The 144179-nt window shown below is 42.9% G+C and overlaps 6 protein-coding genes, 1 long non-coding RNA gene and 2 pseudogenes across 16 annotated transcripts in view; 4 read left to right on the forward strand and 5 right to left on the reverse strand.

Annotated features, from left to right (window-relative positions):
• Positions 1-8474: 8474 nt before the first annotated feature.
• On the reverse strand, positions 8475-13319 carry LOC142788283 (uncharacterized; annotated as a pseudogene).
• Positions 13320-19616: 6297 nt separating this feature from the next.
• Positions 19617-23508, forward strand: LOC142788290 (cytochrome b-c1 complex subunit 10-like). Its single transcript, XM_075884891.1, has 3 exons — positions 19617-19775; positions 19936-20064; positions 23424-23508. The coding sequence occupies exons 1-2, from the start codon at positions 19717-19719 to the stop codon at positions 20051-20053; spliced, it is 177 nt and encodes a 58-aa protein (XP_075741006.1). The 5' UTR covers positions 19617-19716; the 3' UTR covers positions 20054-20064; positions 23424-23508.
• Positions 23509-24164: 656 nt separating this feature from the next.
• On the reverse strand, positions 24165-24636 carry LOC119187213 (uncharacterized). Its single transcript, XR_005111809.2, has 2 exons — positions 24367-24636; positions 24165-24272 (listed from the first exon to the last, which is right to left on the reverse strand). It is a non-coding gene; the product is annotated as an uncharacterized LOC119187213 (long non-coding RNA).
• A 280-nt stretch (positions 24637-24916) lies between these two features.
• LOC119187202 (UPF0235 protein C15orf40 homolog) lies at positions 24917-25677 on the forward strand. Its single transcript, XM_037435409.2, has 4 exons — positions 24917-25034; positions 25095-25203; positions 25261-25388; positions 25466-25677. The coding sequence occupies exons 1-4, from the start codon at positions 24924-24926 to the stop codon at positions 25556-25558; spliced, it is 441 nt and encodes a 146-aa protein (XP_037291306.2). The 5' UTR covers positions 24917-24923; the 3' UTR covers positions 25559-25677.
• A 1284-nt stretch (positions 25678-26961) lies between these two features.
• LOC142788286 (uncharacterized) lies at positions 26962-32270 on the forward strand. The gene is made up of 2 exons (XM_075884885.1): positions 26962-28584; positions 30729-32270. The coding sequence occupies exons 1-2, from the start codon at positions 27336-27338 to the stop codon at positions 32036-32038; spliced, it is 2559 nt and encodes an 852-aa protein (XP_075741000.1). The 5' UTR covers positions 26962-27335; the 3' UTR covers positions 32039-32270.
• Positions 32271-36691: 4421 nt separating this feature from the next.
• Positions 36692-40513, reverse strand: LOC142788287 (NADH dehydrogenase [ubiquinone] iron-sulfur protein 4, mitochondrial-like). Its single transcript, XM_075884888.1, has 5 exons — positions 40399-40513; positions 39993-40143; positions 37614-37789; positions 36969-37042; positions 36692-36874 (listed from the first exon to the last, which is right to left on the reverse strand). Exons 1-5 carry the CDS (start codon positions 40461-40463, stop codon positions 36771-36773), a joined length of 570 nt encoding a protein of 189 aa, XP_075741003.1. The 5' UTR covers positions 40464-40513; the 3' UTR covers positions 36692-36770.
• Positions 40514-40682: 169 nt separating this feature from the next.
• On the forward strand, positions 40683-79824 carry LOC119187154 (uncharacterized). Of its 3 annotated transcripts, XR_012889324.1 has the most exons (13): positions 40683-40825; positions 42800-42986; positions 43058-43243; positions 43334-43399; positions 43686-43751; positions 45091-45207; positions 50728-50796; positions 58891-58956; positions 62045-62244; positions 66284-66443; positions 76752-76853; positions 78511-78617; positions 79658-79824. XR_012889324.1 is itself a non-coding variant. In XM_075884887.1 (12 exons), exons 2-12 carry the CDS (start codon positions 42800-42802, stop codon positions 79684-79686), a joined length of 1248 nt encoding a protein of 415 aa, XP_075741002.1. In that variant the 5' UTR covers positions 40683-40825; the 3' UTR covers positions 79687-79824. The 3 variants fall into 3 exon arrangements, 2 of the variants coding, with proteins under 2 accessions (XP_075741002.1, XP_037291284.2); XM_075884887.1 differs by lacking the exon at positions 78511-78617; XM_037435387.2 differs by lacking the exons at positions 45091-45207; positions 78511-78617.
• Positions 66474-69559, reverse strand: LOC142788295 (uncharacterized; annotated as a pseudogene).
• A 21954-nt stretch (positions 79825-101778) lies between the features above and the next one.
• The window catches only part of LOC142788297 (sodium-driven chloride bicarbonate exchanger-like), a 244867-nt gene continuing 202466 nt past the window's right edge, over positions 101779-144179 (reverse strand). For 6 of the 8 annotated variants that reach the window (XM_075884900.1, XM_075884899.1, XM_075884901.1 and 3 more), the window contains exons 5-25: positions 143756-143916; positions 141853-142050; positions 139321-139464; positions 136306-136454; positions 134516-134761; positions 133256-133402; positions 132143-132243; positions 130507-130681; positions 129329-129462; positions 127510-127687; positions 124907-125185; positions 123811-123924; positions 119526-119687; positions 117031-117209; positions 116505-116577; positions 115280-115348; positions 114367-114543; positions 112573-112725; positions 110584-110625; positions 107767-108002; positions 101779-102372 (exon numbers count right to left, since the gene is read on the reverse strand). In XM_075884900.1, the coding sequence (XP_075741015.1) occupies positions 102174-102372; positions 107767-108002; positions 110584-110625; positions 112573-112725; positions 114367-114543; positions 115280-115348; positions 116505-116577; positions 117031-117209; positions 119526-119687; positions 123811-123924; positions 124907-125185; positions 127510-127687; positions 129329-129462; positions 130507-130681; positions 132143-132243; positions 133256-133402; positions 134516-134761; positions 136306-136454; positions 139321-139464; positions 141853-142050; positions 143756-143916 (3316 nt within the window). In that variant the 3' untranslated portion in view covers positions 101779-102173. The remainder of the gene's footprint in view (positions 102373-107766; positions 108003-110583; positions 110626-112572; positions 112726-114366; positions 114544-115279; positions 115349-116504; positions 116578-117030; positions 117210-119525; positions 119688-123810; positions 123925-124906; positions 125186-127509; positions 127688-129328; positions 129463-130506; positions 130682-132142; positions 132244-133255; positions 133403-134515; positions 134762-136305; positions 136455-139320; positions 139465-141852; positions 142051-143755; positions 143917-144179) is intronic. The other 2 variants (XM_075884902.1, XM_075884896.1) reach the window with 2 other exon arrangements.

Here is a 144179-nt window from a genome sequence, read left to right on the forward strand (position 1 = left end):
TTATTAGTTGACTATAGGTTTCTCTTCCAATGCCCTAGAGTGGGTGTGAGCTGCAGATTTAAGCCATAGTCATCATCGTCGTCTCGCTTTAACAGTGAAGCGGTTCTTGATCGAGGCTTTCATGTCTGAGGACCCTCGCATATCGTCAAATCTGATGGGATTTACCCTGAGAAAGTGAGCAAATTCCGCTGCAGATATGTGCCACTTCTCCCCCCCCCCCCCCCCCCCCCCCGACTTACCACTACGCTCACTACCACTCCTGCCACTTAAGTCGCACACTTTATGCCCCGTCATTTCCACCTCATTCCGAATTCATCCCAATTCATCCAATCATCTTCATTCAACCACACTGTACGCCAATAGCTTCGCAGTGCCTGACAAGCGGAGCAGGCATAGTTTTTCTTTGTTCTAAGTAGATTGTGCTACCCCCCCCCAACCCCTCCTTATCTATTTGCACCCAACGTAAGCCTGTGCTGCCTTTCAATCCGGACATACCGTTGCGTCGCAATGTATTCTCAGTCACTGCAGCATAGCTGGAAATGAACAAGCTGACGCAGAAGGGAAAATGGCGCGCACTAGCGGCGAAGTGACATCGATTTACTTTTGCCGATATGACACCAACGCCTTGCTGTCTAAAGGAATGAGGACATCTATGCAACGACCGTGGAATGATCCGAATTATCGCCACGAGCGCATATACTTGACTCTTGTCGTGCTTTTCGTCTTGCGTTCCGACTAAAGAGAGACCAGGAAACGTTACTACATAGACTGTGGCTGGGTGTTGCATATGCGTGACAATACATATGCAAGATTGGACAAGAGCAAAATCTTGGCTGCAATTTGTGTCACACGCCGGAGACTATTAATCGCATTATGTGCGTGCTTCCTCAATACGTGGTTTAAAAACAATCTCTTAAGCGCCTCATAGATCACTTACACTGCCAGACCTTTTCGGAAGAGAAGCTTTTGGTGCTTGGGAACACGTGAATTACGCCCAACGCAGCTTAAAGGGCCTCTTTGCATCACTAAGCAAGACATGTTTAGATTCCTGTGTTTAGAGGATCTGCTAATGTAGCTAATGTGGATACTTTTGTGCGTGTCCTACACCGTTACGAGAGTGTTTGTGCAGTGACTCATTGTGTTATATCACGATCCCTCCTCATCATGCCCTCTTTTTTTCTCTTTTTTTCCATTTTCTTTTACCCCATGAGGAGTAGCAGGCTAGAAACCCGCTTTCCAGGCCCAGCTCTCCTCCTTATTCTCATTAAACGCATTTTTATTCTCTTCTTCTCCGGGACCGGCAGCATTGGGACCTTTGTGCATCTCATGTTTTTTTTCAGTGCTTTTGGGATCGGCCCACTCATAGCCAAGCGATGATGTCAGCTGATGACGTCATCGAGTGGTGTGTCGTTGCTACGTCATCGGGACGTCACAAATGTTGGCTATGTGTGATTTCATGGCGTGATAATTTTTTGCATATTTGGTTGATTGATTGATATGTAGGGTTTAACGTCCCCAAAACAAGCATATGATTACAAGAGACGCCGTAGTGGAGGGCTCCGAAAATGTCGACCACCTGGGGTTCTTTGACGTGCACCCAAATCTGCATTTCCGCCTCCATCGGAAATGCAGCCACCGCATACATCATTCGTATTGACGCCGACTGCCGCTTTCCGCGTTCGGCGAGGCATCCAAGACATTTGCCTTATTAATATTGAGGTCCTACAAAAGAGTCGTTGACCGTTATAACTGCGATGACAAAAGCACGCAGGATGCATGCAGCTCCCGCCCTCATTCTTGATTCAAGTACGCATAGGATAGCAGTGTCCGACCCTTCAATCGATCAGAAAGGACGCAGCAAACATTTGCATGGCTTTTTTTTTTCATTTCTCTCTTTGGCAAAACAGTACTGAAATAACAACTGTAAAACCTTTGAAAGCGACGTATCGCGTGATCTCAGCATGAGACGCGGGCATGGACTTCGTAATACGCACGTGGTGGTCGCGTGACTAAACCTGCTCTCAGTCTCACCGTCGTACCTTCCATTCGTGTTACGCTATTCTGCTCTCGGTGCTTTGAAGTTCAACAAGTTTTTGACAACGACGACGACGAGGACGACGACGACGACGACGACGACGACAACAACAACAACAACAACAACAACAGTGATGAGTGAGATGATGATAAGAAGAAGAAGAATATTAATATGAAATACTGCGTTGTTCACATCCATATGAAGTTCAAAGAAACGGGCCTGTATAAGTCTCCGAACAATTGTGCTGCATCATGGTAACCGACTGAGCCGGTTTCAGTGATATGTGGGTATGAAGTCACAAAATAAACTTTTCTTTTTCTTTTCTTTTTTGCCAAGGAACAGACGAATAATTGACAACAATGCGTGTTTTGCAGGCAGTAAATAAAGAAGCAGCGCGGGGGTGCACACTTGCGCTGGTTGTGTAAAGGGCTTCCCTTCTCTTTTCCACTATTGTTGCGTATTTACCGTTATCGTTTGTGTTGTTTTTATGTTCTTATGTTTTTATTAACGTAGACGCCTAGTCAAACCGGTGCAAACGCTGTGTGCAGCACCCTTGCTGCTTCGCGTCGTCTCATGGTCCCCTTTGGCGGGAGATAGTGCAATTTGCCGTCGAAGACCGGGCGTTGAAGCTGTCCAGCGAGGCATTCTGCACGGGCATCGGAATCACGTCGTCTGACCGCATCCGGCACGTTGACTCGACGCTGACGCTTGGCTTCGACGCTGGTTTTGCGTACGGTGTGGTTTGGGGGGGGGGGGGGGGGGAAGAGTGGTTATGTTGTAAGAAGGAAAATAAAAGAAAAGTGAGCCCCGTATAACTGTCTGCTTCAGGGAGCGACACCTCAACAGTAGCTCACAAGGAAGGGGGGTGAGGAGGGATTAAAAGGATAGGAATAAAGGTGTAGAGAGAGAGAAAGAGAGATGAGGGAAGCGTGAAAGCGTGAGAGCGACGACATATCGAGGGGATAGGAGAGATAGGAAAGATGGAAACACGGTCACAGGAGTCCGAGCACGGGGCACCACATGCGAGAGCTCTTGCCGGCGACAGGAGATGGCGTAGAGCAAGTACAGTCGGTCAGAGCTACACTGTCGTCGGAGGTCGGCGTCAGGAGATGACGTAGGGCGAGCCCAGTCGGCCAGAGCTACGCTGACGTCGCAGATCGCGAGGGCACAACCGGTCGGCACGGAATCCAGTGAGCGAGTCGGCGGGATTTGCTTGTCGGCACTGCCTTTACGTTTGGGCATGTCGAGGCCGCGTTTCATTCGTTTCGCGCCGACGCTGCCGCGTGGTTTGTGGAGCGGAGACAGCGCTCACGCCACCCCCTCCACCTCACCTCCTCGCGCCGCTCAGGAAAAGAGAGGGTCCTCCCGCCTCCTCGCAGTCACGCAAGAGGAGGGAGAGCTGGCGCACGCGCAGTAAGGGTGGTCACGCCGCACGCACATCGGATTGAACCCCGCCATGAGCTGCTCCGCATCTAAAAATGAACGAAGAAGGGAACAAGAGCATATATCTTATAGAAGTATACCATACCCTCTGTAATCTCGCAACTCAGAATAATTTCTTCAACTGATTTTTAAATATCAGAAAAAATTTCTTGAGGTAGGTAATTGCGAATTTTAGGATTATACAGACTGATATCCTGGGTTTAACTGAAATAATATTGAAAAACGAGCTAGTTGGTATGAGTGCATCGTGACTTATTTTTAGCGCACACTGACACAAATAATAAATTATTATTATTATATTATTATTATTATTATTATTATTATTATATTTATTATTATTATTATTATTATTATTATTATTATTATTATTATTATTATATTTATTATTATTATTATTATTATTATTATTATTATTATTATTATTATTATTATTATTATTATTATTATTATTATTATTATTATTATTATTATTATTATTATTATTATTATTATTATTATTATTATTATTATTATTATTATTATTATTATTATTATTATTATTATTATTATTATTATTATTTGACGTTTTGCGTTGCGAAACCACGATATAATTATGAAAGAAGCCGTAGTGGAGGGCTTCAAATAGTTTGACCTCCTGGGGTTCTTTAACATGCAGCTAAATGCAGCTAGCAGTGTTATAACAATAGACCGTCATGGCAGCGGCTAAAATGACAGGACGCAAAGTTTTCTCGTGACACCGGTCGTTTTTTAACGCCGCCTATTGTTCCACCTGTGCATGCCGCCATTTTTTATGCATCCCCACGTCGGCTGAAATGCGCCATAGCTTTGTTAAAATGGTGATACGGTTCATTGGCACGTTTATCTGCCCGCGATACCATAATGGTCTTCAAAAGGCTTGCCGACTGGACGTGTAGGCCCGTGTTATCTCGAGTATACGTCACAATGTTCTAAAACTCCTATGAGTGGCAGCGGATGCCACAGAAGAACACAGCGTGGTGTAGATAGCGCAGTCAGTCAGTCAGTCAACCAACTTTATTCTACATAGCGCGCACACGAAAGCTCGTTTTGTCTGCCCCTGTCACGTGATAACGAAGTATATAGTTCAAAGCTCCCCTACGGACACAATGACGTGGTAGACAATATACCACGTCACGCGGGTGCCTTGAGTGACATCCCTCTGAATCTCGACTGATGTTGCGAAACGATGTGCGCACGCTGCGGACAATCACATTATTTACGCAACTGTAAATCCAGGCACAGTCACGGTAACTGACAGAGCTAAAGCGCACGTAACTCGGTCATATATATATATATATATATATATATATATATATATATATATATATATATATATATATATATATATATATATATATATATATATATATATATATGACTTGTTGCTTTGTCAGGTAACAGGGGATTCGCGCAATGAGATTTGTGAATGCGTGACGACTGGTCACAGTCGACGTGGACAAGCTGTGTGGGTGGTGAAGTGTTTTACGAAGTCCAGGTTTGGAAAGCCAACGTATAAGCGCTGCTTATCTGCAACTTTCAAAAGTACAGCGGCCATGCAAATCTGCGTTATAAATAGGCGCGTAGTTCTTTGTTTGTTTGTTTGTTTTGTATGTTTGTTTGTTTGTTTGTTTGTTTGTTTGTTTGTTTGTTTGTTTGTTTGTTTGTTTGTTTCGTTATTACTGTTGTTGTTGCGGTTCGCAAAAGTTCGCAAATCACCTGCCTGACTTCACTCACTTATTTTTTGTTAACCTGAAGTTTGGTTCACGTCATCTCCTAGCCTACTTCATCTACTTTGAGCTATTCAGAGAGGTTTTTTTTTTTCTGAAATCTTCTATTCGTGTAAATATACTGCTCGCACACCTCCTACTGAGCACCAGCGTAATTGAGTCAATCACTATTCGTTTTCTTTTTTTTTTTTAAGAGCAATACATAGCTATCGCGAAAACTAGCCACATATTATATGTACTAGAAGATATAACACAACAAAAGCGGCAAAAAGGAATGTGCAAAATTTTTAAAGAAAAATTATCGAACTCATTTGACAATGGCGTCTGAAGTGACATTCCTATCGCCATCACCGATAACCTCATTCCATACAGACGGTTCGGAGCGTTGATTTCGCACACAAATTGTCGCGTTTGAATTTGCATAAATAAATGTCTGCACGTCATCCGATTCGTTAAATTTGGCAACGCGATTTCCTTTATTGTGCGTGCGTGCGTGCGTGCATGTGTGTGTGTGTGTGTGTGTGTGTGTGTGTGTGTGTGTGTGTGTGTGTGTGTGTGTGTGTGTGTGTGTGTGTGTGTGTGTGTGTGTGTGTGTGTGTGTGTGTGTGTGTGTGTGTGTCCGCGCGTGCGTTGCCCTTTATATACACATATAGGCACACTATGGCAGGATAAAATAGGGGTTCAGGAAAAAAGTATTTTTTTATGCTGAACATAAGTCTCGTGTTTAAAGTTTTGGGAGGGCAGTGTTCACACTATGCAAATTTTTAGCCCTGCTTCCGTTATATTTTCATGGTAAAATAGAAGTTCTTTTTTTATGCTTCAAGTCATTAATCTCAATGTAATTCACCTAACATTGTCATTGCAGGCTTTTACCTTCGGAAGACTAGATTATTAAGTATACGGCACGCATGCTGCGTAAAGACTGCTACTTCAGCTAAAATTTGAGGTAAGCGCACTGTTCTAACACCTCAGAAATAATAAACGCCTTGGGCTTTTTGAGTTCAGAATAGGAGTTTCAAAAAGGCAAACCCACTCGTGTATGTTTAACCTTCAGTTAAGTCAAGCGTTGTGAGGACAACTTTCAGGACTCTAAATCATTTTATATACGCCAGAATTTGAGTTTCTATTATATTTTTCTTCTGCTTACCTAACTAGCGCTAACCAATTCCAAAACTAGGCGCCGTCTGTATCCGCTGTCCTTCTCGACTTCACCTGCTTTCATTCGGATGTACCTCCTAAATTTTCTGCGGGGCGAGAAAGCACGACGGGGCAGTGTCTCTATAGAAATATGCAAAACATCGTCTTCCTTCGCCAGTCGATTCAGTTCTGAGTAATCGAAGATGGGTTAAGGTAATGCATTAAGAAACATATGTATTTCTGAAAAAAAGAAGGATAACCTCAACAGATCGTTTTTTTTTTCTAAGCTAGACATAAGAATAATTACAACAGACAAGAAAACTAACAAAAGTTTAAGGGATGTTAGTTGTAGTAGTTATGATTTAAATCTGAAGAAACTAAAGCAGGCGAAAAGATAACTTGCCGCCGGGAGGAACCGGACCTTAATCTTTCGGGTTAAGCACCCGATGCTCTTATCATGCATGTGAGCTATGGCTACTGCAATGCTCCCGTCCACTTTATGAGGCATATAAGAGTGTAATCCGAAGGTTGCAGGTTCGGTTCCTGCTTGTTCGGTCACTGCGGTTATCTTTTCATCATCTTTATTTTCTTCACATTTGCATCACAATGTCTGCAAAGGACATCCACTACACTTTCCTTGACTCTTGTTTGTTGTTTGTAATCAATGTAGTGCCTTTGCTTTTTTGTGAACGCTGACGATGGTTTGATTGATATGTGGGGTTCGACGTCCCGAAACCACCATATGATTATGAGAAAGGCCCGGCCGTGGAGGGCTCTGGAAATTTCGACCACCTGGGGTTCTTTAACGTGCACCCAAATCTGAGCACATGGGCCTACAGCCTTTTCTCTTCCATCGAAAATGCAGTTGCCGCAGCCGGGATTCGATCCCGCGACCTGTGAGTCAGCAGCCGAGTACTTTAGCCACTAGACCATAGCGGCGGGGCTGCTGACAATGGATCATGTAAATTCGAGTTGCGAACTTACAATATTTTTATTCTTAACTTGCATATGGTATTTTGTATGTAATTTCTTGTTCGTTTTCGTTCGTATGGTTTGTGTAAAAAAACTAGCAGTGGCTTAGCTAGGCTATGCCAAGATATACGTGGCTTGAGCGACAGACAGACAGACAGACAGACAGACAGACAGACAGACAGACAGACAGACAGACAGACAGGCAGACAGACAGACAGACAGACAGACAGACAGACAGACAGACAGACAGACAGACAGACAGACAGACAGACAGGCAGGCAGGCAGGCAGGCAGGCAGGCAGGCAGGCAGGCAGGCAGGCAGGCAGACACCAGCCTACTCGTGACACGTCATTCCAGGAGCTTCCAGACGTTCTCCGGCGCCCCAGCTGTGCATCGTGTGACGTCACGGCTCCTCGCTCTCGCGCAGCACGGCTTTTGTACGTGGGAAGTAAAAACAGCGCAAAAAATATAGATGGGGACAGGGGAAGAGACGGCACAGCACGGTGTCGTTTCTTCCTCTGTCCTTGTCTATATTTTTGTGCTGTTTCTACTTCCCAAGTATGAACCACCAACTAGCCCAACTCTCGCTATTATTGATTTTGTACGTGCACGCAAAACCGCTTTGGCTCGGCCTGTGTAGCCAACATGCAGCTAATACTACAATAAAATTACCTTCCAGTGTTGTATGTAACTATTTGACAACTTCTATATTGAGGCTATTTGGTTATTTATTCTTCGTAGGTGTTAACTGGAGATTTCGCCGATACAGCGTTTGACGCCTCCATCTGAATGAAATTCAGAAGAATGTCTAAGTACACTGCATTCAATAAGTAAATTGAAACGGAACCTCAAAACTAGTGCCACCAAATCTATGTTACTTTATCAATGCTATAGGTATAAAGGGTCTCTTCAACACATCTTGCGTCATTGTCCTAGCTATAATATATGCAGGCGATAGCTTGCAACAACACTAGCTGGCCTTGATCAAAAACATTCTTCACAGAAAACTATTTTGAAGTGTCGTAAGCCATCGCGTATGAGGACGACAAAGGTGGTATTGCCGTTCCACGCTTTATTTTTTTGTTTGATGACAGGCTTGCACAAGTCTCTGCATTGGCATTGTTTGTTGCAGCAGACAGTTTTTACTGCACAGTGACATTCGCTCGTGTCTGATTGCACGTCTCTTTTTCTCTTTCTTTTTTCTCTTTTCGTTTTTTATCTTCTATTTCGTTTCTCTTCTTCTGTTCTTTTCCAATCTCGCCTCCCTCTCTCACATTGCTTTGCTACCTCTCTTTTATCCTTCTCTCTTAGGTTTCTCTCTTTATTTTTATTCTCCTCTCTCTCCTCTACATCTTCTGTTCCTGTCCTTTCTTCTCTTTCTATCTCTCCTCTTTGTCTTTTATTTTCTCTTCTGTCTCTGTGTCTCTTCTGTTTTTTTCTGTCTCCTCTTTATCTTTATATTCTCTCTCCTCCCACTCTTTCATCTTTCTCTTCAATTTCTTTCTCTCTCTACTTCCTTTCTCTTTCTTTCTCTTCTTTTTCTTTCTCTATTCTATTTCTCTCCTGTCTCCGTTTTCTCCTTTCCTCTTTATTTCCTTTCTTTCTCTCTCTCTTCTTTCTCTATTCTATTTATCGCCAATATTTCACTTCTGTCCTCTTTTCTCATTCTCTCTCCTCTCTCTCTCTCTTGCTTATCTCCTTCTTTTCTTTCTCTCGTCTTTATTTACCTTCTCTTTCCTACCCTCTCTTTTATCTTTCTCTTGGATTTCTTTCTCTTTCATCTTTTTTTTCTCTATCTACTTTTTTCTCTCTCTCTTCTCTTTTCCCTCTGTTCTGTTTTTTTTTTCCTCTTTATCTTATGATTCTGTCCTCTCTTCTTTTTCTCCCTCTATCTCTACTTTTCCTCTCCTTACCTTCTTTTTTTTGTCATCTCCCTCTTCCAGTTCCCTCTCTTTTATTTTTCTCTCTCTTCGCTTTTCTGCCTTGTCTCTTATCTTTCTCTTCCATTCCTCTATTTTTTTCTCTCTTCGTTCTCTCTCCATCTCCTTTCTCTTTTTCTCTTTGCTATATCTCTTTCTGCCAAGCAGCACAACTGGTCATGGATATTGAAAGGAGGAAGATTAAATTTTTAATTTAATCTTCCTCCTTTCCATATCCGACCACCGATTTTTTCGTGCGAACTAATCTCTCAATCTGAACGACACTGACTGTTTATTCACGATTCGTATTTCGTCAAGATCACAATCGTGCTAGGAAAAGCTGATCACGACGCGATAAATTGAAACTTTGCCCGTCATAGTGATGTTGCTCGAAACAGTACTTATAAAAAAAAACCCTAAAATATGGGTTTCCATGACGGACGTGAGTTTCAGCGCATTCGTGTAATTAAGGGTTCCGAGAAAAACGGCCACGGATATGTATTTGAGTGCCTCTTTGCTAAAGCTTCACACCGTCTAACTCTCTTCCTCACGCATGCACGTGCACACATTTACACACGGGCATACACATGCATTCTACACATATGTAGAGACAAACACTCAGCAGCACAGTACCTTCGGAAAATCTGTGCGAGATCCTTCCTCCTTCCAGCATGTGTTAGCCATTAATGCTTTCACAAGCCCCAGGAGCACTGAGCTCCAATCGGAAGGCATTCAGCATCGCTGGGCTACTTGCTCTGAAAAAAAAAGGGGATTCGCTGGGAAAAGGCACAGCTGTTCATCGGTATTGTTTTCTGCGAGTGGATTTCTTTTCAGTTGTTTTAGCAAAAAAAACAAAATCAAATGCGAACTACAGGTGAGAAAGTGCCACAGGTTGAAACCCAATTTCTCTGGGGGGTTTTACTTTTTCAACTTGGGCAGGAGTCTTTGTGCGTGCGCTGTCGGAAGAAATAAGTGCAGCGACAAATTATACCACGCTTTGTATTGAGCTTAATTGTAAATTATTTAATTTTATCCGCTGTTGACACATGAAATACGTTACGGAAGAACGTTGTACTGTGTAACGATCCTAAAAATTTTGAAAGTGCATTGTTGAATTGACTGTACTGGTGAAAATGTACTCACTTGTTAACCTATGTTCTGCTGAGTTTGCTGCAATGTGCCCATTGATTGTTGCATTTCTTTTTCTTTCTCTCTCGTTCTTTTTTCTTCGCATTGTGTCAAGTTGCAGGATTTTTCTCCCCTCTTGAATTGATGTTTTGAAATTGCTGTAATTGTGCCCAGTTGAGGAACTCTTGTTTTGGTATGTATGCTAACAGTATGTATAAATAAATAAATAACTATTCCACCTGGAAGATTCGAAGAAATGTACGATACTTTGGTGATTGATATTTTGAATAGTGTGGCAATTACTGTGTGCATAACTGGAAGCTATTTTGTTGTTACTGAGATAGAGATAATACTTTTTAATGAAATTCCCGAAGATGTTAGCCTGGCTTGCTACTTCGGGTGTCGGGGGATGACTGATATACACATTTATCGCATATACACACAAATTAGAGAGGGTACTGTTTTCGTCGAACATTCGCCTTCACCGACTTCTGCCATCGCCTTGAGAGGTACCCAGCCAGTGAACCATCGAGAATGGGGAGCGAGCGGACGGGAAAGTGGGGCGCCATCGTTCTCAGCTCAGCGTTAGCGTTTCACAGCGGCGTCTCGAGCACACATTTCCGGATGCTCTTGAGAGGCGCCCAGCCAGCGAATGGTCAAGAGTGAGGCGCGGGCGGACGGCAGAGTGGAGCAAGGGAGGAGAGAAAGCGAACAGCGGGAAATGGAGTGGCGAAGCAATGCGCCTACCCTCTCCTACACTTTTGCACCACATGCTCCGGTTGATAGGGGCGAGGATAAGCGCGCGTGCCCGCAGCTGTTGCTATGGAAGAGGGGGTGAGAGAGAAGAGATAACACCTGCTGGTGCGCGGTCACCGCAGACAACGCCGGATGCCTGACATAGCCCGACTAAGAAATCCATTCGCATTTGAAATATTTTCGGCGAGGGGTGGGGTGTATGGGCCACGTGTGCCACCACCTGGCTACCCCACTGCTGCGCATGTAGACCAATTGATAATATGGGCTACTAGCGACACTGATAATGTTATAAGAAATTAACATGCGGCCAGTATTGAAATTCATTCACGTGTTGTTCGCAAGTGCTCCCAAATGACCCTGCTTATAAACACAAGCCTCCGGTTCTGCTGGAGTGTGAAGCTCTGCGTCTGGGACTTTGTAGGTTCGTAGCAAATCATGTTATCCGAGAGGAAGCTTGCTTACCAACATTCCTTTAGAAATTCCCCATCATAAAGGTGAAGACATTCCTAAACCTTGTAGCTTTCAGCGAAGGCGATTCGAATGCGTCTTCATGCTAATTTTATACTATTCAAAAAAATAAGTTATGCCATTGTCGGGCCAAAACACGTAATACAGTTATCACGGATTCATGGGACTACAAGTTGTACTAGCCCTGATCTCTTGTTACAATTTCTGAGTCATTGAGCCAACATGTGTTCTCTGTTTAGTGTCTTGAATTCTGGAAACTTGAAACTGTCGTGAGTAAATCACTGGTAACGCTATCCACTTTGAGGCGGTAGCTCTGATTTTCGTTCTAGTCGGGTCAGACTGACTTTCAAACATATCATTTTCCTGTGCTTACTCTTTTTTTTTTCGAAATTGCCATTCGAGCCTCTGGTTTTTCAGATCGTTTATCACCCATAAACATTTGAGGCATTATTCAAAGAATAGCTCGTGGTTTTCCTAAGCGCTGCCACTTGAAAGCAGTTTGAGAGAATAAAAGAACCAAAACACAACGGCAATCCACGTAGTTTCTCAGGCTGCCTAGAAAGAAAGAGATAAATTAGGGACAGTGAATCTAAAATTGCCAAGCTTGTGAGCGTCTGCCTTGCCGCCAATGGAATGCCTGGTAATCTATAACTGCTTATTGAGAGAAGGTCTAACCAACCTGTACGGCGCAAGCAAGAGGCACGTTTAGCCATTCCAGTGGATGAACTTCGCGAGGTGCATCGAGTAGTCTCACCTAAGGTGCTACATCGGCAGTCTCCACTAACGCGTTGGCTGCGAAGTCTTGCCACATGGGCAAGAGTATTTCCCCGGCTATGCGTAGTTCGGAAGCGAGATTACCAGCCGCTCTGACACTGTAAAGAGTGCACCACTGCATGTATTGCGTATATGCAGTGAAGCCATACACATGAATCTTCGGTTGGTTCATGTCACAGTAAGATCAAGTGCGCTTTATTTGAGTGTTTTAAGAAAACGTCCCGATAGCTTTCTTTACCTCAACATCAAATGCAGTCGCAAAGCATCTATAGTATTTCCTTCTTTGTACATCGTGTGTATTGGTAGTTGGCTACTCAGTTACAACTTGCACATTTATCATCACGAATAGACTGTCAGGACACTGAGTGTAGAAAAACGTGAACTCATTGTGTAAGTGTTGTGCAATGTACATATGTATAGCCTTGTGTTAGCCACTGTATGTGCGATGTTGACTTTTGTGCAAGAGAAGAGGAGTAGCCGGCGCAACGCCTTGGTACCAACCTCTCCTCACATACATTTAATAAAAAATGGACTGTCTTTCAGCTATTTTTACGCGTTACTAGCGCAGTACACTGCTAATGTCTCAGTAAAACTACTAAAGCTGCAATGAAATGAAAATATTCATAGGTGAATATGTAGATTGCAAGTGTGGTCACACCTAACGTTAGCTGCGTTTTCCCACCGCACCATATCGGCACTTGTGGCTATACATCAAAACTTCCGCACACTTTTTTCGCGGGATTTGGGCAACGGGCTGCCCTAGCCTTTTTTGGAGTCTTTGACAGTGCATCGCCATCTGGTGACAGACCTTTAAAACGTGCCGCCTCGCATTTTACCGCTCATCTGAGTTGATGCGTTTTTATCGTCATTCAAGAAATGTGGAGAAGACAATATATGGGTGGGCCAGCACGTCGATACATCTTTACCTGCGCAGCCAACCATTTACGCCTCACAATATTTCAAACAACGTCAAATGTTAATGAGGGCTACTGGTTTGCTACCTGTTGTTGGATATTTTGAGCATTTTCTGTATGTCCTTCTAGAAAAGTTGCTTTTGATGGGTGTGAAACGTTCCTGGTTTCACACTGACCACACACATAAAAGTACATTTATTATAATTTTTTTTCGATTCACCCCGTGCGCTCTTCACGAAGCTGACACATCGGTCGATGACCAAATTCTTTGATTATAAATCGGGACCGTGCTTACCATTGGTGCAAATCTTGGGAAGGAGGGGGGGGGGGGTCAGGGGGTCCGACTTTTCTTGTTTTCAGGCAAGGTGTGGACACCCCTTGCAAGTGTCTTCCCTTGAGATTTAACTTTGTAACATAATATATTTGATTTATTCACCAGTTAAGTATAGGACATTTAACTTTTTTAAGGCTGATTATTTTTTTACCGTGTTCAATACCACGCAGCTGTATGACACCACGAAATCAGCAAAAGCCGCTTGATTGATTCATAGAAGACTGAATATAACAATACAGTTACTCGATTTCGGTTCTCATGCTCATTTTTTTTATTTTAGCTTAATCGATTTTGCAGGCATATTTAATATTTTTTTCTCTCTCTCAACTTAAAGCATGATTTAATTCTCATGTGGATAAGACTACAAGCCATCTTGAAAAAACAAAACGACCGACATGGTCTGATTTTTGTCCTCCTTAGGATCTTTCTGTATTTACGCCGCTGGTGTTTGCTTGTTTTCTTTTTTTTCTGTACTCGAGCTTTGTATCGACATAGTTACAAATAAAATTACATTCTGATTAGGTTATAATATTATATATTCACACTCTAAGTTTCGTATACACCGTCACATTATAGCAACGCATAGATTCGTCGCAAGATTGTTTCTGAAAAACTTTGTTTTTGCATCGAATACTGTGGTATGAAATGACGCATTCAGCTGCGATATAGTACGTTACGGTGTCTACGACATTATGATGGCAATTATTCGTCAAAATAATAATGGGAAGCTAAACGCAAAAAGTATTTTAAAAAAGAACGTCTATTATTGAGTGTACATAAAAACCGAAAAAAAAAGATGCACCTACTTCTGGAAAATTGAATGCCTATAACGCAGAATTTCGTATGTTTACTTCTCGTAATTACTATGGCTAGATCTTGATTTTCGTAAGGCTTCTGGCATACTCACACTGGTTCAAGATGCTGACAAAATCACTTGCTTACCGGTCGGACATTGTTGCCACTTATCGTAATATCGACGCTCTTTCATAATTAGCGTACAAGAATCAATACGCATTACTCTATACTGCATCATGCAGCATATTTAACAATCTTGGGTACTAGTCTGATTCGTAAGCACTGTTAATTATCACTTACTTACTTGCTTCTATTTTCTTTCTGCGTGCGGTGACGTCGCAACTGTCTCGTCAAGAGTGTTATCGTGCTGATCGTATACCAGGAGCAAAACACCGGAAAAATTAGATTCGCACGAGATACGGCACTTATAAATGTTTAGTGTCGCATAAAGCACCCCCAAAAAAGGTCGCTACTTCTGCAGGGTTAACTCAGCCTATCTTCACTTTCCATCAACTCCTCTACATAGTTCTAGGTATCATTCGTCCGAGATTTCACTTGACTCTTCAGTATGAACTAATCCCTCCCGTCTTGCACGTGCGTAAAAAAAGCGTAGAGCGGTGAAGCAAGAACTTGAACGCAGTGGCCCGATTCGCGCAATGATTAAAAATGTTCTCTGTCGACTGTCGTTCCATCGCTCGTTGTAGGATCTTTCCTTTGGCCGCGCTGTATGTAATAAGAGATAAGAGACGAAGAAATGGCCCCTGTATGTCTCACACAGCAATAATTTCATCAGAGCGAGCCGTACGAGTGACTTATTTATGAGCACATATCGGACACGGCCAGAGACGGCCGTGCCGATCTACCTTTCGTCGACGCTCGGTTCTCCACTGTTGCCGGGGCTCCAATCCGAGTGAGAGCTTACCTTTCCTTACCTGTCGGCGCAGTGTTGAGTTACCGTCTCGTCAGCGTCTTGAGCAAAGAGTGCGGAGATGAGTCGTTCGTGTGCTTATTTGCGCGTTGCAGCGGAGTAATGATGTCCAAGGAACATCGATCCCTACGTTATCCTGTTCGTGTTTCACGGTGGCTCGCTATAGAGCAACAGACAGGCTTGTCAACACATTTGCTGAGTAAAGAGTGCGTTCTCGGCAGAAGGAGCGCTGACTCTCAGTTCTGCCCTAAAACTGTATAGCGCGAGCTCTTAATCCTGTTAAGATGGGTTTGAAACTGTATTTATGCTCCCTCTTTTTTTTTTTTTAGATCTCCCAATATTACAGATTAACCACGTTCTTGATGCATTATGATGCCGTCGCCGAACATTGCTCTAATTGTACGGGTTCGTATAATTGGCGTTAGTCGCCAACTGCAAGACGGGACGTGAAATGGAGCACGTTTCGAGTGGTTGTCATCCGTCACTGTAGGTTTCCTGTCATGAGGGGAAAATTGCTCAAAACAGCGATGAGTTGGTCCAGTTGGTGATCTGTTCATGGTTCCTTTTCGCGCTGTGCATACTAACAAACGAGAATAGGACAGAGGCGCGATGACAACCGATGGATCCAATTGCTTTGTCCACGTACATGCATGCAATCTACATCTAGTGGATTTCCATCAATAAGCGACAGCCGATTCCCGTGTGGAATATATATACGCGTTAGGAGTACGGACCAACCTAAGAATTGATTACGCGTACCTGATTAATGAGAATTAAAAGACAATAATGTCAGTGAAAGTATAAGGGATTTTAATAGAAGTAAGTGTAATGTAAGTTTGAAGAAAGAAAAGTGGACGGAAAGATAACTTGCCTTGGGCAGGAACCGAACCTGCGACCTTCGAATAACGCGTTCGATGTTCTACCAATTGAACTGCCACGGCGGCTATCCCTCCGTTCTCTGAAGCCTCAGTCAGCACCCACGTACCTGAGGCATCTTCTAGTTTTAAAAAAATCGGCTCCGTATCTGCATGTTTCACTGCAAATGTCGAAAGACTATATATACTCTTGCGTGTGGAGAGAGTGAACAAAACGTTTATTTCATGTTGTGCGTGAGAAAAATGGTGAATTGTATTCTGCAGTGAAAGTGCTGCGTTAGGGCGCCTAGATCCTTGCAGCGGAGACGAACGAGCCAATCGAGGCACGTGAAACACGAGCGCTACCCGGCAGTTATCTTCGAAAACGGAGAATGGCGTGCGAGCCAGTCTCGGAGGCGATAAGGTGTAGTCCGCGAAGCGATGGGTAGGTGCCACAAACGTGCCGTCTTAGCAAAGCGTTGGAGGCACTTGCCTTCTTGTGCATAGCGTTACATTGTCAGCGCAGCGTGATAGATGCTACGGTCATTAGAATTACTAATGCTTTCTCTAGTGTAAAAAGACACACCACAAAATATTTACGTGTTGTTCTTGTGCATCACATACGCGCAATAATTGCTTTTTAATTGACGATCGCGCAAGTAAGGACGGTGAAACTTGAGGTATTAGAGGGTGCTGCGGATCGGGTTGGATTTTGGCTATTTTGGGTATCGTTTCGGCGGACAGACACTCGGACAGACGGATGGACTGACAGACAGACAGACAGACAGACAGAGACGTTCTTGCTTTGAAGTACACCAAGAAAGACTATCGTCTGTAGAAGAACACAAAAAACCGCTGAGACGGAGGTCGTGTTACAGACAGACAGACAGACAGACAGACAGACAGACAGACAGACAGACAGACAGACAGACAGACAGACAGACAGACAGACAGACAGACAGACAGACAGACAGGCAGGCAGGCAGGCAGGCAGGCAGACAGACAGACAGACAGACAGACAGACAGACAGACAGACGTTCTTGCTTTGAAGTACACCAAGAAAGACTATCGTCTGTAGAAGAACACAGAAAACCGCTGAGACGGAGGTCGTGTTACCCGTCGGCGACGGGGGAGCAGCACATGGAACAAACTTGCGAGGCGGCCTGCATCTCGCAAACAAGATGAGGCTACACATCGGGTCCCGTTACCTTTCACCATTTCTTGCCCTTTGGAGGCAGCGATAAGACGTGCACACCTGCTCACCCCCACGTGGTCAGTTAACATCCCCGCACGCCGAGCCTCTTAGTTCTCTTTAATTTAAAGCCAGTTCACTCAAAACATGCTTCGGCGGCGCACGCGCGTCCATCCTTGCGCAAGGAGCGGCATACGCAGCCGACAGCGGTTTCGTCATGCTGCTGCTCTCGCCTATACGCTGAAAAGTCGTCGGCGCTGAACCGTTCATCCATCCTCATTTCAGAGCGCCGTTTCATCCTCTACTGAGTTCGATATCCTACTTTTCTTTCTGATCTTCTCCTCGGTCTTTGTCTGTCACATTTTTCTTCGTCCTTTTTTTTTCTTTTCATTTCTTTAATAAGCTATATGTCTTTCGACCTCACAGGCGAGTGCTCTTTTTATTTGGAGTATGTACCATACCTCGTACGAATAATTTTCTTCAAGCATAGGACTGAAGTGTTAATCGATGGGTCTTCGTACAACAGCCCCAAAAGCAGCAGCCCCTTCCCCCTCCCTGGAAGGAACTCGCTAGTCCACACTTCTCCCGATGGGATTTCACCCGCCTACCACTCCTCCACCGGCGCGGAGTCGAATACCATCTGCGGCAGCCGCAAAGGACATCAGATGGTCGAAATTTCCGGACGTAAAACATCTCAGTTTAACATTGTCATTATTTCAGCGTATTATTATTATTATTATTATTATTATTATTATTTTAGTAAAAGATTTCTCGCTTGCGCCTGAACGGCCTGGCCCGGCACGCAAATCTCCTCTAACATACATAGGGCGAGTTATAGCAGCTTGATGTGGAATGGATGACCCACGTGATTAACCCTGTTTCGCTTTGTTTTTATTATTTTTTTCGTAAAAGATATATGTTATCATAAATACATACAAAACGAAATATCCGAGAAGTAAGTCCTTCGTTGTTAACCGTCTCTTATAGGCAGCATTTGCAAGCAGGTGTCGTTCTGGCTGTAGCTAAAAATTTTCAATTTCGCTTGCGTATGTATACGCGCACACATACAAAGGCGCGCACGAACACACACAAGGTTTGACCCCCCCCCCCCCCCTTAAAAAACATTTCCGGCTACGCTGCTTCATAACAGCTAAAGTGATCAGACAGTACGTAAATGGTGATTCTTTTCATGAAGATTTTGTGGACAATTTGGTTCGTTGTACAGAGAAAGAGCAACAGCGTAAACACGCCGCCACAAGTGTATGCGGGTCGTCTTTCTTATGGGTGTGCGTTCGCACTGGTACTCTCGTTCGCTGATTCTTTTAGAACTGACCTATCTCACTGGGTTGCAGTTTTGCTCCAAAAGTAACCGATTTGAATGCAGTTTTCGGCAAAACATCCAGGAAGGATAAAAATCGTATGGCCTCTTCCCTTTTTATTTAGAATTGTTTAATGTTCAATGCCTGAAAAAAATAATAAACAGCTGTTCTAATTTTTTCCCGCAAACCGAAATAAAATAGCACCATTTGAAGAAAACTACAGCCCAATAAAATGGGTCAGCACCACAACTTTTGCGTACCTACGCTCGCAACAGCGCTAATGCAGGCTGCTGCGTGCGACGTGGATAGTTCACACTCAAGCGTAGAGTAAGTGGTTCTTCAGGAAAATAAAAAAAAATGCACCTAATTTCTGCCTGCCGAATTGCAGATTGCGAGGAGCGCATATTGCCCATGGAACGCACGCTTTATGCGCACGCAGGGGCGGCGTTAATAGTGGCGTCACTATGTTATGCCATCTTGAACTCTAGAGCGCCATAGAGAAATATCTTCTTCTTTCTCTATGAGAGCGCTGCAAAACGACCCAGCGGCGGTAATGCTATAGAGAGAAGTATAGATAGCATAAAGACATGGCAATGCCATGCGGCAACACGGCCTCCTGGATCCGGGCAGCCGTGGCGGCAGTGTGGCGTTTTGTGTTAGTGCCCCCAGATGGCGCGGCATTTTGCAAAACCTTGCGAATTCGGTCAAGGAATAAGGTTTCAGCCCAGGGTTTCGCAGGCAATGTGCGATAACTCTGCCTTGATATTACAAAACTTCAAAATGTTTTATAATTGTTAAGTTTGTATACTCTAGGTTTAAATTATTGTTTTAGTGTATTTATGGTATCTGTTTTTTATTTCATGTTGTGTCTTCTAAGCACGATTTCGGCCTAGCCAATCCGATATTTTAGCTGTCCTGTGGAGGTGGTGAAGGTGAAAAGAGAGACGTTGGACGTTGGTTCGCAAGAGGGTTGGTTAGTCTGCGTGCTTTGGGAAAGCAAAATATGGTACATCCTCCTCTTTACCCAATCGGCCCCAGGCTGATCCAGCTCTGCAAAATCTGGTATGTTGGTTCGCCATTATTTTTTTTTTATATGGAGTCATGCTCCGAGCTAGTCATTGAGAGTACCCGGTATGCCCGGTTGGCTGTCTGCCATTCTTCATTACAAACCTGAAATGCTGCAGCCCCCGTAATTTTGCTGAGACTTACCTCGCCTGTGCAGGGCTCGGCCGGTGGCCTTGTATGGAGCAACCGGTGCCATTGGGGTTGCGTACTTCACCGATTGGAAAGCAGTACTCCAGTATGTTCCATTTTATAATGGAAAATACAAGGAAGAGTAACGGACTCATTGGTACGTATAATAAGTGATTCATTGTCCTTGGCAGATTATTACCATGCTTGCTGCTCACTTCTGTCAGTAAACAGCTGGCTCCTTCAGCCTTAGGTCGAACAATATTGAGCACGAAAATTTTCATTTATTCTTGAACCCTTAACCCACGCTTAAACCATTCGTCTTTGGTCGGCTAAAACTGAGCAAAAAAAAAAAAAAACGAACTTGCACCCCTGAGCTAGCCCCGCCGCGGCGGTCTAGTGGCCAAGGTACTCGGCTGCTGACCCGCAGGTCGCGGGATCGAATCCCGGCTGCGGCGGCTGCATTTTCGGTTGTAGGCCCGTGTGCTCCGACTTGGGCGCACGTTAAAGAACCCCAGGTGGTCAAAATTTCTGGAGTTCTCCTATAAGGCGTCTCTCGTAATCATATGGTGTTTTTGGGACGTTAAACCCCACATATCAATCACCCCCGAGCTACAACATCGCTCCCCTGGACGCGACGCAACGCTACTTTGCAACCTCCAAGAATGCAAGACAGACTCCTGCCGGCAACCATGCCTCAAGTACGAAGCTGATTGTCCTGGCGCTGCTCTCGATTTACCGCACTTCTATGGCGGCACATATATATTTTTTTTCCTTTAAAGATTGAGTGTTCCTCCTTTGCTGTACAACTAGTATCAAACTACATTACAAACGCAAAATCTCGCATTTCTTGACATTTCTTGTTATTCAGTGCTGCATCCCTTATGACGCGCATGTTGGCGACTGTTTTTATAATGGCTCATGTTCTGCACTATTGTCAAGCTACCTTTGAATCTGTTCACCTCATGCGTAGTATATTTGATATACTTTACAGTTTTCCCATTACAAGGAAGTTGATTTGTCGCCGTGAAGCTTACATTTTACGTGTCACAGTATAACCATATATATGTATAACTCTTTCAGTTCATGTTGCTTGCTGCAGAGTTTTCTTTAGGTACTGCGGCTTGTTTTTCTGCACAGACGGTCGTAGCCTGCCCCTAACAGGCAGAAAGTGACATAAAGCCATCAGTGAGGGAGTTTTTCTTTGATTGCACTTGACCAAGATGTCTTGCGTTTCATGCAACTAGCAAATCTGTTGTTGCAGAAGCTGTCCTCTTTTCGCAAGCGTTGCCGACATGGGAGCCATCATTTACTGCATACAATTAAAGAATGGGCATCATTTAACATTGCAAAGACTGTATCTTGTACATGTGTTTTTATCGTCGGTGTTTAAGACAAAACGGTGTAACCTTATAGATCAATACATTGCCTTATATAATTTTTGCTCCCTACAACTCGCCAGAATGCCCTTGAATTACACAAGGTGCCTAATATGTGCTGCTATTAAGCATTTATTGACGGTTCAAAAGACAGTAAAGTGAAAGAATGAATTGGTTTAGCTTGATAAAGTGTTCTCAGAGCTCTCTAATGTAATTAATCTTACCCTCATTATTTTATTATTAGAAAAGAAAATCAAGGTCTAAGTACTCTTTTTAAATTTTGTGCTGCAACTTTTGTACGTGACATCACAAATTTCAAAGTGTATTCGTTGTATTTTGCCGACACTAGAGCAACGAAATTTCTGGAAACTTGGGATGTTAAATCTCTGACACCATCAGCAGATATTGTGCTTCATTTTTGCCTATTCTGAGCTATGTAGTAAACAGTCATAACTTATGATGTCACTGCATCTGGTGCAGGCATTTTGAGGTGGCGTCGCCACCCGCATTTTCTCACTTTCCAAGCTTCTTTTTGTGGTGAGCATGGTGATTTCGAAATTGTGAAAGGATAATTTACCAATAAAAGAAAAATCGTTTTCCTCTTAAGTGTCTCTTTAACGTGGAAAGGCACTCACAGATGAGAGATCAAGTGCACGAAATTACTTGGTAATTCAGCTTACTAGACATGTCCAGCTGCATGCTGCAATGAAAAATGAGGGCACAAACTTTCAATAAAAAGTTGTATATTTTTATGCATTGCTTATACATGTTGTGGACAGGCACCTGATCACAGCCGCAGACATTTGTTTGCAAGTTTGTTTGTTTTTTTTTTTTCTACGAATAGTGTATTTTGTGAGTACATACCTATCTCCTTTTTTCTGCTGCAAAAGGCATTGTGGATCTCTGTACAAGTCTGTTTATAAATGTCCTTACTATACTGACCTCGTAAAATATACTTTGGCTAGCCTTTCTGTTCATTTACATTTATCATTCTCTTTTGTGTGGTCAAACTTAAGCACATTTTAACAATAGCCGCGTGCTGGAAGCACAGGATGTTTGCCAGAAGACAATGTCTGGCAACTGCCTGTGCCACTGCCTATGCGATAGCGCACTTGCAAATTCAAATATGATACAGCACGAACAAAACACGCACAGGCATTCATTCGCACACCTTGGTCACACCTCTGGACATGTAGAAAAAACAGCACTGTTCAATTTCAGTGATGAGGCCTTCATTAAAATTCACTTTGCTCATTATAAATGCTGGATGATTATAATGTGAAACCATTGAAATGCAGGACTTGAACAAACATCTTGATAAGACAGCAGGACCGTGATTTCTTTAAAACCCACTCACTTTATCTACTAATTGCCAAGATGTATAGAGGATAGCACGGTTTGGTTGCATTGAATAAACTTCGAGCTACCTGACCAACAGTGAACTCCAAGTTGTACCAGGTTTAATGTTGGCTGTGACTACTGATGACATGCACATAAAGCATCACAGGTGCAAAATCATCCAAGCAGCAATGAATTTGTGTTTTGCTTTTTGTCTTGAGCCAGGACCATAAAGTGCACTTCTCTAATTTTTGAAGGACTTTTTAACCTCTGTTTGAGCAATCTAGTTACATAATTGCTCATATTTGAGGCAACTGCCACCAGTATTACAAGTGGAGCTTCACGTTATTTTTATAGTTTGATATGGTGTAGAGTAAATGCTCTAAAGAGAAAGCTTTGCCATGTTACATAGTTTGTTTGCAGCATTTCTTTTTAAGTCTCTTCTCTTTTTATCAATAACCTGCTTTGGTGCGTCACGAAGATTGGTACTGCTTGCTTTCTGAACACTTAGTAAGAAATAACACATATTCTCTGGTAAAATGAGAGCTTATGCCCTTCAATTTCTACCAGTTAAAAAAAAATATTAACTCAAAAATTGTTTAGCATGGTAATCAATGAGTCACTTGTCTCCCAAAGCTGAAGTATCGCTGCAGTAGGTGAAAGACACTTCAATTTGGCATTTGGCTCTATACTCAACAATTGCCATTCTGAGGTATTTTTTATATTAAACATGAATTCATGACTGCATATTGTTGGAAGTGCATTTTGATTGTAAAATTTTGCAATATTCTCTTTTTTGCAGGTTGAAGAGAAGCCATAAAGATATAATTCATTTCCAAAGCATAGGAGCAACTTAATAAAATTGACAAAATACAAACGAACTAAAAGTTTATTGTGTGCTTTTTTTATGACAAAGTGAGAATTATTTGGTGTCAGTTGTTGCAGCCACATACTTTACTGAAGACACCTTTACCGACTAAGCCAAAGATGCTGTGCACCACTGAAAAACACGAAAATGTTCAGTTTGTAACATCCATGTTCACTATAACTTATAAAGGGACTAACTGTTCATTGGCCTAATATTGTGTATATAGATTCAATGTTCTTCGGCAAATTTCGTATCAGTTGAGCGGTAGATATATGCATACCGGCTGCTGTAAACCGTTATGTCTGCAAGGGTGCTGTAGGTACGGGATGAATGGACCAAGGGAAGTTGCTAGTAGTTTGCGGAAACTGCGTTGTGGCCTGGCTGATGTCTGCGGAAACGCACCGCAGTTGGACGTAGCATGTCGTTTGGCTAAACTCTTGGACGCATATATGCAAATAGCACCCATATGAAAATATTCACGCGCGGTAATGAGCTCCAGAAGGTTCAAATCAATTTGAAGTACCGCATCACTACTGCGTGCCTCTCAATATCTCGGTTTAAGCAACTAAAACCACCGGAATTTCCCCACAGAGAAGGCACATAGCTATACGCGCAGATCCATGTCGTCATCCGTTTCTTTCTGATTGCGTAAAGCGTGAATAAAAGATACGGGAGTGAACAGAAGTTGCCTGCCAGGCCTGTTTTATTGGGCTTCAGGCACTCGACGTCTACGAAAAAGAAATGACGGTCCGGTCGGGCAGCTTTTCGTCCTGGCGAAGTCACCTGCAATTTTAAAATATATATGTATACCTATTTTTATCCGAGACACCAAAGGTTGGTGTGCCTCTTCTGCACTCGTACACTGCGCATGACTTACGTGCTGCCAAGCGGCGATTCATGCTGTGATGAAGCATCCTGCTTTTCGGCGATCGCCTTTGCGCGCTGGTGCCGAACCATTGGATACCAGGTGTACACAGTGCAGCCCACGCCGAGAATGATCGCGACTGCAACTTGGAATTTAGATATTCCACGGGGTAACCTTATCTTAATCATTTTGCGTCTGGCTTCTGTCTAGTTTAATCATAAAACTTTTGAGCCACCTAAGGACGCGTGCCTCGACAACATGATCTCGTCGTCTGCAGCTCGCTTTACAGAAGCAGCTGTGGATTGGATTGACTGAAAAAAGTTACATTTTTTTTTTTTTAAGGAAAGGAGTTATGACGTTTGCGTCTGTGTACAAAACAATAAAAATGTCTCTTTGTAAAACATTCTGTATTTAATGTATTAAATATTTTGTATTTAATTATTAAATGTAAATTTAATTATTTTTACGTAAACGACGTCAAAATTAGTCATCAAACTTTAGTGTGTTTTTTATCATTCATTGTAACGACATTTTTTCGCGAAAGACAAGCCAAGCACACAGCAAGAGCCATGCAGGGAAGAGCACTTGTCGCAATTATTCGGCGTTTAGGCACTTCCCAAGCTATGCCGAAAAATAAAAGCAGCGCGAAACCAGCAAGTAAACACGGCAAATCCGCTGAGGTGACTTGCATACTTCGCAAAATTCTCTGCGCTCAACTAGTTTATTGCCGTTTATTTTAGGATACCAAAGGAGCCGAGCAGACAACCGGCGCTGTTTACAGTACGAACACTGGAACAGTTGCAATTCGAGTACGCGCAAAGCCGGGAGCTAGTGAAAGTAGAATCACTGGTGAGTCCTCAACACTGTCTCTGTGTTTTGCCAAATTCAGCGCTGACATTGTCGCAGATGTCAGCGACGACTCTGTGGGCGTCCAGATTGCTGCACCGCCCGTTGATGGAGAAGCAAACACGGAACTAATCCGCTTTCTCTCGAAACTCCTGAATCTTCGTAAAAGTGACTTGTCGCTTGAAAAGGTTAGTCTCTTTATTGGAGGTGTGTCAGCTGTCGCTTATGCTGCTTTTTTTTTCCTTTTTTTCTTTTCTCTGCACAGGGCTCCCGTTCCAAAGACAAAGTTGTCTTGATCACAGCACAAGTAAACGTATCTGACGTACTTAGTTCGCTCAAAAAACAAATAGGTATCTGATATTAAACACAAATTTTCGCCGTAGTGCTGCCTTTCGTGTTGTCACTTAAGGCTACATATCCCGGTTGTGGCATTGTCAGTGTACATAAACAAATAAACATCGTAATGTATGTTGTTCAGAGGCGACGCCGTGATTTTCGACTTCCCTGGAAGTGCAAAAGGGCACTCTGTCGCTTGGAATTCCGTGCGGGTTATTATGCTTATATGGTAGGACAGGAGGGCTTTTATAAAAGTCTTCCCGTTAAGAGTGCCTCCATGACATGCACGTAGTAGGTTCCAAGTGCCAACACAAGTTTTCACCAGCAGCTTAAAAAAAAAACGCACACTTGCAGATGTCATGTGTATCATCACTTTGCTCGTGCAAAAGCACATGCATTTAGTATGCTTGGGTTCTTTTTTTTTTTAGCTACAATAAAATCTACTCCACATATTGCCTCACATACTTTGTGTGGGTTCCCCAGTATATTTAAATGTTTCAGTACAAACTTAAAGGGAGACCAAAAATTTTGGCCCGAAGTTTTCAGATTGTTATTTTTCAGATTACATTTTTCATGAAGCCCTGTAATTTGTTGTCAACGTTCCTGCCTTGACCAGCTTGTGGTCAGTACATTTTCTGTATAGATTGTTAAAACACAAAAAGTGCTGCGTTTATAGCTCCACTCTATAACTGGAAAAACTTGAGTGCCTCACTTTTGCAACATTGCATAAGATCTCACTAGCTGCACTTGCAGAACCATTTGTTACCCACTTTTTCTGGAGAGCTGTGACGGACAATCCAACACATCCCACAAACGTACATACAAGGAATAGGTGTGTTCATTGACTGCTGCAACACGAAATCTATAGTAAAAAGAGTGCATATGTGCAGTAAGTCTGCATGCATTGGCACACCTCTGATAACACATTTGTTAATAAGCTGTCAGTATATAGATTTACTAATAATAGTATCTGATATTGTATACTTCTGTAAAACACTTCTTGAAAGGTTGGCCCTACACATAAACGGCCTGTAATGTAGTGTCGCCTGCTCAAATGTTATAGCAGAGATCCTTCATTTTGCTAGTATTATCTTTTGATTTTTGTAATGAATTTGTGCTGGAATGAAATACAAATAATTAGACATTAGTTAAAAAAAGTGCCTAGCATACCAACATGCTCATTAGTTTTGGTAATGGCAGTGTTTTGCTGACACAATGAGCTAGAATATTGGTCTTTTAATCCACGGAACATAGCTTGTAAAACAATGCTGCATCAGAATAGAAACACCCAGAAATTTGATTTATTTGTCTGTTGATGCAAAGAGCACTTGTATTTCCGAACTTGTACCTAGTGTGCAGTATCACTAGGCTATGGTTAGGCACTGATCAAACCATGTACCTATGTGGTCATTTATAGTTGATGCCAAAAGCCATCACTCTAGTTGGAAAAATGGGTCATTAGAATGCTAGATCCAATTAAAGGAGCGGACATGGCAGTACGCTGCTGCATCCTGCTGTAGCTGTAACACAAAACAAAAAGAGAAGAGAAAGTCAATAAAAAGTATAACAAGGTTACACAAGTGATATGGAAATCCTCAGGAAAAGACTCATCCGGAGCGTCCCGACGTGTATTGATAAAAAGCGGCACAGTGTTCAAAAGGTCGACATCTGAGGAGGAGAGGCAGGAAGTCACATCCTGCGAAGGGGCCTGGCGGGCCATTCCTTTTTCCTGTTCTATGACTGGGTCTTGCTGTTAAAGCCGTCAGCCTCCAAGAAAACCCCATCTTTTCAAATTCACTATGGCAAGTAGCGCTGCATGGTTCGTAATCCTCCTGTTGAATCTTGCAGATGCACAAACTACTTCAACTTTGTCTGCTACAGACCCTACAGATGGACCAGCATCTACTCCTGTATCCCACAAGGAAGTCAATCTCAACTGTACTTTCGTCTCTCCTCTGCTGGACTGCCGTGGTGAGCAGGCGCACGTCCCATTGTTACCACCTGTGTCCGAGAAGCTTTTGAAGGTAGCCCAAAGTGGCAGCCCCGTTACAGTACTTTTCTTGGCTATCAAGTCACTTGGCTCCCTTGAAAATGGCTCTATGCTTTTGGAAAATATAGAGAAACTGCAAGTTGTCAGAAGTGACATTTCTACTGTGCTGCCAGGAGCATTCGTGAAAGCAAAAGGTCTTCATGCTCTTGACCTGTCTGAGAACAAGCTGGCATCAGTTCCTAGCAGTGCTTTGCAAGACCTCTCCAGTCTGACATCACTAAATCTGTCAAACAACCTTATCACGGAGCTCAGCACAGACGCTTTTGTGAACCTTGACAGTCTCAGGATCTTATCCCTTGAGAAAAACCGAGTGTCTTCGATCGCTGTTGGCACTTTCTACCACATGGAACATTTGGAAGACCTCAACTTGTCGCATAACAAGCTGTCGGCAATCGATTCAAAAGCATTTGGCAAAACAACACTGGAAACCTTAAGACTGAGCTCAAACCATCTCGTATCAGTTTCATTAGAAAATTCTCTCGCATCCCTCAAGCATCTTGACCTCACCCACAACAGTCTCACGAGTGCAACAACGAAACTTGATCTACCAAGCCTTATCACACTGAATGTAAGCTACAATGCCTTGGACCAGCCAAAATTTTTTTCGCTGGCTTCGTTGGAAATCTTATCAATATCTCACAACCCAATGACAATGATCTCAAAAACTTGGCTGGAGCCTCTACTGAAGCTTGAAACTCTGGACGCAAGTTGGTGCAAGCTCAAAAGAATTAACAGCCAATCTCTGTCAGGGATCGGAAGCCTAAAGCTGCTTAACCTTAGCAACAATGAAATTTCTACTGTCGACTCTACAGCATTTTTGGGACTGCACTCGCTTGCCACCCTCGACTTGTCAAACAATAATCTGACTTATATCAATCAGAACCACACTGCAGACCTGAACGAGCTGGAGTACATTGACCTGTCACAAAACAGCATAGAATACATTTTTGCCGGAGCCTTCACCCGTAGTCCCCATCTAAGAATCATTAAGCTGAATGGTAAGCCAGTTTTTATATTTCCTTCTTATTTGGATTACATTGTTTTAAAAGGTCTATTCAAGAGAGCTTAAGAGAGAAAAAGGTAATGCCTTGTAACCTGTAGCATTTCCAACTATCTGGCAGAATTATTACTGCCAAGCTACTGTCATAGGTATCAGAGCTACAAAGATAAAGTTAACATTTCTTAATAGGCTGCTAATAGCAACCACTTGAGATTGTGTGTGGACTGGTTGTTTTCAACTAGATAATTTTAGATTGACTTACAAGTATTAAGTTTACTACATACAACACCAACTGTGTTGTTCTGCTCATTGCCCTTGTTGATTAAGTAGGTGTTGACAGCAGTTGTTGTAGATTAAACCACGAGTTCAATTCTTGCCACAAATGGGTCACTTTTCTCATTTTATTGAGTTATATTGTCAGTTTGGTGTGCCATAATATAAGTTTTTGTCTTGGGTACTACCTATAAGAACTCTATCTGCTATGCTAAATCAGTTCTGCAGATTTCGTGCAAAGTGGGAGAACGGTTATGAAAGTGATAATCGGCATCTGTCCATTTGTAGCACAAGGCTGCAAGGAAATCTTTGGAGCATTGTGCTGCTAACGGGCAGATGTCACTCTTTTCTTTTAAAACTGTACCCTCTTGTTTATTATTTTTTCATACATTACAGCATTCGCTTGTTCTATGCATCATTTTCAGCATGGGGGAAAATTAAACTTGTCACCCAATATGAGGCATCTCTAAACATCATCATGCTAGCCACTGGCTAAAAGCTCACTCGCATTTGCTTGTTTTATAATTTTTTTATCATAAACTGATAGTTTGCGTCGATTAATCCAACTTACACCCTTTATTTCTCTCTGCCGTAAAGACCAAAAAAAAGTTAGTTCCCCATTGCAATACAGTAACATATGCCCAGTCATCTCCCAAGATTTTGCGGTAAATGAAACTACCTGCTAGCATCGTTAACATGTATCACTGGCACAATTCAGTTTGAGAATATTCTTAAAACAGTGATTACATAATTACTTCTTTATGTTTTGTTCAATAATTACTTTATTTAGCATATTGCCTTTACGATCTAATAAAAATAAGATTATTGCTCATTTACATTTTTTTATGAATTTGTTAGCAGTATTTATATTTTTGCACCAATCAGTTGCTATATTTGTATGACATGTGCTTTGTGTTCCTTGTTTTTTATTGTTGTGCATTGCCCTTCCCCTTCTGAAATATGCAGTGTAGCCCAAGGGTAAAAGAAATAACCTGAGGGTAAAATAAATGTATCAACATGTGTTACCCACTTTTACGGTAATAAATAAAACTGGCTCTCTATATGCAGTACAAATTTTAGTGCAAGAAAAATTCTACTAGCAAAAAGAAGGCAGTTAGGGCTCTCTATGTCTAATCTTTTGTGCCACTAACATTGGCAGCTGCATGCCAGTTTGCTTAGTATCATATGTACTTTGTTCAATCTAAATTACAGTGACAGGCCATCCAGTGTAACTATAAGGTCACAGTAAACAATATTTCACATCGCAGTGCCTTAGGCGTTTTGCACACTATAAAGCATAGCCCGAGAGCAACATCACACCTTGTATATTCGTAAAACAACAAAGTATATAACAACACTAAGAAGGTCGACTGCAGAGAGTGTAGATCACAAACTTATGCTCAGACAATGCAATATTCCTTTGCCTGTTTTTGTGTTAATTGTGATTTGAACCATGTGTGGGTCCTGGCAGTTTTTCCTTCCCCACTGCTATATGCAGTTGTGTTGCAGCTTGCAAGAGACGTGCATTTGCTGGGTATCAAGTGCACAGAGTGCTTGCGTGTGTGTGCATGTGTTTATATGTGTGTTTTATTACTGCCCAGCCTTGTATGGATGGATACTGGATATTGTAGAGCACAGGCCTTAGCCTTTCTGTTTATCTTTGTCAGCAATCTAGTGTACCATATTTCTAAAGAAGATTAATACAATTATTAATACTAATGCATATAAGTAAACTTGTTTATCGGCGAATGACCTGTTGCCATAATGCTTATTTACTTCTTACACATGGCGGATTTGTGGTTCCATTCAATACTTAGCAATCAGTGGTACAAGTGGACATGTCACTTATTTGGTTTTCAACTCTTGCAGGAAATTTTCTTGACTGTGTCTGTCAAGTCCAAGGCTTTGGCATGCTCCTGAAATACAGAAACTTTTCAGAAGAAACTCTGTCTTCGGCCGTATGCGACGATAGCACACGCATTATAGACTTTGATTTTGATTCACTTCAGTGCTCTACAGAGACCGTGCCAATAACTGAAACCTTGTTTTCAACAACTAACGTACCCAAAGTCACATCACCAACAACCTCGGAGCCAAACGTCACACAACCTACGACAATGGTGCCATTTAATGGGCATCTCACGCTAGTAAACGTAGAACAATATGACGACAAACTCTCGGTCACATGGAATGCACATAGCGTTAGCGATCGTCTTGATAAACTGAGATGCCTACTGACTGTCGTCATTATTGGGGCAAAGGTGCGCACCGACTTGCCTGGTTCTTGTCCTCCGAGTTCACAAAACAGAACGTTCCACATCTTTAAGACAAAGCCGGGAGTTAAGTATGAGGTATGCTTAGTAGCATTCAGAAATGAAACAGAAGTGGCTCGTAGTTGCAGCATTGTTAACACAACTGATATCAAGTCAACACCACCAGTGACAGTACCTACAACGGTTCGAGTGAATACAACAGGGCCTGATGACAGCACTGTGGCTGTCACTCATATTGACACATCAGCGGTTACAACAGAGAAGGAAATTCAGATGCCAGTGCTGAAGACAGAAGAGGGCGAGTTCCTGCATCATCTAAGGTTTCACAGTGGCCTTTTGGCTGGACATCGGCTCATTCTTCGATGGCATTTTGTACCTCCTTTTCCAAACCAGTCAGATTGTCGTTTTAATGTGACGGTGCTCAGTAACAAGGATCTACTGACACAGACAGAGGCACCTTGTTACACTTCCGGTCAAGTCCTGGTGGCTCACATCAGTGAAGACAGTGATTATGATGTGTGCTTCAGCCAGACGGTTCTGCACATTCCTGGAGACTGTCATGATATCGTGCCGGCAAAGCTTGCCTACAACAGCGATGTTGCAGTTGGGGTCGCTGCTACTGGGCGCCAAAGACTGACTCGTGTACCTGTGGCTCTGCTTGTCATGGTTGCTGCTTTGGCTGTAATAGCTATCCTTGCCATCGCTTTGTTTGTCCGCAGAAGACTCAGAAAGCGAGCTATAGCTCGTAGGAAGGTGGGAGAAAGTGTGTTTCATTTGCAGATGAATCGTCGCTCGGGAACCTACATGGTCCAAGACGCTGCTGAGGCACGTACCACACTCACTTCGTCAGTGTCCCATGATGGGACGAAAATGTCACAAAGAGCGTCATCTATAGATGAACTGTGACAAACCTTGTGCCGGGAACTCATTGTGCACATTTGGTATCTATACATGGATCAAAAATATGTACATAAGTCAGCTTTGTTCATACCACAATCATATAATTATGTCATATTGAAGACTAGCATTGTAGACATTGCTAATTACCTTTTTTTTTGTGATTTCATCGCATCTATTTTATATTATAGCATGTCAAAGCTGCAGTGAAAATAAATTGCTTGTCTTAAAACCATAAAAATCAAGTGAAGATTCACAAAAGCGTTGTGTACAGAGGTGCCATTTACTCTAACTTTTTCTTCACCCTCATTTCCTTGACAACAACGCTTAGGCAGTCTTAATATCTGCCTGCATTGTGTTCTAGACATGCACGCCGCTGAAATTTACCATGTGTAAATAATGAACATGTAGAAGTAGTGTGAAATTTAATTTCAATTTCACTTCCACTCGAGTTGTGGGTGTACCCACATCTCAAATGGTGCTAACCCCCTTCTTATTTTGTGTTGCATGAACAAATTTCAGCAGGGAAGTCTCTAATGCACTACATTACTAGGTAAAGCTTGCGGGCTTTCTAAGCACATTGTTTCTTCAACATGATTTGTGAAAGCTAGCAACCAAAACTGGTACTGTGCTTCATACATAACATCTGATTCACTGCATACACAACATTTTATTCCAGCAGGTTCATTAGGATATGCAATGCAGAAGAAGGTAAGGAGCTTTTAATCACCACTCAGCTTTCAAGAGAGCAGTGCCAAATGCATTATGCTAGCAGGTAATCTTAGGTTCTTAAATGTGTTGTCTTCTTGTGATCTTTAAAGGCTGATCTTTTAACTATGATTACAAATACAGTTGAAATTCAATTTCATGAAACACGATTTTACAAATGTCCTGATATGATGAACAAATTCGGATTCCCCCTCAGTTTCCTATAGGCTTACTGCTTTTAAAAACTTGAAATAGCCAAACAAACTGCTCCGCTAAAACCGATTTAATGAAGCATTCCAGAAAAAAAGGTGCATATAAAATGACGTTTTTCAAACTTGTGCCATCTCGAAAGCCTAGCAATGCGCTGCCAGCATAGGAGTGGTACAATCGACGTAGTAGAGGCATTCTTGTTTTAGTTCTTACAAAACTGTAGCTGAAACTGCACTGAGTAGTATCTGTATATCTCTGTTCAAGGAATTGGGTCAGTTCCACCATATGGTGAAGGTGTGCTACTGAGGTGCAGATGGTGAGAGCTCGCATTAACTCACCTATGCACTTTCTAAGCGCGCAGGTGAGAGGTAATAACAATACACCGACCAGGTAACCATTGCGGGTCTCTGCGATACAACTTCAAGTATGAAAGGACTGAATAACCCCATTTTCGATTTTGCACGATAATTCGGGGCCTCAATGGCTTTTTTGACATTAAACTGATTCACTTCAGGGCTAACACACATTTTTTGAGATTCCGTGATAGTTTTATATGTTCAAAGAAAGAAATGTTACTGTCATAGGACGAAATGTGGCTATGTTAGATGCTGCCACAGTGGTCTAGTAGTTATGACGCTTGACTGCTGACCCAAAGGTCACAGGTGCAAATCCTGGCTGTCACTATCATATTTCGAGAGTGGTAAAATGCTGGAGCTCGTGTGCATAGCTATACATTAAAGAACCCACATACATGCGTATTAAAAAACCTAACTTGGCCAAAATTTTTGGAGTCCTCTACTAAAGCGTCCCTCATAGGCATATCATGCATTTTGTACATTGAACTCCCAACAATTATAAAGCACGAGTTGGAAATGGTGAGCGTTTTAGTATTTTATTCATTCACACAGCTAGTGACCCTCCTATTAAAGTAAAGCAAAGCTACACTTTAAAAATCCAGGAAAGCAAAGTTTATCTACTATTCTAACCACACACGTGCACAAATTCTTGTTTTGAACTCTAAAAAATTAAGTGTAGATAGCCTGAATGATTACTTTATCTTGCTCTTCTTAACCTTTTCCCAAGTGTGGAGCTTCACTCCATTCTTATCTTCTGAGTACTGTACATTGCTCACAGGTCGAAATGCGGCAATTTAGGACCATTTAATGCACATGCTTTGTCTCTACTTATTTCAGTTCATGTTTTATCAACATAATTTCAACTCAAACACTTGCATCACAGGCTTTCCCTTTTGTGGCCAGATTTGCAAAGATACGACTGCTTTAATTCCCCAAGCAAGCTTCCTCCTACACTGAAAAATAATCGGACAAGATTTGGAGGGTTGGCCTTTGCTCAGTCGCAGATCAAAGTTCAGTACAGTGGTGGAATAGCCTCTAAGAAGAATGCACACCTGTGCTTTTGAAAAAATGCTTTGAATATAGTGCATTTCTTGTTTTTACTGAAGTGGATGGAATCCTTGCTTGAAATATTGTGTGTTATGAATTGGGAAGGAACATGTTTTTCATATGTTTCAACAATTTTTGACAACTCCAAATGCGACCATGAGGCACCGCACTGTAATAGTTCTCAGAAATTGTATATCTACAGACTCGGAACATTGGTTCCAAAAAACCACTGCTGCAGGACTCTGGAGTGGAAAACAGGTTCAAAAAATGGCACAACAGGACCAGTGCAAGCGGTACCAACAGCTGGACTGAAAAAAAATCTAACTAGAAATGTTTGTAAGAAGATGACGAAAAGGATGAAAAAATTGCAGCCCGGGATAAGAAAAAAATTGAGCTCACGACAGCAAGATTGGTGATTGAAAGCTGTGGAGGGGTGAGGCTTCTAGAGAAAGGCTTTCTAGCTCCACTAACGTGAAACCATAGAAGCATACAGTATGTGCCAATGTTCTCCACAACGAAATTACTGATAATGAGCAATGTGAGACAGAAGGATGGCCTGACTGAGGAAATAAACCACATTGCTTTAAGAGAGACTTTCTTGATGAGGCACTAGCGGTTGCTCGATTTTGAACACATGCTCTGGCACTGCTCAGAATTGGCCGGTGCGGCTTTTCACGGTGAACAGTGGTGGCAGCGAATGCTGCACAGTGACGCGTTGGCGGACCAACTCAGGGCTCTCCAGAGGGCCCGTGCGGCGGCAGAGGGGCCTGGACTCTCGGTCCCGACGTGAGAGCAGCCAGCATCAGTCCTGGACCGATCCTCAGGACCTTAATAAAGTTCTTCGTACCATAGCATACTAGCGGGGCCAAGGCCAAAACTGAGCATGTCGGGAAGGGTGTTTCAGCCTCACCAGCATCATCGATTATTTTGTTGGGCAAACTGTTGCTTTCATTTTTATTGGAATGGAGGCGAGTATAGCACCATCACATTTCAGATGTGTTTCAAAAAGTGGCGTTTCAAACAGATAACTTTACCGTAGAAATCTGTGTTTGCCTCTCTGGTTTTAGGTAAGAAACTTGAGCGCCTTGGTGAATTTCGTTGGCGATTTTTACACTGCTCCTAAAGCAAACATGGATGTTTTAGGCAGTGACGACGAACCTTTCACTCATAATATACAATGTACAAGCCAGTGGCGGGTACTGGAATTTACCCAATTTTTGTGGCGCATACCCGTCTATGATGGACCATGACGACGACATGATGCACTACGAAGCCGGGACCATAAGGTGGTTCACCCCTAAAAAAAAAAACATGGCAGTGGGAGAGGGCTTGCTCGGCCATTGGCGCATGTTCTAAATTCTCCCTAAAAGGGGAAGGGTGTGCTTGCTCAGTAGGTTACGATAGGTTATTACAAGCACTTGTGCATGGTAGTTAAAAAGCTCTGCTGCAGTGTTTCAATCTGTGAGCACTGTTATTGCATCCTTGGCAACTCCACATCTCCACTGCTGCTGATTGTTAGGCTACACCATAGTTTTAGTGTCATCTTGAAATCGAGAACAGAATGTACTGCAACGAAACTAAACATGTCATACCACCTCTTTTCAGTACTCACTCCCTTCTCTCTGATTTGAGTAATGGGTTAGGGGACCTTAGCAGACAGTTGCTTTTCATATGGCAAGGGATAAATAGTTGCCAAGTGGCAAAATGGAAAAAGTGAACCATGTTAACATTTGTAGTCCAAACAAATATCAATATAGCCCACGTGAAAATTTATATTCACCTACAAGTTGTGAGACTGCAGCTGTGAGATGCATGTTTTTGAAGCCTGTGACATTGACGGTTATGTTTACATAGTTTAGCAACTCAAAGAGACTCAGACTACGACATTCACCGTAGTGGAGGCCTCCGAATAGTTTCGACCACCTGGAGTTCTTTAACGTGCACTGAAACTGCACAGTACACAGGCTTCTAACAGTTTGCCTCCACTGAAATGTGATTGCAGAGGCTGGGAGCACACTCGCATCATTTAGTCGGCTGCCAAGCACTGTAACCACTAGGCCGCCATGGGCAGTTTGCAACACTGAGTCTCTGGATTTTCTAAGATGCAACTCTACTCTTTTCATGTTACAAAAAATAATCAAGACAAAAACAGGCACTGTAATGTGCATTCAGCAATGGAGAGCTAGTAAAGAAACTACACAGTGGCATTGCTGCACACAAAACGGCATCTCATGACAGCCTTTTGAAGCATCCCTTTGCATTACGAATAATGTTGCTATTGCATAAGCGTGACTTATTATTGCAGTTCAGAATTCCCCACTAATGTGACAAAATGAACGTGTTGAAAGTTGACGAATGGAGTTGGGGCAGTTTATTCGTCTATCTGGCTAATCACATTTTCCGAAACAAGCTACATCGCATTATTTTGTGGACACCCTTGTTCTCTTGTTCCAGGAGAAGTTATCACCGTAGTTCTTTCGAGGCGGTCTCTTTGGTGCGGGTTCATCGATGTAGTAGTCCCATCCTAGGGGTGAAGAAAAGCTCGATTAATTGTAGTCAGTGTTTTTAAATTAATACGACAGTACACTGCAACACTGAAAACAATAAAAGGGAGTTACCATTTTTCTCACAGAATGCCATAGCAGCTTCCTTGTTTGCAAAATCAAGGTTCATGTTGGACAAAGGATCACCTCTGCAGTGAAAGATTTCCAAAATAATGATAATAATCAGCACGCTAAAACTTCAGATGAAAAATGGTACAGCCAAGGAACATGCCCTTTCGATAAGCTGTTCTGACCTGTTTGAAAAGTGTTGAACACCACTAAGAACTACTATATTAGCAGCTTATTTAGATCCTTGACTCAAAACATGTAGTCAAACCCTTTATAGAGGACAGTGATGTAAGAGACAAATGGGTGTACAAGACACCAATGTGCCTGCATAACAAGTGTTGAAAAGAAGACATACGTGGTTTGCTGTTTACAAGAAGCACCTCATATAAGGGACTATTGCTCCCCAGGGCATGTCTGTTATAAAGAGGTTCACCTGTAGTAGTACACAAAATACACACAATATATATCCGTCTTTTTTTTTTGTTATGCGACATCGATTTGCATGTTTAAAACATCTAAGAACAGTAGAGTATTTCTACAAAGCTCTAAATAAAGTTGTCTGAATATCAAAAAACACGAGAGAGCACTGATGAGCATTCAGTCAAGGAAGATACAGTAGCTAAGCAAGAGAACACTGGAACCGTGACTCACGTAGAGCACCAGCCCATGAGCGGATTCTCCCAGCGTTCCCGGTTGTCAAATTCCATTTTCCATTTATGAGTGTTGTGGGTTCCAGACTGCATGGCGTTACGGGCAGGGATGAAGATGCGCACACGTCGTGTCTTTATGTGCTCCTCGGGTACACCACTGAGGCACGAGATGTCCATCTACAAACACAAGGGACGAATCTTTTTTTGCACAACCACACCAAGTTCCTTTTAATATGGAACACAATGAAATAAACCTGTGCTTAAAGTTTGAGTTACAATGTAAAAAGAAAAAGAGCAGCTGCAGTGACAGTGCACTGAAAGCACCATGTAAGTCATTACGCCAAACAAACAGAAATTGAAGAGACACTAAACTGAAAGACAAAATTGGCTTGTGCTGATAAACTGCTCTTTGAATTGCCATAGTGCTATTCAAGCGTTCATTGTAAAAGAAAACTAGGGTCGGGATTAGTTCGAACTTCATGTCGAAATCTTGACACTTGAATGTTGATGAGGCATCAGAAATTCCAATATTTTTTTTATATACGCTGACCACATTTGCTCGATAAGACTTTAAAAAACTATTAAAGTGTCTGTTTCCTGTCAAATGCAATGCAATCATCTTTAATATTAAGGAATTACATAATCCCTGACAGCGCGTTTAAAATTATGGCACCACAATGGGCTCGTCAGGGAAACTGAAGCTTGCAGCACCACCTGTCATTTCCTGTGCATTTTCTCGCTTACCAAGCATCCTCTCACACACAAACAAAAATACTATAGGTAATACGCAAGAGTAATTAAGTGATACAAGAGAAAGTTCTTTTTTCTTTGGTGTCCCTCTAAAGCTTTCACAAATGTGTGCCTGCAGTGTTGGCTCGAACCAGAGTCGCATGTCTCAGATTAGACCATTTTAAGTGATACATACAGCTTTATACACACTGTATTCTGTATTTTTTTGGTGAACTTATCTGCTCATGATGCTACAACTAGCATGAAGACAGATGTATATATATATACATGGGACCGTAACTGCATGGTGGTATGCCCTTCTAGAATGTGTGATGGACAGAAAATGTCCTTTTAGGAATACATACTCATCAATATCATACTAGTCGCTGAAATCAATCATTACCAGCTGAACTGTTAACATTTGTGAAACTGCGGTGTTATCAGAGTTCGCAAAGTCCATCCACTAAGATTTTCCTTTATCATGAACCCATCCACTCACTTTTTTTTTCTGACTTTCTTTTGATGAACCCACAGGTTACCTTTGCTTTTACTGCACATATATTATCTACATCAACCCACCGATGAAAGTTTTGACATTACCCAGCAGGCCAGTTCAGCAAATAGACTTGCACTGTTCGTCCCACATATATCTGGCCTGCAAGGTCAACATTGCTGGGATATGAATTTATTTATGGGTCTTCCTAAAAATGTTGAAGTGCATGCCTAATGTTGCACCTTTTATGTACTTCAGTGGTGCATGATTTGACTCTATGTACCACCACTTTATCTTGTCCTAGTTTGTATTTTTGCATGCGGCACTAAACGCGAAAAGTGCATTTCTCCTCTTTCTTAAGTCAAATGTATTGTTGCTAATGGTGAGAATTTTGGTATGCAGCTCAATCTTACTGAAACCAAATTAACTGAAAAAAACTTACAACTGCTCCAACATAGATGTGAATTGGCAGAAATATGCACAGTACTGCACCTATTCATAACTAAACCTAAATAAGATTTACAATGGTGCTGGCACTCAAAATTTTGGATGTGTCAAGCAGCTAGTTGAGTCTTATTGATGATCAGTCAAAAACTGTTCAAATAAGGCACCCAAGCTAAACAATTTTACTAAATAAGAAGTGGCTGCAGATACTGTTCCTCAATGGTCACTTCGACGAAATGAGCAAATTGATCTGGCAGTGCTCGATAAACACGGCAGAGCGAACTCCAGTTGACGCTCAAGTAGTGCAAGATGCAGCACATAACGAAAATAACGGACCACATATTTACGCCGCACTATCGACCGTACCGTCCCTTAAAAACCTCTATGTACAGCTACCCATTTGTTTTTGTTTTTTTGTTGCTTTTTTTTTACCTGAACGTGCGAGCGTCGACCATTCTGTCGATCACAGCGGCGAAATCAAGGAGCATGTTTGCGATGAACATTCCTGTGCAGCTGTCTCCTGCTAGGCTGTTCCGGGAACCGGGCACCCGGAACGGGCATTTAGACTCGGCGGTTGATGCTCGCGCGTTCAGGTTCAAAGAAAAAAAAACATGGGCAGCTGTACGTGTTCCAGAAAATTCGGTTGAACTTGACAGCCCAGTAAGTCAACCGGGCGCCCTTATCTTGAAACGACGTTTGTTAAGCGCAGCTTACTGGCGTGTCAATAGTGATGGTTTCAGCAAGCTGTTTCTTTTTTTCAATTTCAGCAGGATCCTTCAGAACAACGTCAGCATCCTCTGGTACGTAGTCCGTGACATGGGTTGAATCGGACGACGCCAGCCGGGAACCAAGAGACCGGGGCAAGCTATTCAGGGCCAAGAAAAAAGGGACAGCTTCTTAAAACTGAAGCGCCTCTGATAGTCAATAAATCGACAGATCTTTTTTTTTTTTTTTTTTTTTTGCTCTCTACAACGAGAACTTGGTTATAAAACGACAACGTGATCACGGAAAACTGAATAACCTTCAGAAACTGCAACCACAACATTGGTCATTTTTGGAGCGTGAGCAAACTTCATATATTCATTGATACATCGAGGAACACCAATGTGCGCGTTCCTACCTTTTCACACAGTTGCTCAGCCATAAATGAGAGAACCTAGTGAGAAAGAACCGAGCAGAAAGCATACTGATCCCCCGAACGGTTGTTTAGAAACCAAAATTTACAGAAGTGTCTGGATATGGATCGGATTGGCTCAATTAAAACCATTTTATAGTTTTTTCTTGCACAACTAATATACAGAAACCAAGAAATTGTAAATAAATAACTTAAGATAGTTGTTTTCAAAATATATTAGTCGCGTAACACTCTTATTGTTTTGATAAAGTACATTGTTGCGAATTTTTGCACATCATCATCACAGTGATTTGCTAAGTTTTCGCGGGATTTTTCGGGCCCTGTAAGTTGGTAGGCGTCGGTCTGGTTTGCATGTTGTGTGGGTTCTTTCGGCAGCGCATCGCAGGATTTTGTTGTCAACGCTAATGAAAAGGTAACTATGCCTATCTTGAATGTTTGAGCGTGACTGACAGTGCAGACTCGAGTTTCGACAATGCTCTCCACACGGTAGAAACATTTCATTGCATACGCAAGTTGGTACGCTTTGTCATTCCTTTTTCTCATTGTATGCTGAGCACTTAACGTCGAGTGGACATGATGCGCTCGCAGCAATCGGAAGGTCCGTTGACTTTTGTTTGGGCCGGGGTAAGCTATTCCAGATGAAGTTGTAAAAGACTATGTCTACTTAGGGCAGGTAATAACCGCAGAGCCTAACCACGAGATTGAAGTAACTAGAAGAATAAGAATGGGGTGAAGCACATTCGACAAGCACTCTCAAATTATGACAGGTAGATTGCCACTATCCCTCAAGAGGAAGGTATATAACAGCTGTATCTTGCCGGTACTTAGCTACGGTGCAGAAACCTGGAGACTTACAAAGAGGGTTCAGCTTAAATTGAGGACGACGCAGCGAACAATGGAAAGAAAAATGGTAGGTGTAACCTTAAGAGACAAGAAGAGAGCAGAGTGGATTAGGGGACAAACGGGGGTTAAGGATATCATAATTGAAATAAAGAAGAGGAAATGGACATGGGCCGGGCATGTAGCGCGTAGACAGGATAACCGCTGGTCATTAAGGGTAACTAACTGGATTCCCAGAGAAGGGAAGCGGGTTAGGGGAAGACAGAAGGTTAGGTGGGCAGATGAGATTAAGAAGTTTGCGGGTATAAATTGGCAGCAGCAAGCACAGGACCGGGTTAACTGGCGGAACATGGGAAAGGCCTTTGTCCTGCAGTGGACGTAGTCAGGCCTTCTTCTTTCTCTATGGTCAGGCTGATGATGATGACGATGATGAAGTTATTCCAGTACCAAGGCTTTAGACCGCGTGCTCTGCCATGCGGTGCAGCGTTTGAACGATTGTGCGCGTACAACTGCTACATTTTGACTCAATGTTGGTTACCATGTGCGTTCTTTCTCGGCATAGCCGCCGTCGCCGATCGCTTGGGTTTTGTAAATGGTAAATTCTAGTATTTAAGCGCGAACAAGCGAGCGACAAACAATGCCTGGTGCTCGTTTTTACGGTTATTCTTCTTATAGAATGTGCGTGATTGCTCATGACGTACTTAAGCTTGAAAAAAAAACGCGTCCCAGAAAAAAATTGCTTTGTGGATTTATATTGTGCTCGCGCAAATATAGGGTTTGCCTTGTATTTATGAGGATTAGTGGACGTGCTGTACAGAAAGACCCCCGTTGTAGGGAGAATTTGGATCAACAATATGGTCTAATTGATTGATTTGTGGGGTTTAACGTCCCAAAACAACAATATTGTCTAGCGAGCAAACAGTACCTGTATTTAATCTTATTGCATAATTGCCGGGTTTCTGGCTCATTAAAGCACAAAAAAAATGTATGGGAGGCACACAAATGACAACGAATGCTTGTTTTTGTGTCGTTTGTATTCCTTCATTCCGTTGTGTGCTTTTTATGCCGTAGTGTGCCAGAATTATGTGCCACTAGCCCGATTCACCGCTTTGATCATGCTGTATTTTCTATACGCACATGAGTTTGCTTTAATAAAATTACATTACTTAATGCAGCCATTGTCACTTTTTTGCGTGTGTGGGATGTTCATGTGTACTGTACTAATCAATTTAATGCTTTATTGTTCTTTAAATATCAAACTTCAGTGCTTGTTACCTGTCCATGTTTTTGTTTGATTCAATTCAGTGTAATAAGTAGTTATGCGGTTCCTTCAGGGCTCGTTATAGTATTCATAAAATTACAAGTGCACCTGTAGCGGACACTTTCAAAATCGCACTTTATGCTGTGTTAGGTCTTAGCACAATGGACGGAAAGTATTGTACAAATCGGAAAAACTGTGAAGAAGTCGAAGCATAAGGACTAATAGCGCTTTAGCTGTGGTAATGCACATGCTACAGCTGTATTGAGAGGTATTTATCTTTTCCAGATGTCGTTTGCAGTAGTTCATATTCAAGAATTTAACACGGTCACCGTGGTACCATGCAAATGGATCAGAGGACAAGCATGTGCATGGCCTCCAACGAATGCTGACGTCGCTGCTCGACTGGCCAGGAAGAGTGTTGATCTGGAACCACACTGGAAGAGATATGACGTCACTTTTATAGGCTTATACTGTACGTGAACAACTCAAGAAGGTAACCATGTGCCTTTGTTTTTCTTTATGCATTTTAATTTTATTTTTCAGCTTCCTATGAGAAAGCAAAAGGAAAGCTGAATGACTTGCTGTGCCAAAGTCCAAGCAATGAAACTGAAGCACCTCCTGCCAAACGAAAATGCCAGAGAACTTTCCAGAAAACCGTATATTTATCAGACAGTGATGGTGACTGCAATTCTCCATCAGTGCCGTCAAGAAGCATCACTTCAGAGAGTTGTAATTAATGTTTACAAGCTTTATTTGCTGAGCTCTTTTTCATTTCATGCTTTTGGATAACTGTTAAAGTACATTTTTTTTATATCCTAGGTGCTGCTAAGAAGACTGCCATAGTTTATGAGAAGCCCTCACCACTTGTGAAAGAGGAGCCCTCAGGTACAGAGTGGAGGTGTTTTGATGATAAAATACTTGTAACATGTTTGTCCAGCAAAGGCATGAAACAATATTGAGGACATTTGCCAGCTGATTCATATGTCAAACAACGTCATGTTCTTTGTACTTTTTCTAGCACTCTTAAAATAAGTTAGCACTTTTTAGCAGTCCAGCTATCTGCTTATCAACCAGCATGGCTCTTTTGATTATTAATGTCCTTGATAGTCATATATCACCTCTACTGACTTCAAAGTATGGCATGCCTTTCAATATTACACGTGCTTTTCAGATCACTCACGAGGAGGCTCTGCAGTCCTACACATCGAAGGCAACCACTCTTGTTTTTCTGCTAGAGGTATGTTTTCTCTTTCTTTAACAGTACAAATCAAGAGCTACTGTGAAACTGACCTTGCTCTTGAGATTATTTAACGGCACGTCTCTTATGCGCAGTAAGCAACCAAGCAAGAAAAATAATTTTTTATTTTGCATGCCTCGTTTTTATGTGCTACTGGGGTTACGTCATGGCATTAAGCAGTATGCTATCCCTCAAGTTGGCGTCACGAGATGCGTTTTCTGTTGTCGGTTGATGACATGCCCGCATGATGTAGCAACAAAATGCTTTCAAAACATATTGTAGTAGTTTTAGGTTCGGAAAAGAAAAGAAATAGAAGATAATAGGGAGAGAGCGCTACTATGTTAAGTAAACAACTCACCCAAGAAGAAGTTATCCTAAAGACGTTTGTATTTTAAACAATGCGCCAAACTTGCAGTGCAGTCTGTTAAGCAACCAAGGTATGCTACAACTCTCCTGGCCAAAAAATTGAGGACGCTAGAGAAAGTATTTTGCTTTCTCTATTTCATGCTCAATGTTTGTCCATAAAAGATTATTTAACCACTACATAACTGTGTGAACCTTTTATCACTGATTAGATGCTGTGATAAGGCTTGTTTCAATGGGCTTTTTGACTAAAAGTACTTCGTAACCGCACATAGCTGTCTCAAAAGACCTTTTAGCAGGCGTCATTGTGTCTAGGTAGTTCTTCACTGTAAGAAATGTTTAAATATGTTCATAATTGTAGTAATCTGAATTGAATTATTTCACACTAACTGCCAGAAGTGTAGCATAATTTCTCTTGCAAACAGTTATTCCCTGCCTGAGCTAATTGCGTGCAAGTGGTGTTCCATCCTGCTTTGTCCTATGTATCAGAGCTGAGGGACCACATCACAGTCCCACAAGCTCCAAATATTTTTCCCCTCTTTATTTGTTCGCATTTACGGCGGTGGCAATACATGCTCTATGGCGGCTGATTAACCACTGCTGCGTAATGGTCAGGAATGTCGTTGCAAACAGTGCATGTTCTGTTGGGCAATTGTTCGTCTGACCTGTTGGCTCTCACATGAAATGTGGTGACCTGGTGAGGGGCCCCTCTAGCTTCCTGTCGGTATAATATGCGAATTGATTCAAAATCGCGCATTTGTAAAGGCAAATGAAGTGCTACAATTATATAAACTATTTCCTGGTACATTTGAACATAATCAATTTGGCAATTTCACACCAATGACAGCCAACTTGTTATGCTTTGGCTATGTGTTGAACTTCTTTAAAAAAAAGGGTTATATTCTCCCCTTTGGAGATTTCATGGGGAGCGTCACCCAATTTCAGCTTGTTAAACTGGCAGTATTTAATGCTGCAGAGTCTTCCAAGCTGCCTGCACAGATGCAGCCTGTACTTCACCGACAGCATGATTATGAAGACGGCCCTGCAGGACACGAGCAATCATTTCAAGATGAATTTCACATTGTCGTAGAAGGTAAACACCTAAGTTAATGTTCTTAATTCTTTAGGTTCTACTGAAAGTTATGGTAGCTTCTTTCTTATGTCTGATATTTTCTTTGCGAGTGAATTATTATCCTGAGTGCAGTGCTGTTTTTGTTTTTTGAAAAAACTCAAGTGAAAGATTTGACTGTCAGTGTATGATGTATGTTAGAAATGTATCCAACATTTGGTGGAAAAAAAAAAACTGGGATAATTTGAGCATTGGAAACCTAATCCCCTTCAAAGTAGTCCCCTTGGGACTACGCAAACTTCTCCCAGCGATGCTGCCATTGTTGGAAGCATTCTGAGAAGGCCTCTTTCAGAAGGGAGTAAGCTCAGCTGTCGTTGCAGCCATGATGTCCTCCCTTGTCTAAAATCGCTCTCCTTTCAATCTCCTCTTGAGTTTGGGAAACAGTCAAACGTCGCAGGGGGCCATATCAGGAGAGTAAGGAGCCTGACTGAGTTAGGAACTACAGGGCTATGACTTTTCACCAAAAAAAGTCTGAACCAACTGTGAGGAATGTGCAGGAGCATTGTCGTGATGGATACGCCAGTTTTTTGTTGACCACAGCTCGGACTCTTGCGCCGCACAGCATCACGTAGGCAACGGTCCAAGAACATCCCTGTAGTACTCTTTGGTCATTGTTTGACCCTGTGGTGCATATTCGTGGTATACCACACCGCGGAAGTCAAAGAAAACACTCAACGTTATTTTGGCTTTGCTGCGCACTTGGCGGGCCTTCTTTCGTGACTCTAACGACTGGTATTTGGTTTCCTGGTCGTAACTGTACACCCGAGACTCATAACCAGTGATAATAGTGTTCATGAAATTAGGATCACTACTTGTGAAATCCAGCGTGTCCTGCGAGACTTCAACACGAAGTCGCTTTTGCCTCACAGTGAGCAGTTTCGGCACGAATTTCGCCGCAACTCTCTTCATGGCCAAATATTTGGTCATAATGGAATGTGCAGAAAAAGTGCTGATGCCCACCTATTCCACAATTTTATGGATAGTCACGCAATGGTCCCACGTCAGCACAGCGTTTACTTCGGCAATAACCTGGTCATTCTGGCATATTGATCAACGAGCGAAGCGTGGCTCGCTCTCCGCCGTTGTGCGCCCATCTTGAAATCGGTTGTATTACTCCTTAATCTATGTGCGGCTCATAGCCTCATCAGCGAAAGCTGTTTTGATATTCGGAATGGTTTCCACTTGGCTGTCGCCTAGTTTCTGGCAAATTTTGATGCAGTAGCGCTGCTCCAGTTGCTCTTTCATTTTCTTTGCAATGAAAAACGAGAGCACTGCGCATTACCTCACTTAAACGCCGCGTCTCAGCGACTGACCCCGTTGGCAGGAGGGGAAAAGTTTCAAGGATGCTCACGAAGGTTCAAGGTCAACTGATGCAAGCGCGCTTGTTTCAAATCCATCAGTGACTCGCAAAAAAAAAAGAAATAAGGTTGGATACTTTTGCAACAGACCTCGTACAGTTATTATTGTCGCCATTGTGATCTTTTTCATACATGTCAATCGGTGCTAGTAAAACGAAAGGTAACTCAAGAAGGTGTGATTTTACGTGCAGCTTTTACACACCATTTAGTAATTACACTTGATGTTGGCTAGAAACTGATAGGGGCGTGTGAATATTCATAAAATTTTGAATATTGAATTGACTTGGACATATTCAAAATATAAAATATTTTTAAGTCAGCACTGATGATGAAATCGGTCTATGGTTAAGCGTCAAGTTTTTTATGTTAATCATTGAATGACCTAAGTGCATAAATCCAAACTGTTGTGGGACTCTCGACGCTATGATCACTGTGTGAATCTGCTTTTTCTTGAAACTCTACTGTCCCTGAACAGAAAGTATCGTCTATGTACTAGTATTAAATCAGGAAATTAAAACAGCCGGGCTTTCGGTGATATATTGGAACCCGTTCTAATGTGCTCTCTCTATGTACTTTCATTTTTGCTGTAAAAAAGTGCTACCGCTTGTTCGCAATTCAAAGTACTGCTCTGAATACTGCAGTCGCTGCTGCATTCCAACCTGCAGTTACAAATTGCTCTATTTACTCCTGTTTAGAAGCTTAGTTCAACTTGCTTAACCGTGCTATTTTTGTCAGTTTAAAGGACCGTGGACCACTTTCGTAAGTAATTATTGGACGACCTCAGTATAGAAGTTTGTCACCTCACAAATTGATTGTTGCTCAAAATTTCAGAATCTGTCTAGTACGAGTGATATTTGTTGGTCGCACGCATTAAAAGTACACTAAAAAAGAAAAAAGTTTTTATTAGTAAATTACCTCTTCACAATTCCAAAATCAATGCTCTCGCCGTGACAAGACTCAAGTTAAGCAAAAAAAATTGTGGAAAAAATAAAATGCGGGAGGCGACACTGCCTTGAAATTCCTGCATCAAATGCTGTGATGTCATGAAGTTTTAATGTTTACAAGGCCTACACAGCTTCTAATAGGTGAAAACGAAGTGCAATATCTGCTGATAGGGCCAAATACTTATCATACCAAGTTTCAGAAAATTTCATTGTGCCAATTTCGGCAAAATATAACAAATACACTTGAAAATTCGTAACATCGCACGCGGAGATTTCTCAGCAAAATTTAAAAGTGGAAATTTATCAGTGACAAAGGCCTGACAAAGGGCCCCCGCTCCTGTTGGCACTCAACATCAGCGGTACAAATGATAATACAGAATTTAGCACACAAATTCATATCAAATTGAATGTCAAATAAGCAGTATACAGATCACATGATGAATAATAGATTAAAAAAAGAACTAGTAACATGTAGCTTAAATCAAATTAATCCAGATAAGTTGGCAAACTCTGCATCCTGTAAGCAGCGTAAGTTACAGAAATCATTGTTTACGTGTACAACGAGCAGACTGCAGATCTGCCGTTAGTGTGGCGCAAATGGCTGTCTTCCCATGACGTCACGTTGACATGACACGTCACGAAAAATCGCCCCCTTGATACCGAAACCGAAAGTGTCCTTTTGAGGTAGTGCTATTAAAAAACACCAGGCCTGCGCGGTAGGGGCAGCACAGTCACTGAGAAAGCTGGAAGAGCAGCCTTTCAGAGCCTTTTCAAAACACTCATTTGGTAACTACTGCGAGCACACTTGCTTGGTACCCACTAGGGCATTAGTAATAAACTTTTGGGTAGTAGGCCAGCATTCGCTTTGCTATTTTTCATCATTCTTCTAAGAATCGTGGCATCAGCTTAACATTTGCTAGGAATTTTACGCCGATTGTCCATGCAGTGGCTGTAGATGAGGAATTATGGCTGAAGTGGGAATGCGCCACAGTTGATAGGGGAACAAGAACAAGCTTTTGTAATGGGTTGGAGCATTAGACACCCCACTCGTCACGCTAATCGCATTGTGCGATGACTTGTTTTTTTTTCGCCGTTTTAAAACGCTTTATAAGTCGTATTAACGAGATTGTTTTCCCAACATCAAGCCTGCCTAAGGCAAGTTTGACAACAAGCCACGAGCACCGGAGTAGCTCAGTGGTAGAATAGCACCGCAGTAGCTCAGTGGTAGAATACTGGGCTGGCACCCAGCAGACCCGCGTTCGAGCCCCACTGTGCCATTGGTGGTAGGTCATGCCTGCCTTAGGCATGTTTGACAAGTTACAAGCACTGGCGTAACTCAGTGGTAGAATGTTGGGTTGGCACCCAGCGGACCCGGGCTCAAGCCTCACTGTGTCATTGGTGCAAGTTTTTTTTTTTTTTTTTTCCTTTTAATTTCGCACGATGTGGTGACGGACACCAAGGGCGGCGGCAGCGGACAACATGCAACTGCGCGTGACCCGAGTTGTGATCTCGTAACAGCTTTTGCTGTAGAATATATGCGAGGCATTTCCTAGCTCCACAGTACTCTTTTTAGGGTTCTCGACATTCGTGTTCTTATTGAAAGCAGCAATCCCAAAATATTTAAATTTCGTGTCAGTACTCAGTTAAGCCCCTAAGCCACCTGCGATAATGTTTTAACATTTCAAATAAAAGTGCTCGTAGAGTTAAGAATGCAATCACGATGACAAACGTGACTGCAAGCCGCGTAACACCCCGCAATATCCAAGAAACAATTTCTTTTGCTCTCCGTGCTTTTCGGCATTCCTCATCCCCTCAATGCTCGCCGTGACGTCAACATGTCGTCTGCTCATTATCTACAACACCCGTTTGTCTGCTCGCAGGTACATGCATTTCCTGTTATTTCTTCTTGCACACTAAGGAGGAGCACTCGATTCCGGAAATATAAAACTCGCATATTTGGAAATATTGGCTATAATCAAACAGCTGAGAAATATTCTTGAATTTTTCTTGCAAAAGTATGACTGGTGCACTCGTATATCGAACTCCCGCATAGAGAGATGTCCTCTATATCGAACACTGCAACGTATCAAAGCCTAGAAATTACACCTTTTCTAGCAAATATTGATCAATTTTCAGCCGCGTTCTGACAAGTTCCGATTCCATTTTGCGCGCAGTTGACTGGCGTTGTCTGGCGGTGTTATTCCATCGCACTAATCGAGTTCATTGCGCGGCACTTGCAAGTGCACTGGTATGTTTGATCCGCGATCTGCAGGTCATAACGCATGGGCATAGTGTTCTTCAAAAAGACCCTTGCAGAGGATACGAAAATGAGAATATGAAATGGCTCAGCGATCTCGTTGCAATGTTCACACTCCTTTCCTTGTTTCTCTGATCTTATGCTGAGTTTCGATTTGACACTTCTAGACTGAGAGCTGCACGGGATGGCACAGTCCTCTGCAATATCTACTTTTTTTTTTTTTTGCCTTTTGGTTTTCTAGCAGTGATCATCTACTTCTCCTGAAGCATTTAATAGGAGGTGGCCTCATTCTGAAAGGCCAAAGACTGCACGAAAACAGAGATTCGGATATGTAGGCATGCACACAAACAGATGCACTGCAACAAATAGTTAGACAGTCTAGAGAATGTTTGTTGACATACTGTTACTTTCGTGGGCATCGTCACTTGAAATGTCCTGTGCTAACGTAGTTGCTAACGCAGGGGTTTGAAAAAACTGTTCTTTGCGAAAGAAAGAAGTCTTGTTGCTATCATCATCATCCAAGTAAATGTTAACAGCGGTCAGATTGATGCTTGTTGTTAAAAACATATATACCTGACTTACCAAATGAGTGGTGCTGCAATTTTCGAACTTCTGGCTTCCCAGTTAGCTCAAGGGTTAAAAAAAAATGTTGCGAATCTTCTTATTGCAGATGAGCTTTTTAAAATATCTTTGTTTTCAAGAAAGGGAAATTGCATTGAGCTCTGTGGACGTTCTTTCGTTGGGGTGGCCAGATTTTTTTTGTAGAGGTGAGGCGATGTTTTTGTTATTGGGGTGTACTACAGTAGCGGAAAAATGTTGTATTTGCACTGAAATTTTAATGTTTGAATTCGATTCGTACCCAAAGTGTTGCTATTAGCACAGTTTGGGCAAATACATTTATATTATATTGGTGATACTATTTCAGATTCTTCAAGATGTTCTATTGCTGATGTCATCACCGTACCATGCTCACCAGCTTTGGCATCAGTTTCAGGTATTGCTATGACTTTGACATCAGCCAGTATTCACGACAGTGACAATGCATGGTCTTTTGGTCACAAAAAGACAAAACTTCTGTTGTTGCAATGTCATTGCTATTAGCGTCACTGCTGTGAAAGTTTGTAAGAGGCTACACACAAATAGCGCTGACTTTAAAACACATTTTAGTGAGCTGAAATTAGTGTGTAAATGTGTGCTCGTCCTCAATAATTGTGTTACAGTTAGTCCTGCTTATAACGAACCTTCATATAATGAATTTTTCAATATAGCGAAGTTTCTCTATTCCCCACCGTTACTCTATTGAAGCACGTGTATTTGTGACCTCTATGTAAAAAGTAACGGCGGGAGACAACAAATTTTCGCCACGGACAATTCATGAATTTCGCCATGGATTCTGTCATTTTGGCATGAGCATGCATCTCCTGTGGCTGTCCCGCCGCCGCCAAGGCACAAAGCAGCTGCAGCGCCGCACTGGTAGACTCCGAGGCGACAGCGAGTGCTCATTATTGCGTGCAGGTGTGCGCAAGGCGGGCAGGCGAGTCTGTGCCCACGAGCCAGCATTGCCGCCACGGGCGCATGTGCAAATGTGCCCTCCCTTTCTCTCCAAACTAAAAAGTTGGCAGTGCCACGCTTTTAATTAGTGTGACAAATGTGGGTTAGTGCTGCATATGGAGTAGCTTCACCGAACAGCATTACGCAATATCCGTGTCATTTGCTCTTCGTTTTCGACGCCGTGCGTGCGTGCATGGTTTCACTACGCATGCATGCAGTGGCCCCCAATGACGTTCAGCATTGCTTACCTTGCTTTTTTTTTATGCGAACAATTATGTCATCTCGCGGGTTGAATCACGGCTGCGGCGGCTGCATTTCGGATGGAGGTAGAAATGTTGCAGGCCCGTGTGCTCAGATTTGGGTGCATGTGAAACAACCCCAGGTGGTCGAAATTTCCGGAGCCCTCCACTACGGCGTCTCTCATAATCATATGGTGGTTTTGGGACATTAAACCCCACATATCAATCAATCAACTATGTCATCACCGCTGAGGGGATGTCATATTAGACGCTGATGAAAACTCAAATACTACGGTGACAATAACGGATCTTCAGAGGTCTAGTTGTCATGCGCTTTGCCATCTTACACCGTAGCCTTCCCGATTAGCCTATTAACACTAGCAGCAGCATAACGATACATTCAATGCAATACAACGAATGTGATAGCAATGAATTGTTATGTTATACGAAGTAAGGCTAGCGGCCAACTCTTTAGGATCGAATATTGCAGAACTCCTACAAAACGCTAGTGTAAGCAAGCACGACCGCTGCATTGCTCCATTGAAGTTGTCCATTGCTACTGTGGGGTCTCGATTTGGCGAGCGAGCGCCACGCCACGCTCTTGGAGTGAAAGGACACAGCAGACGCGGTGGTTACAAACCATACAACACACGTATTTATTAAATAATTTAAAACGACTATATCGTCCATCGAATTGATACATCAATCGTTATCAACACGCTAGGGCATCCGTACACAACATTAAACATGCCCTCCAAGACATGACACAATAACACGACAAACACACAATAACATGACAAACACAATAACACGACAAACACACAATAACATGACAGACACAATAACACACCCAAGGCGGCGTCGCCAACGCTTGACTTACCACGAGGGGCCCCGATGCGCGGCCCGCGGTGCGACGCGCCGAGGACCCACGCTAGAGACAACCGCCATGCGCAGGAGAGACTCGCTCAACTCTCGCCCGCCACCGAGGCTTGCTTTCCGCCAGGGGTCACCGCCGGCGCTATTCCGTGATGATGATAGTAGTGCTCAACGCGAACACAACACCCTCTATCGCCCGGTGGTTGTAACTCGAATTGCGGCTTTTGGGCGAGACATGTGCGCCACGCGGCGCAAACAACTTTACAGAAGGTATCAGCACCCCCACATTTCTCCAACCTTAATTCAAACCATATCCCAAAAACAAAGAGATCAGTTACACAAGGTCTAACAAAAAAAAATCGCAACATATGTCCATAATGTCCGTGCACCACGACACTGCCGCCGGTCGACACTGCTGCACTTTCCGGCTCGACTTCACCTCAGTACCGGTCCCGCAATAGCAACGTTGCCGTCGGCGCGACGAACCGTCACTAGCACCAACACGTCTTTCGTTTGCGACCAGCACTCACGAGGGCACCGGACTGCAGGCAGTTGCCCAGGTCCCAGGCATGCCCATCGCCCGACCTTTCGACCGTGTTCCTGGCCAGCGGCGCTGACGATGTGCAGGAGACGGCCAGCCGTAGATTACATCTCTCCCACTGCTTACATTCCAAACACTCGAAAGAAACAAGGCAGCAGGGCCTAGGGAAGGGAGCTTAGGGCTTTTTGCCCACGTGGTATGATGCCCAGTACCGCTAACTAATACATCAGCGGGGGCCGAGACGGCCAGCTCAAAAATAATCGCTTTTTCCTAATTCGTGCATCGCAAGATAAAAAAAAAGTGAGGGAAGCAGAGTGCACACCTCAACGCCACGACCTTTCTGGTTGTGCCATGTGCAACAGGTACCTGCACAGAGCCTTAGGCCTAATAAGTCGCTTGGCAACGACCAACATTCACCCAGCACCTAGCCTAGGGGTAGAAGAGGCAGCCGTGAAGAGACATCCACTCCGTGAGGTGGCCCTATCGCTCGCCGCACACAGCAGCTTACCGAGCGATCAGCGTCCACCTCCCCGGGCGGTGTCACGACGCCCCGGCAACGAGCTGCAATACAAGACAGCAACGACGCCCGGCTCCCTGAGCCCGAAAGAGATAGAAGAAGCTATTTACAGAAAATCGGACCACCCACGAACCTTCCGTACTCACTCACTTCGGGCTTGGCCTACAAACCACGTGCTCTAGACCTTGGTCATCCCAGGATGCAGACCACATGGCTCTCGAACCAACTGAACGTTCTTGAAAACCACCCACAACTTTGTAAGAAAAAGAACGCTTGCAAGCGAAAAAAAAAAAAACCCGAGTGCCGACAAGCTCAAACACATCACAAATCCAATCTCCTAGCTTCTCAACGAAGCACACCGCCAACGCCTGAAATGAGAAGTCCCCTAGGCATACTCTACCCCGGCTCTAACAAAGCTGCACTGAACCGCAAAAATTGTCGTTCGATACTCCAAGAGCCCCACGTTGGGCACCAGTGTGCGGTCTCGATTTGGCGAGCGAGCGCCACACCATGCTCTTGGAGTGAAAGGACACAGCAGACGCAGTCAGTACAAACCAAACAGCAACACACGTATTTATGAACTAATTTAAAACGACGATATCGTCCCCCAAATCGATACATCAATCGTTATCAACACGCTAGGGCATCCGTACACAACATTAACCATACCCTCCAAGACATGACACACAATAACACGACAACACACAATAACATGACAGACACAATAACACACCCAAGGCGGCGGCGCCAACGCTTGACTTGCCACGAGGACCCTGATGCACGGCCCGCCATGCCACGCGCTGAGGACCCACGCTAGAGACACCTGTTCGCGACAACCGCCACGCGCAGAAGAGATTCGCTCAACTCTCGCCCGCCACCGAGGCTTGCTTTCCGCCAGGGGTCACTGCTGGGGCTACACCATGATGTTGATAGTAGTGCTCAACGCGAACACAACGCCCTCTATCGCCGGTGGCTGTAACTCGAAATGCGGCTTTTGGGCGAGACACGTGCGCCACGCGGCACAAACGACTTTACAGGATGTATCAGCACCCCCACATTACTCAACCGACCCCCACGTTTTTCATGCTTGTTCAAGATGGGTGATTTTTCTTTCTGTTTGAGCATTTGATGAGAGTCCTAAAGCCTGGGAGGATAAATCGTACGCGCATTCCTGGTGATAGAGATGGGCCGGCTCATTTTATCTCTGCTTCAGCAGCGCTCTCGTGCATTTACTTCAGGTCGTAAAGGTTATGATGCGCAGGAGCATATTCTCAATTTGGACTTGTTACAGAACATGGCAGCAACGGCAAAACCAGCCAGGGGTGTCCACATAATCATTATCGCAATAAGTAATCCCTCTTCAACTCAGTGCCATCAAATCCGGGGGAAATTTCGACATGAGCGGTATTTCGAGTTAAGCAAAACATCAAAAATGTTTGCCCAGGTCACGGCAAAAGAGAAGCCAGTGTTGTAGGGAAAAGCACCACTGCACGAGAGAGCTACTGTGGTAAATGCACAAGGATTCGCAGGGAAAAGAAATTTATTAGAGACGATAAAAAAAACTGCGTGATCCTCTCCTGTTTCACAATCACGTTCGGTCCGAGAAAGGCGTTTTCCAGTTGCTCAACACATCGCATGAGCTGTTGGTCGCCATCGCTGCATTCGACCTTGTTGCGGAGCAAGCGCAGCATGTTAAGCGTTTCTGTTGTCGTAGGCACTTCTTGAGGCTCTTCCTCTTCTGCGTCGTCATCTGCGTTGTTCACGGCCATCTCAACGATATCCGCGTCTGACAGCATACCGGTAACGGAGACGTCCCCCTCATAGAGCGCGTACTCCTCAAAGGCGATTTCTCCGTCTTCAGAATCGCTCACGCAGCCGGTTGCCTTGCGCACTGCACTGCACAGCTCATCACAGCCGCTGAATTCCACGCCAATGTCTCTTTCGATCGATGCCGGGGTGCGAAAAAGGCTGCATGAGCAAAGCAGTTGGCAATCACCGGCGGGCGTAGTTGGTGCCAGGCTTCGTCCATCATATTGACGGCACCCAGCAGATCGATCTCGTACTTCCTATTGTCGTATAACAGCATAATAAGGTACAGCAGGCTTTTCCTATAACATTTTCAGGCCATCTCAATGACTCCCTGTTCAATAGATTGGAGAACGGAAGTCGTATTTGGCAGCAGGAACTGCAGCGTAACAGCCGCCAAGTTGTCAATTTTTCCGTGACCGGGGCAGCTATCAATGACAAACAGCTCTTTCCGACCGTCCTTGGCCATCTTCCAGTCAAGTGCACGGACATACTCTTCGAAAAGCGCCGCCGTCATCCCAGCCGTTTTATTTGCGTGGTAGATCACATTCCTTGGGAGCCGTGCATTTAGAAAACACCAGGGATTCGGTAACTTGCCAATGATGAGGAAGGGCAGCTTTTCATCGCCAGTAGCGTTGGCACCAAAAAGAATGGTAAATCTGTCTTTGTGTTGCTTTGCGCCTGAGCAAGCTTCGCCTTATGGTGTGTAAGTGCCGTTAGGTAACATCTTATAAACGAGAGCAGCTTCTTCGAGGTTAAAAATGTCTTTGTCCGGGTGCTGGATTCGCAGCGCGGCGAGGCGTATGTTGCGCCATGCATCTGCAGCCTGTTTGTCCGCAATGCCGCTTTCGCCGTGAATAGGCTTCGATGGCGCGTTGTTTCTCTTCTTGACCCTCTCGAACCAGCCATCGCTGCAACTGAATTCCACGTGACCCATCTGCAGTGCCAAAGCATCTGCTTTTTCCATTATCACTTGGGTTGTCACTGGAGCCACAACAGAAGTGCTGCTATGGTGTCCGGCAGTTCGGAAGCTCGAACCTGCTTCTGCTTGCTCGAGAAGCTTTGCTCGAAACCTCCCAAAACCGTTTGCTTGTTCTTAAGCACTGCCGAGAGGGTTAACTAAGAGATGCCGAATTCTTTGGCGATGCACGACTTGCTTCGACATGCTTTTTCCTCTTCCATGATGAAAGCGACTTTTCTCTCTAACGTAAGGGATTCGCACTGCTTTGGGCAGGGCATCTTCGTCGATATCGGAAGCATCCGTTGCAGACCGCATACTGAAGATTTGTCGCGCACAGATCGCTGAGAACGCAGACAGCCACCTCGCACAAGCAAGGGCTAGCTTATGTAATCACGGTGCTGACGGGGGAGTCTGCACCTCAACAGCTCGGGGTCACGTAACCCTAGGTAAACGTCACATATGACGTCATTGGTAAAGCGATTGGCTTCAAATGGCACTGCAACTGGCTACGTCTTGTCAAGAGGGATTGAGGTCACGTTAAAAAAAAAAAAAAAAGACTCGTTTTTTTATGTTATGGTTTGGCTTGCACTATTTCAAGTTATCTTAGATTTTCCTGGTCGTCATCCACGCTGCATAGTTCGTTAACTTGGCAGCTCCATTGTGCCGCGGTACCCCGTTTTCTTCTCTGTCGCATCTAGGCCGAAGAGTAACAACATATTTGTCTGAGTTTAAAATCCCAAAAGCAGATCAGATTATTAGGGACGCCGTAGTGGAGGACTGCTACATCATATTCTTTACTGTGCACCTGAGTCTTAGCACATGGGTCTCAATCATATTTGCCTCCATCGAAAATGCTACCGCCACGGTTTCCGCCACGGCGCGACCTTCGGATCACCTAAGTAAGGGACCAGCCGGGGTCCCCACGCAGCGTGTTGGCAGTATCCAGGCAGAGTAAGCTTCACCACTGGAGCGACGCGTCACAGCCCCTCGAAGCCCGCCTGTACCCTGTTTAGCTACCGGTGGGTGGCCGGCCGGCACCGGGGATCGAACCCCGCACCTCCCGTAGCTGAAGCGGACGCGTACGTGCAATGCCACAGCTACGGTTAAGTAAGGGACCAGAGTGAGTCATGTGTTGCCGTGTGTAACGTAGTACAGTACAGGTCACTGGTCAGCATATTTGTATAAAACACCGAAAAGGCATGTTTCGGATGCACTGTCGACGTTTTCTGATTGCCACTATTTTGAGACAACCAGAATTCTCGCATATGCAAAGCTGCCAAGGCTGTCAACAACTAGATATCAGTATGGTGCCAGAGAGTGCTGTAGCGTGCCTTACGTCATTATGGACTAGTTTCTTGACCTCTCTAGTTGTCGACGTGGTTATTTAAAAAATTAGAAGCGTCTACTGTGTAACGCCGCAAGGCTACTGAATGGCCATCGGGAAGACTCCGCACTGTACACCTGTAGGCTTCAGTAGATTCCTTTGATGTAAAGTGTATGACGCTAACAGCCGTATTAGCAAATGCCGGCAAACATGTTTCTAAGTATGTTTGCTGCCACACAACAGGGTGCCTACATGACCAGTTGTTCATGTAGACTCCCCATACACTGATACACAACACATTTGGCACTAGTACCCTCGACAACACTCATTACTTTCATACATACTTACACAACGAGATATGACATGTCCATGAGCGCCACAGAGGAGGGACTTCGGTTAGGTGGGCTTCCTTTGCCGAGTTCTTGGATCCGATAGGGCACGCAGCGTGGAAGCCTAATTTTGTTGGTGGTGGTTCGAGGAAGAATGAGATGCCTAATTTCTGCAGCCCGTTAGGAAGCACGGCGCAGCATCTGAAGCGCACAACAAAACACGCCTTCCCCGCATGCTTTGGTCTCTCTCATGTAAATGTTGGATAATCTCCCAACCCCATTTCTTTCTTTCTTCTTCTTTTTTTCCTCGTTCCAATGATGTCATATGTGACGTTTCACTTTGGGTCACGTGGCCCCGAGCTGTTGAGGTGCAAATAGACTCTCCCGGTGCTGATGGCGTGCCGCCCGCTGCACACCACAGCATAATCACTCCCATAGTTGCTTGACAAGGGGAATAGCAAATGGCTGCGAAGTGGGAATTTCAAATTCACCCTTCACGATCGTTTTCGGCACGTGTAGTAAGAGCTAAACGATTGCACAACGCCCTCATTTGCTGTTGGGAGTGGACTTTGCCTTCTTCCCTCCCGGTCAAGATTTCGAGATATAAACACTGTCCCCTTCGAAAAACGTTTCGAGATAAGAGGAGGCAAATACATGGTGCCTATGGGGAGTTAATGTATGGCGAAAAAAAAGTTTCCGCTTAACCGAGACTTCTAGATATGCAAGTTCAAGTTTACGAGGGTTTACTGTAATGTAGTTTATTTACCGCTAAATAAGTGTTTTGAGTTAGCTCCTCCTTTAGTGCCCCTTTTGTTTAATTTGTGCATTTATTTTCATAATTTTTGTTCCGAACTTTTATATAACAAAATTGTCTTTATAACAAATTTTTGTGAGAATTGGTTAAATTCGTTATATCCATGTTTAACAGCATCACTTTACTGCAGGCATGCCAAGTGAAGATGACTGTGAAACACATAACGGGAAAACATTAGTTTGCAATTCATTGTCAGGTGAGTTCACTTGAATGTCTTCAGTAGTGCTACTTGTTCTTTATTATCTGCAACATTTGTAACCAGTGTACCTTACTCTCTGCTTCAGTAAAAGAGCATTATACCATATTTACTCGATATCTTAGCCGTCCCCCAAAAGTTCAAAGCCCGGGGAAAAAATTTATCTTGAATGTAGGCCTAGTGAAAGAGCGAAGACAGCGTTCTCAAAAAGAAAACATTTATTGAACACGAAGATGAAACGAAGCAGTTAATTCTTGATGCAAATAATTCCAGAAACATACAGCCGCTGGTCTTGTTGTGCACGTTTCTTTGTCGTTTTTTTTTTTTTTTCCCACGCTTTCTTCAAACAGTGTGCAATGCTCGGTGCCATCGAGCACATTGGATATGCCTTAAAGGAGCGCACAATCAAAGTTCCTGAGTTGTCTCACGCTGCAGCCCCTTCAGCAATGCTCATTTTTTTCGTCCACTCCGAAGTCCCGCCCGGTTTGAACGTTGGACTACTACTCTGCGGCTAGGACAACTTTTCTTTTATGTGAGACACTATAATGACACCACCTGTATGACGCCACTGAGCTACGCCACACGCAGATCACTCGAAGCGCGACTCGAAATGACAAACGGTTCGCCTCAACACTTGCCACAAAGATCAAAATGGCGGCCTCGTGTGTGTACTCGTGAAGTAAGAAAGAGAAAGGAGGGAGCATTAGGTCACACGAGTGAGGCCAAGGGAAGCCCACCATGTCGGCGTAACACGTGATCAAAACGTTATAGCCTGCGGCAGGTTTTAGCACTTTCCGTGCTGTTCTGTTTTTGAACTTCCTGGGTGAGCCGGCCAGTCTGGGCTGAACAAACGTGTTTAGATTAAAATCTACCGGGAGCCATCCCCGATTTCTCATTGCTTGCGGGATCTCGCCGCGAAACGTCAAGTGTTGGGCCGACTCGCCTGGCTTCGAAACGGGTTGGCTTGCCTAGGCTGACTGTGTGACGTAATGCTCCCTCTTTTCTTTTTCTTCCTCTGTGTGTGCACAAGCCAGGTGTTCGCTTGGCTACTATCGACTATAATGCTGTCTAGGTGGCACTAGTTGTGCACCACTTTTCTCAATGAAAAATAGCGCGTTTTTCAAACTCCTCGAATCTAAGCTGGCCTTGGAGTTTGATGCAAAGAAGTTTGAATAAAACTATCTGCCTAGATTTGAACAAATATGGTATGTTTGAAGCTGGGAAGTTTTGGATGGCTTTATCTCAGTATTATTTTGTAACATTTTATTTGTTTTGAGGCCTGCAGAGCTACCTAAATTCTTCCCAGTTTTTTAATGCTTTCGTTCCTTCTATGCTATCATATGTCATCCGTAGTGGAATGGCCCGCATGGGGATCACAATAAATTTGTATTACTATCCTGTACAAATGCACTTTAAGTACCATTGGTGTGCATATTACTGGGTAAGAGGGTAACAAAGAAGCACATGTACGCAACATATTCAATTGCAAGCATATTTTAAATATCTTTTCTGGGAATACACTGATATAAACTCATAAAACAAACAATAGCACAGGTATACAAAAATAGGTGCTCTAAACGCAGGGTACGTGGCCGCAGGGCATTCACAAGAATGTAAGGTACCAGCAACTAGCCGGAATTTCTTATTATATCCTGTTGAAAATGAAAAGATTACTGACAGATTCAAGCAGACTTTTTGCGATCCAAGTAGGATTTATATTTTTAATTGCATTTTTTGAAGTCACTAGCAAATGATTAGAAATTCATAAACAGGGGTGTGTGCCGAAGTCAATGTTTAGACAAGTAAGCTTGTTTTGTTTTTTTAAGGCTGCAACTGATTTTCTTAAAAAAAAAAAAAACAAGTCAACTTGTCGAAACATTGGCTCCAGTACACACAGCCTGTTTACGAATTTCTCATTGCAAGCTTCCATCTTTCTCTTCGTGCCTTTCTCAAGAAATCGTTCTGTCACGCTGCCTAGCGGAACAGCCTTGGGAGCGGGATTATGGAGTCTTTTATTTTGGTAACTACGGTTTAAGCAACTTGATGCTTTCATGTGTACCACACTTAGTGCTCAAAATTAGAGTATGTATATTATTAATCATCCCAAGTCAATTCAGGGATGCTTGCGGGGTAAAAACAGTGGCTCTCAGAGAAGCTGCGCAGCCCTTGTGGCAACTAGTGGAACATGCCAAGCTGCAACACATAAGCAACAAACTGTCTCGCGGAAACGCAAACCGCTGTCACTAACCTCATTCTATTTGTAGGGTTTGTTTTGCATGTACAACTTCATAATTGCTGCAGACTCAACATATTGATCATAAATGCCGTATGGAGTTTTTTTTAATTACGTACCATTATGTGATTAGACACCCTGCTCAATACGCTAAACATTGCGCTAAACAGGTACCTTGAAGATTGGTTGTCGGTCACTTCAACTCACTTGTTGATAATGAGAATGAAGCGTTGCTGATTTGTACGTCACTGTGGATGGCTACTATGTACTTTACTCAGATATAAATTAGTTATGTTGTTGGAAAGGGCTAGCAAGTGCACTTACTTTTTGTAGAGGAATGCACACCCGGCTGCACTGTGTTTACTCAATTGTGGCGTTCACATTGTTCACCTTTCATGCATCTGGCAGCTTCTGCATGTTTTATTGGACACTAATAAGTTCTTTGGAAGTAAACTAATTTACTTTGACCGAGAAGGACAAAGCTTTTGAGATACGAACAAACATTTCAATAAAATGAAAGTTTCCACATTTAAAAACATTCAAGCAGACTTTATTGTAAATAAGCGTTCACTACAACATTACAGGGGTCTATAACAACAAATTTGCAAATGTATCATATTATCTCTAGATACATTTGGCAAGTACCATATCACATACAATTTTTGCGGTAGTATCTTGTATCTGTATTTCCAATGCTTTTTGCCCAAGTATCTTGTATCGTATCGCGACACAATTTCGAAGTATCTTCGCCCAGCTCTTGTCCTAATTATATTACGCATGGGCAGCACTCTGTGAATCTTTTGCTGAAAAATTTAGCAATAATGTTTTTTTTGTTATTGTTTTGTTTTCTCCCAGATTTTCAAAGACAGGTGCTGCATCTTTTGCGCATTGTGCATAGCAAGCTTGAGCAGCAGGGACAGCAGCTCAAAGTCCTGCTGGAGAAACTAGGGCACACTGTGCAAGAAGATCCTCTTGTGCTGTTGAAACCCCTTGAAACGGAAGAGGAACTGGACATTTTTGAGGAAAACCTTTCTCACAGCAGGAAAGACCAACTGGTAATTTTGCAGCTTAGTAAATTTACTTTTTGTATTAATGTGTTTGTATCTCATTTGCTCAAATGTAATGCAAATATGATTGTAACGCGAAGGGTGACTTTTCAGAAAGAAAAAAAACATACAAAAGAATTATTATATACCTGATCGCCCTTTTTAGACAACTTTAATTTCGGTATTCGATTGTGTGCAAGGGTCAAGCTCAGGTAACGGGAATCTGGTAAATTACACATTCGGGAAAGCATGTTAGTATAAAGGGGAAAAGGATATAAAGCTGGGCACAGCTTTTTTATTATAGCAGACTACAGTCAGATTCTGCTACAACAAGCACACGTAGTCATTGTTGCAGAATTTTGTTGCATAGACCACAAAAGTTTCGAAGATCTGATGACTATTACTCGTCCTTTGGTGCTGGCAAGCGCATGCATTATCTTTTGCGTTGAAATTTCACTAACTCGGATGTAATTGGTTGCACACAGAGTGAATGTATTTTCTCCACAAAATATAATGAAAATTTGGAGCTCAACTCGAAGTAGAGATTGTACACGAATTTCAGTGCGCAAGTTGGCTTCATGGCATTGCTTCTCAATAATGCACCGAAGGCGACGTTGCGTCAATACGCGAGTACAGCCGCTGATCGATTTTCCGGACTTCGCGGGCACGGAGTAATAGTTGTAAAAATGTAACAATCAGAAAAAATGAAGATATGAAAATAAAGTTTGTTTGAAAATGAAGAGCAGCCTGAAAAATTATCTAATAATGCACTGCTTCATGGTGTGCTTTGGAGCAAGAAGATTTGCTTGTATTTTTGCGCCACGATGACATCATCAGCGCGTTGGCAATCACTGCCGCCAACAGTTGCATGCGACACAGTTAGAGGGAAGCTTATCTCCATGGCACTAGTCAAACAAAACTCGATGCCAGTCGCAAAAAGGCGCATGCAATGTCTCGTCTCTTTGGTGGGATTTAACGACACGGCCTTCTTTCGCGTGCACTGACATCCTGCGGAATGCGATCCTCCAGCGTTGCACCTCCATCGAACACTTACCGTGTTCGAACCCGTGTGTCTCGGGTCAGTAGCTGAGCACACCGTAACAGTCAAGTGCTACTGTGAGCAGCTGCAACAGCACAGAACAACAACGCAGAACAGCAACGGCTCAAAAACACTCGACACACCACTGCCATCATTGAAAAAACAACTGGTAAAGAAAAAATAAAGACCTAGTGGCATCTTAATGGTGATGATGATAACGCTGACTCAAAAAAGAAATTGTGTCCCCTAGACAGTTTTGCCAGTCAAAAATCAAGCACAGCCTTGCTTCCTCTTTCTATCTTCTCGTTATCTTTTGTTTTCTTTATTTCTCATTTTCTGTATTTTTATCTTTCAAGTCTTTTATCTGTAATTTCCTTTTCTTTCCGTTCTCTCACTTTCTCTCTGTTTTTCTCTCTTTGTTTTTTTTTTCTCTTTTGTGTGTTTCACGTGCTCCAGTTTACTGAGTGTAGTTTTCGTTTCACGTTCGTAACCTGCTCTACTCGGTAGTGAGGCTTGCCCAATTCCTTTGGGGCGTACCCATTTGATGAGTTTAGCACAACAGAGTACAAGTTACCTATAGCTTAAACAGCTTCCCTGTTAAGAAACGAGGAGCCACTCTACTTTGTAAGCTGAACAACCCTGTGAAGCTACACACTAGTAGCATACTGGGATGCTAGTACACAGATTCTTTTCAGCTTCTTTAAAACTTATGAGCTGGTCAAACAGCAAAAGTCCGTCATTCTCATTCTCTCAGTGCCATTCCGGAGCAGGATTGGAGCAATTACTAACAAGAATTACTGTTTGGAGTACTACTTTTATCACTGCAAAGTTCATTTTCCTTTTACAGTAAATTTGTATATGGCTAGGAAATTCCCTAGTTCTCTCTAGGGAGCAGTGCAAAAATAACGTGTACTGAACATTAAAACAACCCGGCTGTTAACATCCTGGCCTTACATACCATACCGGCCGGTCCTACCATCTATGCGATGTGCTAAACACACAGAGTTCGAAGCATCATGGAAGCATCTAATAAATATTAATATTTAATGTGTAATAAATTTCACAGACAGCAGTAAATGTATATTTCAAAAAGCAAACAATTAAAAATATGACTTGTTATCGAAAATGGGCCGTGAAATGAGCTATATATTTAAAATACTAGTAATTGTGGCAGAAACAAAATCAAACCAGCAAAACTGAGCACCGCAGTCCCACATAACTATTGCCAAACAAGCAGTAGATAATCGGTGCGAGAGAAAAGCATTCTTGCTCAATTTCACATTTCACCACGTTAGCGTGAGTGTCTAGCTAAAAAAAAAAAGAAAAAAGCCAAATTAGCTATATGATAAGTATGCCAGTTCTTGTCGCATAATTGAGATCACAGCCAATAATGCTGCAGCATTATTGGCTCTGATTTCTGATTACACCAATAGTTGCGCCAAACTAACATATTTTCTGCTCCAAAACAGTACTTTTCCCGCTCCAAAGTATAAATAAGTAAAAAGTCACTTCCATCGCTCACTTTGTTAAATCATGTAGCCTCAATGGGTGCACTTTCAAACACTATCGCAGATGCTTGGCTTAAAGCAGATCTTTTTCGAGCTGGCAGCTGACACGTGTGTGTGTGTGTGTGTGTGTGTGTGTGTGTGTGTGTGTGCGCGCGTGTGTGCGTGTGTGCGTGCATGTATACATGTACACAAAAGTGGTGCTTTTTATCAATGGACTGTGAACGACTTTAGTGGAAATGAGCAATTAGTTGGTGGTGGAATGTGTCAGGGTTGGACAATGAAGCTATGTTGTCTGGCAGCTTATTCCATAATGTAATGGCGTGTGGGAGTGTTGGTGAGTTGAATGTTAATAGCAGAGCCGTCATAGTCTAGGTCTGCCATGAATCTTAGATAGAAAGTGATCGCCATTATGAACTGGCACACACTCAATCGTCGCCCAAGCTCTCTGCAAAGATATTTAACAAGAGAAGCTGAGGCGTGCAGCCTCTAATCAGTGTTAGCCACCCTTATGTTTTCTTATCAATATTTAGTGGGCCAGTGCGGCAAGTTGCGATATTAGCCCAATTTCTGCTCCAAAACTAAATTTGGATGCTCCAGACCGGCTCCAAAACCGCATTATTCCTGCTCCCAAAGCTGCTCTAAAAAACTGAAGCCCGCTTCCACCCCTGTAGAGAGCAAGCGTAGCGTTGTGCAGTGTGGTATATCAAAGGCTGGGAAAGAGACAGGTAAGAGTTTAAAGCCTAAGCAAATCAGGACGAGCCAGGTGCCCACTAACTTTGCTGGCTTTGCACGACTTGCTGCAAGCTGAACAAAATTTTTTGTGGTTCTGATCATGTTGAAACAGAGTGTAATAAATCTTTGAGCTTTCAGTGATGTTTTGTCTTGTAGGATTTCTTTTATGTATAATGGTTAAAATATTCACAAAATTGACTGCATGTCTTTACAGTAACTTGGTGGACCTACCATTCTGGAAAGCACCAAGTGGATCAGTTCTAGACCAAATCATAGACTCTATTTTTGTCAACGAAATTTTAATTACACACAATGCTTTAATATGCCTAATACAGACAGCTAATGTGGTACATTATGCCAGCAACTAAAATTTGTATTGACTATACGTATTGACCTTGATTCCGCTGTTTACACAATTTGGATACTGCCAGAGAACGCACCCGCAAAGAACAAGAATTTCACAAGAATTATCTCTAGCGTGTAATAAAGAACACGGCATAAAGAATGCATATCCTCACAAATAAACCAGCAGGGACACTTCTCTATATACGTACCTCCCTGGCTTTCTTTGCCGTCATGTTTTCATGTTTTTGGTTAGTGCCTACTAACCAGTTCAAAATATGTGTTTTTTCAACTTGCATGTGAAATGTCGTGCTTGCATGATTCATTGTGTCTTGCTGTTCTTGAATTGCATTCGAAACGAATGTCATAATTTTTGTATGAAAGTACACAATGACATTTCTGTTACTGCATTTTTTTTCCTTTGTAGATCTTGCAGCTTGGCCAATATGGTGGCCACAACTTGCCATCAATAGTCCGCAGGATATTAAAGCAATTGATTCACGACAGTCTCGCTGCAAAGTTCAGCTGGTTTGGGAAGAAGGGGAAAGCACCATTTTGTCAGCTGAAGCTGGCTGGCATCATTACGAGTAAGCAATGTCCTGTGCTCATACGTTTATTTCTCTTTATTACCATAATCTTCTCTTTCCTGCCAATATGTAAAGACATATTCTGAGTGCTACATAGCACCTTTAGCCAAATCTACTATACTCGCAGACAACTTTCCGTGGCTATGATAGGAACGTATGGCCCATGGGGGTGGAGCTGTTGCTCTTGTATCTGTGTGCGAGTAGTTCGCATTCGCTCAACATCGTTTCAGTTCACTTGGAGGAACTGCCGTCCTGTGCGTAGGTCTTTGGGTCATTCCACAGCAACTGTCCCAATTGTGGCACTCAACCTACATCGTCTTTTTTCTAAGAAACTAAAAGATTACACACATTCGAACAATCGTTTACAGTATTTTTCCAAAATAATTTAAGCAGCAAAAAAAATTTTTCTCGTGTGTGAGGGCCGTTCGATTTTTACAAAATGGTGTAAAAATATGTAAAAAATACCTAAAAATGTACTGTTTTCTTCTACAATTATTTTTTGCTTTGTCTGAGCATTGTGCTTTTATTACAAAACAGTTTCACACAATAGCCCTACGTTTGTAACTAAGGTGGTAGGCCACTCAAAAACAAAAATTTTTTTAAGGGCAGGCAGCGTTGAAATAACTTTTTTCTCAAAACCAGCATGTCTTATTTAATTTACCCAGCTATTTAGAGTGCAAAATATTGAATATTTATTTATTGGGAGGTAATCTTTGTCAAAACTTGCATTAAAAGTGCTAGCCACGCCAGCTGTGATAAGTGCCTAATGGGTGGCTTTATTCAGTAAAGCTTTGACATTTGTGTAACTAATGGCTGGAGCTATGCAGTGAACTAGAATAAATATTATGCAGTGAATATCAAGGAAGTAATTTCTAAAAAAACAAAACAAAAAAACGGGGAAGAAGAGCCAATTGAGACTGAACCTGTTGGAGAATTCAGCTGTGAACTGAAAAACGTTTGATGGATTTCTTTTATTCTAGTTCACTGCACAGATACATATGTTGTAGATCATTGTACAAAATTTCAGTTCAAAGTATACGCAAGGAAATACGTTATTAAAGTTTGCGTCACAACATTTGGCGCAAATTGTTATTTTCAGAAAAACGTAAACAAAGATTTCCGAGCTTGTAAAAAGGGTCGCAATCTTTTCACGCAGGCCTAAAATGCACCCGATTCATAGCTGGGCCCTTCTGCCGAAGCATTATTGTCTCCTTTTGTTCGGGTGGCTGCTCGTCTTTTCTTCCTGGCCTGTTTTGTCCGATCCACTGACTTGCGTTTAGCATTCTGCATGCGCAGGTGATCCCTGGCGATGCAAGCTTTAGTCGTGTGGTACCCTGGTTCTATGCCAGCTTGCCTCAGGATATCTAGGGTGCTTACACTGTCATTATTAAAGTTTGCCACAGCATCATGCAAGGCAAACATTGCTGTAGGCAAGCTTACGTAGACCTCTTTGGGTGCCCGCTGCGATATTAGACCATTGAAACACTCATTAGAATTTTGAGTCTTTCCATGAAGGCACTTTATTAGAAGTTCATCAGAGCACAGATCACTGTAGACAGTTTTAACTTTGTTGAGCACATCATTTGGAAGTTCTCCTTTGTGTACATATTTCCCTTGGCCGAGTGCTTCGACCCTTTGGTATCCGCACCAGCTTTTCGGTCTAAGTGGACACAGGCCATGTTTCGGCTGCTTGTCGGTAGAGCTTCAATGAAAAAGGCTGGCAAGGGTAGCTTTTTTCATTGCAGAAAGGTTCCCCACATTAGCCCTTATAGCAATGCCATAGTAGTTTTGCAGGCGGTCGATGAGGACATCAGTGAGCTTTGCCTTACCACCGAGTCCACGCACTGTATTCTTCAGTTTTCTGAGGCGGCAGCCAACACGCTTCTGGACATGCCCAATACATTCCAGCTTTTGCACACTGTCCTTTCCATACATGTCTTTGACAGTGGCATAGCTCTTGGAATCACCATTGCCGTAGTACTGCAGGTACTTCAAATCTCTTTTGCCTTTCGACCTTTCAAATATTCGGTATAGATCAACCGTCTCCATACTGCCAGCACTTCCTTCATGGTTTGCTTGACAGGAAGTGTGGTTTGCCTTCCATTCCTGGTACGAAGCACTATCTTGCCTCAACTTGCTTTTGGTTTTACAAAACTTACACAAACTAAAAAGGGCCTCAACATCAATAACCTTTTCCGTGTCAACAGAAATCACAGATACACAACCGTTCAAAGATGAATGGCCACGCTTCTGCTACGTGCCATCACTTGAAACGCCACACTCGGCACTCCCCGCAACACGATGAACTTCCACAGCAGCATCAGTCATCGACTTCGACGCCACTTCTCCTGCCGCTGCAGAAAGCCAAGATGACAATTTGTCGTAGGCAGAGTGACGTGGAGGAGCAGGCATGTTCATCACTTTGGAAAGAGTTTTCGCACCAGCCTGCCCTTTCCCTAACTGGCGCATCGCTGCAAACCAAACGTAAATCGTTCTCATTGGGACGACCCACCTTTCTCGACGTATGAAATGGGCACTTGAACCCACAGTCGGTACACCCGATCGCACAAGCCGAGCATATCCCTTGGTGAGAGCGTTCCTCGAGCTTCAGTGTTGTGTTCATGCATTCGAAACATGCCAGCGATGAAAACACGGAAGAAAGAATACCAATGTCCATTATCCTGTTCTCTTGGAGCGCAGAATTCTCTAGTGGAGCCTGGTACGCCTTGTTTATGTCCCCAAGCTTCTTCGCGGTCACCGAAATACCGGCGTCTGTGTCAGTAAGCAGCCTCGTCGTGGTGTAGCGATTTCCAGCAAACTTGCGCTTCCTCGTCTTCTGTGTTTTGCACTTGCCCATGCTGGTCCTAATATGGTCCAGGTGGCCTAAGGATACAGCCCTAGTAGTGTTGACACGTGGAAAAAATGCAGAATGAAGCCTGACGTAGCCTGACCAAGGCAAACAACAAAAATTCCAATTAGCATTGTGCGTCCCCCTTGTGGCTGTTGTTAGAGATTAACGAAGACTTTTAAACACAAAGTTGTATTTAATGACATCATCTTATATAACAGTCTTAATAAAATGCATGTAGCATTATTATAGACGAAACAACACTTGCCTTTGAAAGCAATTTTTCGAAACCGAAACCACAGTTGAAAATGTGGTTTCGGTTTTGCTATAGGACCATAAGGTATAGAAAACTTGCTGTAACTCGCAAACTAATGATGCTAGGAGGATAATTTTTGTTACAACATATATGTTTTTGTTGCAACATAGATGTGTGTTGCAACATATATATGCTGGTGCTTTCCAGGGTGGAGTCATGCTGCAGTGTTCATACTAAGAGTGAATAACCTGTTAAAGGACAGAAAATTTCTCATTGTTGCTTTTGACATCAACGTAGATAATTCACAACATTTGTATTTCTTGCTTGGACAACTTATTGGTGAGATCTATTCAAGTTCTCCTTGGTTGGAAGAAAGGACAAATTTGAGGAGCCATTGAAACAAAACTAAAGGTGACACAGTCGCTACTGGTTCATACTTGAGTATTAAAAGCACTAGCGCGTCAGGGACAAGAAGCGGCACTACACGTGTACTTACTCGCAACTGAAAGCTTTGTTGCATCAAGAAAAATGTCAGGCATGCATGGAAGACTCGGCACAGGCACACAAAAGCTTGAAGAGCAGCCTTTCTAGAGCCAGTGGTAAACTCATTCATGGAGCAACTATTACAAGTACACTACAAGGTACCCACTACATTATGGTTCATCATAATTTTTGTGACATGGAGAAGCACCCCCCGCTACAACGAAGTTTTCACCACAACGAATAATTTTCAATTCCTCATCAGCTGCCTCTAGAAAGCAATGTGTAAAATGTCCCGCTACAACGAATACTTTTCCTAGATACTTTCACTTCAACATAGTTTTCATGAGTACTACCAAGTAAGGAAAAGGTAGTTGCCTAGGCTTGCCACGAAATTCTGCTACGAACTTGGCTGTTTCTTGTTGGCTCGTGCCTTCCCGAGTGGTGCAGTCGCATCGCAAGACCAGTGTCTTCATCGGAAACACGTTTTCTGCCTCCACACGCACATCCCTATATTTTGTCAGATGCTCGGTGACAGATTGCCCATCCACCATGATGCTGCCAGTGGGTTTGGTTCACGTGCGTGCCGCAGTTGAATCATTCAAGAACTCCTGCCATGTTTTCAACACAGCACTCAAAACAAGACTACCACTCTTCCTCACTAGCCCTGCGATCTTGAATGACAACCACGGTGTCATAAAGGCGCACAAGCGGCCAGTGCACACCGAGACGAAGCGTAACTACATTCTGCCACAACCGCTGCGAACACAAATGCGGTAGTGTCGACATAATAATGGGTGACTACAAAAGTACACGCCCATCGACCGCGCATCGACTCGAACTAATGCTGCGGACAAAATGACAAAACTGCGTCAATGCGATCAATAGATAGCAATGGCGCAGTTGTGAAGGCACGCGCACGAGCAGTACTTCCAAAAATGTAAGTACTGTTTGCCGCGATAGCGATCAGCGGGCGTTTATGAATGCCTGTGAAACCACAGTAGAGGTCTTTTTGCTTTCCGCAGCTTAACTGTCGAGCTTCCACCTGAGCAACACCTTAGCCGAATTCAAAGAAATCTTCGTACAAAGGTCGTGAGTGTGCTTAAGGTCGACAGTTGCCCCTGTACTGAGCATTATTTTTTTTTAGCAAGGTCAACGTGGACCTTGCTTTGTCTTGGTACGAATATGGCCATGTCTTGTTAATCAATTTGCAAGACATAGCCATAAGAATGTTTTGGTATGTAGATTATTTTTTAGTGCTGGTGAGCAACATACAAATCGAATTGTTTACTGCAAAAAATGGTGGTTTGATTTTCACCTATAAAATGCTTGTTGAAAACACCTTAAGATTTCTCAACCTATCGCTGTATTTCTCCTTCCAGCGTGTCTGCTAGATGTATGTACACACCTTGGTCTACCAAGCCACTGTTCAGCTACCATTCCTTGCACTTAAAGCTATATAGTAAAGAATGGAATAGCTTTGCCATGTCTGAAATCGGTCATCAATAGGTCTTACCAACGTTTCACTCGATGCAGATATAATGAGCAAGTAGATTATTATAAACTTTCCTGTTTGGCTTTTCTGTTTTGGTGTTCAAGCTGTCTGACCATGCGTCTTTTTTAAGCTAGTAAAAGGCCTTGATGTTTGCAGCCAGAGTCTCGATTAAAACCAAGAGTGGCAGTTATGCCATATCTGCAGATGCTGCCGCATTGGCTGGAGAAAACGGCTCAACAATTGTGCTGAAGGTGTTTTTTTTTTTTTTTTTTTGCTAGTAGTAAGCTAAATAAGCTAAGTAGACTAGGTTCTATGTTTAGAAGCAAACTTCCCGAATTCAGTAACTGGGATATACTGCTGTGTATGTGTTAAGTCTCTTCTCCGTCCCTTCCTGGATGCGCTAAATCTCGTGCTATGGATAACCAACAAGCCTGCCGTGCAACCTTAGTGGAACACAAATTTGGATTGTGCCATGTACGGGATGCCTCTGTCCTGTGGCCAGACAGATCGATGTGTCAAGATGTGCCTGAGGGAGCACCGGTCTTTGCAGGGAAGACTACTAACACACTTAGCCATGCACTGTGCCGAGTGCTGATGCAAAAGGTGGTTTGCTGTGACAAACATTTTGTTCACACATCACGATATGACACATGAGCTTTCCTTGTTAACACTAGGGCACTCTTTTACATCTCTCACCAATACTTGGTCATATCTGCCAAAAAAAGTGACACTGCTCTAGAAAGGAGATAGTTGGAGGGTGACCCATGCCTCTGTCTTTTTATGTAAGGTCTGACTAATGATGCGCATGTGCAGTTAATACGCGAAGACTTGGTTTGAGTACATGTTTTCTTATGGTGCAATACAGTCAATCCCAGATATACCAAACTTGCTTATATAGAATTATTGTCTCTAAAGAGCAATTAGGAAATCCCCTTGAATTTTCCATGTAAAAGTATGGGATCTGTGCGCCCATATTTCGAGCTCTTGCGCAGCGGGACATTCGCTATATCAAACGCTGTGCCGTGTCTAAGCTCAAAAAGTGCATTTTTCTTAGCAAATATTGATCGGTTTTCTGCTGCATTCTAACAAGTTCTGGGCCCCTTGCGTGCGCAGGTAACGAAAATGCGGTATTATTCTATAACGCTGATTTGGTGCGTTGTGCCCCGTTTGTGAGTGCATCAGTATGTCTGATGCGCGATCTGCAGGTTTCAACGCGCGGGCATAGTGTTTTTTCAAAACAGATTGATTGCTGAGGACACCATAATGAGAATGCGAAGTGACTCGGCAATCTCATTGCAATGTTCGCATTCCCTTCCTTGTTTGTTAGTGCACAATGGCACACGAGCCTGAAAAGCATGGCCTTCGGGATGTGCAAACTTGTGACGTATTTTTGGTGTTGTCGGTTTTAAAGGGCACATCTCGGAGGCCACGTTCTTTCTAGCTTTTCGCATCAAAGCAGCTGAAAGCAGTGGCAGCCAGCTACAAAGGCACAAGTGACATTGATATCGCCAGCATGACGACTGTAGAAACTCAATGTATTTTGCGCTTTCTTGCCTCGTTCCTTATTAATCCTCATTCGGGAGTTGAACTGAGCCTTGACCCGCACGTAGCGATTAAAATTATCCCTGGTGCTTAGAGCGACGTCATGTAAAGCACCGTGGTAGAGAGAGAGAGAGTAAGGTTGAGTGAAATGCAGGGAGGTTAACCAGAAAGAAATTTCCGGTTTGCTACCCTGTACTGGGAAAAGGAAAATGGGCATGAAAAGGTAAGGTGAAAAAAAAGGAAGGGAAGGAATGGTTAAAGAAAAAAAAATATAAGATGCGCACACACTCAAGCACGGGAATGTCACAGTCATTTAGCGAGTCCGGTTGACCGCAAAAAAACTTCAGGAGCGTCTTCGTCGCTTTCTGGCTGGATGGTCGATTGTTCCGGTACTCCAAAACTGACTGCTCCGAAAGTGACCAGTCGTCGAGCCATGCTAACGTTGCCAAAAGCTGCTGTCTTTGGGAGCTATATTGAGGGCAGCCACAAAGCACGTGGGCAATGGTTTCCTCAATGCCGCAGTGATCACACGTAACACTGTCAGTCATCCCGATCCGCTAAGCAAAACTTTTTGTGAATGCCACTTCAAGCCACAAGCTGCAGAGGACGGCTGTTTTGGATCGGGATAGTCCGGATGGCATTCGAAGTTGAAGTGATCTAAAAGGCGTAGACGGGTATGCAGAGAACAGGTCGTGCTCCACAATAAGTGTGGTATATCACGTGCTAGCAAGCAGATCTTGAATGCTGCATCGCTTCTTGATAGTGGAATGAACTCCTGCATGCCACTTTCATGAGCATTCGTGGCAGAATTATCGGCATGTTCATTGCCGTCAATGCCACACTGGCCTGGAAGCCACTGGCAGTCGTGCACCGTGGTAAACTTTCCTTGTGGCCCTGATAACAACTTCGGATGCGTCATGACCACTGGCATTCCGTGCCTCGGTGAATTCTGTGATTAATCAGCATTCCCAGACACCACCTCGGACAGTCAGCGACTTTGCAGATGGCAACGTAGCTGTTTCTGACTGCATCGATGCTGAGATTGTGGCTGCTGTTGTCACAGCTGCGGAACTGTACCCGTGCGGTTATGAATATGCCATCGCTGTCGCCGCAAACCATCCTTTTGCCGCGCTACTAAGCTTGCATCAACGTTCTGCGTCAATCAATGCTATTGAGACTAAAGGAGCTGAATTCGCTTACTTGAAAAGCTTCAGTGATATGGAGAATGACCTGAACTTGACACGCAAGAAGCGAAACAAGTTTATGGTCTATTTTCATGTTAAATAAAGTGCGGTAATTTGCAGCTACCATGTTCTTCATTATACTGTGGGCGAATTGTTACGTTAGCGTGTCTAATGATTTCCGAGGCCTTAAAGGCTTTAATTTAGGCCTTAAATATGCATTTTTGTATTTCAAATTATCGATATATCGAACTAATCTAGGATGACCTTCGTGTTTGGTATATCCGGGATCGACTGTAGTCCTCAGGAGTGAGTAAATGCTCATGCCTTTTCTTGCCCTGTCGTGCTAGTGCATTTTATTTATTCATAAGTATGAGCCACTGCAAGGAGACTGCACACCATGGGAAATGGATACCTTTTGTGCTGCGAAGATTCCGTAAAAATTTGCAGTGACATTTAAGGAAATATTTTTGAGAAACTGCCAATTAAAAAAGTCAAATTTTCTGCTTTCCGAAGGCTGGCATTGAAATTTGTCATTTACATAAATTCCAAATATAAGAACAGTGTTTAAGACTTCGAATTATTGTAACACAGAACATTATTGTAGCCCTCAGTGCGACTGTAGGACATACAGCCGTCTGCAGAAAGAACTTTGAATCACATCACTTATAGCACTTAGCGTAGTGCCAAGTCACTCATATCTTGCCCTTTTTTTTTACCATACTTTAATTTTTTTACCATGCTTTCAACATTTTTTTTACCATGCTTTCAAATGGCGAAAGTACTGTCACAATGGCACTGACGTTGGGTCAATTTTTTGTGATAGCTTCTGAATTTTCTTCATATCGGTAGATATATAAAAATGCTGGATAATTTCCTGTTTTTTTTTTTTTTGTTTTCTTGAGAGGTCATTTTAGCTTCCAATCATCACGTGTTTTTGTTAATTTGTATTGTAACTCGACTGATAAATGCATTCAAACTATCTCTTGCAAAATTGCCCCACTCATTACAAATTCGGCTATTAGTGTGTGGAAATATCTTTCTTTATGTGATATACCGCTTGAAAAGTAGGCACGTAATTGGGGAGGACAGCCAAAACAGCCATTTAAGCAAACAAATTTTGAACTATCTCCCCAAAGAGAACCCTGATGAGATGCAAAGCAGCAGTGGTGTGCTTGGCGTTGACGCAGTTGAAACGGGCATCGACGCGGGTGCTGGAAGAAAGGTTTGAAGTGAAAATCGGTGTAGCGTTTACTCAAGTGAACGTTTGTTTGTGACGCAAAAACACAGGAGGTGGGTTGGGTTTCATGTAAAATTCATCGCAGATAAACGAGCTGTAAGAGTGTTTTCACTCGATGTGCAGAGTAGACAGGTTTAGTCGCGCGTCTGCAGCAGCCGTACAGACACAGCCTTCTAGCCATTTGCAATGGCAGACCGCATTCGTACAGCTGCTGCGGATGCATGACTAAATCAGTCTTGTGTTTTCCCTCAATTGTGCGGTTGAGTGTTGCGGGCGGTGGAGAGGGTGAAGTGACTGAGAAGTGTGTTGCGAGCTGGGGAAGGAGCCAGTAGCTGCTGCGAGTGAGGGAAAGAGGGGCATCATTCGTACAGCTGCTGCGGATGCATGACTAAATCAGTCTTGTGTTTTCCCTCAATTGTGCGGTTGAGTGTTGCGGGCGGTGGAGAGGGTGAAGTGACTGAGAAGTGTGTTGCGAGCTGGGGAAGAAGCCAGTAGCTGCTGCGAGTGAGGGAAAGAGGGGCATCAATACGCAGCTGCGACTTGACCTATTTGGCATCGTCCCACCAACTGCGTCGAGGGGAGCGCTGTAGGGCACGTTGGCAGGAGACACGGATGGACAGCGTTATACATGCTAGTCAAAGAGCTGCTTCACACCTAAAAGAATAGTTGGTGCATGTGGAAAAGCAAGCTTTACAGGAATAGAAGAGTGCTATGAAAGTTCACAAGAGGCACAACTTTCCTCTTCACAACTTAAAAGGTACTCTGTGCCATTTACACCTGCCGTTTCATACCAAATACCTGTTGATGCAATCGCAACAGGATGCCTTCATGAGGCAGTGGGACAGTTTTTCTTTCTCAAAAACACTCTCACAAGTCAATGGGACATATGTGTCCCACTTTTTTCTTTTCCTGTAAGCTACTGGCTTGATTTTGATGAAGTTTGTTCTATGCTATATCTTTGCTGTTTATATCGATATACCACAGCTGTTTTTTATAACACTGCGTCATAACTATAAATGAGTCTGCAAAGGGTTAAACTTTGAACTATATATATTGGGGCATGTGCACTAGCACTCCCTGTTCGTAACATTGGCTTCATAGTCACAGAAAGTTGTCTATGTGTATACACAAGCATCTTTTGGTCTAGTTTATTGTTTGAGGGTTAGAAATAATATTTCGGCATGTGCCAGTCTATTTAGCAGTGTGGTGTGTTTATCCTAATGGTATACAATAAGTACGTATTTGCAACTGTGGCTTTTTTTTTAGGTGCCGTGCGAATGAATAGGAAGTTTAAAAATGCAACAGATCATGATGTGCAAGAGGCCGTCCAGAGTTGGCTTCGGCATGCACCTGCAAGGCAGCAGAAAGGTAATTTGTAAAACAAAACTGCTCTGTTTAACAATACAGTTGGCTCGAAATAATTCAAACTCCAGGGAACCTCTGGCTTTTGTTTAAATTATGAGAACTTCTCATAAATATGATTGGAGCAATGACTGACATGGTAACTCGTGCTCTGCCGTTTATTGATTCTCAAGGTTGCAGGGATTACATTGAGTGCTCCGAATGGCTATCACTAATGTTTTTAGATGTTTGCAATCATATTATTACTCTTTATTATACAGCACGTGTATGTTTGTGCAATTAAAAGACAAAATGTTCTATTACCTGTGACAGGTAGACCCTTTTAACCTTGGTACAATTTTTGTGTGTGTATATTTTAAAGAACCACTCACCATTTTGAGATGGAGATAATGAGTGAGATAGATTTTTGTGAAGACATAATACGAAATATTGGATCATCTACGAAATACCATTAGGCTCTGTATAGCCTAGGACAGGTAGCAACATATGGCGAAATGCAGAGCACCTCACGACACAGACATCAGTGTAGTGTCAGCATAATCAAAGCTACACCACAAATTAGTGTCAGCTGGTCAGTATGGTGCTCGCTTTCTCACGTGCCGTTCACATCACATGGTCACGTGGCCAGCTGTGTTTACCAAGTCAACAAAACTGCCCCTGCCCAGCTCAGTGCTCTTTGAAACCGAAACTGCGACTTGGTTCTCTAAAAACTTCTTTAAAGAAATAAGCCTCGTACACTCGTGCAAACGATGTTTCCGGCTGTGATAAGTTGTTCATAAGCTACCTATTGCAGCTTGTGGGGGGGAATGAGATTTCAAATTTTTGTGTCAGTGCTCCAACACTGGCAACGAAACATTACGTAAGGATGGGCGGTGTGATGTTTCTTTGTCCGTGTTTAAATTAGCGCTGTGTTTCTATCTATAGATCCGTACACCGAGCTCGCATCCCAAGATTTCCAAGTTACTAGTGTACCGTGGTGAAAGTGATCCAGGAAGCGTTTGGCATTTATAAACCATAGCCTGGCTACCTTGTCTTGTTCTTTGTTTTCTCAGTCCTGATGCGAGTGTTGGTGCCTGCCTTTTGGGTAGTTTGGCCACTTTGTGGGCAGTCAGTCGGTTTATTTGCGAGTGTTGGGGACATCAAAGCACAAATGTTCAGCAATAGTGACACAAGCAGCAGCAGATGTCTGGCATGGAAAAGTGATATTTACAGCTTTACTGAATTCATGCACAGGAGCAGTTTGAGATAAATGGCTATAAATATGCTGAAAACATAACACTTCACGCAAAAATTAAAAGTTTGAACTAATGAAAAAATTTGAGTTATGAAAAGTGTATTGTATCTTAAACCTTCCTATATCTAAAGAGATAATTAAGCTGAAGTTTATTTCGTTGAGTTCTTAATGTGGAATAGATACAGGAAAGGTAACAATATTTGCAAAGCAAGGAAGCTCTACAGAGTAAGAATTTTGTGTTCAATGTTGGTTACTTTCCGTAAAGTTTGCACTCTCAACAATGCTGATTATGTTTAGAAAATATAAGTTAATTTGTTTAAGTACATTGTTAAAATATTGCAAGGTATGCAGTGCAGGACTTTTTATAATGAGGTTTTCATAAAGGCATACACACCACCTTCGTGCAGGAACCAATTTTATCTTTTTCAGGACCCTTTTCAGCGTAGAGAAGCTTAAAATGTAGATAAACATCTGTACACTATTAGCACTTCACAGAAACAAGAGGAAAAAAAGAGAGGAATGGAGATTAAGAACCGGTGAGAATTGATGGCTTTCAACTGATTTCATCACACAGAAGGAAGAGGTTTTATACTGACTGATGTTATGCCAACAAGTGCTGGAATGAGAATAGTGGTACATGCAAGGTGCCCTTCATCAGAGATAAGTGATAAGTTTTTTTTAAAGAACAATTGTTTTCTTGCATGCTGGTTATTCAGTACCTGTGAGCCCAAAGCACGCTTCTCCATGCAAACATGCACAACGCAAGATTCCCTTAGCTCTGTTGGGAAAAATGCTAAATCAGCGAGACCAGAACTTGCATTAGAGACAGTTTAGCAGCGCTCCGCTTGTAGGTCTGGACCTAGTTAGGTGCCGGGCACTCAGCTAACCATTTCAGATTATCCTGTTGCACTAATTTTTTTACAGCACACTTGTTCTGTGCAGATATAAGGTTAAAAATTGTTTGCACGAATAAAGAAAATGAAAATTGTGCAAGCACAGCCTGCATCACATTGTCACCAAAAAGAAACAGCTTATGTTTTTGGAAACATGTTCCCTTTGAATTTCTTATAACTGGCAACATGCATGTGCCACACAACTGTTGTTGTTCTGGCATCTGTTGGTGAGTGATCGGTAAGCATGAAAACTACATATTTCTGTCTAATAAAATCAGCTGGAGATAAACGTTCTTTAGTCTCCTTTTCTCTGCACTCTTTTTTTTATTTCTGTCAAATGCTGGAAGTACATAACTAGCCTAGCTAACCGCTTTATGTAGCTTAGCAGTTGCTATGTGTCATTTCTAGTCTTTCATATACATTGTCTGATAAAGTTAATGGAGACTTGTTTTCTTTGGAAAGATTATGCAGGATGTCAAAAATAAGGTGTGTGATGCCAAGTTTTTCATCTATCAACGTTATTTATACTGTTGTGAGGCAGAGATTAGGTATGTTAGCTGTAGCGCATAGTGTAGAATACTCACTTTATATGTAGCTATTGGCCTATGAGCTTTGTGGACAAGTGTCGGCAACATTAAATGCCCTAATTCATGGTGTTTTTCAATAATTCTGCCTTTTTTCAGAGACTAAAAGATCGCTGCAAGAATACTAGCCCCGCACACAGTATCTTTTCTTCGACCCACGTTGGAGAAGATCTGCAGAACATAAGCATTTATTTATTTACATTTTGTTTCCAACCATCAAGGGCTGCTGCATCTTTCACAATATATCTTCACAATGGGTGTGATCAGTTTGCTGTGTAAATTTTTTCTTTGCATACGTTTTACAAACACCGATGTGCTGCACCCTGGCTACACCCCTAGATTCAGGGGTATGAAACGTGGCTCACATGTGTATGTACATGTCCAAATGCTGCAGGCAAAAGACCAGTGTGTCATACGGTTGAACCTCTTTATAAGAGACATGCGATGAACAGCTTTGTCTTTTATATGAGACCTCTCTTAAAAGCAGGGTAACATCTATGCATTTTCTTATCAACCCCTTTTTTAATGTGGGCACACTGGTGTCTATTATACCCAGTTGTCTGCTGCATCAGTGTCCCTTATAAATGAGTTTTCATGTATTAAACTGAAGCCAAAAAAAAAAATCGGACTAGTGATGCCAAGTCTCAGAGAAGTACAGAGTTCGATGGCCCTCTTTGTTTCTGTTTATTTTTCTCTTTTCTTTGCTCTCCTCTATTTTTCTGGCCTTTTTTTTTTTGTCCCAGTTTACCAGCACGATAGCTTGTTTCGCAGAAAATCTGATGCTGGTGTCTCTGGTTATGAGTGAAAGATCATCAACTCATCCATGACAGACAAATTAAGAGAAATGCAAGGAGAATAAATAATAAATACCTCAGTTCATGTGACAGTTGAACCTTGGCCGTCTGCATGGCAAGCAGGTGTCCTACCACAGAGCCACGTTGGAAACTGTCCCAGGAAAAAAAATAATCACTAAATAAACACCATATGAATGTCATATAGTGCAAGGAGTATCCTTTGCATGTTTATATCATAGCTGACTGAACAAGGGCTTCAATGTAATCTGTGCATGTGCATCAATTAGCTATCATTTAATTTAGCAGTTGTTGATGCAGGACTTGCTCGAGTAAGCCTGTAATTCGGAATAGGACGAAAATTATGTTTTCATATGTTCCATTTAGGTGTATTATCACTCCATATCTCTAGTGCAATAATCGAATATGCATGCGCTGCATTTATGCTAATCAGTTTGTTTCGCTGAGTGCGTTGCTTGCTCAAATTAAGAAAGACTGATACATTTGTACTGCATGTCTCAATACTGGGTGTCGCACTTTGAGAATTCGAGCTGGAGTAATTGCAGGCATAAAAGCATATATTGTGCGCCTGGATGGTAGGCGAATGATTGCACTAATTTTCTTTTCGAGTCCCGGGAAAGATGCCTTTTCATTGTAGCTTTCTGATAATATTTCGTGTACATAACTTGCCTGAATAAAGCTAACCTGTGGTGCCTCCAAAAAGACCCTGCACAAGCACATCCACCCCCGCAAAGTATGAAAGTAAATTGATGTATGTTGCTCTCGGTGATCCAAAGCAGATGTGCACCACTGAGCCAAAGTCTGTATAGCCACCATTCCGGCAGTGAAAATCTTTCCGTTCTGCAATAACTCTAGGTGAAAAACATTCGATTACTTTGTGATCATCACAGTGATTCCACTCCTGTGCCAAAGTATACGCCAAATCACATTTATTGTGCCATCTTAAAATTATCAATGAAAATTGCGCCAAACTGCGCCTAAGGCGAATTTGGGAGCCTCTATCATCGGCAATAGCCACGCTGGCGTGTCAAAACATGTGCACCTTGTTTTTGGGGTCACCAAACTTTGGTCACAATCACGTGTACCTAGAATTAATTAGCTAAATAAACAGCGGTCGCGCATGCGTCCTATTAGTAATGTGCAATGCTATGTTTGGTGCCGACGCAACTTCTGTTGTCAGTTCGCCTAATGGCAAAACGCGCCCTCCGCAGGGGCTTGTGACGTGTGTAGTTCAATCGGTAGCGTGAAGCTGCGGCGGCGATTAATCGGCGGACGTTGTCCGTTCCAGGAACGCTGCTGACAGCTCGTTTGAAGAGTTGTGTGGCACCTAAATAAGGTAATTTCATTAATACCTGCACGCGTGCCGCCAGAGTGTCTGTCACGACTTCTACTGGATATCGTGATCTCATTTTCCATGTTTCGTGTTCACAGAAGAACGCATGAACAGTGGGAACGCGTTGACACCTTTTCTTTTATATACTTTATTCATGGATCTTTGTTCAGAAGTGCTTTTTCGTAATTCCTTCTTCCAGGACATTCGCGTTTGTAATTGATGTTGCGGTAAAAGACCCTGCCCTTTCGAACTTGAGACTGCTGAAGTCCGAATTCAAAATTTCCTTGTGCTTTTTTTTAATGCCATCTCATTATTAAAGGCATGGCTCCCGGTCGGAGTAGCTGCAATTCAGTTTTAATACGTGAAGCTTTCAGTAGTGAATTCATCGCTGGCGGCTCTGATGTCGGAAGGCCAGGGGCGGCGCCAGAGGGGGCAAGGGTGGGCTGGAGCCCCCCCAAAATTCTCGCCTGCCCCCCCTATGCCCACCCAAGTGCCCGGAAGCATATATTGAAAACCTAGTAGGAGCAGAGCTAGCTTGCCCCCCCGGAGGAACTCACTTTTCGTGGTTGCTCCCCCAGTAAAAACATCCTGGCGCCGCCCCTGCGGAAGGCCACTTCTTTCTCAGTATGGAAGGCCCACTGTGAAGCGGCTACGCCTTGCTACACGTCCGCCTCTCGTTTTCCAGGGTGAAAAGCTGGCGGTAAAAAAAAAAAAAAGCATCATGGCATCGTATTTATTTATTTGTTTTTGGGGGGGGAGGGGGGGGGTGATGAAACTGTGGCCCTTGAAGGGTGTAGTCGCCGGCGTGCGCCATCCAGAAGCATAATGAGAATGCTTGTAAGCTCTTTGTGCTACTAACCTCTGCTTCGCGCTTAGATAAAGATCTAGAAGCGTAATGAGAATGCTCATAAACTCTGTGTTACTAACCTCTGCTTTGCATTTAGATAACTGTCTAGGAGAATAATGAGACTGCTCGTAAACTCTCTAGGCTACTAATTTATGCTTTGCATTTAGATGACTGTCTAGAATCATAATGAGAATGCTCATAAACTCTTTGTGCTGCTAACCTCTGCTTCGTGCTTAGATAATTATCTAGAAGCATGATGAGAATGCTCAAACTCTGTGTTACTAACCTCTGCTTCGCGTTTAGATAACTGTCTAGAAGCATAATGAGACTGCTCGCAAACCCTTGCGCTACAAATTTCTGCTTCGCGTTTATGTACCTATCTAGAAGCACAATGAGACTGCTCTTAAACACTTTGTGCTACTAACTTTTGCTTCACGTTTAGATAACTGCCTAGAAGCATGAGACTGCTCGTAAACCCTTGTGCTACTAATCTCTGCTTCGCGTTTAAATGCATAATGAGAGTGCTCGTAAACCCCTTGTGCTACCTATTTCTGTTTCACGTTTAGGTAACTATCTAGAAGCATAATGAGACTGCTCGTAAACGCTTTGTGCTACTAACCTCAGCTTGTCGTTCAGATAACTAACAGCACCAAAACCGCTTCAGGACCTGGAGTGGCCATGTTATCTTAAGCAGGGTTCATACCTGCCAAGTTCAAGGATTCTGAATCTGGGAGATTTCCGCAGCGGAGGGGGAGGGGGGGGGAGTGGTGCTGAATTATTTGCTCATATGTTTTTTCGGTACCAAAAAAAAAAACCCCAAGGAGAAACAAACATCGCGAAAAACAAGAGGCGGTGGAGAGTCTCAATCACAAATAACGGCGTTGCGGTCGGCTTGGAGTGGCCGAACACACGAAGGTATGGTTTCCCACTAAGGTGAGAGTCTCAAAGGATCGACACAATCAGCAGAATTTATTTCCTTCGATACAGCTCGTGTATGTCTTACTGGGACACACGTGAACGGACGGAAAGGCGCAGCTGGCTGCCGCAAAAGCGCGAGTCAAAGCTTTGCTCTCTATTAGATTCTTTTGACGAGAATGCCAAAACGCCTCTGGCCCCTTTGTTATTGACAGTCTAGGCTGGTGTTTTGCCGTCACCGCCGTCATTAACCGTATATGTGTACTTATCTATATGTATTAACACTCTAGAAAGGATAAAAAAAAAAAAAGCCGCCCGCGCTCGGTGCCCAGCTCGTCGCAATGCGCCGACGCGCGCTTATCTCTGACGCGTACTTCGTTTGACGATAGTTATAGCGCGAGAACAAAACGACGACACAGAGACAAGAAGGACACGAGTGTCTTTCGTGTCCTTGTCTCTGTGTCGTTTTGTTCTCGCACTATAACTATCATGCCATACCAAATAGCCCAAGCTGCCACACTTCTAAGCGTACTTTGCCCTGCGGATGGGGGAACTGTGACTTTTTTAAGCATTTACTGCCTTTAGTCTACCGCTGCGTGCCCTCGGAGCTCGTGGATGGCTATCGCGCCGTCGCGACCACGATGTTGTGCGCGGCGGTTGCGGCAAATAGTATAGTTCCCTTTTCAATCCCCGTGTCCTTGACTGCGCACGCGCCTTCGAAACAAAGTCGTTTTATGCCGTATACGATCGCATCTGCTGCGGTTTTGTCCGCAGGGTTTGCAGAAAGCAGTGTTGCTGTGACTGGTTGAGTGTTGTACGTACGCACACTTTCGGGACTCTGTCAGTTATACGTGATCGCGTGAAAAGCCACCACGGTTTCGTCGACAGCGGTTGTGGCAACGACAATCACGCACACTCTAGAGAGAAGGCAGTGCGTGCGCCGGTCGCACGCGTACTTCCGAAGCTTCGAGTACGCTGCTCTCGTTCGGCGATTTTCCGTACGAAAGTTCGTATCACCCGCCGCGATTAGGAAATGTGTTCCGAACATTCGAATTTAGGCCCAATAGACATAATGGAATTTCGCGGAGGAATTTTAAGAAGTCGTATCTGCCGCGGTTTCGCATCGCTGAGATTCCGCTGTACGTAAGTTCGAAAAGCCTGGAGCGGATTGAGCTGCTTTTTTGTCAAGGCGGCTGGATCACGCACAAAAATATCGATTTCCGGGAGATTTTCATGACAACCGTACAAACAGAAGAAACGGTCCAAATCCCGGAGTCTCCCGGCCAATCCGGGAGACTTGGCACGTATGAGCGTTGTGTTGAGTTACGCGATGGCGGGTCCAGAAGCTACAATTCGTTAGTTTCGCTTAAGCTCCTAGTGACACCAACAAACTGTATTGTTACGCCGAATAATAAGGCTTGAGGTCATCCGCGAGGAGCGCTATCGGAGTTGCCATTCCAGGGGTCAGCGCTCTCGCAAAAACTTGCTGCATGCGTGGTGTTCGATATCCGTAAAGTGACTTGGATATGACTAGTGACCCCCCAGAACACCTTTTGGACGCCGATGCACGTACAGATGAAATCAGACTTGTCTAGACCGCCCAGCCGGCCGCTCCAGCTGCTGTTTTCTTCAGAAATATTCAAAAAGAGACGTCGTAATGATACCAAACATGGCCGTACTGCGTGTTAGGCCCTTGTGACATAATGCAAGCACCAACGGGAAGCTTGTAGCTAACGTGAGATAGAAGCCGCGGGCAACAAGGCTTTCCATACTACTGTCATTACTGGTGGGATGTCATCAGGAGGACTGCTAGTTCTTACATTATTATAGTCGTGGTTGTCCCGGATATACTGTACATATCTCTGTAAAACACCTCCGCTACTTTAACAATCCCGTCCATACGCGATCACACGGGCCCATCCAACGAGCTGTGCAACTGCTCTGTAGCTTATTTCCTGCTAGAGAATGTCATCCTACACCACGGCGCCTCTCGGCTGCTCCTCGCGGACCGAAACAGCTCCTTCCTTCCCAATGTGGTTGTATGACCTCCTGCACCTCTAAATACATGCTTTCCAACTGCTTAACATCGCCCCTGTAAACAACTAACCGTATTTGTTCGTTCACGTAACATGCATGACAAGAATTTTTGTGTAGTCCTGAGCTAATGATATTTAGCAGAGCCGAAGCCTCCCGTTAATCAAGTCGGTGACGCCACCCTCGAGGAAACCGGAAAACGAAGTTCCGTCTGCAGGTATTTGAGTGTAAAAAAAAAATCAAATAGTGGTTCACTTTGTCGTACATATGTGCTGTACTCTGGCACCTCACTAATTTGTGAAGTGTAAGTATTTGCACTGAAATTCATTTATGCTACTTTCAAGTATCGCCGCTTCTTAGCAATGTACAGTCTGGCACATTGGCAGTTATTCTCTTCCATTGCCTGGGAGAAACAGGTGAATCTTGAGTGTATGCATGTATATATATATATATATATATATATATATATATATATATATATATATATATATATATATATATATATATATCGCTGAGACTGATAGACCGACCGGTTGTTAGCGCGCGCACTTCGGATCCATAGTTTTCGAGGGAGCAATAAATAGAGAGATAGAAACAGACATTCTGCACTCCCGAATACTTTGAATAATGCAGCTGAGCCATTGATTGATTTGTGGGGTTTAACGTCCCAAAACCACCATATGATTATGAGAGACGCCGTAGTGGAGGGCTCCGGAAATTTCGACCACCTGGGGATCTTTAACGTGCACCCAAATCTGAGTACACGGGCCTACAACATTTCCGCCTCCATCGGAAATGCAGCCGCCGCAGCCGGGATTCGAACCCGCGACCTGCGGGTCAGCAGCCGAGTACCTTAGCCACTAGACCACCGCGGCGGGGCTGCAGCTGAGCCAGAACGAGCATGAATGGCCCGTGTGCCAAGAACCAGGAACACTAGAGCACATGATAGGAGTGTGAACTTCAACCAAAATCACCCGCCGCCGCAACTCTCTCACCCCACTTCTGGTATGCTTCCCGTCCCTTGCCCGCCCCTTAGAGAGCAATGGAAGTCTTTGCTTTGAAGCCCTGCCCTATACGACCAGCTGCTGCTCGTTACGAAAGGCCGGGTGGCGAGAAACGCATTTGGATCAGGCGAACGCTTCCTTCCGGTGCATCCGCCTGATAGCTCATTAATAAAGTTTTTCATTCCTTCATTTAAATCTATAGCGGCGTTTTCAGGACATCACATGAGCTCACTATAGACAACGTATAGACCTCACCATGTCAAAGACGCAGTGTTGCGTGAAGCAGAGGCCGAGGGCCAGCGGAGACTCCGAAATGCAAGTTCACGAAGCCGAGGTAACACGGTAAGAAAGAGTTCATGGTACTACTAAGGGCACCGAGGGTCGTTGCAAGGAATGCCGCAAGGGGATCGTCACGTATGGACAGCTTCTGTGTACGGCCATTTCCACGCTGTGAATGGGCCATAGATTTTCTCCCTCTGCATCTCTCTTTCGAGTCATGAATAAAGGTACAGCACGGTTAAGCAATTATAAACAGTTGCTCACACCACGGTGCATCCCGGCTGGTCTACTCACGTCACCCGTACAGTAACACAAGGACGCCGCAGGAAGTATTGATTATTATTTTTTTTATTCTTATTATTATAAGCTCTCCTTTACAGCCGCATAACGTACGGAACTCCCTACTTCAACCTGAAGACAGCGGAGAAACAAAAACTTAATCTGCTGATACGAAAGGCTACAAAGCTTGCCCTATAGGACTGCCGCCAGCCGCCTCTACTAACCGACTGCTTCGCATGTGAGTTCATAATACGTGGGAAGAACTCACCGATGCACACCTCATCAACCAGGTCGAAAGACTCAAGCTGTCACTCGCAGGGCAAGCCGTCCTTCGACGCACAGGATACCAGACCACCCTAGAACCCAACGAAGAACGCAAAGGCAAAGTACCGTCACAGCTGCGAGAAAGCCTTGAAATTCAGCAGATCACTCGAAACATACATTCTCAACATCACCGAGAAAGGCGGCTCACCAGGGTTAACATGATCCGGAAAAGCATGGCAATGACCCGCAGGCGCGATACGTGGACGCAGCCAAATATCCGGGACGTAATGCCTTCGCGATTACCGTCGCAGATTACTAGGGCGCGCTGCTGGCATCGGCGACTATCCTCGCTAAACGTGCGGAAACAGCTGAATAGGCTGCTATAGCACTCGCCACCCAGACGAGTGAGGATCCCATCGTGGTCTTTACTGACTCACAAACAGCGGCACGGAACTACCTGAAAGGCAGGGTCTCCACGGTGGCGATTAGGCTACTAAAGCGCATGGACAATCCCCCTCCCTACACATGCATCGTGTGGATTTCGGGTCATGAAGGTCTGGAGGGAAATGAAGCGGCACACACTGCAGCCCGCGAATGCGTCAACCGGGCATTCCCATACTAGATTTTAGGCACCTCCCACTCAACAACAGAATCAGAGGCAAGAGAAGCTGTACCACTAACTTATCATGCATTACTGCAACATTATCGGCTTGAACGCAAGTTATACCCTCCGCCACATCCAAAACTCACAAGAGACGAAGGGACTGACTACGGGCGTTTTTAAAATAACTTGTTCACCCACGGCGTACTATTGCACCATATGAGGCCAACGTTGCACAGCTACATCTGCCCTCACTGCAATGTGGCAGACACTCTGGCGCACCTCCTACTGCAGTGCAAAGTAAGCCTCCCAAGACTACGAGCAGCAGCACCAAATGCGGACCAAGACCTCCTCAGTGAAGCGTTGGAGGCTGCGATCTCCCAGCCGGACCTGCATGGTCGAGCAGCGTCAACTCGTCGCTCGGCGGGTTGTCCAAGCCAGAGGGTTCCTGGAATAAGGGACCCTCCCACCTTCACTCACAAGCTTCTTTCAATAAATGTTTTTCTCTTTCTTTCTCTTATTATTATTACAACCGGCACGGTGCAGTTATGGCTTACCGGCGTTTGCGTTTTGCATAGCTTAACGCTTAAGACGCTTGCCTTTTGAGCGGAAGAGCCAGGTTCAAATCCCAATACGGTATGAGAGTTTATTTTTTATTAAACAATAAACATTGTTTCATTTTTTTGTTTTTATTCGTTCTAGGTGACATAAACACGGACAGACACTCAATTTTAGTCGTTGATTGCGTTGGGTGCTGACGCTCTTACACATCATCGCTGCAGAACAATAGACCATTCCACAAGGTTTTCAGCGTAGCGAAATAATGCGACAATGTGCTTAGTTCATTTGATCATGCAAATGGTCGACCACACCCCATTGCTTAAGGTCATCAGGGCAATGGTGTTTATAATGGGAGAAACCCGGGGCGAAGGTTGCCCTGATGTGCTGGCTTCCCTCGCATAGATGGTCGAAGCTAGTAAAAAAAGATGAGGCCCTTATCACCCCAGATAAGGCCTGATTTTTGTCTGACGTCACAACTTCTCACGTGGGTGTACTGTACGTCTGTTCCGAGCTAAGAGTTCCTCTGAGAAGTTGGCATCGCCGCCATGCATGGTCAAAACTAGCGAGAAAAGTTTAGGCCCTTAGTACCCTTGATAAAGCTCAACTTTTTCTGACATCACACCTTGCTGTGAAAGGCGCCCACGTGACAAGACGTGACGTCAGACGTAAGTGGAGCCTTACCAATGGTGATAAACACCTCAACTTTTTTTGCTGGTTTTGACCATGCATTGCTAGGAAACCAACTTTTCGGGGGGCCTTCAGCTTGAAACAAACGTATCGTATGCCCACGTGAGAAGGCGTGACGTCAGACAATAGTTTAGCCTTATCAGGAGTGATAAGGGCCTGAAATTTTTTCGCTGGTTTCGACCATGCATTGCATGGTGACCAACTCTTCAGGGGAATCTTTAGCTCGAAACAAACTTATAGTACGCCCACGTAACAAGGCGTGACGTCAGACAAAACTTGTGGCTTATCGGGGGCGATAAGGGCCTAAACTTTTTTCGCTGGTTTTGACCATGCGCTACGGGGAAGCCAACTTCTCACGGGACTTCTAAGCTCGGTGCAAACGTACAGTACGCCCACGTGACAAGGCTTGACGTCAGACAAATGGTGAGCCTTATCAGTGCTGATAAGGGCGTCAACTTTTTTTGCTGGCTTTGACCATGCACTACGGGGAAGCCAACTTCTCACGGGACTTTTAAGCTCGGTACAAACGTACAGTACGCCCACGTGACAAGGCTTGACGTCGTACAAAAGTTGAACCTTATCAGGGGTGATAAGGGCCACAACCTTTTCACTGGTTTTGACCACGGCTTGCGTGGAAGCCAACTTCTCAGGAGCACCTTTAGCTCGGGACAAACATACAGTACGCCCACGTAGGAAGTTTGTCTGAAGTCACGCCTTATCACGTGGGCATACTGTACACTTGTTTAGGGCTGCAGGTTCCCAGAGGAAGCTGGCTTCCCCGCACTGCATGACCAAAACCAGAGAATAAAGTTGAGGCCCTTATCACCTTTGATAAGGCTGAACTTTTGTCTGACGTCACAACGTCTTACGTGGGCGTACTGTACGTTTGTTCCGAGCTAAAGGTTCTCCTGAGAAGTTGGCTTCCACGCAAGGCGTGGTCAAAACCAGTGACAAGGTTGTGGCCCTTATCACCCCTGATAAGGTTCAACTTTTGTCTGGCGTCAAGCCTTGTCACGTGGGCGTACTGTACGTTTGCACCGAGCTTAAAAGTCCCGTGAGAAGTTGGCTTCCCCGTAGTGCATGGTCAAAACCAGTGAAAAAAGTTTAGGCCCTTATCGCCCCCAATAAGCCTCAAGTTTTGTCTGACGTCACGCCTTGTTACGTGGGCGTACTATAAGTTTGTTTCGAGCTAAAGATTCCCCTGAAGAGTTGGTCACGATTCAATGCATGGTCGAAACCAGCGAAAAAATTTCAGGCCCTTATCACCCCTGATAAGGCTAAACTATTGTCTGACGTCACGCCTTCTCACGTGGGCATACGATACGTTTGTTTCAAGCTGAAGGCTCCCCTGAAAAGTTGGCTTCCTAGCAATGCATGGTCAAAACCAGCAAAAAAAGTTGAGGTGTTTATCACCATTGGTAAGGCTCCACTTACGTCTGACGTCACGTCTTGTCACGTGGGCGCCTTTCACAGCAAGGTGTGATGTCAGAAAAAAGTTGAGCTTTATCAAGGGTGATAAGGGCCTAAACTTTCTTTCGCTAGTTTTGACCATGCATGGCGGAGATGCCAACTTCTCAGGGGAACTCTTAGCTCGGAACAGACGTACAGTACACCCACGTGAGAAGTTGTGACGTCAGACAAAAAGCAGGCCTTATCAGGGGTGATAAGGACCTCATCTTTTTTTTTACTAGCTTCGACCATCTATGGCAGGGAAGCCAGCACATCAGGGGAACCTTCGCCTCGGGTTTCTCCCATTATAAACACCATTGCGCCGATGACCCTAAGCAATGGGGTATTGTCGACCGTTTGCTAGATCAAACGAACTGGGCGCATTGTCACATTATTTCGCTACGCTAAAAACCTTGTGGAATTGTCTATTATTCTGCAGTGAGGATGTGTAAAGCGTAAGCACCCAACGCAATCAACGACTAAAATTGAGTGTCTGCCCGTGTTTATGTCACCTAGAATGGATATAAACAAAAAATATGGAACAATGTTTATTGATTAATAAAAAATAAACTCTCATACCGTGTTGGGAGTCGAACCTGGTTCCTCCGCTCAAGAGTCAAGCGTCTTAAGCGTTAAGCTATGCAGAGCTTTTTTTTTCTTTATTGCCATTAAACTATGCAGAGCGCAAACGCCAGTAAGCCAAGTAACTGCACTGTACCGGTGGTAATAATAATAATGAAAAAATAATAATGATGAATACTGCCTGCGGCGTCTTTGTGTTACTGTACGGGTGACGTCAGTGGACCAGCCGGGATGCACCGTGGTGTCAGCAACTGTTTAAAATTGCTTAACCATGCTGTACCTTTATTCATGACTCGAAAGATAGAGGTGCAGAGGGAGAAAGTCTATGGCCCATTCACAGCGTGGAAATGGCCGTACACAGAGGCTGTCCATACGTGATGACCCCTTGCGGCATTCCTTGCAGCGACCCTTGGTGCCCTCAGTAGTACCATGAACTCCTTCTTACCGTGTTGCCTCGGCTTCGTGAACTTGCATTCCGGAGTCTCCGCTGGCCATCGGCCTCCGCTTCACGCTACGCTGCGTCTTTGACATGGTGACGTCTATACGTTGTCTATAGCAAGCTCGTGTGATGTCCTGAAAACGCCGCTATAGATTTAAATGAAGGAGTGAAAAACTTTATTAATGAGCTACGAGGCGAATGTACCAGAAGGAAGCGTTCGCCTGATAGCTCACCGGAATCCAAATGCGTTTCTCGCCGCATGCAGCCCCTCGTAACGATCAGCATGCAGCTGGTCTTTTAGGGCGCAGCTGCAAAGCAAGATCTCCCACTGATCAGTGAGGTGCCAGAGTACAGCTCGTATGTACGGGAAAGTAAACCACTATTTCATTTGTTTTTTGTTTAAAATCAATTAGCCCCAAGGATACGGAACTTCGACTTCCGATTTCCTCGAGGGCGACGTCGCCAACTTGATTCAGGGGGGTGAGGGGTACGGCTGCACTAAATATCACTTACTCAGGACTACAATAAAATTTTTGTCATGTCATGTTATGCGAAGGAACAATCACGGTTAATTACAGGGGCGACACAAGGATATTTTTTGATTGGATGCGTTGTGAACTCACTTCAAGCGAGCTATTTGGGTGGGGGGGGGGGGGGGGAGTACTGGTAGGTGTGGAACTTATTCTGCGTTTTGAGCATGTTTTTTTTTTTGGGGGGGGGGGGGGGAGGGCAAGGGGAGGCATGCAGTAATATTAGAGGGGGCAGCGGCCCTTCCGATGGCGGTGTCCCCGATTGGTGACATCCAGTGAGCGTGAGAAGCGACACTTACCTTTGAAAGGGCTTTTCCGGGGCCTTGGAGAATGGCATCAAAGGATTGTGGGGCATTTCAGCCTATTAAACATTACTTTCAGCTCCTTAACTGCTTAACTACTGTAAACACCATTAACGTTGTATCCTTACGAACTCCAGATCCTTACGAATATCTGAACCAACATCATATTTGCTCTCAATCCCAAGGTGCTCAGTTTAATCATTTCAAACAATGCCCGCAAAAACGGAGTCTTCGGGTAAACCCAGCCCAAACCATGTTTTACTGCTTTACAAGGAACCATTGTTGGATACCAGACCTCATCACGACAGACATGTCAATTGAATATGGCGAGATCGCATCTGCATGTTAAGTTCTACACTTGCTCACCAAACATGCACGGCCAAAATTTTGGCAAGCAACCGTGGCAAGCAGTTAGGGCATATCGATGCTCTTGCATGTTTACCGCCACGGCGAAGCAAGATCAAAGCATGCAATGCGCACTGCCGAGTTGGAAAGTCTAGCAGAAACAGACTGAAGGATCCCAGTCAAAAAATTTCCCCTGACCAATTGAAAACTTCCAATAGGATCCCAATGAAAACGATTGGACATTTCCAATTGAACCAATTAAAAGTTTCCATTTGTGTTTTGGGACGCCAATTGAAAAATTTCAATGGGTTCAGTGGATCAACCTGTTAGTTATGTTGGTCAGAGCCATTCAAACCTAATTGGCAACACAATCAATACCCAAATGTTGTTTCCAACGAGTGAACTGGGTTCCCCTGCTAGTCTAATTGGTCAATCCACAGAATTCTTATAGGATTTATCAATTGTGTTGATGGGTCTAAACTCAAACAATTCGTAGCATAAAAAACCTAATCCAAATGGTTTGACCAATTAGGTTGATTGGTCAGACCAATCTTGCCCATCGGTAATACCATGTAGCTCTGAATTAAGTGTCTGATCTTTTGGAGATGCATCAAAAACAAGAAACCATTTTAGATATCATGAACTTAGCATTAGTGAAGGCTACCGTAATTGAGGACGACGCAGCGAGCAATGGAAAGAAAAATGGTAGGTGTAACCTTAAGAGACAAGAAGAGAGCAGAGTGGATTAGGGAACAAACGGGGGTTAAGGATATCATAGCTGAAATCAAGAAGAAGAAATGGACATGGGCAGGGCATGTAGCGCGTAGACAGGATAACCGCTGGTCATTAAGGGTAACTGACTGGATTCCCAGAGAAGGGAAGCGGGTTAGGGGGAGACAGAAGGTTAGGTGGGCAGATGAGATTAAGAAGTTTGCGGGTATAAATTGGCAGCAGCAAGCACAGGACCGAGTTAACTGGCGGAACATGGGAGAGGCCTTTGTCCTGCAGTGGACGTAGTCAGGCTGATGATGATGATGACCGTAAAATGAAAAATTTCTCCACATGTGACATGTTCATCTCAAAACATAACCTCCCTCAACATGTCAGTAATTTCAACCTAGTGAGTTGTGCCGGGCCCCATGAACAATAGTGTAATTTTTGTGGCCAACTGTAAGGTGAACAGATGAAATAAATGACACACCTTGTACATCATATCAAAACGTAAAGATGTTTTATTTAAGGAGTAATATTGTAATTGCAAAAATGTTTCTATGAGCTGTTTTCTTGTCTTACAGCTTTACTAATTTCTGACATGTACCAATTGTCAATCGGTGAAGTTCAATTGTAATCAATTGGAGGAATTCCCATTAGAACCATATCTGGTATAAAGGGTCCTTAGCTCATTCTTATTTATAAGTTTTATTATATTGTTACGTGGAGATAACAGTAGACAGTCCGCAGCCACAACACAGCTCACCAACAACGTCAGCTTCTTCACTCTCAGTCTGAGGCACCCTTTTTGGGTATATCCCATTATGCCCTGTTACAGTCAGCCGAAACCACGTAAAACAACTCCCGGCGGCAAGAGCACCGACCTTGCGAGCTTAAAGGGCCACAGCAGGAGCAGTGTGGTATCGCTTGAGCCTTGATACGTGGACGATGTCCCGGGACAGCACAGCACAGAAGAGGTTGATGGATCATCAGGAACAATCTCATATGTAGTGTCGGTCACTCGTCTAAGCACGCGGTACGGGCCCATGAAACGAGAGAAGAGCTTCTCTGAAAGGCTTGCATGTCGCGTAGGGGACTAAAGAAGAACGAGAAAACCTGTAGGAAAGTGTTCGTCGCGATGCCGCTCGTCGTAACGATGCTTCTGCGAGTCTTGGGACGCTGTTAATCTATTGCGGGCAAGCTGACGAGCATGGTCAGCTCGGGTAATAGTGTCACGTGCATATTCAGAAGTAGACTGCGCAGCGGCTGGCAGAAAGGTATCCAATGGCAATGTTGGTTCGCGTCCAAACAGAAGGTAAAATGGCGAGTACCCAGCAGTGCCATACCGGGAGGAATTGTACGCGAACGTCATGTAGGGTAGTGCAAGGTCCCAATCACGATGGTCGGCCGAGACCTATTTCGATAGCATGTCCGTCAGCGTGCGGTTTAAACGTTCTGTAAGCCCGTTTGTCTGGGGGTGGTACAATGTCGTGAGCTTATGTTGGGTAGAGTAGGAACGCAGGGTATCGTAAACCACTTTCGAAAGGAACGTACGGCCTCGGTCTGTCAGCAGTTGACAAGGGGCTCCGTGCACTAAAATGAGATCGCGTAGTAGAAAATCAGCGACGCCTGTAGTGCAGCTTGTTGGCATGGCTCGCGTAAGTGCATAAAGGGTCGCGTAATCTCTAGCAACCGCGGCCTGCTTCTTTCCGGAGGCAGATGTTGGGAAGAGACCAAGAAGGTCCAAACCAACACGAAAGAATTGAGGGCTCCGATGGGCTGAAGATACCCGGCATGGAGTCCCGACGGCTTCTTGCGGTACTGGCAAATTTCACAAGCGTTGACATAACGACATACAAAGCGTGAAAGGCCAGGCCAGTAGAAGCGGCGGCGCACATGGTCATATGTGCGAGAGACACCAAGGTGAACCGCCGTTGGCGCGTCATGGAGCTTGCGGAGGACTGTGGAGCGGAGGTGATTTGGTAGGACCAGAAGTAGGTCTTGACTGGTGGGCGATAAATTACGCCGATATAAGATGTGGTCCTTTAATGTAAACATGCCAACAGAAGCGCCGTACGGTGAAGATTCGAGCTGTTGTATTAGGCGGCTGATATCCGGATCACGATGCTGCTCGTCACCGAGATGAAGCAGCTGGGAGATGGAAAGAACGCAACCCACGGAATCGGTGCTCGTAGGGTCGCAGTCGGCTACAGGGTAGCGTGACAGACTAATCCACGTCTTTGTGCAGTTTTCCCGACTTATACACTACGGTGTAAGAATAAATACTCTTGGAGGTGGAGTGCCCAGCTGGCGAGACGACCTGTGGGATCTTTGAGGGAGGCGAGCCAGCAAAGAGCGTGGTGGTCGGTGAGAACTATAAATGGTCGGCCGTATAAGTAAGGGCGAAATTTCGCGACTGCTCACACCAGCGCTAGGCATTCGCGCTCTGTGATAGAATGATTCCGCTTCGAGGGGGGCAGCAGCCTGCTGCCATAAGCTATCACGTAATACTAGCCACATTGTCGCTGAGCCAACACAACGGCTATTCTGTAACCACTGGCATCGGTGCGGACTTTGGTCGGTGCCGTAGGGTCGAGTGAGCCAGAACAAGAGAGGAAGTGAGCAATGTGGTGAGGTCGGAGAATGCTGCTGCTTGCTAGGGACCCCAGGTAAACGTCTCATCTTGTTTTAGTTAATCTGTTAGGAACCCAGCAATGATCATTTTGTCTGTTGGGTCAGTATAACCGTCTATATCTTCTATGTGCGCATTTATATCTCCTAGTATAATTATCTCACTCTCTCCTGATAATTCCTCAATGTCCTTTTATATACACCCCGCCATTGCCCGGTTTTCCTCTCTGGCCTTTGCTCCCGTCCACAAATGCATCAAACCAAGGAGTGTCATCTGTCCAGCTACTTTCCCTCTTGACCATAGATGTTCCATGCATCCCTACTTGACTCTTTGCCAACCCATACTTTTATGTATGAATGCACCCATTCCCCCCCCCCCCCTTTGTTCTGCCTTCTGTACTATTGCAATATTCCCATACGTAGTCCGGATTGCAAGGTGGTTGCTCCATGTCCCGAACATGCGATGTGTCTCCACAACCCCATGTACCAACTCCTCCTGCCTCAACTGCTTTTCTATCTCTTTCCACTTTAACCTATTTCTGCCACCCTGCATGTTAATAGAGCCTATGTCTGACTTAGCTCGGCCCTTGTGCTTACGTCGATTTCTTCTCCCACGGGCTCCATGTGGCTTGAATATTTGTGCCCCTTTAGAACCGTCTTTGGCTACACTGTTGGCCTCAGGGCTCTGGATCCCCCTAATGAAGCTGTGGCTTGACGGCCCATCCTATTACCGACCCTCCTGCCCGTCGCACCATTGTAGTGAATGCCATCCTGAGCAAAAGGGCGAGCGTTGGGCTTGTACACGTCTTGATTCACTTCCATTACGCTGTATCCGAGTTGTTGGCTCATATCCTTGATCACACACTTGGCCTCCACTACCCTCCTGTCCATCCCACGAGACTGCCCCCAGACCTCTGGGACTATGCATATGGTCACATGCACACTCCCAGAGGCTTCTCGGAGATTAGGCATCCCATCCTCTGCCTCTGAAAGTTCAATTCTTGCCCTTCAACACATCATTGAGCCCAGCATGAATAATGACGAGATTATCGCCCACCATGTTGCCCTCTACAACTGAGCCTTGGCCAGTGCATTCGCCATGCTCTTCCCTGACTGGGCCTCCACCCCCACTCTCCCATCTTCCTTCACTGTCATGAAGACGTCATCCCTAACCCTGGCCCCGTTAGAGTCCCCCACCACTAGTACCCTTCTACGCTCCAATCGCTGGCTTCCTGTTTGTGATGGCGCCCCTGTTTGCTTCACCTGTTTCTCTCTCTGCCGTCTGTCCTGTGTCCCTGCTCGAAGACTGTGGCGCCACAGAGCTCTATGTTCTCGGAGCCTCCGTGCTGTGGCCAGACACTGCGGCCCCCTGACCTCCCTTCTCGCCTGTTCCTTCCCGCCTGTTGCCTTCTCCGCTACCCACTCACCCCACTGGTGGCCGGGGCAAAGTGCCATTAGCTCCTTTACCCGCTGCTCGAGCTCAGTCCGCCCTCCCCGTTCTTTTCGAAGGCCGCCCTTCATTTGCTCTAATATGCCTTAGGCAAGCTTGATGTCAAGAAAGCTATCTCGTTAATACGACTTATGAAGCGTTTCACAACAGCGAAAGAACAACCACTCGTCAAACAATGCGATTAGCGTAACGAGTGGGCCATCCAATACTACAACCCATTACAAAAGCTTGTTCTTGTTTCCCTACTAACTGTGATGCATACCCACTTAATCCTTAATTCCTCATCGTCGTCAGACACTGCATGGACAATTGACACAAAATTCCTTGCAAGTGTTTAGCGGATACCACGCTCCTCAGAAGAATGACGAAAAATAGCATAGCGAATGCCGGCCTACTACCCAAAGTTTATTATTAATGCCCTAGTAGGTACCAAGCAAGTGTGCTTGCGGTAGTTACCGAATGAGTGTATTGAAAAGCCTCTGAAAGGCCGCTCGTCTAGCTTTCGCGGTGACTGTGCTGTGCCTACCGCGCAGGCCTGGCGTTTTTCTGAAGCCGAGGTTGGCATCAAAATTCTTGCTTGTTTCGGAGCAGTTCAGCGCAGTTTTCGTGATTTTTATGCTTTTGGAGCAGGTTGGCGAACAAAAACGGATATGTATAAAAAATGTGTAAGATGCATAGCTCTCTCACCCCTGCACTAATAATGAACTTATCATAGTGAAATGACATTACAGTTGACCTGGTTGTGAGCATGTGCAGTAGTCAATATTTTTGCACATATTCACGAAAAACGTAATGTTACTAGAAAATATGCAAGAGACTTCAATTTATTTTCCCATTTCCAGAAAGGCAAAATAACTCAACAGATACCAAGTGAAACTAGAATGATGTTTTAAAAAAGCAGCATCTTTATTCTCATACTTTTTGCCACACTGGAAAAAAAAATTACACTCTTTGCTGGGTGGTGTACATCACTACAGTACCAAATTCTTTTTCCTATACATCCACCCATCCTTCATATGTTCATTAATGTGTTTTCACTTTTGATGCATCTAGCCATTCCCATCTCCAAAAAAACAAAGTAAAAGCGACAAACAAAGGAACGACCCAGTGGCACATAAGCACAGCCTGTAAGGAGAGAATGTACATTCTTTCAGGCCACTGCTCTCGTATATGCCTTGGCTTCTTGACAATGAAAACAGACTACACCCACCAAGATTTGATTGTAAATCAATGTGTCAACTTGTGTATGCTGCTCTGCAAGTGAGTGCTATGTCACCTGTTGACTACATCCCAAGGCTCGAACGTCACGACTACTGTCCCCCAGCTACAGGAGACTGAAATGCCCGCCCATATAATGAGCAAGTAATTCTAACACACTTTATTTATCACACATAGAGACATAGCAGTACTTTTTTTTTCGTGTTTCTGAACTGTTTTTTCGCACAAAAGGCTCTCATTCTCTGCCCTCCTCCAAGGGAGTGGAGCACGTATGACGCATCATGGTGTTTGTGTTTGTGCATGTAGGGCATCTACATTAAACTATGACCTTGGCTCTTTTGTCACCAGTACTGTTCGATTCAATACAGCTACAGCAGACAAGGTGCACCTACTGCACACCCTAAGAAAACTGCACTACAATTGCGAGATGGCACAAGAATCTGAGAAACTCTCCAGGTCACGGAGAAGCCCCGACAACATAGTTGTGAAGATTTGGCTGCCCCTGCTTTTGTTCTCTTGCATCTGCTTGCATGCTTGTTTTGTACAAGCAATGGACCACTCTATGCAGAGAAAAATAACTGTCGCAGTAAAATGGATGATGTGTTTGAAGCTAGCTGTTTCACACTGCACAGAGTTGTTCGTCACAGAACCACTGTAGCAGATCCCATATGGGCGGTTGTCGCTTTAAGTAAAACGGAAGCTCATTCAGTCACTTCGCTATGCAATGGAAATGGATGCCCTACAGAGTGAAGCACATCAATCGTCGATGCTACAGAACACTTCTCTCGCTTTGGCAACGAAGACTACGAACGTCAAGAACACATTCTCACTGTCCTTAAACTCTTGTATTACGTAACATGGCCTGGTAAAGCATGTCTAGGCAGGACGATGTTTCAACCCAAAAAGAAAGGGAATTGTTTAGATGTCTGAAGCTGACGGCACAAGTTGATTTTAAGAGCTGACATGTCCCATCGATGATCGGGTGTTTGCTTTTGATCAGCTTGTTAGTATATGTAGCTTTAAATTTTTTCATGCCCTTTTCTATCGTTGTACTTTTCTATAAGGCAGGTATGCAAGAAGACACACTTAGAAAACAACAATTTATGCATTCATACACAACTCGTGCACATGCGCACATTTTCACTCACACACACTCTCAATCCGAACACTGTGCGTACCATTAGACATCCTTCATTCATTCAAAACAGTTCAAGGAGCACACACAGCTGCTGCAAAAACTAATAAATGCTTCCCATCGCACCAACGAGCCCCCGGTAAGCAGTGAACAAAACATGAAGGCCCATGACTGCAATATGTCATAAAATATAGTAGGTGCAGATCTTATTCAGTAAAATGACTTCTTACAAAAAGAAAAGAAAAAAATGCGCTGTACCTTCCAGTACACAATGACTACTAAATATGTGATGATTTTCAATCATGGAAGAACACAACATGAAATGTGGGGCCAACACAGAAATCACCAGTTGAGCACATCTGTTTTCAACCCTAGCATAACTTTCCGGACGAAATATGGCACTAGGACAATAATATGCATCACATCCTACCTCGTAAAATGTAATTGAGAGCCTATTTAAGCCATACTAGGAAGAGGAAAATGTATGTACACAAACAAGACTTCTAATCGTGCTGAATTTAGTTTGAAAGCAGCATCTCTAGGCTAGAATGGCCCTAAGCTAGTACATCTTCAACGCGCTGCTTTCCCGAGTTGCCCTAATGGACAAGCTAAGCTTCCAAAGTGGGACACGTTGAGTTGTCTGCTTGCTATGTCTTGTTGACACAGCCTAACAAATGACTTCACATCAGTATCTAAAAATATTCTGTGCAGCTAGTAAACAAATGCCATTACTTGTCTCAAGCATGTTCTTGAAGAAATAATAGCCTATACACTTGCAATGCATTAGCACAGATTTTTTAAAAAATCTAGTGATAACAATAACTGAGTATGGAAACATAACTGCTCCTTATCAAGCATACAAAAGTATGGGCCATTCAACTGAGAAGAAGCAGTTGTCTAGTCTATAAACTTGTGCTCTGAAAGAAAGAACATTCACAGGGATATTCAACACAAGAGCCAACATGTGCTTGTCTATGATAAGCGTAAAAAACTGAGCCACTCTATGTCAAAAAGAAAAATAAAGGGAGAAGATTCTGTTACAGACTAGCAAATAAATACGCAACTCGAAGAGAGTCTAGCTTTCAAGCGCTCACTTGTGTACTGCAACAGTAAAATCTAATGAGCTGGCACAGTGCAGGCAGAAACAAGTTATAAGCTCGACACGACACGCTACTGCTACGACCTGCATGAAATAACAGCAAGGATACTTGAAAAGATGCTAGGGGGACTACCATGCTTTGCAAAGTTTCACCAGCTTTTACACTCTCTGCAAGCAGATTGAGTACAGAAGAAAAAAAAATGCACTGTCGATTGCTGGAACTGCAGTTGCTTGCCCATATTAAAGTTAACAACAACTATTATTTGTTTTAAATCCTCTTGTCGATTGCTCATCCAGGACATTGGACAGGATTGTGTGTCTCAGTGCTTGTCACTTGAGCTGTCTCTCAGTAAGAGCATGCAGCTAAGGGAAGCCACTTCACATTATCATAACCACATTCCTCTGAGTGAAGACTGTCTCATGAGGTAGTCCCAAGTGGCCCAGCAGATTCCATCGATCGGCATTTCCAAAAGCACAACAACGGCTGTGACCTTTGTTTACTTCAAATTTTCCAGCTGTACAGGTCCTCTATGATCACATCATATCCGTGACAACGGCAACAACAAGTGTGACAAAAGAAAAAAAAAAAGAAAAGCTTCTGGAGCTCTGCCTATCATGAGCCTGTCCAGCTGCCACCAAGATAAATACCTGCGAGAGAGCTTGGACCAGACATTTCGAACATACGGGAGAGCACTGGGTCAAAGCCGACAACGATTTCCACAGACCTTCATCTATGGTGGCATCTGCAAGGCACATGTTGAGCACAACTGGAGGGATGCTATGCTACAGACTGGTTTCCCTCTTGCACCACCAGGACGGAGCCCTGCATGCAGGCCATCAGAAATAGTGTTCTCGGGAAGCGCTGCACTCGCGATGGTCGCCACAGAGAGGGCTGCCGGCGTGGTCTGCTTCTCGTGCACCGCTCTATGCCCAGCAAGCCCTTCGTTTCTCGAATGTACCCCAGACCCTCGGCACCTAGAAGGGGGCACCTGGGTCGTGCTGTTGAGGGAGAGGGGCACATTGGGGGAACGCCTGAAAAGGGGGGAGGGCCTCAGGGGGAATGAACGTCCGGGAAATAAAGGAAATAAACCTAGGGGCTCATCTGGCGTCAAACGGACGTCTCGCTGCCATTGGGAAAGGGCTTCTTGGCCTCTTGGGGCGAAGCGTGCTTGGAGGGCACGGGCGTAGGGGCATCTATGCGGATGGTGATGCCACAGTCCTCCTCATCGTCCTCTTCAGCCATGGTAGAGAGACGCTTGCGTTCCTCTTCGTTGAGCGCATCTTTCTTACTTCCACGTTTTTTTTTCCTGTGCCCCATCAAGGAGAAAAAAAGGAAGGGGTAGGAAGAGAAGTACAAGAAGAGATTGTGGTGAGAGAGGCCACGAAGGAGCAGAGGGAGGCGGGGTGTGAATTGGTGCACGCAGCTCACTTTTAGCAGTGACACCAAAGTAATTTGTGTATCAGGCAGTGACACTGTTACAGCACCGGTTAGCTGTGACAGGGTCCAGGTGCAACAAGCAACTGCTTCTGTTGTAAGCAAGAGGGTGTGTTGGATTATCTTGTATGCTTGTGCATATATTGTATGAATCATATCACCTGCCACATTTGATATACAACTAAGAAAGTTCACAGATTTCTCATTAATATAATGACTATTCTTGAACCTCACAAACTTTTAGTTATGCATGATGAAATTTTCTTTAAGGTCAGAAAGTCAGCTTTTTAAAGTATATATTGTCAGCACATATGTATGAGCTATGCTGTTTCTACTATTTTGTTCGTGACTTCAAAAAATGTAGCACCTGCATACAATAGTACAAGCTATAGCTATACGAATTTTTCAGCATGAAGGAGGGCTCAAAATGCACAAAATGAAATGTACTTTTTTACATTATCCTGGCTACTCCTTGCATGTACAGTGCAATAGAAAAAAAAAATGCTCGTACTTAAAGGACCAACACTATGAAGCTTATGCATGTGGTTTAGAAACTATGAGACGACACAAAGCCGAATCCTGACCTAGAGACCGATAAAATGACTTGAAAAGTTAGTATTTTTGTGTTACAGTGTTTACAATTAACTCTTTATCAGCAATTGGCAGGCCCAAGTATTTCAGTCACTTTGATCTTGAATTATACTATTCAATTACTTGTTTCTTTTCAGTTTTATAGCTTAGACTAGTAGCAAATGTGATACACAGTGCTTTGTTCACATAAAATTCATTAAAATGAGAAAAGTTTAGGAGAGCCACTGCTGAGTTAAATCAGATGGCACAGTTTTTTATCCTAAGCTCTGCAAATTACTCTATGCATTAATAAAAACTAGGATGGCTGATAATATTTGTTTATGCTAGTGAGCTAACCTTTTAACATTATTAACTTTGTTATTTAAATCTGGGTAATTTACTAAAAGTACATGTGAACTTTCTGTTGTTAGACTACATCGATACATGCAGTACCCAAGTCCCTTCTTTAATGAAAAATTTAACAGAAACATGTCACAGCTATTGTGGTGATAGGTGTTGTTGTAATTCCGTTCTTTAAAGAGAATTTCAAAATGTACATTTCAGGCAGCTCATTAAAAAATGGTAGACTGAAGCTAAGCAAATTCGGCAACTACTTGATGCACCTGAAGAGGTTAGTACGAGTTTGAGTACAGGAAAGTACAATGTGCTTACACAAGGTGTACATTGTGCTAGTGTTAGGCACAAAGAATAGCCAGGGAATAACGCAGGTTTTATAAAAAAAAATGTACCGTGTGTACACACGACAGAGTGAAAAGAAGACGGTCACAGCTAGCAGCATGAATTAAAACATGCTACTGCTGTTTCTGAAAAGAGAGTTGGCTTTCGATAAATATTACATATTTAGAAGTGTGTCATATTAAAAACAGCACTCATTTAACAAGCATGCAGGGACAGCTTCTCAGCACCAATTCATAAACTAAACAGATATTATATAAGCTCTTTTTTCTGCATGTGCACAGAGGTGCAAGTTGCGGTGTGCTGCTATACCCATGTAACGCCCACTGTATCATATTTGAAAAATTGAATATTACACCTCAATAACGCTACTAAAAGCTACTATCGGTGTCATGCTAAGCAGCTATTGCAGATTTGACATGTTATTAAGAAGGTGCACTGAATTACATATTACATGATCATAATTAACTATTTTCAATTAGTAATAATTACGTTATGCCTCAAACTAAATTTCATTCATGCTTTTCTTAAAATAAACTGAACAAGAACAGTAAGAACAGTCAGCATTTTCTCAAAATTTTTCTTAAGGCATAACTGTTTGTGGGCATTACAGTTGCACACACACACACAGGCACACGAAAAAGGAGCTACACAGTATAAGAGTGAAGAAATTGAGTCTTTCAACAAGTTCGTATTTTTAGCTGAATGGCCTTTTCTTTCTCATGTTGTGCAGCAAGGAGCAATCTTTTCTCTTTATCTCTCATTACTATTTAGCAGTGCTAGAAATGGCTCCAATCGCTTCTGGCATCCAATATACTGAACTGTGATTAAAGCCAATAATAAGCTTTAATGTTTGTCAAAACCAACAGCCATTTTCAGCAATAAAATTTTGGTTGATTCAATACTTCTCATACATGTTGTCATGGCTTTCTTTTCTGGTGCACTTCATTTCACTCCAAATGCAAACAAAGCGCTTCTTATGTTTTTTCTTTAACATTATGAATACAGAAAAGAGCCATACAATTTGTGATCTCAATGCACTGTACTAAAAATCAATATAGCTTAGTTTTTCACATGCAAAACCTGTTCACACTTACACAAGATGCATTACACCACTCAAACTTTCGACAAAGTTTCAGGACAATGTAGTTAGTTTTCCTGCTTGCAAAGAAGAAAGCAGCAAAAGCATCGCTGAAGCGTCGCAACCCAGACTCTTCCATGCTTTAGATGTTCCTGAACACACTGTGGTCATGCAGGCCATGAAGCAATGGTACACTGCATATGCTTCCACTGTTAGTAAGCATGGCAAAGGCAGCTGAGCAATGCATACATGCCAGTGCAGTGGTTAGGAGACCTACGTACCTGTCTACAGACTGAATGGGCAGTGATGAAAGCAGTGCAAGTTGGGTATTAAAAAAAAGTGACAAAGAACGGGAGAGGTGAAAGATAGGACAAAAGAAAGAAAAAAAGAAGAGAGAGAAGGAATGATGCTACAGATAAGACATTAAACACGCACAAACAAATAAAAGCACAAGCCTAAATGCCACAAGACCCAAGACGACCCGCATAATTGGCTCGGCAAGTTGCATTTGTTCCAGAAAAAGTCTTTCACCACAGCTTATGCCTTCGTTCCATAAAAATGCGTGCACAATTGAGCACCAAGCTTTCTTAGATGCACAAAGACAATGGTCGCACTCAAGTGGGACTATTATGCTGAAATGATGTTTGTTGATAATACATCGAGCCAGAGTATTGCCTGCATTACTCTGTATGCATATCACTGATGAGCATTGCTCAGCTGTGATTTCCGTCGGCTGCAAATGCCATTACGTTAATAATGGCCTTTGGCTGCGAATATGGGCCTCTGGTTATTGCCCAAGGCATCCAATGTGAAAGACACTTTTAGGGATTCCTTGTATTTCCTGCTTAGAAGGAATCTCTGAAAAGCAGGACAACAAAGGACATCACCTAGGCCAATCAGCGACATGCCATGGACGACATGTCTTAGAACACTCAGGGTGCACTTCGGCAGCTCCTCCCATGCAATCAGTCTGCAATCTCCCAAAATGCGTGTAACTGCTACTGTAATGATTGAAGCTTAGCACCTGAAAATCGAACGTGCCCCCCCTTCAACATCTGGAATTCATTCTCTGCATATTCTCAAGCATTTGTCCTTACTTCTCGCGGTATAAAAATTACACAGTACTTTCCTGCATATAACCAACCCTTGCATGTAACCCACATCCCTGGGTTTAACTCTACAAGAAGACAAAAAAAAAGAAAGCATATAACCTCAGCTTGAAGCCTATACTCCTGCTTTTTAAGAAATTTTTTTCAGTGTATGGTGTGGCTTATATACGAGAAAATACCGTTCTTCCAGCTTAAATTTTATTCTCAGTTTGCCCCTCTTCTCTATTATTTCATATATATACCCACGTTTCATTTACATTAAACTCCTTCCTATTTTCCTGACATCAAAGCTATGCTTGCTGATGTCAATACTGTGCCGTTACAGCTGGATCAGAGGTACTAGGATTAAAAGGTTAGATTTTGTTCTCGCCTCTGTTCCTCTCTCGTGGTGCAACACATGGCAAGTGCTGAAAAAGGTATTTTTTAAAGAGCAAGGTTTAACCATAAGTGAGAATATTCTAAACCATAGCTTGATGCAAACTGCTAGCTCTATTTTTCTTAAGAAGCCATGATAACAAAAGACACCCAAAGCCACCGTTAAATAGAAAAAGAATAGCGAATGCAGTATCCCCAAACAGATGTGAAAACTAATATACAAGATTAGAGGCAATGAATCCAAAGGTCTCCCGTCCATCATGCCAACCAATTTCGCTCCTAGGCAGATTAAATGAAGCAGGCATTGTAAGCCAACAAACATAAGAAAACATCCCAGCACATGCTATCCAGATCATCACAAGCATTAGACCACTACTTACCACTACGTGAACAAAAATGTGTCCTACGACACTACACGGTGTCTTGAAAACATGCAGTACATGGTACTTGTAAAACAAAGCCATACGAAAACCAAGTGCCACAGTTACAGACATATTTTGGAATTTGTGCTCAGAAAAGTAAAAATTCGGCAAAGATTACGTTAGGTTATAACATGCAACAAACCACAAAAAAAGTAACAGTACTAGCCGCAATTATTGCACAATTTGCTTTTGTATAAAACTAGCACTAATTTAAGCAACATCACGTATTTTTAATTACTCAAGAAAGTGTCTGCAACAAGAGAATCCAGCTCAGTGAGAGCATAAGTTACAAGAAATACAGCAAGTCTTCTAACTAGGAAACCGTCAAACTTAATCAACTTGTAAATAAATATTTGCTACGAAAAAATCTTATTGACGAATTCCCCCCCCCCCCCCCCCCTTTTCAGCCCATTAATACTTCCCTCAATGTGCAGAAGCGTGCACTTCTCTTTTGAATTTTGTATTCTAGTTTATCCTACTTTTCAACAATTATAGGTATATATAACTTTATTGGTGATTGTGAGCACTGCCTACTTATGATGCTGAATAAAGGAAGAGATTTGGTTCTTTCAATACGCACCACTTGGCTGAAATACCATATTTTCTAGTGCACCTTTTTTTTTCTTTATTTTCACTGATGCGTCTTATATACACAAAAAGCCATTCGATTTTGCGAGACTCATTTTAGGCATTAAACATTTTGTTACGACATGAACTGCATGAATCTCAAATAACAAATATTTAACAAAAGCAATTACAAAATAAAAACAGAGCTTATAGATGTAAACAGGTGGTTGTGTCATTTGGATCAGGTATGCCACGGAGGTTTTCACGAAAGCTAAGAGAGAGCAGGTGCGTTGTGATTTGTTATCAAACTACAGTATATCATTCGGCATGACTAATTATGAATTTCTCAAGGCCTCCACAGTCAAAATCCTCTGTGAGCCCCTGGCACAATTAAATTGGAAAGACAGGTTTAACTGCAGTAGTGTCAGGTGAATAAGTGCCCCCACCTGGACCCGTCGTCAGCCGCCTTGGCCCCTCCTCCTCCCGAGGAAGGGTTGCCACCTTTGTGCTGGTTGTGCTGATCGATGGCCTGCCAGAGGCCTGTCTGCGAGAGCTGCTCGGTGATGTTGATTTGCGGCAGCTCCTCGGCCTCTTTGTATTTCTCCATAGGAACCTTGATGAGGTTGCCATTCACCAGAGCTATGGCCACATTCCCTGAACTGGCCTCCGGGAGCAGCGCATTCTGCACCGCAAACCAGGTAGCAGACGTGTCAACTGCACTGCAGTTTCTTGAGAGTGCGAGTAAAGCCTACTGTACTCTCCTTAAAAGGGCCCTGCAACACTTTTATTGCAATAGCAATTATATGGACAACCTTGGCTAATTTTTGTCGTTGTCATCATGTCCCAGATACGTATATGTATATATACAAAAAAGGCACAGAGAAAAATAAATCTGAAGAAAAAATTCGAAGGCACCCACTGTGAATACGAACTCGTGGCCCCTTGCTCCTTAGCGCACTGTATAAACCAACTAGGTTGCGCCGCTCATGCCATCCATATCATTAACGGCGAGCTATATATATATGAATATAACATTCTTAACATATATATATATATAACTTATGAAAGTAACATTCTTGAGCAGAGCTTGCATGTATCATGAAAAATGAGAGCTTTGTTCCACCGAAAAGTGGAAGTAGCCAAGAACAAGCAAGCAGGCAAGCTTCTCCCACCAGCCAGCTGCTTCCGGCGTCGATGCCCACACTGCAATGTCTGGGACAATCTGAAATGAACGTTTGGTGAAGTGCATTGCAACTGCACTTTTCGCTACTATCACTGGTATCATCAACGTCGAGGGATGCCAAGGAAGGAAACGCCGGACGAAGGCCAGAGAAAATGCTGTATGCAGTTTAGCCTCTGTGATGCTATTCCGTTACGTACTAGCACCTGCGGAACAGAGCTGAAGCAAGGTGGGCTCGCATACGTGCCCAGACACAGCAAGAATGTGGTGCTGGGCGTGCGGGAAATGCACGGCTCAACACACATTTGACTCCGTTCACTACATTTTATATGGTTCCTAAATCTTTTAGCCTTACTTAGTATTACAGTCCGATGGGTTGCTATTGCATTCAATGCTTCGCTCTTGTGCCGAAACGGTGACTTTTTCTACCCAAGTATTCATTGAGTGACTTCATTAAAGGTGTTTACTGCCTCTAAAATCGACTGCAGCAGAAATGTTCAGAATCTGCCAAGTATGAGTCAAGGCACACTGCTTTGTGACACGCTTTAATTAAGCACTTCTCTCCTTTTATACCAGCAAGCGTGCTGATGACTACACAGGGGACCACAAGAAGCTAGGCGAGTTCATCAGCGAACCTCAAGCACATTTCTTTTTCTTTTTTCCTTTCACAGCGTAGCTTGCCTTCAGTGTGATTCCATCACACCCACATTGTGGCATCTCTTAACAGCTGTGCTAAATACACAGCTCATGATGCTCAAATCAGCCAATGCCTGTGGTCTTTTTGTTTATGACGTCGTCCTTTTGAATTATGGCATTATTTGTCGATAAAAGAGTGCGCTACTTCCAACCGAGATTGAAAATTCATTGTGCACTCGCAGCCACTTGATGCACTGCAATGGTTAATTCACATGTTCTCAGGAGCGTCCACAACTGATCAGCAGCGTTTTCTGACCTTGCTCAAAAAGTGCTGGAGGGCCCCTTTAATGCCTGCCCAGTGAGTCAACTGGAGAGCATCATTTTCTCGGTAATCAATCACATTTTATAGGGTCACGGCAACTTTTTTTTTTTCAGGTATCATGGAGAAGCAAAGAAAAAGGCAGCAACACAATTAGTCGGAGGCCGTCTATACTCTAGCTAAAGCAGGACCTAAATTACAGGCGATGTTGTACTGTCACAGCGAGCCGAGCCGTTGGCTCCCACACGTTTTGAAGCAATTGAGCCTAGCTACTGATGAAAAAATACTAGCTAAAACTTGCTGATATGCCATAACTTTACTGCTTCTTTTAGATATGATCAAGCTTTCATGTTCTAGTAGACTTTTTTGAATATAAAGACCTACACAAAGTTGATTATCAAGATGGGACAACCCTAGTACACAACCTTCACTACATTACATGCTGCAAAATGCAGACAACTGCTTTGAGAGACGTTATGAATATCTTCATCATAAAACCTTACTATGTACAGCTAACCATGAGTGCGAATATGTGTAGCACAATGACACAGTGTGCCGAATGTGCGAAAATTCATGCACTGCGATCAAGTAGTTGTCCATTATTTGTTGATGAACGTGGCCTTCTGCAAATTTCATTGCCTGCTTTATTTATTTAGTTTGAACTCTTCTGCAGTGAGTAAGAATCCCTTTGTATTCATTTTTAAACATAATACACCCCCCCCCCCCCCCCCCCAAAAAAAAAATGCTGAAAAGATTTAGAAGTGTTATAGCAGATCATCCCAAGAACGCTTACTTCACAATACCACCCAATTGACATGACTCAGTTACTGCCAATTATTTATATGGAATGGCACCCAGTAACAACCATGGATTGCTGATTTTGGTTTAGTAAAGCTACAGAATAAATTCATAGAGTGCAACAAAGCACTGTCTAACAAGTAGTTGAAATATGTTATGCATGCTCACCAGCAGAAGCTAGTAGGACATTTCAGCAAATTAATGCTTATGAAATCAGTAGCGAAAGAAGCATGCTGTGGCACGTGTCCACAGAATCAACAAAATGTGCAAAAGAATGAGAAGTGACGAGTGAGAAGGAAAGTTTGTTTCCAAGAGAGGCAGCATGCTCACCTTATCCCCAGTTTCCTCCTGCATCAAACTCAGATTTGCAGGCTTTGGTATGAAACAAAGACATGCTCATTCTTAAAATGCAGCACGGAACAACAATATATTTGAATAGACTAGGCTAATTGCTACAAGCAAGTGGTTGGCAATGGGTTAATAAATGAATCTTCTATTACGGCAATAGGAAATGGAGCTAGGCACGGGTTATTTGCAGAACAGACAAGCAACAATCAAATGAGGTAAGGAAGCAGTTCAATCAACAAAGCATTTAACAATAAGATATTTTTCACTTCAATACGGTTAGTACTAGCAGGTTAACTGGACAGAGATGGCCAACACATGCAGCATGCTGTGGCATATGCAATATTTAAACAGCCATAAATTTAACTTCAGTTAAGGCAACACAGAAAACCTCGATAGCAAGATCAAAAAGAAATAAATCTCCAGCACATCACTAGATTGGCTGGATGAGAAACGTATACTAGACTACCTCGAATTACGTTCATTATGCATAATGATGGCTGTCTACAAAGGTTAGGCTGGCTTCGAGCATCAGGCACTACTCTATTTGTGAGTTTTATGCTTCTTCCCCTACACAACAGCATGCACAAATATGAAAGTCATTCAACAAGAGTCCATGCAATGTCGTGCCATTGATTGCATGCAACTCTTCACTTGATGCTAAACTTTTAAAGACGCATTTTAAAGCTACATAGCAACAATCATTGCAGGTCTTGATTGTTTTATAACAAAAATTTAAAAAGCTTTCATTACCCACACAGTGTATTTAAGCAATCTATTTTTGTATCTGTTTACCCTACTCTAACTAGCTTCTAGTAAAAATCTACTTTAGAATATATTCTATTTCGTCACAAGGCATTAGAGTCTAAGAGCTTAAAAGCAATCGTTCAAGACAGTGTAAGGTTTTGTATGGCAATGTTGTAATAACTATATGTCAGCCTCACCAAAAACAAAAAGAGAGAAATTGATACAACGTAGCTTGGTTCCGCCAATGAAGTTACTTCGCTCTCAAATACTGTTTCGTTTATTATAGTGACAGCTCCAAGCAAATCAATACATTTCGAAGTTTAAAGTGCATGATCTCCAGGGTCATTGATTAAATAATGAACACATAACAAGCAACTAGCAAGTACTACTGACGTCATGCAAGTTGAGCAAAGTCTGAACAAAGTGCTTAGAAATGCATAAGTGAGCACGTACTACTCAAACCTTGATATAACGAACCCAGATATAATGAAGTAAATGAAAAATAGTTTTGCAATAGATGCACTGGTAAGAATGTACCTTTCTAACAAATTTTCATATACAACAAACTGATTTTCGTGTAAGATGAAACTTTGTTACAATGAGGTTTGAATAGTACAGTTTAAAGAGTGAAATTTGGAAAAGAACTACTGCATTCTAGGCAGTTGTCTACCATCAACATGTTTGGGGCGCAGGCCTTTAGCCTGCGCCCTAAACATATGTAACTATTGATGTCAAATAAAGTTGATGTTACTAGACTGAAAGTAACTGTGCTGAATTTTAATGAGGGCTAACAGACAATAATGCAAAGTAAGCATAGGGGACGTTATAGTAGTAATTGTAGTGCAAATTAAAAAAAACAGAGGCTTTCAAGATAACTTGCAGCCGGCAGGGACAGAACCGGCGATCTTGACCGAACCCGAAACTTTCGAAGGTCACAGGTTCGGCCTCCGTGGGTGGCAAGTTATCCTTTCTTCCACATTACTTTCTTCGCATTTATATTACCATTGCTACTAATAACATCTCCTACACTTTTCTTGGCATCATCGCCTGTCAGTTCTCATTCATATTGTGGCTAACAAAGAAAAATAAGCCCCTAAATTTACACTTCCGTCCTGAACCATGCGACCAGAAAGACATAAATACTGACAATACTGACAGTCTCCCTGATCAGTCATGGCAGTGTCACAGGTAAATACAGACAAAAATATAATCCACAGGGCATCAAACCTTCAATTCAAATTCTTCCCGCTCTGCTTCCTTCATCTTGTCTTCCTCTTGCTTCTTCTTGGTGTGCTCAGGCATAATGTCGTCAAGAACCTTCAGTTCCCGTTGCGTGAAAATGAAGTCCAGCAATTTCCGCACACCAATCATGACAACCAGCTGCAAGGCAGGGAAGTGATGTGTCACGTAGGAAGTCGCACGTTAATCACTTCAACTATACATGTTTTCACAGAACAAAATCAAAGGACATGTTGCAGAGACTACAGGGTTTAAAAAGAAAACTGAGGCTATCTGTCAAGGATGTGACATGAGAGAAGGACTGACTGAATCAACAAGAAAGTATTACAGATCAAAAGTTCAGAAACCAGAAAATGATAGAAAACTATCGTCTACCCCACTCTACCAAAAAAGAATACTCCGTGTTGCAGCATTGTTTTGCACCCACATTGTTAATCAGCTGTGGCGACCCAACACAGAAGGCAAGAAATGGCTCCTACAGTTTCACTATGCATAAAACATTATGTTAGGTTTATTTCAAACAAATTTCTATGTTCTTACATTTTATAATGATCACTTGGACAATTCATACAGAACCCTCCCCCCTTCCTGTTTAGGTGAGTGGTTGGGATGTTAGGTAAAGCTTTACGCATCAAAACAAAGTATGAGCAGCACAGCAGTAATTATTGCTGGGATTTTATGTGCCAATACCATAACATACTTACGAGGCACACCAGAGTGGTGCACCCTAATTTAAACCATGGGTTCTCAAACAGGGTTACACCGAACACTGAGGTTCCCTGAATGACATCTTCGTGTTCCGTGAGCGGCCAGAATGAGTGCAGCCTGCAACTGTTTTACCCCCATCAACTAATTTATTAAGTCAATTCTCGTTAATTCAAACTCGAAGGAACCTCTGAATTTCATTTGAATTATAAAGAAGTTTGAATTATCAGAAGTTCTCAGATATATGACTCCGGGTAAGGTGACACCACATATTATGATTAGCCATTGATTTTATTGCATTTAAAAATTTTTAGGCATGTTTAAACCTTAACTGCACGCAGTGAACACAAAGCAAAGGTGTAAGGTCCACAAGTTCAGATCAGACCTGTTAACAAAATTGTGAATTGCCGACTGCTTCTTTCCTATATGTGCCTTCAGCACAAAGCTTTCTACAATGCTTTAGAAGCATCACGGTTTACCATGCATGTGCTTCATTTCAAACATTTGTTTACTAGCAAAGCCTTTTCCTTGAAGGCCTGAAACACTTATTTTTCGTTTTTAGATTGTTAGAATTACATAAGCACGTAAATGTTTAAACACTAGTGGGAAAGCAACAGATATTATCTGGTATGAAACCACAAGAGGTATGAATTAACCGAACGATGGAATTCGAGTTAAGGGGCTTTTAAGTATATTCAAAGTATAGAAGGCCAATTAAAATATTGAATTTTGTTTGAATTACCTGGAAGTATGAATTATCAGAGTTTGAATTATTGCGAGTCTACTGCATCTAAAAAATAATATTAAGGTTGGGGGTTCCGCTGCACTCTGGAATGGCCGGCCAGAAAGTTTGAGAACCCCTGACCTAAACACACAGGTGTTCTTTGAATTTTGCTCCATCGAAATGCTGCTACTGTGGTCGTGAATTGACCCAGTACTTTAGGGCTTAGCAACGTGCGACAGATAATGTGCTAACATTATGTGAACCTTATGTGGTAAGCTGCCACGGCGGGCAGAGAAGCACAGCAGTAGCTCAGTAGACGGAAGAGTATAGTGTTATGGTTCCACAGTGCTCACCATGAGAGGGAATGCGATGGAAGATGGCTTGTACGACTTGATCAGCCAGAGGCAGACGAGACAAGTGAGCTGTATGAGCGTGAACAGGTGCACTCGCATAGTGGGTACATGCCGCAGGAACATGTAGTCGGGCTGGTACTTTTGTGGCATGAACATTATCAGTATGCGGTCGAAGAACTGCACAGAACAGGTGCACACACAAACTCGCATACGGGGCAAGCCCAACAAAGATCATGTGCTATACCAGTAATATACATTTCCCACACTCCTAAACTTGAGGAGTAAAAATTAGCTAGGTGCAGCTCCCAAACTCCCAAATTTTGCTTTTTTGCCGCGCAGTTTCATCAAGCAACAGCATTACAGCCTTGCTTAGCTGTTATACAGCCTTGCTTAGCTGTTATAAGCCTGGTACATTCCTGTTAGAGATGCTTAGGTGTGGACAGCCTTGATCTGTAAGGTCAATATGTGTTGCATAGAACCAATGAAAAAAAGCGCACTTTAATAATACACCGATTACTGTTGTTTGATAAATGTGATACACCCCACAAAAAAGGTGCTTTGGTTTTACAAGGGGTAACTGTCTTTATAAATTCAATTATAGTCAAAAACACTGAATCATTGATCAAACTTAGTTTTATTTATTTCCTACATTTCTTTTCTTTTTTTTTATAAAGTTTTCAATAAGAACATCTTATCACTCACTCAATTGCAACACATTTAAGGTGAACCATAGCAAGCAGAAAACTGGCTAGTTATTCATTGCCCTTAATTATCATTCCTTCTTTTCAATTGTACAGTTAATGAGGAAGAAAGAGCATTTCTGTTGAGCTGGCTTAATTTTCATTTAAATAATGTCTTCATATCTGGCCCACTTGCATGCAATAAAGATAAGGCAATCTGCAAAACAAGGTACCTGTGAGCCTTTGAGTGATGACACTCCCATGTAGAGGAAGACACCGTATAATACAGCCATAGGAATACGCTGCAAAAACATGAACCACACATTAAGATTCTGCTTCAGCTACTACATAATGCTGGTTGCTCACATATAGAACTGAAACAATAAGCTCTCATGCTATAACCTTTCATTGGATGAATTATTGGTTGACAGCTGTCGCATAGTGAGTATCTCCCAAAAAAATTGGGATGGCAAAAGCTTTCTGTTCACAGATAATCAACGTGAAGCCCATAAGACAATTCAATAACATGATAAAGATGTTTCTTACTGTGTACGCTCAGTAATAGGTCATTTTGATTCACCACACAGCCCTAAAACTGAGTGCTGGTTGTAGCTCGGACAATATACCAGTGCTTTCAAACTGAACTCCCTTTGAAAAAAGCTATTTGATGCATTAAAAAAGAAACTTCACTAAAATTAACACAGCACTTTTGCAGCAACCAGGCACACAAAACATTTGGGTTAGATTAATTTATTATAGAGTTGCACAGCCTGATAGCATTCTCAGCTGCTTCAGCTGCTTGTGCCAACTCAAGGCTACCTACAAGCATAAAAAGATGGCTAGCCTTTTTTTTGCTAGTCTTCATTATACAGTAAAAGCTCCATAACGCAGATCTCACAGGACGAGAATAAATGTAAGATATAATTAAATTTCCAATTATCGGAAGAATCGAGAAAGCAATAAACAAATGTTTATTACATCAATATTCTTTCATTCTTTTGATCAATACGTAAATCCTATTCTGCATAGGAGTGACGTAAAAGCCGCAGTTCTTGCAACGTTCGACTTTGTTCAAAATGAGACCACGGCTAAAGACCTCTCAGTTTTAGCATATGGTTCTTGCTGATGACAGTGGTGATGCAGACTGCGCCAGCTTAGTCCAGTTGTTCGCAAATCCCATTTCCACTCCTTTTTGAACCACATTTGCGGCGATCTGCACACGGTGCACTCGGAGAGCCATCCAAATAAACCGTACTATGGCCAAGTATGTCCGAATTAATAAATTTAATGCCATTGAACAGTAAATATATTTGCGGGGCTAGTTAAACTGTCCAAATAATCCAACTGTCCAGATTATCAGGTGTCAAATAAATGAGATTTTACGGTGCTTTAGTCAATAAAAGTGTGCTTAACTGGTCAAACACATAACTGTGAATGGTTGTACTTTGAAGGCCATACCTTGAGAACAGGAGTGAAGAATACTGAGAGGCCCACCAGAAGGAATATAAACACCTGGGTCAGCCTTTGTTCTCTGAAAATACAAATAACAATTTAAGATTCCCTATCGTTCACAACAAGTAAAGAAAAAACAAAGTAAGCTTACACACTAGATAGATGAAATTGTGCAAGTTCTGGCAGGATATTTAATTTTAGATCTCCTACCAGAACTGATAAATGTGAATGCCATGGCACCCCTGTAATCTGTTAGTGTCTTCACTTTGTTCAAATCTTTTCTTCTGCCATACCAATTTTGCCGCCTATTATGACTCATTAATGAATATCTAGCTAAAGCAAGTTATAATATTGTAAAATAATGAAAGGAAACGTTGAAAAGAAAGAGCCACAGGATGGATTGGGAAATAAACTCTTGCTAAAGTTAGTTATTGTCATCATCACTATTAATTTATATTAAAAAGTGCTTAATTAGGACCAATGCAAAAAAATAATATGGTGACACAATTTCTTGATGTGACGTTAACCTCACCTTACACCAAGGAACTGCGGCTTCTCTCCTGGTGCTGACGATTCTGATTCCATTCGAAGAGAGTTCACGTGAGTCATGGCTAGCACAGTGGCCGCAACAAACCAGGGCAGACCAAGGACAGAGCAGATGGCAATCAGGACACTCAACACCAGAAGGTCGAGATGGTAGCCGCAACCTTTCTGTTGGGGACAGCATAGGATAAAAGCAATTCAGAGGCAGGGCATTACTTCCAATGCTGTAGATGAAATCTAGTTGATACAAGAGCGGCTCTCGGTACTTGTTGCTCTAAGAATGCATTGCATGACTGCACTGGAAGGGGTTACATGCCAGTGCACAGACTACAGTGGATGCACAAACATTTGTTTAAATAGTTTTTTGCTCTTAATGCACCTCATAACACTTTATAGCTAGTTCTTTGTCCTGCTTAGAAAAGGTTTAATTGCACCAGCAGTGAGACACTACAGTCGAGCCCACATATAACGGCCCCATTTAAAACGAACTATTGCTTAAAACGAACGATACCCACCTGACCGTGGAAATCGCACTTACAACGAACGTCTCCGAGTGCGCTAATCGGCGACAGTGAATGAGGTCAGTGCTCAGGCGACTTCCCGGGACACCACTTTCGACCACTGATAAGCCATCGGCGGGGTGCCCATCAACTATTATTGTTAAATGTCGACACTGCTTCAACAGCCCTCTAACTGTCGCTCTCCCCGACCATTTTTTGTTAAACATCCTCCATTCTTTGTCCGCCACGCTTCTCTGAGCACCCCGCGTCCCCAGACAAGGCTCATGTTTTCTTTTGAAGACCTGTCGGTTGACTAGTCTTCCATCAGTTTTTGATGGCTGGTCTTTATTAAATTGTCGTTGGCGTCACCTGCCTGAGTGATCAGACCATCTGCCAACATCGTCGACCACCGGCGGTACCCGATCGTCTGCGTCTTGTCTGGATCGGTGCCGTTTCGTTCCAATGCATGCACTTGTGCTACCCCACCTACTTTGATAATTCACGTTTCGTTCCGTGTTAAGCACCTGTTCTTGCTCACTTCGCACTCAGTTAAACATGCCCTCCGCACGCGTGCGGAAGCATAAAAACGGCCGTTACATGATACTAATCACAAATAATGAAGCTAGCTGGTGCCACAATGCGTTTTTTTTACCTCTGCTCGCGCAGGTCACTTTCCCAAGTGTTCCTACGAGTGAGCTGTGCGTTTTGTGGACCTTTCAAGCAAGCTACATGGCATGCTTTCTTCACGCGTGTTTTAGTTTTCAAGGCTGCCTTCCCGCCGAACGCTCCCCTTTTTTCACTCTTTCGCAATTCCGCCTGTCTCTTGCAAGTAATTTTAAAGTAATCTTTCCAGTGCCACCTCAGGTAGTCTTCTGCTGTCCTTCACTTAATGTTACTCCACCATGCTCCACCGTGCTCCACAACGCCAGCCATACTAGCTCTAATTATTGCCAGCCATACTGGCTCTAATTAATAAGTTTTTTTTGGGGTTACAAATGGGCCTAACGGGCCGACAGCAGTTCTCCGCGTCCTGGCTTGTATGTCGCGCGTGCACGTCTTGCTCCTTGTTGGTGTGCGTGTCTGGTCAGGATGGCGAACAGGAGGCCTTCCGCACCTTTTCCTGCTGCTCAACACAACGTCAAAAGTGCGACTGCTTGGCTTAGGCATAATTGACGCATTCAAGACATTATATGTGCCTGGTTGTGGAGCGCTTGCTCATAGCTGTTGACTGTCTGGAAACCAACTTGCCACTTCGGGCATCCCTGTATTCAGCTGTAGAGATTGTGGAGGCTTTGTGCGTGGAGGTGATGGCTACATGTGTGCGCAACTGTTTTTGCATAGCTGATTTCGTCAACGTCGGACCCGATGCCGAGCCTGACGCTTCTTAACCGGACCACTCAGGCAGCGATTTGTGGCATTGCGTCGCCAACACCATGGGAGGGTGGGTCATCTGCTGGGATGATTTCATTACGGACGATGATGATGAGGACACTGCAGAACACGTGAGGGCATTTGAATGAAGTGCACAGCAAGAGCAATTTGGAGGAATCGGATGACGGCGACGAAACTTTGGAGCCAGTGCTCACAAGCGTTCCCGCAGTGATTGGCTGCACTAATGGCGTCAGACAGCTTGTGTATGCTAAGGGCCTTAGTGAAGAGTGCACTGTCACTTTAATTACGCTCGAGACCAACCTAAGCGCTTCCGCTCTTTGAAACGTGCATTTTGGACATTTTTTGTGGAAAAAAAACTGTGTTTTCACTTGGAACTGTTTTAAAAGCAGTGTTTCATTTAGTACAAACTTTGGGATATGGCGAACGAATGCCGTGTCACACTCAGGTTCATTATAAGCGGGCTGGACTTAGCTCTCGGAGGCAGGGGTAATTTGTAAATCAGGATGAAATTTTTTTCTTTTCTTCTTTTTTTTGGCTTTAAAACAAAGTATACAGACTTAAATGAATGTGCTGGTGAAGTAGTCGGACAGACCTTCAACTTGTTTTCTTTGCGGTTGATGATGACAGCAGTGATCTGCTGGTCCATAAAGATGAGGATGGTGGCCAGCATTGCAGGGGCCGCGGCAGCCAAAGTTGTCCACCAGGGGTTCCGACCCAGCATTGGAATCAGCCAGCCACGGCCTTCCCAGGTTGGCTACGAGCATAAATCGTTTTCCAACTTGTGCCAGTCGTAAGGGGCGATACAGATAATTGTGCTACTGTATTTCTATACTTGCAACTTTGCAATTGTACTGTTGTGGATTTTGGTCACCGTGTAGTGGAGCATATGCACCAACGTGTATGCCTCACCACAACTGCAATAAAAAACCCTTAAGGAACACTAAAAGCTAAACGATTTTTCGCGTATTAGTAAAGTGCAATTTCCCAATCTCAAAAGCACTACACTTACTGCAACACAATGCCTGGTAAGTGAGAAAAGGCGCAAAAAGAAAATGCAAGTGAAGACACCACCTTGACATTTCCACACGTAACACCATGATGTGGAAGATATTGAAGGTGTCTACTGGGTTCTACACAGCCTCTAATCAACAAAAATGAAGTGCATTGCCATCTCTTGGTGCCATAGACCTAGAATACCAATTTCAGAAAATTTCATCGAGGCAATGTCATGAAAATATGTAAAGAGCATTTTCAAATTTTCGATGTCACACAGAGAACTTTTGGCATGAAATTTAAAGATGATACATCAATCTTGATTTTCTATGCTAATAATTAACTTAAGGTAGTGAAGAACGTGGCATTAGAATTCTGAGAATGCAATGATATGGAAAGCCATGTGAGTTGGTTTGAGGACATTCTTGGAAAAATTTTGACGTGTACACAACAGACAAAAAAAAAACAAAAGGTGAGAGACAAACGAGTGCGAACTCACAACTTGGTTTATTGAATGAATTACCCGAAATATATATCCCAGAGTAGCTCAATAGTGCATGTGCGTAAAAAAAAAACAAGAAAAGAATACAAAAGGAAAACAAATGAAGCACTTTACCTAAGGGGTATATATAACGTGCAGCAAAATGTGAAAGTCAAGTATGGCTCAAAACAGTGAATCAGTCAGTCTGAGCAATCGATGTGCTGCTTACCCATTCGGCATCAGCAAGCCTTCTCACATGAAATATTTCTACTATTTCCCGAGTTAGCTTGTCTAACTCGAGAAATAGTGACTTGAGTTGTGTCTAACTCGGGGTTGTTCTAACTGACAAGGAGTTGACCTTTTAGGGGCGAAGCTCCTTATAGTGGCACCCGTTTGTCCCTCGTAGTTGTAGTCATAGTGTGTAACCAGTCTTACATTTTGCCCTCCAAGGTGGTGCTGGTGGGAGATTTCTTCTGCACATTGTTGAACAATAAAAAATTTGCAGCGTGCGCGTTAACTAAAAGCCGAATTCTCCTGTCTCTCATTTCCCCTTAGCAGCTATTGGCATGTACATTGAGCGCTATCTGACAAGAAAGGGTTGCTACGTTATACTCGCTGGGCGTAACCTCCTTGGTTTTCGAAAGGTTTAGCGAGCGTTGGGCCGCAGTGCCATGAATACAGTGAACTAGTATATACCATGAACTCGAGGTGGTTAAAGGTGGGAAGTAGACACGAAGCGCAAGCCGTAAGAAAGTGTGCGTGTGCCACCTCTCATTTAGTCCTTGGAATGTCCACTGGATGGTGGTGCTTCTATATGAGGAATATATGATGAAAAGATGCAAGATGGTGGTATTTGGAGTGTTGAATAGGTGGTTGAACCCACACACAGACAGATGCATGGACAGACGCATGGATGGCTGCACAGACGGATGGATGCATGGACGGACGCAGGAGCGGATGCATGGACGAACGCAGGGACGGACGCACAGATGGACGTGCGGATGCACAGACGCACGCACGGACGGGTAGATGGAAGCACGGGTAGCCACACAGATGCACTCATGGACGGACGGGAGCAAGAACGAATGAATGGATGGATGCTTCGCCCCACTCTCCATCATTCACTCTGTGGATATGCTGTCATTTTTTTTTTTGAGCCATACTTCACTTTTACATTCTGCAGCACGTTGTAGATACTATTTATGTAAAAGGCTACACTCATGGTGCGTTTTCTTTTCTTGCTTGTTTCCTTTTGTTACGCACGTGCGCTCTTGAGAGAGAAAGAGAGAGAATCAACTTTATTAAAGGTCCTGAAAGGGACTGGGCACCTCTTACGGGGGCCAGCCCAGTGGCTCTGCCTATGTGGGTACTAGGAGTCGGAGCTCGCTCTTGAGCTACGCTAGGATATATATTTCTTGTACAGTAATACCTCGTTAACTTAAACTTACATATCTAAAAAATTCTGCTAAGACAAAATTTTCCAAGGCACCAAAAGTTTTCCTATATGTCGTGTGTATATTTTCTTCCCTTTATCTCGAAGTATTTTTGGGTCAGATTGCCGATAACTCGAAATATTGGCTGGGAGTGGAACAAAAATTCAGCCACTGGACCATTTCACAAGATTAGTGCAATGCTGCCACACCTGAGGTCCGTCTATGTTTTTTTCTTATTTAGCTGTGCCTGCCACTTCGTCGATGCTTTCCGCGAACGCAAAGTGCACAAAGTCTCAGCCCAGCGACATATGAACTTTGTCAAGAAACCCTGTGGCATGTCATGTGACACATGCGCTGAGCAGAGAGGCCCCCTTCCCATGCTTGGCGTAGTTTGTCTCGTTCACTTTGTGCAGTGCACATTTCCCCCCAAGGTGCATTTCCCACAAGGTGTGATTTCCATTCATCTGTGCAAACCACGCGGTACATAATTTTTGCTGACTGTGAGTGCAGTGCTCATGATTTTCTCTGGGGTGTGATTTCCTTTCATCTGTGCAAACTGGGCGGTACGAATTTTTCACTGACTGTGAAGAGCGGCAACTTAGGGTGAGTGCAACAAGCATGGCGTCAAAGCAGTGCAAGTCGCTAACACTAGAAAAAAGGTTGCCCTAATTAAGGAACTGGAGAAAGGAAGCCGAGCGGAGTCGTGCGTCGCGCATGAATTCGGCATCCCCTTGTCTACACAATCGACAGTGCTGAAAAATAAGCAGAAGGTGCTGGACAGATTTCAGCAGAGCTTCTCCAGCCAGCGGAAGTGGGTTCGAGGATTGAAGTTCCCAGACGCTGAAGTGGCGTTCATAATTTGGCTTCGAAATAAGGTTGAGTGCAGTGGGGGAAAAGATCGACAGTTGCGATTCCGCGAGAAGCTCGAGAACACTTTTGAACATGAGCATTAGGCGATTCGTCGAGAAGCTGAACATAAGTTGCGATTCGTTGAGAAGCTGGAGAACATTTTTGAACATGAGTATTAGGCAGTTTTTTTTTTGCTAAATAAAATGGCAGCGCAGCAAAGCCCAGCAAGTTAAAGTCTCTTGTATGTTATTTTTTTTCTCTTTTAAACCTGCACAACAAGAAATATTAAAAACTGCTGCCGAAGAGCCCGTAAGTAGCAGTAATTTTTCTGAAAAGCGCTCATTTTTCTCAGCGATTAGCACAACTTTGCTTATCTCGAAAAAATGTTTATCTTAAATTTTTTCTTGTTTTTTATGACTTCGAGTTAACAAGGTATTACTACTTCCTTCAATAAACAGAGTTGCGAGTTCGTGCCCATTTGTCTCTCGCCTTACGTTTTTTTCGTCTCGTGTGTGCATGCCGAAATGTTTCAAAGAATATTCTCCCAGTGCAGTTTGTCAATCTAAATCAAGTCATTGTTTCTCGTTAATGTCTCTTTAGGCCATATTCGAGACAGTGCCATACTTTCCGATGCAGCAAGAATTCTGCAGTGTAGCCATACAGACTACTAGTACAGCTGATGGTCTTACAGAGTGACGTGTAGATCATATTGGACATATGTGCTCTGCAATAAGCAAGTTGTGCAGATCGCTAGAAATACTGGAATCTACACTTGGCTGTTTGCCTCTGATACAGACATAAATTGTGAGAAAAGGCTACTTCATTTGGTGTATTTCGTGGCATTATGTTGTTTAAGTGCAGCTCCCTTACAACATCCCAAGCGTAATGGCTGGACATTTAATAACCCGGCAATACATCTTCAGGCTACTTTAACTCTGAGGGATAGAATTTTCGGTTTAAAGCTGCGTCTGAATAGGTTCTCTGAACAAACACATTTATACACTGAAACAGCGGTTAGTTTGTTCCCCCATTATCTTTGTAAGACGTCATCAACAGTCAACTCAGACCCTTAGTAAAATGTAGCACGTTACAGCAGTTTCACTGCACATGCAGTGACTCACCTCGAACTTTTGAGGCACCTCCAGTTTCGGAGTGTCCAAGCCAAGAAGCATGTCGGTTACAGTCATGAGCATGATGGAAATGACCACAGCAAAATCGCTGACCAGCGCTCGTATCTGCAACATAAGGCACACAACATACCACTTATGTGAAGCTAGATGGAGCAGCAGTACCAGCGCTAATGAGTTGCCTACTTGGATAAATGGCAAGTGAAACATTCTGCTTGGGTAGCCAGCAGAGGCCTGAAAATGGCATCATAGGAAGCTACATACTACCAACTGCAAGGTGACTGGTATGGAACAAAATAATACTTCTTGTCGATCACATCACACAGTGTGGAATACAAAACACTAAGATTACTTTATTTTCTGGAGCATGAAAGAAGTGATAATGTATGATGTCATAATGAGGCCATTGCTCACATTATGACAGGTTGCAGCTATGAGGCAAAGTTAAAGTTAGTAATGATGCAATAGATTCACCACGTATTACTCCACACAAAAGACTGAAAGAGAAAGAAAAGAGAATTTCTGCTGTCCAGACCAACATTTTAGCCTAGCTGTGGTGAGTGATGCGTGGATATCTGCTAGCATAACAAGATGAAGCTTAGGAGTAAAGGACAAAGAGAGAGGGCATTGTCGAAAAAAAATAGAAAGCCATAAGAGGCCACAGAAAATTAGAGACTGTTTGTCTTTCATCATTAGCTTGCATGTAATGTCAAAGTCAAGTGCTATATATTTTTGCTAAGTCTCTTGTGGCATCACTATATGCACTGTACGAAATTCCCGGAGTAAGAGTCTCAGTTGCTCTAAAATGTCAAGCGAGAGCTTTTGCGCTGCTTACTATGCCCACTAGATGCTACACAGCAAGAAGATACACTCATCACCACCAGCCAGCAGCCTGTCAATGGAGAAGCAGCCAGAAAATTTCTCTTGGCTCTGTGAACGCAACTGATCACAGAAGCAATTGAATCTTCAGAGGAATAGAGAGAAGTCTAAGTAAGTACTAATGTAAGTACCACAGGAAGGTGACATGCTAACAACCGCACCGCCGGGTGCACAAAAAAAAAAAAAAGAAAGAAAGGCAGCAGGGTCTCACAGAGGTAGGAAAGTAGCTGGTAGTCTTGAAGTCCTTGAGGAAGACAGCCAGTGTGAATGTAGAGATGAACAGTAGCACTGAGAACAGAAATACGTCCGCGTAGTACTGACAGCCCAGACCGTGCAGAGTGCCTCCATACTCTTTGCAGGCGTGCTTGCTCAGTATGGTCCAGTTGGTGGTTGAGTTTAGCAGGTCTGTTCCGTTTGGTGGTTCACAGTAGCAGTCTACACGCACATCAATATCCAGGTTCATTGGGTACTTGTGGCCAATCTTCAAGACCTGCATGCAGGGCAACCAAACAATGGTGTGAGTGCATGTGTTATTTACTAACTCATTAATTAACTCATTGATTATTAAGAATACAGCTCCCACAGGAAAAGGAGCAGCTGTTGAAAGAGTAAGAAAACGTCCAGCTACCAATACCAATACAGAAAAATTTACAGGGCATTACGCAGGGGATCTTGAATTTGTGGGTGTCAATTGTGGCAGCAGTAGTGTCAAAAAGGTGGTTCTATGTGGTGCTCCTTTTAGGAACACAAGATTCATTACACAAGTACACCAGACTCCCTCGCATCAAAGGCCACGGTGGAAACCGAAAGGACCAAGAAGATATATCTTAACGGGATTTTCATTCCCAGAGAGGTGAACAAAGGTGGAGGATACAAGTACGAAACCAATCTTGTCAGAAGAACTTGTTCTATTTAAGCAGCAGTTCTGTTTAAGTGATTTCCGTATAGTGAGAGCCAACAGTATGTGCAATGAGATGGCAAGCCAACCTGGCAACAGTGATCATTTCTAGCTGATGCATAAAAAGGGGGATTAAAAAAGGGTTTCTTTCAAAGCAGTTCTTGGACCCTTTGAGTGACAGTGAGACACATGTACATCCCACTTTTTCTTCAGCAGAAAAACTTTTCCTCTCATGCTAGCTGTAACAATTGGCACCACGCTAAGTGGCTGCTCTCTCACCTAAGCTTCTGCAAGCCGCAGAAAATTATCATGGTTTGGAAAGGCGGAAGTACCGCCACAATGTAATTGAATTTCGTTCCATTATTTTCCCGAAGCTTCTGAATGTTTATCCCGCTCAGACAAACAAAACTTGTCATTCATAATGCCAGATGGTCTTTTCTTCTTGTAGTTTTCTGGAGAGATAATCTCAGCTCCCAGTAATCATGTGTTTATGTAGATTTGTACAGTAACATGACTGCATTCGACCACAGTCCTCTGTGAAAGTGCTATGCTCCTCGCTAAGCCCAATTGAAGATAACGGTGTGTGCAAATGATTTTCTTGGTATCATAAACCTCTCTTGAAGAATGGGCAGGGACAATGCATTGGTACTCAACCATTACCATTGCAACAGTGCAAGAAAAGACAACAAAATGGACAAAGAACAATTGATGCATGTAGTGAAGCAGCCTTTACAGAAACAGACCACAGCCATACAAAGGTTGGCAAAGCAAATGTGCTGGTGCTCTTCCGTTACAGGAACTGAGGTGCGCACAATGTTCTCCTGCACAACATTGGAAGTGCTGCTTTTCGCCACTTGTTGCAGCCGTTTCATCCCACACGCTAGGCGATATGATCCCACAAGAATGCCTCGATGAAATTTGTTTTATACTATTTCTTCATAGTTCATGCGCATATACAACAGCCTGTTTTTATAACATTGTCTTAAAAATATACGCTAACCTACAAAGGGTTAATGATAGATTTTATTTAAAATATTAACGCGAGAGGCTTCACCGCAAGGGAATATGTCACGGTAACTTGAATTTTTCTTCAATGGCATGCAAAATTCCATAGCATAAAGTGTGTCGCCAATGCTGTAGGACTTCCAGAATTATAACAAGGGGGGCCAAGTTTGAATCACATATGGTGCATGTGTACTCTAATTAATAAAAAGTACCGAGGTTTTGCATATTATACACCTCAATGGCCTCAATGGTGTTGAAAAAAACTGCCAGGCCTGCGACGAATGTGCAGCACAGTCACAGTGAAAGCTGGAAGAGCGGACTTTCTTGAGCGTTCTTTAAACACTCTTAGGATAGCATTATCTGCACCAAAAATGGTGCAGGTAAAGTAATGGAACATGTGAATCGTGCTATTAGTCACACATTCAAAATGCATATTTCAGAGGAAATTCGGGGAGGTGTGAATTCCAAGGTATCTATAATAGTCAATTGATCGTAAAGAAATGTTATTAAAGCATGTGGGCAATGGTCATGCCCATCGCCTTCTGGAGGACGTCAACAATGCATAAGATCAAAGCATACATTTTTTATAACCAGATAACTCTACTGCATAGCCATTCCTATGTGTATTAGTATTGTAGAAAGGCATTATCACTTTGTGAGACCATACAAATCTGTGCGAAGTCATCCTTGTTACAGCTACAAAAATTAAAGAGCACTAGTTTGGCTTTGTCAGCCCACATTTTTGGTACATATATTCTCCACACAACAGCAGGCTATTTCAGAGCCAGAAGGTGTTCATTCTATGGTTCTTAATTTTATAATTATTGTGGTGAACTAGCAAGCTTGGTTTGACTCCCAGTGAAATGTCACACAAGTAGTATGTAAGCCAGGTTTATTCGACCATCACTTACGTTTTCGATGGCTTTGTAGATAAAGATGAGCGAAATGAGGGTTGCAAAGTTTTCTTCTGTGAATCGTGTAATGTAGCACACGAGTGCACTCGCATCAAAGGCCACGAGGACAACTAAAATGGCTGCTGTCCATAATCCAATCCATAGCCGCAGTGAGAGATAGTCCAGATCATGGTCCCTAAGAAAAATATGAGCAAAGCAGGTCAAGGCATTCAATTCCGAACTAGCTTTCAACAGACATTTCCACGAGATCTACTTTTCTAGGTTTCAACATACATTTCCCAATAACTGTATTTACGAGATTGCTTTATAGAACTAGTGCAACTGTTAGAAAACTGCACGTGATTTACACTGCAACGCACACTCAGATTAACGGAAGGCCTTTCAATTATACAAGTAATCAGACTTTTTTTTCTTCATTTAATTTCCATACTTTAAAGACCCCTCCAGGGGGTGTTACATAAAAGATGGATGTAGAGAATCTATACAAAATGGTAGTAACATATGTTAATTGTGAAAAAAGTAATGTGTTACACTTTTCAAGAATAAAATTGGGCAGGTAATGGCGGCAGTGCTGCGAAAAAGGTCCTTCCATTCAGATGATAACCGTAAAAAAGAGGGAGGCGAAAAATGTCTCGATGTGGCTGCGCGAATGGGTGACTTGTAAGGCATTACCAGTGTGATGAGATATGCAGCCTGGCGGGGCGATGAAGTCCAGACAGTCAAATGAGCTCTTATAGAATTTGTGGAGCAGAGCCATGGTGAGAATGCGACAACCAAGTGCGAGAGTTTATAGAGATGATTCTTTTTTCAGTAATGACAAACTGACACGGTATGTGTATGATGAATAAATAAATCGTGTCGCACCGTTCTGCAGGATCCAAATGGTAGCAACCCTACTTAAGCTCTAGTCTGATCATGAATTTGTGCTCTACTTGCATATCCCACCTATCCCTCAAAAATAGTAAAATTGTTTTCGATGTTAAGCATCTCATTTGAAAAACATTTTTAAGGCGCTGGTGTGCTAGTGCAGATTCATAGCTCTCATGTGAAAAAAGAGAAGAAAACTATACTTTCCCAAAGGTACATGCAAAACTCAGGTGTTGTAGACGAGATGCATAGCCTTTTTAAGCCTCTCAAATGATCACAAACATGTGTAAGTGTGCATGCACAAGCACACAGCCACATGCACACAAAAAATGACACTAAGACAGGCATACCACTTTCAATCATCTGATTCAAAAGTGCTCTCCGCAATAAAGTCAAGGGTCTGACGAAATCTCATCGGGCCGGTATGAAACATTGGTGGAACTTGGAAGGACCCCTACTACGCAAAAAAATGTAGTTCTTTTGGCGTCTCAACTCTCATGCAAGAGCCTTGAGAACAAAAATCCCATGCGTCGGTTGAAAAATCAAGTATGTTTCCACAAGCTTGGTCAAAGTCTTTAAAAGTTTTCAGCAATGCTACCTGTAATCAAAGCTTGCCCCCTTTCTTCTTGATAACTTGGCCCCTCCCAAGGAGGCTTATCAACATCAGAAAGATTAAGAAGTGATCAGACGATGCATGTAAAAACTGCCTCACCCCTATAAACACTTGCCTTCATATTTTCTGATAATTATTAACATCATCTGTAAAACTGCAAGGGAGATGTAAATTTATGAAAAAAAGTAGTGTACATCCACATGGCGGAGTTGAGTTCTCCTTACAAAATTCCAACTAGTGTATCAGACCAGGCAATGTTACAACTGCACTGTGGAGATTCATTATTTATTGAAATGAAAATAAAACCAATAGAAATAAAATGTCATGGCAACTCACTTGCAGAAGTCGTACAGAATTGTCTCAAACACTAGCACTGGTCCAGTGCTACCCAAAATAGTAAGCGGCTGACCACTGAATAAGCCATAGAGGATTCCACACACTGCACCAGACATCAAGCTCTCCATGGCTGCCTGGAAGCAAACGACAACAAAATTTTCATTTGATCACCTGCATTAGGTTACCTTTAGACACTGCATATAACTAAACAAAATATATTTAGACGATATTACTTCAATATCAATGCTGATTGCAGCTCTCTACTATCCCTACCGGTGCATTTATCAGTAAAAAATTGGCCCTGTATCTGCATGTAATCTGCAAATGTCGTCGAAAGACCATAGTCTTGCGTGTGGAGAGAGCGAACAAAACATTTATTTGATGTTCTGCGCAAGAAAATCGATGATTGGTATTCCGGAGGCGCTGCGTAGAGTGCCTCGAGTGGGAAGCGGAGGCTCACGAGCGCATCAGGTCATGTCACACGTGAGCCATGAGCGCCATCTGGCAGTTTCTTTTGGAAAACAAAGCGCGTGGCCATGCACGCCCGTCTCAGACGTGATAAGGTGTAGAACCCGAGGCGACGGGTAGATGCCACCACCATCTCGTTTTAGCAAAGCGTTGGAAACACTTCCCATTCCGTGCAAGTGTTGCATGATAAGCGCAGCGTGATAAATGCTACTGTCCTTGAAATTACTTATGTATGCGTTTTCTAGTAAGCGATGCATATGCAGAATATATGCATGTTGTTATGGTGCCCCAGACATGCGCAATATTTAACACACAGACATATGTAAAGACAGACCAAAATTTTAGCGTCGAAGGTCCCAAAGAAAGACTATCGTCTTTAATATAAGAAATGCACAAACGTACTCACATTTTTAAAGTTACCTAACAACCAATTCAAAGCTGCCCACTGCAGTTAAACAGTAGAATAATCCAATATCCTCATAAGTGATGTCCATGGCAAAACAAAAGAATAAATCACCTGTGATTCGGGAATATCCACAGAATTTTCGAGAACTACTTAATTAAGGGATGAAAGAGGAGGAGAATTTTTTACGCAGATTTGCACTTGTCACTGCGAATGAGCTATGGCATGGGCTTACGAATCACCACACTGGCACTACAATTAAAAATTGTCTATGGAAGAGGAAGCTAGTACGTATCCTAATACCCACAATTCTTTGCTCTGTTGCGGAGCCCAGGAGACCGCCAAACGTGATGATGGGCGTAAGGCAGGCGAAGTACAGGAAGAACACAGAAGCAACGGACTGAAGAGCAAAGGCGTCCTTGAAATCACTCAGGTACCATGGTGCTTTGCGTTTGATGTCGTTTATAAGGCCGCCAAACAACCTGCACGTTGGAATATTTCATGCATGGTTGACTGCAGTGGAAATCCTTCTAGGGAGGTGAGAATGTGATCTTTTAATCAATAATGTGAGCCCCCCTGATAAGACCACAACTGAATGCCCGCATGTATGTTCATTGTCTATTACCTGCATATTCCTCTCATTCTTTAGCCCACCTTGCAGTGCATTGCTGCTTTTTTCTTTTTTTTTAAGAGTTTAGAAAAGAAAAAGGTGAAACTCTTCGGTCTACACACAAAAATGTGAATATAGATGCAAAAATGCACATTCATAAATAAAATTAGACATAGCATTAATAAAGAATACACTTACAAATGTTCAGCACCAATTTTAAAAAAAGAAAGATGAAGTAAATTCTTTTTAGCAAAACTCAGAAACGTCGGAAGTCGATCTTGTGAAAATTTCAACTTAAAACTGAACAAAAAGCACTGAATATGTAAGAAACTAGACAAAAACTCGCATATTATTATGCATTAAAACTTGAGAAAATATAGAACTTTGAATTAGAGAAATTGTCCTTCATAAACATCCCAGTCATGCATGTTACTACGGCATTATCCCATTTCAGTAATACTTGATGTAAAACGCTATGTACTGCAACAACAAAGGATAACATACAGTAGTTCGATCGAGTTTGATACAGCTTTCTGTTTTGGTTTTTCTCAGAGAAGGTACTGAAGCAGCACAGGTAGCTTATTGTGACAGTTTCAAGTCTGTTAAAACGCCAAGAAGGGAAGCAAAGAAACTATATCCCACGGTAATATTAAGTGAAATATTTATTCATATTGTTATGATGACTCTATAGCAAGTGTAGTCGAACCAACAGAAAAGAACAAAGAAGTGCCAGCAAGCATGAGAGAAAAAACGGGGACCTCAGACAAACTAGCGAGGTCTTAATGACCCCACTAAGTTTCAATATAAGCCTTTTTTATTTACCTCGACGAGATTGAGCAAATATACGGCTTCTTTATGCCATATATCTCACACAATTTTATTGACTAAGCAATGTTATAATAATAAAGATTTGCACATTTTTTTTCCTTATCTAATTTTTATGAATCACTCGTGAGAGAGAGAGAGACAATATCAGCATTACCGTCACGCCTGCACACTGTCTTCGTAACTTCTCTTTCTTAACTACTGAAAGCTACATACATACACACATACATAAATACAAAGAACTTCATTGAAAGGTCCTCAGAGTTTGTGGAATGAGTGACGAAAATGACGCCTTGGTTATGCTATTCATGGGCGTAATTGATTCATCGTGTCAAAGCAGGTATTGCACCCCCATGTGCTATTACTAAAAAAGCGCAACTAAATGTATTTCATTTACACCATGTTTAGTCCTTCCTTCACTCATCACCCCCCTTTCCTCTCAATCAATTTCACACACTGTTTCTTTCTTCTGTGGGGCTCCTTGCCAATTTCGCCTACTCGCACTCACCTTCCTGTCCTCTTGAGACCACTCTCTTCTCTTTCCTTTTCCTCCTCCTCCTGTGGGGTGAAGGCTGGCTCTTTCGAAGGCTCCTGTTTCTTGCGACCTTCCTGCAAACAACACAATTCGCACACATGCATACCGCGCATACAAATAACAAAAGAAGTGCAGGGCAACATCACAGACTTGACGGTACTTTATTATACTTGAGCTGTTCCAGAATAGGAAAAATTCAGAAATTTCAACAGTGTTGACGTTCAATGGTAGAGCTGTGAAAACGGCCAAATTTCAGATGTGAAGCAAACTTGAATGTTAAAATTTGAGTGCAAATCAAATAGAATATTCTTTAACATTTATCGAATAATTTTCAAACACTTCCAAGAGAAAATGCAGAAAGATGTTGAAGAGGATCTCCAAGCACGTTGTTATTTAATGGGGACGTTCAAGTATATTTTATGGCCAGGTTGATGTTGCAGAGGGTGCTACAAAATGGTGTTTCTGAAAGTGTAGATAGCCCGGCCAGTTGGTAAGGATCCATGGTAGCAAGCAACGTGAAAAAAACAAGACGGGCGCACAGGAATGCAGGAAAAATTGCGCTAAATTAGAAAAAGACACTACAAAGAAGGAACACTAAACAGATTGGGCACAAACTACCAACTGTTTTTTATTGACTGTAGATCGTCGGTTAAATGGGCAAACCAAACATAGCTGCACAGATGTTCCCAGGAACATCACATGTTAATGCACCTTATTCATCAAAAAGGACACTTCTGCACCCTAGAGCAATACCGAAGCTTCACTTTTTGTATGAGTTGATGAAAAACGCTTTCAAATCTGTTCTGATGATAAGAGGGGATATTAGAACCTCTTGAGAATCTTTTAGGCAGCAAACACCAAATAAAGCTTAGAAATGAAGGACTACTACAAGGTAAATACTTTTCATTGATCATTTTACAAACTATATATTAACAAGCAGTGCAGTGATTGGTTAATGATGGAAACTTGTACGACCTTGCAGCATACAAGATTGAATGTTGGAGTTAAGTAATAGTAATCAGACAGTGCATTCAAAAGAGCGCTAAGCTGTGCATGGCTTCAATAAATCAAAGAAAGGAACTTCACCTGCGAGGGAACATGCTGGGGGGGCTCAATGCGAATGGAAGGATCCCAGGCACCCGGAGGCAGCACTGTGGCTGCATCTAGGAATTCATCGACTCCGGCCAAAAGGTGGTCTCTGTTCTTGGCCTTGAAAGCAACGTCATGGAAGACCTGAAAGAACAGCAGCGCTCACATATTGCGGCACCTGCATCGGCAAAACCAGCGACAGAGGAGGCAGAAGGGCTACTATAACGTTGCACTGCAAGAAAGAGCGAATGAACGGTCATGGTGATGAATGCCGAAGGAATGGGAGAAGTGCCGGCCTATTTTCCCCTTTGACCTTAACAACATTACCAATTTTCTCCACCAATTATTAATGGCTTCAACTTCCATCAATGTATGTGGCACACATATGAGGACTCACAATATCCCAGTACCAGTACTGGTAAAATGCAGCGAAAACTGCATGAGAAGCATCGCTTGTATACCCAAGTTGTTTGTTGCAGCCAGGAAAAAAAACCACACCAAGGACAAATTTGTAGTAGTTATGTATTTGAGACAGTAAGTATATTGGCCAAAATAAACTGTACTTGTTGCTATCAACTGGTTTACAGAACTCACGGATTGAAATGCGAAAATATAGGGCTATCTAATGCATGCTCTTTCAAATGTCGTATGAATGTAATTTTCAAACAAACACTTGGCCAACATTACCTTTAGCAGTCAATTCTTTCTGTGACGATACGAACAATTGCTTAATCAAGAGCACTTGCTAATAGGAGTCATTGCGCTAAAAAAACGATGTCACACTCCAGTTTATGAGTACTGTCCATATAATGAGTAACTCACGTGCGTGGTTGAGTAGAAAAAAAAAAAACTTCAAGAAAACCCACTAAGCACTTTGTTTGCTATGATGTAACAATGTCCTGCCGTCCAAGCATTCTTCCTCTATGCTATGCCTGCAATGTTACAAATGAAAGTTATGTTTGTAGACATAAACACACGCACTGGCACTGCAAATAAGAGCAGCCAACATTGCTTGTGGTGAGCTTCTCAACACCAAGCAGCCCTTGCCACAAAAAAGTATACTTGTTCCTATCAACCCCGTGTACAGCAAATGAACAACTTATTAAATGTCTGCGTTAGTGAATGGGAAAAAAAATTTCGATAAAGAACACACACATTAAACACTTCATCTCCTTTGAGTGGCCGATGTTGCTTAGGCCAAGCTTCTCAACACCAAAAAAAAAAAAACCCGCAGCAGAGATCAAAAGGTGAACTCACCTCGTCGGACATGAGAATAGCAATAGCACGGCCAATCTCGTGGTAGCGCACCATGTTGCCCTGGGGCCCCAGCAAGATGAACAGAAACCGGGTGGGCACAGGCACCTCTGTAAGGTCCCCCAGAGGCACTGCGGCCGCCAGACGCACAAAGGCGGCAATTGGCCGCTCCAGGAACTCCACCTCACCAACGAGAATGTTGGATGCTTGTGATCCCGGCGGGATTTTCTTCATGAATGCCTGGTTTAACTGCACACACATGGGCCCAGGAGCTTTTAGCACTAGCGAGGAATACAGGTTGCTTAAACCGTACCTTTCAACCTGTGAAGAATCATAATTTGGGCAGAAGTAGCATGCACTATCGTTCGACAATGCGTTTTTTTCTTAGGTTCTTTTAAAAGAAATTGCTATTGCCAGCTTCACTTGCTTCAGAAATCTGTCTGTATAAACTTTCTCAAATAAGCTTTGAAAACTGATGGACAAACTTTCACACAACTTAAATTTTTTGACAATATATTCGTAAAATCACCTCATGAGTTCAAGTTCCTAGGCTAACTTAATATTCTGGTGAGTTAATAGGCGTGAAGTCATGCTCACACTTATGGAACCAACAATTGAAGCAAAGTGCATATGGACACAATGAAGTTGTATGAGATATGATAGCTCAACTCAGTCTGAAACTGTGATATAAAGCAAAGTGGTAATCATTTATTTTTGACACACTTCAGCAAATACATGACTATTAAAGATGCTCCAATTAGGAACTTACCTACATTTAATGCATTATATTATTAAAATAATAAAGAAAAAGTTTACAGAGCATAAGATGCCAAATGAAATAATACTAATAACATAAACTCTCCACCCAACTTATAGTACAAAGTTTTTAATTTGATAAAAGTTGAAAACTGTAAACAGACCCGACGTTTCGTGAACGATTCGGTCCCTTGTTCAGGGACGACTGTTCGGTTGGCTTCGCAGCTAGCAATTTCTATTGGTGATATACTTCTCAGCAACAACGGCGGAAAGAAGGACGATGAAAAGGACAACACCATAAGAAGAATTGCTAGGTGTGGAGCCAGCCGAATAGTCACCCCTGAATAAGAAACCGAATCGGTCTCGAAACGTCAAGGCATTACAGTTTTCAGTTTTATCCAATTAAGAACTTTGGGCTATAAGTTCGCTGGAGAGCTTATGTTATTATTATGAAATTTCACTCAACCAGACAGATATCTGTCGAAGATGTCCACCTTCGAATGAAACAAGCAACTAGAACGCCACATAGGGTCCTATCTGAAATAAATTGCAGCCGTCCTCTAACGCTTTGTTCTTAATTTATTACAACTGAAGCTTAAGCTAGCGCATGCTTGAGATGATAATAAGCAAATGCATGGTGTTTATTTTCTCTATGGGAGTTTTCTGGAACTTGGTATTTTCTCAAGTAATGTATTGTGCATTTTTTCATCATATAAAATAGAAAAAAAAAGTGAGTGATGCTTCGATAAAAACCCAAGAGGTCGGAACCTGTCTGACTTCACTTGAGTTGTGACCCTCAATGTTCGCTTATTGAACGTATTATAAAATGTTGTAGTTCAATATATAGCTTGTTCTCGAAATCTGTAGATTTTTAGAATACATACTTTTACTTTGTTCATGTGCCAGTTATCACTTGAGTTATTAGAGACCATTCTCCATTGCATGCCCGTCACTCCAAAACTGCCACTCGCAGAGCTAGTAACAACATCTCGCACCTAACACAAGCGTACAATATAATGAGTCTTGCTTAAACTGACCCTGTGTTGAAGATCAGGAGAACTGGCATTGGTGGCCGCATCTGTTAAAGTGGAGCCGCTGTGTGCCAGTGCTGGGTGTGGAGCGTGAATGTGGAGAGAATTGGAGCTGGGGCTCTGAGTCATGCCCTCTGCGTTGTTCCCAGAGCCACCTGTCGACAGAAAAATGAATGCCCCTGTTCGATAACTGACGCAAATGACGGGCTTTCATTACAACTCGCATGGTGCATTTTGTTGTCATTGAATTCGACTGCTGATGTAAGTGCAGCAACAAGGTGCCATGCCTCACTACAAGAACTGCTGTTCCTGGTCAAGCTTCCTGAAGAATAGAAAGCAAATTGCACGATTCAAAAGTAATTCAAAGGGGGCATCAAGAAAACTGCACATACACCCGAGGCTTGCGCCATCAACAGCATTTGTGCTCAACGCTGTCATACAATTATGTGCGTGCTTCTTGTGCCCTTCTTGCGGCTTGCACTCAATCCTTTACTTGGCCTACAGCGAATCTCTTATGTGTTTAATAGATCTTCTCAACAGCTAGTCAACGTTTAGGCAATCTAGACATTGTTTTTAAAGAAAAATGAATGTTTGTAGCAACTGAGACAGCTACACAAGTACAGCTGTTCTTTTAGTGAGACACTGTTTTCTGTTAACCATAAGCATTATGCTGCTCACTCAGAAGCAAGGGCAAGCTGCTGTCACAAAGCATTATATTGCAGAATCGGAAAGAAAGCAGGAAACCGATCAAACGTTCCATTCATTCCACACAGACTTGTCTTCCAACACATGTGCACACATTGAGAATGTAACAGTAGCTTCATAAGTACATAAGACTGCGCAGCTAAGAACAGCAAGTTACATGGCTGAAAACGGAACGGTTGTGCACGTGCCAGACACAAAACAGGCTACAATAAGTCACTGGACTTCTTTCGCTGAAGATCACGAAAGCACAGCAGCGTGAGACAATACTTTCTTTTTTCTAAAACTTTATGCAAACAGAAAACGACAAATGGTACTGAAGCTATGGCCTATAACAGCAGAAGACTCCACTTTACTTAAATGTCAGGGCACTCCTTTGTTAAATTACCTATCGAGTGAGTCTGAAAATCTGGCAAGGTGATTACTTGAGTCAAGAAAGTGCCCTTGCAATATTTATAGTCAACTTTCAGTACAGCTTCTTTTGTCTCTAAAGCAATGTAAAATCAAATTTAGATACAAGAATTTGTCTTTAAATAACGGATGTAGTGCGCCGTTTGCACACTAATGTTGCACATAAAGTGTTACAAAAATAATAGCCAACAGACTAAGAAAATGATTTATGCAGCCTATGAAGATACATGAAGTGGAGTCTCCTTTTCATTTACACACATACAGCAGCCACATTTACATGAATGCGATGAAAACCCAAAGCAGCATCATGCGACTCGTGTCATAAGCTCTCAATGTAAAAGCGAATTGACTCAAAGCAAGATAAGGCTAATAATTTTGCCATAAAACTTTAAAAGGCTAAAATTAGGGTTGTACAGTTTACCTCTGACTACTCTTGTTTCATTTTTCTTTTTGTTCAATATAAAAGCAGATCAGCATATCTGGTGCCAATGATAAACATAGAACTCACTGCAAGCATGCAGGTAATTATGGTAATTTCCATCCTTCTCAATAAGTCATACTCACTGAAAATAATATGGCAATCAAAACTGGTTGCGCCTACAACTTTGACTTTATCCTGGGCTAAGTTGAGAATCTATATCTTCCAATTGTAAAAGGATAAGTCAGAGCTTGTTCACAATTTTAGAAAATGCTTTCCAAAATAAACAGAGCCATGCGCACATGGATGCATAGTTAAAGCAGAGGTGAGAAGTAATGATTAAACTGATGATCAAGCACACTTGTACTGGTAAAGGTGCACTGCACAAAAGAAAAGTACGATCACGTTTGATGCTTGAGCTTGGGCATCGCATTTATGAAAATAGTGATCAGCAAGGCTCAAATATGTGAAGTTAGCAGAGCTGGCAGTGCAAAAGATGAGAGAAGCCAAACAGGGCGTGGCCACCACCACAACACAGTGATAACACATCAGGCACGTGGTAAGTGTAAGGGTTAGCCGCCAGTGCACTTGCGCAGCCTTCAAGGTGCCTTTGTTACCAGTAGCAGCTCCAGTTTCCAGGTCACCCTTCTGGAAATGCTCTCGATTGCGATGACTGAATTTTGGTCAGAAATACATGGGCTTTTCCAATCCCAACAGCTTCGATGCCCTGATTTAAATACAGCCCACCAAGATATAAACTAAGAAATTCGAAATTAAAGAGAAATTGAGGATTGTACAAGTCGGTCAGTGCTACTCAGATTGGCTTTGTGAAGTACATCAACCATCAAAGAGTACACATTAATCGTGATGGTTGAAAAAAAAAAAAGCTCCAACATATGCAGCGTGCATAGGCTCATGGTGTCAAAAGGTAAAATAGTGAAAGCTGAGTTAGTGCTTTAACTAATTGATCACGAAATTATGTTATTTATTTAGAAACACAACTCCTTTCACGAAAGTTGCACCAGAGACATTTTATCTTTTGCACACTCGCTGCTGTTTTTGTAAATCACTCAGGAGCACTACATGATGAAAAAAGTATTGTTTAAATTTTTTTTTACTAAAATCCAAGTTTCTGAAAGAATGTAATGCACTGTAGTGAGAATGCTTAAACTATTATGCAGTAAGTACCCACAGAATGAAGAATACCCACCAGAAAAAAAGAATATTGCCATTAAATATTTTTAGAGAGACTGCTATCAGTCTACCTTCAACACTAATCTCGCAGATGGCTAAGATGCAAGCAGTAATGATGGAGTGCTAGCATTACAGTACACATTTTTGCCATGATTAACAGCAGGCAGAAACTGTTCAGGATTCAATGCAGAGCCTTCCAGCAGGGTGGTGGTTTGGAATGCAGCCACGTGACAAGATACACTGACACGGGCGAGCGGTTGGTTGCATGTGTGCTTTCTTTTTTCAGGCACCTTTACCACAAAAGAGTTCTCTGAGGACTCTGGTTGGACGCCAGCCCCCAGGGTTGGTTGCTTCAGCGTTTGTAGCAGCTGGTGTTGTCGAGACCATCACAGACGTTGGGTCGGGGTTAAGTGATGGACTAGAATCCTTGCCCCCGTTGGCTGGGTGTCAGTGTTGGTGTTCAACGCCAACCGAGGAAAAAAGAATAAGTGCAGAACAACAATGATGCGGTAAATGCGCCGCAGAACACACGACAACCACAGTGGCAATATATTTTTGATAAAGGCATCTTAAGATGCCAACAAACTGACGGTCACAAAGCAGCAATACGTTCATATTCAATGAGCAACTCAGAACTCGAATCATGAACTTCTTCTGGACTTCCTTGTGAATAACTTATTTTACAAGTGACAACAATAAAGACCTCAAAATATTTAAAAGTGAAAATTGACAATACTTTTTTCTTCATATCATGTTACGTTATCTTTTTTTTGGCTCATCTGCTATTGCAATATGTGAAATCTAACAGAATTTAAAGTAACTTCGAGTGTCGCATCCAATACATGCACCTGAGAAGGTACAGTGCAATTTTCTTTCAGAACACAGATATCTCTCAAAGCACATCTTTCAGTTAACGTTTCACAAAACGTTTCAGGACAAACACATCACACTGCATATAAAAAGAACAATGACAACGTCCCGCTTTAAATCTCATAGAACAGACTCACTCGTACAAAGCTGTCACAAAACACGGCACAATTTACCCCAAATGAAATCATGCACACAAAATTGCATTACCAATTTACGTTCACCATTCCATTAGATGTACACACAGGCAAAATAACTCTATTTAAACAATTTTGATACAGCGCACATTCCCTGTTAGCAACTGAATGCACCTGCAGTTTGAATGCAAATCAGACAGTTATCACTGTCTAGTTTCTGAGGTCCTTTGAACAATGTAAAAAATTCATCAGAAGCATGAAACAGCCCCTCAAATAATAAATTGATTACAGCCATTCTTCTACAGTGATAGAATGAATGATACAATAATGACGAGCAATTGCAGTGATATGCTGCAATGTAAAAGTGAACTGAATGCTAGCTCTAAAGTGAAATGGCAAAAGGACAATCCTGTAAAATAATTAATCTCCCTTGAAAGCTTGCCCAAGCATTCAAAAAATTAGGGGGCCCTATAGCTTCACCTTTAAGAGTTGAACGTGATAGAGATCTTCTGTTCCTAGTGTATACTTCAAACACTTAGTGCATGAAATTTTTGGAACTTGCTATGCACCCACTACGTGGCCTTAAGAAAACAGGTGCAGTAGTGTGTGTACCTTTTGTAGGGGGTTATTGCTTTTAAACCATGAAGCCATCATGATAATCACATGTCCCCACACCCGATTGCAATGGGTGCTTGTACCGCGTATTATTGCTGCAATATTTGATGTTGTATTGTGAAGCATGTATACAGGATGCATGTTTTTGTTAAGCATGTGTCACCTTCCCTACATTTCCAAGCATAGAAAGTTTTCAATGTATGCAAAAGCAGACCCGTGGCCATGTGATAAAACATCCACTTGCCGTGCCGATGACTTGGCTTGGATCCCCACTCTGACCCAGAGTTTTTCTATTATTTATTTTATTTGCATCGTTCTCGATTTCGCGGTCACGCATAAGATGATTTTTCACTCACAACTAACGACACCGACACCAACGCCGACGTCGCAATTTCTGCGAAAGGAGCTCTTTTATGCTATCTTGTCAATAACCTTTGTCACTGCATTAATAAAAGCTGCCAGAGTGATTTTTCACCCCACAGGCAAGAGCCGACAATAGCTACACTAGGCCGAGAACACCATTTATTAGTAATAAAAGAGTGCAGGTACCATCACCTACCATAAAGCTAGGCAAGCTGAAAAAATTTAATTTAGTTAGCTTATAAATTTAGCCCTTACAATATGATCTGCCTTGAAAGAATAAGAAATCTCTGTGATTGCCATCTGGAAAAGTTGCTGTGGTATCACAGTGCAAAAATAAACAGGCACATAAAAAGCACACTAACAGAACACAAGCACTCATGTTATGCTCTCATCTTGTTTACATTTGTTTTTGCTACGTGTGTGAAAACAACAAATCTGATAGCAAAAACATGGGAAATAATTCTGAAAAAAATCGCAAGTGAAATCTATATAAAAAAAGACCAAATCCGACATTGATTACAGAAATATAGGACTAGTACAGTCCACATTGAGTGCAATTTTATCTAGGTATGTTGCAGTTTACATATTATTTCTCAAAATTTTACGCCCTGCAGAACAAATTCAGTTGCCAAAAAATATATATATCTGGGTGAAACATCTTTTTCTCTCAGCATGATATAAGTCATCGTAAAACCAAGAAAAGTACAATCCCAAATGAAGTGAGCACACTCACACTACAGGCAAGGTGACAGGCATGGAGATAACACACCAGACAAAAATGTCACTCTATAATGGCCCTGAGGACGTGCAAGGGAGGACAACATATGGCTCAGGTGGGGTGCTTACTGTGGGCTCCGAACATGCTCTTGGAGGAATTGCGGCCAATGTCGGCCAAAGATCGGATCAGGGGAAGCCGCGAGCCTTTGTCTGTTCGGTGTCGCTCGTGCTGGTGCCGGTGACGGCGCAGGAGTACTTCCTTGGTGCGCTCCAACTGCTCACCCGCAGACAACTGACCACTGTTCACCATGTTCTCCAAGACAAGATCTGTGTGCATTACATACACAAAAAATATAGAGGTCAAGAAGACAATGCATCGAAGTGGTATAGCACAAGTAAATATTGAGCATAAAGTATACTTATTTATTTATTTAGTCAATACTGCAGACTTCTATGCAAAGTCGTAGGCAGGAATGATAGCAAAATTATGGGTTTTCTGTCACATCTACTGAGGTATGCCACTGAAATGCATATTGTTAGGGGTTTACTGGCTAATGTCATGAGGTGTTTGAGTGCTGCAATATACAAACATAATAATGGCACGAAGCTACACTTCATGCACAGTATTATATTAATCCCATTGTAGTGGAGTAGTGTAAAAATACCTCTGTTATATACAACACTCATTATAAGCACGCAATACTCATTGCTTAGAGAATCTGGAACGAAAGTTCTTAGATTGAGTTTGTTAAATTTGAGCACTTGTTAAAGTGCATTTATAACATTGCTCGACCATACCACATAAGTTACACTATGCACTAGCTCCATAAGCAAGCAAAAGGAATTAAGCCAACAAGATGCTTGCAGGTATACATATGCAAGTGGGTTACAGGTAATTATCTTAAGATTAATATAGGAAATACATAGACAAAAATGTTTCATCCACGTATTAAACAATATCAACTAAATGCCATTGAAGTAAACAATACTGAAATATAATTATTACCATATTTCAAGTCACTTGGCATACATTTCTCTGAAACTATGTAGTGAGATTACCAAGTGAATCACCTAGTTAGTAAAATTACCTGGAGCAATAGGTACGATGTGTTGCCATTTTAATTATCTTTCTACATCTATTATTATGATTTTATATAATTCGAAGTTTTTTTTTCTAGTTCCAACACAGAATCCTAGTCTAAGGGATGACTTCCCCTGAAAACATTCACAGCCTGATGGTATTACAAAAAAAAGGAGCAACACGCCTTGTCTCCAGTGTGTTACATCTTTGGCATACTGCTCCTTTGTTCACAAAGCTTAGAACCACACAAATTGAACCTTTGTACACATACAAGCCTTGTAACATGTATGAAATGGGAAAGAATCAATTATAATAACGCTGCAACACAACTGGCATCCTTACAGCAACATAATTCTTTTTATAAATTTCATGATTTGGAACCTTGGATTGTTAACAAAAACAAAACTAGATACCGTGACCAAATGCTACAGTTTCGTTTACGGACTGTTGTAAATCAATTACACAAAGAAAGTGGTCTCAATGTACCTACTCTCTCACTAGAAAGGCTATACGACATATTTGTGTGATTGCTTGTGCTGTCATGGGTTCATCTGTTCCTTGTTTTTTGTCGTCATCACTACAGCTATTTCTTTTTCTTTATTTTTCGAACATTTCCAGAATAACCTTGTTCATTATTGCTCACTGTGGTTGTTTACTGTTTTTACTGTTTTGTTAGTTCATGCATTATGTATATGGCATGCTTCTGTTCAATCGCTGTAACTGCCCGGTGCATGAGGTGGCCAAGTTCCTCTCAAGCTTCTCAATGCAGCTTTTTGCCTGGACATTCTCTCAACCTTGCTGTGAAACAAACTCAATGCAATTCAATTCAATTATGAACTCCACACTTTTTGTTCAGCAGCACTTTCTTGACTTGCATAATTCTGGTCAACCCACTAACCAAATGGAAGTGGAAACGTATGTGTAGGAAATAACAAATGAGATGGTATGTACCAGCAATATTCTCCAAGCTGCTGGCTTCCATGTCGAGCATAACAGTGCCATTGAGGATAAAACTGCGCAGCTCCATCAGCGAGTGAAGTGATATGGTCGACACGTGCGGTTTAGACCACCGATCACCTCCTTCTTCCACATCCTCTTCAAACTTTATCCATCTGCATCAATGTGCAAAAGAAAACTCAGTCATGAATAACTTACATAAGATGCCTCCATAATCTCTGACATTGTTACATTATCCTTGATATGGCTATTTTTTATTATTATTGTTATAACAAGAAAAATGAGAGTTATAAAATAACTGTGCTCATACTGAATAGTCATCGTCTAACCAGAATCACACATCATCTATATTATTTTAGACTGTGTGAGGTAACAGAAATTCAATGTAAGGGCATGAATGCCATTTTATGTCGGGAAC

This window comes from Rhipicephalus microplus, unplaced genomic scaffold (genome assembly GCF_043290135.1).
Source record: "Rhipicephalus microplus isolate Deutch F79 unplaced genomic scaffold, USDA_Rmic scaffold_52, whole genome shotgun sequence".
NCBI classification, from domain to species: Eukaryota; Metazoa; Arthropoda; class Arachnida; order Ixodida; family Ixodidae; genus Rhipicephalus; species Rhipicephalus microplus.

Excerpts from the sequence above, each read along its gene's own strand:
- LOC142788290 (XM_075884891.1), top strand. The coding sequence starts at position 19,717 with ATGGTACATCCTCCTCTTTACCCAATCGGCCCCAGGCTGATCCAGCTC. Across the intron at positions 19,776-19,935 it reads ATCCAGCTCTGCAAAATCTG|GGCTCGGCCGGTGGCCTTGT; the intron begins GTATGTTGGTTC and ends TCGCCTGTGCAG.
- LOC119187202 (XM_037435409.2), top strand. The coding sequence starts at position 24,924 with ATGCAGGGAAGAGCACTTGTCGCAATTATTCGGCGTTTAGGCACTTCC. Across the intron at positions 25,204-25,260 it reads TAGTGAAAGTAGAATCACTG|ATGTCAGCGACGACTCTGTG; the intron begins GTGAGTCCTCAA and ends ACATTGTCGCAG. Across the intron at positions 25,389-25,465 it reads GTGACTTGTCGCTTGAAAAG|GGCTCCCGTTCCAAAGACAA; the intron begins GTTAGTCTCTTT and ends TTCTCTGCACAG.
- LOC142788286 (XM_075884885.1), top strand. The coding sequence starts at position 27,336 with ATGGCAAGTAGCGCTGCATGGTTCGTAATCCTCCTGTTGAATCTTGCA. Across the intron at positions 28,585-30,728 it reads AAGAATCATTAAGCTGAATG|GAAATTTTCTTGACTGTGTC; the intron begins GTAAGCCAGTTT and ends CAACTCTTGCAG.
- LOC142788287 (XM_075884888.1), bottom strand. The coding sequence starts at position 40,463 with ATGCTTTCTGCTCGGTTCTTTCTCACTAGGTTCTCTCATTTATGGCTG. Across the intron at positions 37,043-37,613 it reads CTCATGGGCTGGTGCTCTAC|AGGTGATCCTTTGTCCAACA; the intron begins GTGAGTCACGGT and ends CTTTCACTGCAG. Across the intron at positions 36,875-36,968 it reads GGCATTCTGTGAGAAAAATG|GATGGGACTACTACATCGAT; the intron begins GTAACTCCCTTT and ends CTTCACCCCTAG.
- LOC119187154 (XM_075884887.1), top strand. The coding sequence starts at position 42,800 with ATGTCGTTTGCAGTAGTTCATATTCAAGAATTTAACACGGTCACCGTG. Across the intron at positions 43,400-43,685 it reads TGTGAAAGAGGAGCCCTCAG|ATCACTCACGAGGAGGCTCT; the intron begins GTACAGAGTGGA and ends CGTGCTTTTCAG. Across the intron at positions 45,208-50,727 it reads ATTTCACATTGTCGTAGAAG|ATTCTTCAAGATGTTCTATT; the intron begins GTAAACACCTAA and ends ATACTATTTCAG.